A 102,500-nucleotide genomic window follows, 5' to 3' on the forward strand; every position below is an offset into this window, starting at 1 on the left:
AAATTGATTTTAAACAGCGGTTGACATGCTTCGAAGTACGGTAATGGAATATTTAGAATTTTTTTGTCACGAATTGCGCCATGCGCACGACCCTTCTTTACCATTTCGGATAGTGTCTGGAACGCACGAACAAAACGCCGCTATTCGGATATAACGATGGATTATTTTGGACCAAACCAACATTTGTTATTGAAGTAGCAGTCCTGGGAGTGCATTCTGACGAAGACAACAAAAGGTAATCAAACTTTTATAATAGTAAATATGATTATGGTGAGTGCTAAACTTGCCGGGTGTCTAAATAGCTAGCCCGTGATGCCTGGGCTATGTACTTAGAATATTGCAAAATAGTGCTTTCACCAAAAACCTATTTTAAAATCGGACATATCGAGTGCATAGAGGAGGTCTGTATCTATAATTCTTAAAATAATTGTTATGCTTTTTGTGAACGTTTATCGTGAGTAATTTAGTAAAATGTTAGCGAATTCCCCGGAAGTTTGCGGGGGGTATGCTAGTTCTGAACGTCACATGCTAATGTAAAAAGCTGTTTTTTGATATAAATATGAACTTGATTGAACAAAACATGCATGTATTGTATAACATAATGTCCTAGGGTTGTCATCTGATGAAGATAATCAAAGGTTAGTGCTGCATTTAGCTGTCTTCTGGGTTTTTGTGACATTATATGCTAGCTTGAAAAATGGGTGTCTGATTATTTCTGGCTTGGTACTCTGCTGACATAATCTAATGTTTTGCTTTCGTTGTAAAGCCTTTTTGAAATCGGACAGTGTGGTTAGATTAACGAGAGTCTTGTCTTTAAATAGCTGTAAAATAGTCATATGTTTGAGAAATTGAAGTAATAGGATTTTTAAGGTTTTGAAAATCGCGCCACAGGCTTCAAGTGGCTGTTACGTAGGTGGGACGAATTCGTCCCGCCTAGCCCATAGAGGTTAAATCGGGTACGTTTTTTATCCAGCCGTGAAAATACTGCCCCCTAGCCATAACAGGTTAACGGTGGCTCCTGTATCAAGATAGCTGGCACAGACACCGTTCCTTTCAATCGAACCCTATCTGTGTATGATGACGACAACAGGCAGGCTCTCATCAATGTCTTAGCCTTCATGATGTCAAACAGTCTCTGGGCATCGGACAGCGCAAAAGGAGCTTTAGACATTCTAGTTGCTTCTGCCCGAGGGGAGTTTCAATTCACATGCGGCCTGTGCTCAACAATAGGTCTTGCCAGGGTTATCATGGGACCCAGTGGAATATCATCCTTTTCTTTTCCCCAGTGTGCAGACAGTTACGTCTGCATACCTTCTCATCACCTCAGCACTGACAAGGACTATGATGCTCTCAGAAATGTCCTAGCTCTTTTGCGATCTGCCTGCCTTGACGACCTTGTGATTCTCCACAGAGTCACTCAGGAGATGGCAATGGCAAGCCCGCGAGCCTTCCAAGACCTCGACTGTACATCTTTCCCTCCTAGACACATGTATGGTGAGGGCATTGTCATCCCATATGCTGTGATGAAATACGTCACCGCACTGTACCAGACCATGAGTGAGTACGCGGACAACATTGCCATTGTAGACGGAAATAGGCCTCACGTCAAAGTCTTGATCCAGAGCCCCTCTGATAACATAGGTGAAATCACTGGACATCTCTCAATCACCATACTCTATGGAACAACACTCTGGGACATATACACAAAACTCATCCATGGGCTGAGGCTTGCGGAGGGGTGTGAGGAAGAAGACATTGACAGTATTGCTACTGTCACACAGTTAAGCACCGAGGTGTTGATCAGGAGAACCCAGTTGAAGTTTATGTTGAATAACCATATGTCTTTAAAGGATTGGTATAACTTTTACTATGGTTCGACATGTGTATAGGTTAACAGCAATTGTGTGATATGTACAGGTGGACTATGTTATACAGTAATGTTTCACAAATATATTGAATAAAGGCACAAGACACATCTCCCTGGTTGATCATTCATTTGGTTTATTCATGTGAAGACAAACTACATTCTAGCTGGAATGGCATTATACAATAATTATAGAATAGCTTACACAGAGTATGTTATGAAAAGAGTTCACTATGGGTAGACAGGCTTGCTTGGAAGAATACCCCAGAGCTGAGAGAGAGAGAGAGAGAGAGAGAGAGAGAGAGAGAGAGAGAGAGAGAGAGAGAGAGAGAGATCGGTCCAGAGAAAGAGAAGAGAGAGAGAGAGAGCTATGTAGAGAGAGAGAGAGAATGGGAGGGAAGATAGCTCAAATTTGAGAGAGAGAAGCAAGAGAGAGAGAGGGTGAAATTTGAGCCAGTCAATGTAGAAGAGTCATGATACATGAGGGTAGCCCCAGTGATGTTCGAATGAAATGCGCTCAGTTGTAGAGACTGGCAGTAGTGTGTGTGAGAGAGAAAGGAGAGAATAGCTCAAATTTGAGAGAGAGAAGCAACTGAGAGAGAGAGAGAGAAAGTGAGAGAGAGAGAGAGAGAGAGAGAGAGAGAGAGAGGGAACTCGGTCCACTGAGAATGTCAATGTTGTAGCTGCCTACTCTTCAGAATAGAGAGAGTGAGAGCAAGCTCATGTATGAGAGCGAGAGAGAAAGGGTGGGAGGGAAGAATAGCCCAAATTTGAGAGAGAGAAGCAACTGAGAGAGAGAGGGTGGGAGGGAGTAAATTTGAGCCAGTCAATGTTAGACAACAGAGCTCCCATTGGATACATGAGGGTAGCTCCGCCCAGTGCATAGTCTCCGAATCGAAATGCGCTCAGTCTGTCAGTGACTGGGCATGGGTCAACATCTCCCGTGTGTGTGAAAGAGAAAGGGTGGGAGGGAAGAATAGCCCAAATTTGAGAGAGAGAAGCAACTGAGAGAGAGAGAGGGTGGGAGGGAATAATAGCCCGCATTTGAGAGAGAGAGAGAGAGGGAACTGAGAGAGAAACATAAAGGGTGGGAGGGAAGTATAGGCCGCATTTGACACATGAGGTGTGGTTGGATAGATGTAATCTTTCTCAGATGGACATTTGAACCAGGTTTGGAAACATGAGCCATGCTTAGATAGCTCAGCTGTAGCAGGGGTAATACAGTCATGCTCATATAACAGAGTCTTTGTGTGTTTTATCAGTCATGGTCCAATAACCAACCAGTGTTGAGTTACTCTGATTGCAGTTGATGTCGCTACAGACTGTATGTAAACTCCCCTACATAAGGCATCTCCACTTTCTAGAGAGCTTGAGAGAGGTCTAACAGGCTCCCATTCTACCCAACAGACTACAGTGGGCCACCTGTTATTTAACGGCTGGTTCATATGAAGGAAACACAACAACCGTCTATAAGAGGTGATAGACATAGATAGATACTGAACATAGCGACCATGGCAGGTTTAACCACAAGATATATTGTGGCAGACCACCCTCCTTGGTATTACAAATCGGATTACAAAGATGTCTTCACTTGTAAAAGTACACAAGGACTGTTTGATAAAGTGGTCCACCTGATGATGTGTAAGCAACAGGCGCTTTCGGAGAGAGAGAAAAGGTACAAACCAAAAACAATCTACAAGATTATCAGGGATATGGTAATCAAGGACTCTAACACTATACAGGAACAACAACCATCGCGTTTGTTATTGCTTGCGCTGATGGACCTAGTGGACATTGAAAGTGGTACAGGCTTTGAGTCTATGTCAGCTGTAGACAAGGCTGGTGTCAAGCACGTGCTACTGGCACACGGTAACTACACAAACTTCTTTATACCGACTAAAGAACTGATAAGTCCCAAGGGTAAGAAGGTGATTCCAGTGGTCACACAGTACTCTGAAAAACACAACTTTGTCTACTGCGACAGCAACAGGTCCATGATTGGAACCTACACCGTTGGCATCCCCAAAAATGGGAAAGGCAATGGGAAGTCATACTTCGTCCAAGAGGTACTATTTGTCCCGGGACCCGAGAGTCTCGACTTGCTGAAAACTGTCACTGGTAGCATGTTCGAATTTTGGGACTTGACCCTGGAGGTGCCCACTCACTCTACAGCACTCACCCCTTCCTTTCAACAGATTCAGCCTGTCCAGTTGTTACGCACGGAGGACAAGACAATGTCCGCCCAGGTTCTAGTCTCTCACATGGAAGAGATAGCCCCCATGTGCTGCGTACTAGGCACTGCTTCGGCTGACATGTTGAAGAAAAAGAGAGAGACAAGAGTTGATTGTTTCATGGAAAGTGAAGTGATATGTGACCTAAAGCACTTCCATTATGAGAACCATGACCCTCGTACTGTCTACTTTAGAAGGAGCAGCAAGTTCCTGGATGGCAAGCGGGTGAACCTGGTACCTGTTGTCGTACTGAGAAAGAGCCAGGCTCTGGCTACTGAATTGTACGTGTCTACTACTGTGAGGTTTTGCAGGGCCGTGAAGCAATCATGCGTCAAGGGCAACGGTGAGCTGGTGAGCAATTGGAATGACACACTACAGGAGCTTGAGAGAGACACGTTTATCACTGGGGCCGAAATGTATCAGGAGATACACAATCCCGCATTGGCAGCGTTCATCAAGCGTGTGAATCCAACCAGCTGGTGCAATTACATACCAAAGCACGTGGAGAGTATGATTAGTGACCCTATCATGGTGGAAGTGGTAGAACTGGCCATTGTGTATATGGACTGTAAGATCCCCAATGCGTTTGCCGTGGCAGAGCTACTACACTGCCCACTTCAGAAGGTGAAAGACTACGTAATGTTCTGGAACATGTACTCCTCTGACAAGATCATTCACACAGCAGTAAAAAAGAAGCGTGCCAGTATGGTGGAGCAGCAGATGAGCAAGGACTGGTTAGAGTTGGCTCAAATTACGTGCAGATACATGCGACGGAAGTATGGTAGCGATGATGAAAATCATGAAATGGCTTCAGCGCGTGAAGAGCTGTTTAAACCCCACACACCTGACAACGTAGCCAAAGCCCAAAGGACCTGGCACTCTCTGATCAAACACGATACAAGCAAGGTGAAGGACAAGGATTTGGTAAAGATGTATACCACTGCCAAGGTGCTATTTTTAAAACTCCGCACCTATCACAACAAATTAAAGAAATACCTGAAGGTAGGAGAGGGAGAGAGAGAGAGGTGCGATCCAGATAGCGAATCATCCTCACCACACTCTACCCAAGTGCAAGACCCTGATATGTCCTCTAAGAATCTGGCTCATGTTGACAAGCACAGCAAAGAGGAAACTGGGACTGGTGACAGTGAGAAGTCTGACACTTGTTACTCTATAGTCACACCTGAAACAATTCCCATTTCGACGTGGATCAAGAACCTTCCCACTCTGCTGCTGAGTGAACCTTGGTTGAAAGATGAAAGTCTCAGGAGAGACGCTGTTTGTACTCTCCTCGGATTGGATAACACCCTTTTGGACAAAAGACACGGGGACATCCTCGCAGATTGGGTCAGCAAAAACGAAACCATTGTAAATACATTTCAGAGGCACGGCTTGCAGGACAGACTCAGCAAAGCCCTGATTGATAGCTTAGAGTGTATGTCCACTAACAATTGGAGACGCAAGATATCAGTATCCTTCCAGGGTACCCTGTATCAACCCAGGGGTGATTCGGCTCAACCTGGGGCAAACATGTCCAGAAGGGGTGATTCGGCTCAGCCTGTTGCAAACCTGTCCAGATCAATGAAGCATGGAGCCGAGAGAGCGAAACGAGATTCCTGTAGCACCCACATTGGCAAACGTGCTAAGAAGCAAAGACCTTTGCAGATGACCAAACCGGTAAATCGGGATCGATCGGCTTATAAGTCAAATGAGTCAGTGGGCAGAAAGATATCATGGGGTCAGGGTTTCAAAAAATACTACGACTCACAAGTTCACAACCTGTCCCCCAGGTGCAGTGGTGATGATGACCACCCTTGGCTGAGCCAAGCAGAGGAAGCCACCAGCGAAGAGGAAGATTGTAATGTAGATGAGAGTAACATCCCCGGTGACGACTTGGAGGCTACAATGGGCTATGACAACAGCGAGGCCTTTGACGAATATGATTACAGTGACTCATTCATAAATGACCGATCTACTGGCAACGAACATAGCAGTGAAGAGGAAGTGGAGGATGATGCATTCTGTGCTCAGGTGAAAAAGAGGGTAAAATTGGCTAAGTCTAAAACCAAGAATGCTAAGTGGGGACATTGGCATAACAGCTGGTCACAATCAGAGTCCGAACAGGATGCCCATACCTCTACGACTAGCTGTAGTGGGTTGAGAGAGGAAAGGAGCATATATAAACACACCCTGCTATCTGACTCGGAGGATTCTATAAGGCCAGATTGCAAGCGTGTCAAACTCACAAAACCCAAGTGCTTGCATCACAAGAGAGAATCTAAAAGGAGCAGGAGGGACAAGGGGTGTAAAGAGCCGGTTCTCAAGTTCGTAGGAAGGAAAGATAAAGTGTGTGCTAAAAAGAGACTGGTCTAACACAAGGTGTGAAATTGCAAAGACCAAGATACAAACCCACAATCGAGATTCACAACGATACAAAAACAATCTGTCCGATCCTGAAGAAGATGAGGACGACTACCAACGGGAGGGACCCGCTCAGCAAAGTATAAAAAGGGTACCTTGTTCCAAGTCAAAAAGCACTCGCTCTCCAGTTATCGATACAGACTCAGAGCAGGAGGACGTGCGCACACCTAAGAAGATACAAAAAAGCCCATTTGTCAATAGGCCCCGGGAGAACCTTGACAACCCAGGAGCCGAGAGGTCCCTAGTTCAGCAGGACGTTTCAAACCCCCAGCAACTTGTCAACCTCCCAGGTGTTACAGGTTCACATCGGAGGTCTGGTGTGTCACGAGACAAAGAACACAGATTACATGTAGATGCGGGGAAGGCATGTAGATGTGTAGATGCCAGTGTCACTGATCAAGCTGCCTGGCTAGCGGACACCACTCAACGCCAGTGTTCGGATCAGGAGGACCGCGGAGAGTATCACCATACCCATCCTTCTGAGCCTACATCCGCTGCCAAGTCAGAGTGCCAGTCAGAAGCGAACACGGGGTCTCAGTCCGAGAACGATTCCGAATTGGACTTTAATGCTCGACTGGACAAAAACCCTGCAAGGGCAAGGTGTAGCGCATCTGCAACGTACTCTGGTGAAACTGAATATTTTGTTTCTATGTGATAACAGTTATGTCTTCCCATCTAATAAAGAAGCAGCCTGTACGTGGGCCGAAAAATGCTTACGTTATACGATATTTAGAGGGGCTGGGTAACAGTGTCTCTGTCTCACAGTTAGACGAACCGTGTACATCTTCAGCAGTGCTGTCAGCTACGCATTCAACCTTGAGGTATAAAGTGGAGGAACCCAAGGTTGTTGTCAATACCCTAGATAGGTATCTTGTGATGAAATGATACCAATGTCTTTACTTTGATATGGAAATGTTTTAACCTGTGTGACTGCCCTATACCGAAATGTATACCCATCCTTGTACGAGATAATAAACTTGCGCTAAACGCTGTACATGCATCAGGATCTGTTTGTGTGTTGTCTTTGCATCTGTCTTCACCTGCATGCATGTAATTATAGCCCTTCTTTAAGTCGGCTCGATATCCTTTGGCTCGATAGCTGCAGTTTCCAGGGGTGGACCTGCTGGTATCTGGAGACTCTGCGTTCCCGTTACGGATCCTGTGCACCGGTCTAAACCGGACTCGTCCCTCTTGTCTCCCTTTCCTTGCTTTCATAGGGACACCCAGTCGATCCTTAACCGAGACACCCAGTCGATCCTTAACCGAGACACCCAGTCGATCCTTAACCGAGACACCCAGTCGATCCTTAACCGAGACACCCAGTCGATCCTTAACCGAGACACCCAGTCGATCCTTAACCGAGACACGTTCCTTGCAATTGGAGACACTTGGGGTTGTGCTTTGGGGAGAACAGTTGAAACTTAGGTTCTTGACTCCCACTCGATCCCTTATTGATAGGGTCTTTATCTTGCACGACAAGTTGTCGACTTCCAAGGGTCGTCTTTTCCTTGGGGCAGATGGAGTGCATTGCCTCCGATCTACAAATTGTTTCTTCGCCAACACCTTTCGTAGCGTATTGCACAGGTTCTGATGTTGTGTAGCAAAAGATGTTCTGTAGTCATCCCTCAGCTCTCTGTGTGGGATGGCTAGAAACCTATCCAAGGTGACATGCTTGAAGTTGTCACTGTGACAACATTGGTCCCATTCTGTCAGATAGGACTGTACAGCCATGTCTTGCAGATGTGGCTATTGTGTAGGAACCTATGTTGAGATGTGTACAATGTTAAATACAAACTATCTTTGGGGTAGGTAGCCTTTATACACTTTCACTACATTGTCCTGGTTGGAGACATCCGCCACGGTTGACCACAGTAGCCCCGGTCAGAGTGCTTAGACACTTAGGTGATTCGACCCAATCGGATGTCTTAGACCTGGCTGCTGAGTCAGCCCTGATCGGATATTACAGATCCCATAGACACATCATGGCTAGGACACTTCAGCCCTGGTTGGTGATATGAGCCGTGATCCTTGATGTATTCTCCATCTGATAGACCTTGGTGAAATAATATATATATACAGTCACATAGGGCAGATACACTTACACATCTCCACAGCTCAGAGAGACACCAGAGTAGATCAACAACATGGAGCTGACTAATAAATTAAAAATGGCCAACTACCTCATGAGAAACAAAGACATGTTCCAGAAGCTGGTTGCCACAATACAAGACCACAGAAACACCCCTCTAGAAGGTACACAAAGAGAATCACTACGCATTATGCTTAGGAGGAATAAGTCAGACACCTTTGTGAAATATCCCGAGACTCTGATGAATAAAATGTACTCCTACTTGGGCAGTGAGGTTGCCTGGACTCTTATCGTGGACACACTCCGAAAGCACCATGTTGAATTCAGAGTCACTGACATCGAAGCGCACGGCCTTGAAGGGCTGGCTAAGCATGATATGTATTGTGATTCGAACCTACGTTCAACATTGGAAACCACACTGGTCAACCTCAGCCACGCTGATGTGAACCGAGTGAAACTGTTGCTGTCATGGGAGATTGTCAAGGGGTACAATCATATTCCCTATGGTGTCATTGAGATGAAAGATATTTACGACCTAGCAGATAGTATTTACTCTATCCACTTTCAACACGCAGTCTATGTGATGACTCTGATCCTGACACATATAGAGCAAATGGACCTTGTCGTGGAACTAACCTCGGCGTCAACTGAAAAGAGGCAAAGAACCAGAGTGGCCCGAACCCAAAGTGATGCCCGGTGACAACAGATTGTACGGCTCTCCGCAGCACAGAAAGGTGTTATCTGTATCATGTCAATGTATATGTAACCCATCTTTTTGTATATGTGAAATAAACCCCATACCTGACATATGTACCAATAGTGATTGGTTATTGTGTCTTCATTGTGCTATACAAATATAACCACATTTCATGTTGATGATACGCAAGAAACAAGTGTTAAAGGAAAGACATCTGCCAACACTCACACTGTACCTCTAGGTAATGACCTGTGTATAGCCGTAGACAACACAGTAGAGTACATCCAGTGTTCGGACAATCTCACCTTCACAATGTTCAACCATGACGAGTACTACAGTAGTTACTGGTGGATTTACAACAAGGACGATTGGCTCAATATCTCCTTAATAGCGGCTCCGTTGATGATTGTTTTTGGGTTAGCACTGCTGATAACTCACGAGACCTGTAGCAAACGGGCATCGTCCCCTATTTACACACCATGTTCGCATGTACATTCGCTACAGTATGACGCCGTGTATGTCCCCACAACGTGCTACTGTGATGAGATTAGATGCGAGGGGACCTGCCGGTATGAAGGCAATGTCGTGGAAGCTACAGCCTCCTCTGTGATTCCAGTTGTGGACAACGGTAACTATATCTCCGGCCCATATAGCCTCTTACCTTGCTACACCTGACACATACAACTGTGGTTTACTGTCTGTTTCTTACTCCTTCCTACCTGTACATCTGAATAGAACCAGAACAGATCGAGATGGTCGTGTGACACCGGGACCCAGCTAGAGTGAAAGAGGATGTGTAGCCCTTCTGAAATGTGACATTAGGCTATGTCCATGAACACACTTCAGCTGTGTAACCAATATAATACACTATTTCAAAACATGTCCTATTCATTGTATACTTGATGTATTGTTTGTTCGGACCACAAATAAAGAACACTACCACAACAACCACATTTGTGTCTGTTTATTAGCAGGTCAACTGAGTAACATCACATGCACATAATAGAATCACACCGAAATCAAAGGCAGTATGGTGTATCTTGTCTTCCTTGCACATAGTACATATATGTAACACAAGCAGCAGACAAGTGACAGCACAACCATTATTAGGACCATAGCCACGCTCCATATGCACAGGTCTGTGTCAGTGAGGCTCTTGTCTGAGTGGTACAAAGTACTGTTATTAGGAACATTGCTTATAGTACCAGACATGGCTGGTCCTCCTTACTGGTGAGACTGTCCTCCTGCCTCTATATGGGATAGAGGCCTGGTTATGTGTACAAGGGTTCACCAGCACCACTTTTCCGTCTTCAAATGATGAGCCTCCGAACCTGAAGTGTTAGAGGCACAGGCCGCACATAGTGTTAGGTCAGAATACCTTTGTACTGTAGGATCTAAAACATTTCCAGGTTTTCACATGTAACGTTACACTAGTACCTATACCTAGATATTGGACTAAACAATTATAAGGTAAAGGCATACTTTATTTTGTATTCGAATCACTCATTCAAGGACACATAACGTAACCTTCCCCTTTGTGTGTATGTATTATAAAGTAAAGTAACATAGGAAGCTGTGTGGTCACCTACTTGCAATTGTACCAATTGAGTCTAGGTTGACATTTTAATCTCAGTTCTAGGTCTGGCAATAGCTTCAGGTGGTGACACTTCTGTCCTTTCCAATTGATATATTATCGCCATTAATATCAACAGTCTGACCATATGCCTGTGTACTACTACTACTACTACTACTACTACTACTACTACTACTACTACTACATAAATATAGTAGTTTATTGAATGGATAGGGTAGATTCGTTTGGATGGCTGTGCTCTCATATGCAGTATATAATAAGTATATGCATATTGTAGTTACTGGGTAGGATTAGTAACCAGATTAAATCGGGTACGTTTTTTATCCAGCCGTGAAAATACTGCCCCCTAGCCATAAGAGGTTAACAAAAAGCATAGATACCTAACATGGACTGGATTGGGTAGATTCGTTTGGATGGCTGTGCTCTCATATGCAGGTGCATTTGGTCAGAGGAGTCAGCAGTATTAGGGTAGGCTGTGTGTCTGTACCAGGACACTCAGACTCCCCGTTTCACATCTCTGTGCACAGCTCTCAACGGGAATCGCACCCCTTGTCTCCTTTTCTTTGCTCTCACAGGGACGCCCAGGTGATCCTTCACGGAGACACGTTCCTTGCACTTGGAGACACTTAGGGCTGTGGTACAGGAAGAACAGTTCAAAGCTTTGCTCTTGACTCCCACTCAATCTCTTAATGATAGGCTCTTTATCTTGCAGGATAGGCTATCGACTTCCAAGGGTCGTGCTGTCCTTGGGGCAGGTGGAGTACGTTGCATCCGATCTACCAGTAGTTTCTTCGCCAACACCTTTCGTAGCGTATTGCACAGGTTCTGATGTTGTGTAGCAAAAGATGTTCTGTAGTCATCCCTCAGCTCTCTGTGTGGGATGGCTAGAAACCTATCCAAGGTGACATGCTTGAAGTTGTCACAGTGACAACATTGGTCCCATTCCGTCAGATAGGACTGTACAGCCATGACTTGCAGATGAGGCTAATGTATAGGAACCTACGTTGAGATGTATACAATGTTAAATAGAAACTATCTCTGGGATATGTAGACTTTATCCACTTTGACTACAATGTCCTGGTTGGAGACATCAGCCAAGGTTGAACAAGGTAGACCCGGTCAGATTGTTTAGACGAGTCGGTGAGTCGGCTCCGGTCGGATGTCATAGACCTGGTTGATGATTCATGCCGGACTGAATATTACAGCTCCCATAGACACATCGTGGGTTGGCTGATTCAGCCCTATTTGGAGACATGAGCCGTGATCCGAGATACATTGTCCATCTGATAGACCTTGGAGAAAGCATATATATACACACAGTCACAAAGGGCATATACACTTACACATCGCCACAGATCAGAGAGAGACCAGAGTAGAGCCACAAAATGGAGCTGACTAATAAATTCAAGATGGCCAACTACCTCATGAGAAACAAAGACATCTTCCAGAAGCTCATGGCAGCAATACAAGACCACAAAAACCTGCCACTAGATAGCGGACTAAGAAAAACACTACGCCTTATGCTTAAGAGGCAGAGATCAGACACCTATGTGAAATACCCCGAGACTCTGATTAATATAACGCACTCCTACTTTGGCAGCGAGGTTGCCTGGACTCTTCTCGTCGGCATACTCCAAAAGCACCATTGTGAGTTTAAAATCACTGACATTGAAGCGCACGGCCTTGAAGGGCTGGCGAAGCATGATATCTATCGTGCTTCGAACCTACGTTCAATATTGGAAAACGCACTGTCCAACCTCAGCCACGCTGATGTGAAGCGAGTGAAACTGTTGCTGTCATGGGAGATTGTCAAGGGGTACAATCATATTCCCTATTGTGTCATTGAGATGAAAGATATTTACGACCTAGCAGATGAGATTGTCTCTAGGCACTTTACCCACGCAGTCTATGTGATGACTCTGATCCTGACACACATAGAGCAAATGGACCTGGTGTTGGAACTAAACCTCAGCATCAACCGGAAGGAGGCAAGAACCAGCCTATCAGAACCCCAGAGTGATTATCACCAGTGACAACCCATTGGACTGCTCTCCACATCACTGAGACATGTTTAATTCTCTGTCATGTAACTATTATATGTAACCCATGGTTTGTGTATGTGAAATAAACACAATACCAGTGTTATGTAGTGATACTTGTTGTTTATTGAGTCTGTGCATTGTGTCTGTTCATTGTGCTATACAAATGTAACCACGTTCCCTCTTGATGATACCCAAGAAAGAAGTGTTAAAGGAAAGTCATATGCTAAGACACATTTACCTCTAGCTAGTGACCTGTGGATAACCGTACACTACACAGTAGAGTACATCAACGGATCGGTTACCCACCTCTCCGTCACAATGGTCGACTATGAGGAGTACTACAGTAGTAGTTACTGGTGGATTAGCAACAAGGACGATTGGCTGAACATGTCCTTGATAGGGGCTCCGTTGATGATTGTTTTTGGGTTGGCGATTCTGATAACTCACAGGACCTGTAGCAGAAGGCCATCCATCGTCCTTTATTTACACACCATGTTCGCGTGTTCATTCGCTACAGTATGACACCGTGTATGTGCCCACAACGTGCTCCTGTGACGGGATGAGCTACAATGGGAACTGTTGGTGTGACGGTAATGTCGTGGAGGCCTCAGAGGCTTCTGTGATTAGCGTTGTGGAACAAGGTAACTACCTCTCCAGTCCGTATATATATATAAACCATAGCCTTGCTACATCTACAACTACATCAGAAACATAAAACTGGGTTCTACTGTTTGTTTCTTACTCATCCTCTACATCTGAATAGAACCAGAACAGATCCGCAACGGGCCTGTGACACCGGGACCCAGCTAGAATGACAGAGGAGCCCTTCTGCAACATGTGACATTAGGTCATCTCCAGGCAACACACTTCATCACTTCAGCTGTGTAACTAATATAATATAATATACTATCTAGACACATGTCCTATTTCATTGTATAGTTCATGTGTTGTTTGTTTGGCTGACCAATAAAGATCACTACCACAAAACCACATGTCACTGTTTATTAGCAGGTAAACTGAGTAACATGACATGATGCACATAATAGAATCACACCGAAATCAAAGGCAGGCTGCTGTATCTTATCTTCCTTGCACATAGCCCATAGAAGTAACACAAGCCATAGATAAGTGACAGCAAAACCACTATTAGGACCATGGCCATGCTCCATATGCACAGATCTTTGTTATTGAGACCCATGTCTGAGTGTTAGAAAGTACTGTTATTAGGAAAGCTGCTTATAGTGGCAGACATGGCTTGTCCTCCTTACTCGACAGACTGCCTCTGTATAGGATGAGTGTTTTCTTAGGGCCACCGCGGTTCCACAGCACCACTTTCCTTCATTCGAATGAGCCTCAGAACCTGCTGTATCAGAGGCACAGGCAACACCTAGTTTTAGGTCCCAATAGCTTGGTACCTTCACACTAGTACCTAGGCCTTGATATTGGACATCAACAATGATAAGGTAAAGGCCTGCTGTAATTGTAGTCTGATCACTCTAACACAGTATATGTCATTTGATGTTGTGGTATAGTGTCAAGGACACATAGCGTGAGTTCCCCTTTGTGTCTATGTGTTATAGATAATATAGGAAGGTAAATGCTCACCTACTTATCTCAATTCAATCCACACTGACATTTAAATCTCAGTTCTAGAGCTGACAATAGCTTCAGGCTATGGCACTTCGACCCTTTTCAAACTGGCGAACGCTCACCATCAATATGAGCTGTCTGACCATAGCCCTGTTTGTTACTACCACATACATATAGTAGTTCATTGTCTGTGGATGGTTAGACAAGGTTGGACTCCTGCACTGTCATACTGGAGTTTTGGTTGGAGGAGTCAGCTGTTTTCGGGTGGCGTAGGCATAAATGGACACTACAAATCATAGATGCCTAACAGGGCCTGGATGGTTAGACAAGGTTGGAGTCCTGCACTGTCGTATACTGGTGTTGTGTTCGGAGGGGTCAGCTGTGCTGTGATGACTGAGCATTGGTGGATACTACAACCACGGAGCATCACCATTGGGTGAAATAATGATCCATGTTAGACAAGTGGTGCTCGTCTGTGTATAAGAAGTGTAGCTCAGCTACACTGTCCGTCCATTACATTCAGCACTATTACCATGTTGTACCTTACCATAGTCATTCGATGGTGTTGTACCCCACTGGACCATATCAACCTCATCACGGATAACATCACAAAGTGGTATATGAACAGGTACTAGACATTTGACAGTTATCTGCATTGAGGTTGAACCTAAAAGGGCTACCAGCTACATAACCAAGTTAGTATGTTTGATGCAAAATCTCTGGGTTGAACCGAATGTCAATATGATGGAGTGTGGAGATGTGGATACATTGTTGGGAAACAAAAATGCTTTGGGTCTTGTTAGCAACACCTACAGTGTCACCTACACTGACAGTAGACCAGGACTCAGTTTCTATAAACATTTGAGTAACACAGTGGCATTAGTGAAAGGGTACGACTGGACAATACGGAAGGGTTCAACTGTTGCAGACAATGGGACAAATATAAAGCTGTACTGTCAACACGTAAGTTCTTAAAGAACGTAAGTTCTTAAACACTGTAATCACAGTAAACATGAAATGTGTTATGTTGTCCTTTGTTAAGAATTGTTTGTATGTGTCACCCCTAGGAAAGGCACGTTGTCACTGCTGTACTGACTGGGTCATTGACCAAGATGATAACAGTTCAATGTCAAGAACCCCAGAGGATATACGACTTGATGAAGACACATGGGATCATATGCTCCAACGTCTGGGATTCCAACATAGCACTGTCAGCAATGGTTACTGTTGTGTTTTATATTGTTATACTCTGCCTTACTGAATCTCTGTGCTATCCATGCCAGAGGTAATAGTCTGTTGTGATATACAGTGATGATATTGAAATGGGAAATAAAAGACATAACGATATTCTGGTTGGTATGTTTGTGTGTTATTCAACAAAGCACATTGTATACATACACATACATAGATACATGTCAGGGTACAAAACATTTCGGTTTAGTTTGCGTAGCAAACACCAGAGCGCCCAGCTTTCACTTGGAGTGCACTCGTTTGGGTATAGGCGACGTGTAGGGGAGGCTCAGGGTGGCCCGGGTTCTGTAGGGGAAGCCCCTGTAGGGGAAGCCCCTAATTTTCACATTTCAATATCATCACTGTATTTCACAACAGACTATATTACCTCTGGCATGGATAGCACAGACATTCAGGAAGGCAGAGTATAACAACATAAAACAGAACCGTCATCATCAAGTCCTAAGTGGAGACAATTTCCAGGGGCTTCCCCTACGCGAACCCGGGCCACCCTGAGCCTCCCTTACGCGATCTCTGTGCTCATTCTGCCCTTTGGCCCCGTGTGAGTTTAAGTATCGATTTTAAAACGGCTCCCCTCCTACACTACCTTCCCTGGGTTGTGGATATTGTGCCTTTGGGTATGGTTGTTATTACATTTATTAGTTATACTACACTACCCCCGGGTGGACACTAGTGGAAGGTCCTGACTCAGAACCCACAGCCTCTACATTCCAGGGCAGGGCACTGTGTGTGAAGGGGCAGTCTGCCCCGGTACTGCCCTTGGGCCCCGTGTGAGTTTGAGTATCGATTTTAAAACGGCTCCCTTCCTACACTACCTTCCCTGGGTTGTGGATATTGTGCCTTTGGGTATGGTTGCTATTATTTAAATCAAATTTTATCAGTCACATACACATATTTAGCAGATGTTATTGTGGGTGTAGTGAAATGCTTGTGTTCCTAGCTTCAACAGTGCAGCTGTATCTAACAATACACAACAATACACACAAATCTAAAAGTAAAAGATTGGAATTAAGAAATATAGAAATATGTGAAGACAGACAGACACACGCATACAAGCGCAGACACAGACAGACACATTGACGTACACACACTCTCCTTCCCGCTAACTTTATAACATGCATATGTAACAGTACTCTTCTGACGTTGTGTACAATCAATCATCGACACGAACTCCAACTTGTAGCACCAGTCATGGAGCTTTATTCTGATAAGAACACGGCTCACCATCCAACTCTGCACTCAGGCACTGTACAAAATATACAACCCCCCCACCAGACACCCCCCCCACCAGACACAGTAAGTTGCTAGCTAGCATTAGCTGGAATTCTCTACAACAAAATGCACAACAAATATTCACCAAAAAAACACTGCATCTTATGTGTGATGTTCGAATAACATTTACAAACAAATTGATATAAATTGTACATTTAAATCATCACTTGGGAGTATAAAAATCACTTTTGACGTACAGTGCTTTGCAACCAACAACTTACCGCTGGTTTGGTGCTTGTTCACTGGGACGATTCTAACTGAAACATCCTCCCTCGTAAGCAAGCTACGCAAACCAGCCAATAAGATGCCATGTTGAGTAGGTGAAGGCAAGACAAAAATAAAACCAAAAACCCATTGGCTTAACAATAAAGTGGCAAGGGGAATCACCAATATAACCCTGTTAGACATATGCACCGTTTCTAGTGGTTGAAGAATTGCATTTCAAGAAAAAAATAATACAAATACAAAAACCACACTGTGCAAACACACCAGGTACAGATACACTCAACATATGTACAGAATAATCCACAGAGAAGAAAAAAAAAAGATATATTTTTATACTACCCAATAGAGAAAACTAAAAGGTAAAGCTGTGTATATCGAGGATGCAGACCCGGCTTTAAAACAGTCACTAAATACTCTTGTCATTACACTATTCTCCTTGAGAATTAGAGTGAAAAGTGGTTGATCAATCCCCTTAGCTCTCATAGGTAAAGATGACTGTTACATGTTAAGTACACTCAGCGACTTTAAAACATCCAAGTAATAAAATAAACTACCATGTGAGGCTTTATCATATCCGTCACATTACCATCCTGCCATCTCTAATCATGGTCACGATGATGTAAAAACAAAACAAATAAAAGATGTCAATACCATTGACCCTCTCTATTCAAATATTAACCTTCAAGAGCTAACTTTCTGCTGATTCATAATCTCAATCAGTCTAGACACTGGTCTAAATAGTCTTCCTGCCCTTGACCTAATACAACCCCGAGTACCTTCAACTGCATAAGGGGTAACAGTGTTGTGTACTGTTGCGATAGTGGAGTCTGTCAACACAGGCAGTGCGTAACTGATCAGGTAAGGGAATGGTCCGAGTTTGGTAGGTCAGTACGGATATCGTAAGCAGACTGGTCAATTAGCTCACTCACTACACTGTTACGGTCTCGGTCAGATTCTTGAAGACTCTCTGATCGAGGCAGACCTTCCAGCTGCAGTGTGTCTTCCACAGAATCCAAAGGTGGAATATCCTGAGCATCCAAGGATCGCACATCACCCTCCAGGCTTGTGTCACCTGTTCCTTCAGAAGGCAACTCTGACACCCACACTCTTGTTCTCTACTCAGCATCATCATCCACTGCAGTGTCCATGGCAGCTGAATCCACAAGGCTGTCATTCATGTCCTCAGACTCTGTTAACCTCTATGGGCTAGGTGGGACGCCATAGCTGTTTTTTGATATAAATATGAACTTGATTGAACAAAACATGCATGTATTGTATAAACATAATGTCCTAGGAGTGTCATCTGATGAAGATCATCAAAGGTTAGTGCTGTATTTAACTGTGTTTTTGGATTTAGGATAGTGTCTGGAGCATACAGAACAACAACGCTATTCGGATATAACTTGATGGATTATTTTGGACCAAACCAACATTTGTTATTGAAGTAGGCATCCTGGGTGTGCATTCTGGCAGAAGACAACAAAAGGTAATAACAATTTTATAATAGTAAATATGATTTATGGTGAGTGCTAAACTTGCCGAGATTGTCTAAATAGCGAACCCGTGATGCTGGGCTATATGCTTAGAATATTGCAAGTGTGCTTTCACCAAAAGCTATTTTAAAATCGGACATATCGGAGTGCATAGAGGAGGTCTGTATCTATAATTCTTAAAATAATTGTTATACTTTTGTGAAACGTTTATCGTGAGTAATTTAAGTAAAATGTTAAGCGAATTCCCCGTGGGTTTGCGGGGGTATGCTAGTTCCTGAGCGTCACATGCTAATGTGAAGCTGGTTTTGATACTAAATATGAACTTGATTGAACAAAACATGCATGTATTGTATAACATAATGTCCTAGGGTTGTCATCTGATGAAGATCATCAAAGGTGAGTGCTGCATTTAGCTGTCTTCTGGGTTTTGGTGACATTATATGCTGGCTTGAAAAATGGGTGTCTGATTATTTCTGGCCCGGTACTCTGTTGACATAATCCTAATGTGTTTTGCTTTCGTTGTAAAGCCTTTTTGAAATCGGGACAGTGTGGTTAGATTAACGAGAGTCTTATCTTTAAATGGCTGGCAAAATAGTCATATGTTTGAGAAATTGAAGTAATAGGATTTTGAAGATTTTGAAAATCGCATACAGGCTGGCACGGTGGATATTACGTAGGTGAGACGAATTAGTCCCTTGGATCCATAGAGGTTAACTGTGTTTTTGGTTTTGTGACATATGCTTGGCAGAAAATGGGTGTGTGGTTATTTGTCTATATGCTCTTCTTTATATATCTAATGTTTTGCTTTCCTTAACAAAGCCTTTTGGAGAAATCAGACAATGTGGTTAGATTAGCGAAAGTCTTATCTTTCAAATGGTGTAAAATAGTCGTATGTTTGAAATATTGAAATTATTGCATTTTTGAGGTATTTGGTTTCGCCACGATTCCACTGGCTGTTGAATGAGGTGGGACGCTATACGTCCTGGCCATAGAAGTTAATCCAGACATGTCTGTTCTCATCAACGGCAGCCTAGTTTGGAAGAGGAAGAAAGTTATTTGGCATTATCGGGATGCGATGCCGTCTTCTCCCTGTCCAGTGGGCTGTTCTGAATCTTAAAAGTGTGACTGTCAGCATTCAATCCAGTGACAAGGTGAACAGTATCCTCCCAAAGGTCTGGCGAGATTCCGCTTTCGCTCCTTGTTAGCCAGCAACTTTTCGATCCCCAATCTCCACTGGTGCTCTCTGACTCTTCTGTCATAAAAGGTCAGCATGCCTCTTCCAACTGCTTCGCTGCAGATGCCTGTGCTGTATTCATGGCTTCTTTCAGATCTCTCCTCAAGAACTGAACAAACTGGTCATAGTCGACAACTTCTGGGTTCTCTGCATGAGCCAAGGGCTATGTCAACAGGCAGTCTTGGCGTCCTCCCAAACATTAGCAGGAAAGGGGCAGAAGCCTGTGGTCTCGTGGATTATGCAATTGTCGCCCGAACTGTTGAGTGTTGCAGGTGTTCAAGTCTCACACCACGCCCGTGCACCATCCGATGGGGAAGGCGGGTCCTGTGAAAGGATGAATAGGACGTTGGGAAACATGATCCGGGCCCTGCCGACAAAGGCAAAGCACAGATGGCCTCAGGCGCTAAGTCCCTCACGTTTCGTACAGTTATGCAATCCACGAGATTGTTCGATAGAAATGCCACAGAGAAGGAGAACAAATTGTCAGACAGGGCACTTCCTGTATGGAATCTTCTCCAGGTTTTTGGCCTGCCATATGAGTTCTATTGTACTCACGAACACCATCCGACAATTTTAGAAAATTTAGTGTTTTCTATCCAAATCCTACTAATTATATGCATATTCTCGTTTCTGAGCAGAAGTAGTAACCAGTTTAATCGTGTATGATTTTTATCCGACGTGCAAATACTGCCCTAGCCCCAACAGGTTAAAGCAACAGACAGCAAGACCATGTTGAACCATCCTGCCTGTCTATTTTACCTGGTCTACCCTCAGGGGTTAAAACAACAGACAGTAAGAACATGTTGAAACATCCTGCTATATTCTGCCTGGTCTCCCCCACACCCAGGGGTTGACTACAACCTGTTGATCTGAAGCTATGTGAACAAAGACAGGGTCAACTCCCCAAGAAGGTTGATCATCCTGGGTGTAACTCATTTCCTTTTCTCAACACCATGTCGGTGGGGTCACGTGCCTTCTCTGCCTCAGCGATCCTCTTTGGTAGGTCATTTTCCTCCACTTCCTTTAGACAGAGTGAGTTGTAATCCATAAGGAATCTAAGGAAGGTCTTTGGTCAAGATGTCAACGTGGTGGTGTGTGTATCTTTGATTAGCCTGACTATCAGCCTCTCCCATCAACGCATAGGACAAGAGATTATTCCCAGTTCATTCCCTTAATTGTGTTTTCAAAAATCTGTTGTGGGAAATTCTTTTCACACAGAGACATTCAAGTCAATCTGAAATGAATCATTGTTTATTGTCAGCGAGCTGGAGAGGGGTTCCAACCAAATTCCGGATCTCTCCCTGGGAGACTCAACTCAATGTACCATAGAACTTACATGTCAATCAGGATCTCTCCTGGTCAGACCCAACTCAAAGCCAGAACACATAATAATTTGGATCTCTCCCTGGTCAGACCCAACTCAATGTACCATAGAACACACATGTCCAATCAGGATCTGTCCCTGGTCAGACCCAACTCAATGTACCATAGAACCACATGCTTCCAACCAGGATCTCTCCCTGGTCAGACCCAATCAATGCAATACCATAGAACACGTCAATCCAGGAGCTCTCCCTGGTCAGACCCAACTCAGTACCATAACATATGTCCAATCAAGAGCTCTCCCTGGTCAGACCCAACTCAATGTAATAGAACACATGTCATACATCAAAGAGCTCTCCCTGGTCAGACCCAGCAGTTGTCTTTATATACGCTATACACAGACAAGTTATATTTGCATAGTTTAAAGCAATTCAGAAAGCAAAATCTCATTTACCATTTTGTTTCATTCATGTGGACCGACCAATACTGGTTCATAACATTTTAACAGACCAATACTGGTTCACCAGCACATTTAACTTAGGACCAATACTGGTTCATAACATTTTACAACAGACCAATACTGGTTCGCAACATTTAACAGACCAATACTGGTTCATAACATTTAACCTCTATGGGACCTGGCGGGACGAATTCGTTCCCACCTACATTAACATCCACTGCCAGCCTGTGACGATTTTCAAAATCTTCAAAATCCATATTTCTTCATTTCTCAAACATATGACTATTTTACAAGTTCCATTTAAAAGATAAGACCTCGTTAATCTTAACCACACTGTCCGATTTCAAAAGGCTTATAAAGAAAAAAACATTAGATTATGTCAGCAGAGTACCAAGCCAGAAATAATCAGACACCCATTTTTCAAGCCAGCATACCAATGTCACCAAAACCCAGAAGACAGCTAAATGCAGCACTCACCTTTGATGATCTTTCATCAGATGACAACCCTAGGAGATTATAGTTATACAATACATGCATGTTTTGTTCAATCAAGTTCATATTTATATCAAAACCAGCTTTTTACATTAGCATGACGTTCCAGAATTAGTACATACCCCCGCAAACTTACGGGAATTCCGCTAACATTTACTAAATTACTCACGATAAACGTTCACAAAAGCATAAACAATTATTTTAAGAATTATAGATACAGACACTCCTCTATGCACTCGATATGTCCGATTTTAAAATAGCTTTTGGTGAAAAAGCACATTTTGCAATATTCCTGAAAGTACATAGCCCAGGCATGTCACGGGCTCGCTATTTAGACACCCGGCAACTGTTTAGCACTCACCATAATTATATTTACTATTATAAAAATGTCATTACCTGTTGTCTTCGACAGAAGATACCCAGGACAAGTCTACTTCAAAACAAATGTTGGTTTGGTCCAAAATAAAATCCATCGTTATATCCGAATAGTGGCAGTTTGATGCGTTCTTACCATCCGAAATAGAGTAAGTGTCGTAACGGCCATGCTAATTCCTGACAATAAAATTCCAAAGTATTCCAGTGCCGTTACGTCGAAGCATGTCAACTGTTTAAAATCAATTTTTCACGTCATTTCGAGGAAGCGTATATGATCCGGCAGGGAATCTCCTTTTCGGCAAACAGAGGAAAAAAATCCAAAGCGAAGCGGTCGGGGTCACCAGCATAAGCTAGCTGATGGGCCCACTTTGAGAAAAGATAATGTGTGTTTCCAGCCTGGGGCTGGAATGACGACATTCTCTTTCCGGGCTATGAGAGCCAGGAAGACGTGGTGTCACGTTAGAGGATCCTTAGTAAATGATAGAGATGGCAAAGAAGTTCCAGAAATGGTCAGACAGGCCACTTCAAAGGAATCTCTCAGGTTTGACCTCCAAGCATTTGAGTTCTGTTAGTTACTCACAGACACCATTCAAACAGTTTTAGAAAATTTAGGGTGTTTTCTATCCATATGTAATAAGTATATGCATATTCTAGTTACTGAGTAGGAGTGGTAAACCAGATTAAATCGGGTATGTTTTTTATCCACGTGTCAATGCTGCCCCCTAGCCCTAACAGGTTAACAGACCAATACTGGTTCATAACATTTAACAGACCAATACTGGTTCATAACATTTTAACAGACCAACACCTCACCAGTCTTCTTCTCTCTAAGATGAGACCTTGAAACTGAGATATCTCCTTCTCAAAACAACATCTGGGCTTAATGCCAAATTACAGCTACTGATAGTGAGGATTGTACAGTCAGACACTTAGATGAACACACACATTGGTTTATAGAACAGCAAATTAATAAAACACAGAAATGTGTTAAAAAAGAATAGCAAACATTAACATTTCCCCTTTACAATCATTTAAGTGTCTTTGTCCACAGACTAGGAGACAGGCCTCAGCATCTTCAGATTAGTTGAAGAAGTGTCTTTGTCCACAGACTAGGAGACAGGCCTCAGCATCTTCAGATTAGGGTGCTACAAGACAGAGGATGGAGGAGAAGGGAAGAGAGAGATCAGAAAGTATGGAGAAGAATGAGTAGTGAGATACGCCTGAGATAATGATGTGATGATGGTCCTATGATAACCTGAGATAATGATGTGATGATGGTCCTATGATACAAATATAATAAGACGTCATTTATTACAGGCAGCAACACAAAAACATGCTTCCATTCTGAAAAATACTTTCTCTTTGATCTGGGTAGCTATGTTTTTTATTTGACCCTATATTTAATCATTCCACATATTCAAGGAAGGGATCAAATTAAACTGTCTTACCTAGATTCACTCAAGTGCTTAACAAGATGGCGTTCATGTTCAATGAGAGCTTTGAGACAAGCTCCCGTCACTTCTGGTCTTTAGGGAGGACTGCATTCAGTAGTTCTCTCATTCCGGTCCTGTTCAGTTGTTTCAGCTTTTATTCTGGAGTACTCTTCATCACCAATCATGCTCTTTGACGACAGATCATCTGCTATTGGCATTGGGTTTTTTGACTCCTGAATGAGTTCAAAGCCCTGTGTTTCTTCAGAAACTCCTCAGCAGGAATCCCAGGGAGTGTTAATGCTGAAAGGGGGTGAATTAAATTAATATGTCTTTAGGGTGAACAGCAGCTGTTTCTACATCTAACAGTCTCTCCCAGTTATCATTCCCCTGATAGTCATTTCTTGTATAGAGCTGACTCCAGGGTTGTAGTCATTCAGATTCAAGTCAGTCAGTTTAAAACAACATTTTTTTTAAATTTACTGATTTATTTGGAGATTGACACCTACCCTGACTGACACGATTGTCTATTCTACATAACATACAGAGCCTTGCAAAAGTATTCATACCCCTTGGATTTCTCTATTGTGTTATGTAGTGGGATTAAATTGGATTTAATTGTAATGTTTTGTCAACAATCTACTGAAAATACTCTGTAATGTCAAAGTGGACCACTTTAAACTCAGTTTTCACAATTCCTGAGATTTAATCCTAGTAGAAATTCTATCTTAGGTCAGTTAGGATCACCATTTCATTTTAAGAATGTGAAATGTCAGAATAATCGTAGAGGGAATTATTTACTTCAGCTTTTATTTCTTTCATCACATTCCCAGTGGGTCAGACGTTTACATACACTCAATTAGTATTTGGTAGCATTGCCTTTAAATAGTTTAACTTGGGTCAAACGTTTCGGTATCCTTCCCAAGCTTCCCACAATAAGTTGGGTGAATTTTGGCCCATTCCTCCTGACAGAGCTGGTGTAAGTGAGTCAGGTTTGTAGGCCTCCTTGCTCGCACACGCTTTTTCAGTTCTGCACACTAATTTTTCTATAGGATTGAGGTCAGGGCTTTGTGATGGCCACTCCAATACCTTGACTTTGTTGTCCTTAAGCCATTTTGCCACAACCACAACCTAAGTGTTTTGTAAACCTCCGACTTCAACTGTATGTTCTTTGACATTACACAGTATTTTGTGGAGATTGTCTACAAAAATTACAATTAAATCTCCTTTTAATCCCACTTTGTAACACAATAAAATGTGATGCAGATAGAAATACAGAGCCCTGCAAAACTGTCAATGTTCTATATCATTACGCCCCACTGAACACGACTCATGAAGACCTTCATCACCCCACTGAACATGACTCATGAAGACATTCATCACCCCACTGAACATGACTCATGAAGACCTTCATCACCCCACTGAACATGACTCACGAAGACCTTCATCACCCCACTGAACATGACTCGTGAAGACCTTCATCACCCCACTGAACATGACTCACGAAGACCTTCATCACCCCACTGAACACGACTCATGAAGACCTTCATCACCCACTGAACATGACTCATGAAGACCTTCATCACCCCACTGAACATGACTCATGAAGACCTTCATCACCCCACTGAACATGACTCATGAAGACCTTCATCACCCCACTGAACATGACTCATGAAGACCTTCATCAGTGTCCTTCATCACAACTTGAAGAGACGTTAGCTCTGTAACCTCGTCCACAAAAACAAACTTACATATTGGATGAGAGTCTTTGCTGTATTCATCTGAAAAACAAACAACAGAAAATATCATAAAAACATTTTAATAGCATCTGTTAGAAAAGGACGTTGTGATTGACATACTGTTTATGTCTAGTATTTCTTACCTTTTGATACCACTGATTTCCATACTGTCCTCTCATCTTCCCCCGATTAACTCCATCTCAATGTCAACCCCTGTGTTTCCATTATCATCTTACAACAGCTTGGTGTGGTGTCTGCAGGTAACAGCTGAATCTTCTGTAGAAGGCCATATGGTGCAAACGATTGAGACAACAGACAGACAGAGAGAGAGAGAGAGAGAGTGAAATAGAATGATATTCCAGTTATTCATATACAATATGACAGATTCATGTCCTCAGCCTGCTAAAACTGCACCTCTGGATAGATGGAAGTGGAGTGGGGATTCTTGAGCACAAACCAACTGTTCAGCTTTAAGGGCCTGTTTGGACTTGACAGGAGAAATTCTGAATATCCTTGGGACACCTGATCTTTCTCCCGTTCCTGAACAGCCTACAAAATGAGCAATGTAGTAGTCAGAACAATGTAGTCTCATAATTCACACAACATGCAGCTCACTGAGCAATCCATTTTGTCAACACCATTGTTATTGATTTAACCTTTATTTTATCAGGAAAGTTGACAGAGAAGAGATTATTTTGTACAGCAAACGACCTGGGGAAGAGTTGCAGGGGGAGAGAGGAGAGGGGATAAATGAGCCAATTGGAAGCTGGGGATGATTAGGTAGCTATGATGGTTTGAAGGCCAGATTGGGAATTTAGCCAGGACTTCAGAATGACATCTCTCTCACACAGCCAGCGGAGCCCAGACACTGTGCACTCATAACTCTCCCTTTGGGTGTCCTGTGTCTGAGGGCAACAATAAGATATGGTAGAGAGGGTCAATGGTCAAATGGAGAGGTTGGAATCGAAGACTATTCCCAAAGGTAATGGGGAAATACACTAGCAGGTGGAATGAAATGTTAAAAGTAGTTATTTTACCTGAACATTGTCACTCCCTGGACAGTGGAAGTCAAGGGCTCAATCTGAAGCCAGTGTGTGGAGTCCTGAACAAGGACAAGCGTGTCAGTAATATATATGGGGCCAGTTTCCTGGACACCGTTTGAGTCTAGTGCTGGACTTAAAGCATGCTCAATGGAAGTTTCAATAGAAAGTTCTTTAAGGTCCAGGACTAGACTTAATCTGTGTCTGGGAAACTGGCCCATTAACCAAAGTAACTAATCTAATGTATGTATTCAATGTTACATGGAATGCTGGTGATTTATCAATTAAACTGTCTAATGACAAAATATAACACCAGCTAAAATCCTGCATGACTACAAACAGAACACAGGACTGTCTATATCCCAGTATGAATGGTTGGTCAGTACACACCTGGCTTTGAGACTGTACCTGACTCCTGCAGGTATGTAAAAGTAAAAATTGACATTATGACTTACCTCAACATGGTCACAAGTCTTACAGCTCTGAGGAATCCCTGAAGTCAAAAGTAGTTGTTATTTAAAATGAGACAATCTCATGTGATAATGAATTAATAATTATTAAATAGACTTGTAATAAAAATAAATATAAGTGATCAACAGTCTCAGAATGTACACTCATTAGCATACCATAATCTGACATTAGTGTTATATTAATTCATGTTTGTGGAAGCAGGAAACAACATCGTTCTGGTCCATGTTTTGTAGATGTTGGGGTCTGATTTCTGGTAGATCCTAGGATGAGAGCTTAAAGGTAGAGTCAGATAAATTATGATGTACGAAGCAGCACCACAGATATTGTGATGAGCAAGATGCCTGACTTCTCTCTCACACAGTCACACACAGTATCTGCCTATGTGGAAGGGTTCTCTTCACTCTCTTACAGAGTGGTAGTCACGGGACCAAAACAGTCGGAGAAGTTTAGCCTTGCGGTACAATGCTCTTAGTTGTTGTAGAAATTGACCCACTATGCTGTTTAGTTTGAGCATCTACGTCATATCGCTGACTCTACCTTTAAGTTTGTTTTGACCAAATAGATCATGATTGTGTTCCTTGCCTGGGACTTAACTATAATGAACGCTTTAAAAATATTTTGATTTAAAAACAATTATCAGTTAACACTCACGTTTCTCAGGTCCAGGCTTGATCCAACACTCTCCACCATGGTCTGTAGGTCCATTTCTGTAGGTCCAACAGAACACATTAAAACACACCACTATTACTAATCTAACTGTCTGTAGGTCCAACAGAACACATTAAAACACACCACTACTACTAATCTAACTGTCTGTAGGTCCAACAGAACACATTAAAACACACCACTACTACTAATCTAACTGTCTGTAGGTCCAACAGAACACATTAAAACACACCACTACTACTAATCTAACTGTCTGTAGGTCCATCAGAACACATTAAAACACACCACTACTACTAATCTAACTGTCTGTAGGTCCAACAGAACACATTAAAACACACCACTACTAATGTAATTATAGAAATGATTCCAGAGGAAAACAAATGATAAACATTGCTATATGACTCACCTCTGAATGTGTTGGTCATCTATCTGACACAGGGTCACTGAGGAAGAGGAGGAGGAAACCCCAAACCCAGGATGAGGGGTTCAGTGAATGTGGTGTGTTCTTGTAAAGGTGTGTCAGTGTACCAGAGGAGGACACACTATAGAAGGACAATGTACCAGCTGGCCAGTCCAGATACACTCCAACTCTGTTAGAAACAGGACCAGGGACGACTCTGCTACAGACTCCAGGATGGTAAAAGCAATAACCACTATGAGAGCAGAGTAAACACCAGGACTCCCTATTGGCTCCAATGTCACTGTCAACCCCCCTTCCCTTCCTCTTCATTCCTTTGTACACCACACCAACGACAGCCATGCTACCATCCCTCTCCACCTCCCAGTAATAACGAGATCCAGATAAGCCTTCTCTGCAGAGAACTTGGGGAAGACAATCAAATTTGTCTGGATGGTCTTCATAATGCTGCCTCTCTTCCACCCGTGTCACCTTCCTGTTCCCCTCAGACAGTACCACGTGTGGGTTTGCTGTATTTGGGTCGAGGGTGAGATGACATGCATCTATAGACAACAGGAGAGTTTAATCGAACCACATGTGAATGTAAAATGTTGTTTTGTAGGTACAGAACAAGTATTGATTAGTTACTATGCTTCTGATTATGCAGTTAATTAGGATTGAAGAGACTTACATTTCCTCAGCCCTGATTTCAGCCTGCACTCTCCACCATGATTCACACTGTAGGAGAAACAGGTTATTGACTGAAAAAGACCTAATAAAGCAGTCAACATTTAAACCACATTGTTGTGTTCTGGTGCACTATCCAAGTTCATTACTAGAGACATACAGGTATTCTATCCCACCCACTGCATACAGAACGGAGTACAATTCATTACTAGAGACATACAGGTATTCTATCCCACCTATTGCATACAGAACGGAGTACAATTCATTACTAGAGACATACAATTATTATATCCTATCTACTGCATACAGAACGGATTACAATTCCAACAGGATATCAGAGATGCAAAACAATAGTATTCATGTGGTGATGATGTATGCTGTGTTGGAGTGCTAAGCCTGCTGAGTAAACTTCCTCTTAATACTACCATCATGTCCTCATGTTACTGAACCTACTACACTACAGTCGTGGCCAAAAGTTTTTGAGATTGACACTAATTTTAATTTTCACAAAGTCTGCTGCCTCAGTTTGTATGATGACAATTTGCATATACTCCAGAATATTATGAAGAGTGATCAGATGAATTGCAATTAATTGCAAAGTCCCTCTTTGCCATGCAAATGAACTGCATCCCCAAAAAACATTTCCACTGCATTTCAGCCCTGCCAAAAAAGGACCAGCAGACATCATGTCAGTGATTCTCTCGTTAACACAGGTGTGAGTGTTGACAAGGACAAGGCTGGAGATCACTCTGTCATGCTGATTGAGTTCGAATAACAGACTGGAAGCTTAGGAGGGTGGTGCTTGGAGTCATTGTTCTTCCTCTGTCAACCATGGTTACCTGCAAGGAAACACGTGCCGTCATCATTGCTTTGCACAAAAAGGGCTTCACAGGCAAGGATATTGCTGCCAGGAAGATTGCACCTAAATCAACCACTTATCGGATCATCAAGAACTTCAAGGAGAGCAGTTCAATTGTTGTGAAGAAGGCTTCAGGGTGCCCAAGAAAGTCCAGCAAGCACCATGACCGTCTCCTAAAGTTGATTCAGCTGCGGGATCAGGGCACCACTAGTACAGAGCTTGCTCAGGAATGGCAGCAGGCAGGTGTGAGTGCATCTGCACGCACAGTGAGGAGAAGACTTTTGGAGGATGGCTTGTGTCAAGAAGGGCGGCAAAGAAGCCACTTCTCTCAAGGAAAAACATCAGGGACAGAATGATATTCTGCAAAACGTACAGAGATTGGACTGCTGAGGACTGGGGTAAAGTCATTTTCTCTGATGAATCCCCTTTCCGATTGTTTGGGGCATCCGGAAAAAAGCTTGTCCGGAGAAGACAAGGTGAGCGCTACCATCAGTCCTGTGTCATGCCAACAGTAAAACATCCTGAGACCATTCATGTGTGGGGTTGCTTCTCAGCCAAGGGAGTGGGCTCACTCACAATTTTGCCTAAGAACACAGACATGAATCAAGAATGGTAGCAACACATCCTCAGAGAGCAACTTCTCCCAACCATCCAGGAACAGTTTGGTGACGAGCAATGCCATTTTCCAGCATGATGGAGCACCTTGCCATAAGGCAAAAGTCATAACTAAGTGGCTCGGGGAACAAAACATCGATATTTTGGGTCCATGGCCAGGAAACTCCCCCAGACCTGAATCACATTGAGAACGTGTGGTCAATCCTCAAGAGGCCGGTGGACAAACAAAACCCCACAAATTCTGACAAACTCCAAGCATTGATTATGCAAGAATGGGCTGCCATCAGTCAGGATGTGGCCCAGAAGTTAATTGACAGGATGCCAGGGCGGATTGCAGAGGTCTTGAAAAGAAGGGTCAATACCGCAAATATTGACTCTTTGCATCAACTTCATGTAATTGTCAATAAAAGCCTTTGACACTTATGATATGCTTGTAATTATACTTCAGTATTCCATAGTAACATCTGACAAAAATATCTGAAGACACTGAAGCAGCAAACTTTGTGGAAATTAATATTTGTGTCATTCTCAAAACCTTTGGCCACGACTGTACATATGACACAAACGCAGCTCACACTATTAGGACATCTATTGTGACTTACTTCAGCTTCATCAGTTTATATGTGCGATCCACCAGAGCAGCTGAAAGCAGTCCCCCTGCAGAGTCTCCTGGGTGATTGTAGATCAGGTCCAGCTCTTTCAAGTGGGAGGGGTTTGACCTCAGAGCTGAAGACAGAGCAGCACAGCCCTCCTCTGTGACCAGACAGCCAGACAGCCTACAGAGAGACACACAACAGCTGTCTAGGTTGGTGTACTGGTGTCAATCATCTTGTAGGTCACCCATCCAATTGTCCATGAAACAAACATTGTGATGAAATATTAGATTTTCAGAGTATTTGTTTTACTAAGCTCAGTACAGACCTGACTGAAACAGCTGTACTTACCCCCAGTGTGTGTAGTTTACAGTCTGGATCCTCCAGTCCAGCAGACAGCAGTGTAACTCAGCTCAGTACAGACCTGACTGAAACAGCTGTACTTACCCCAGTGTGTGTAATTTACAGTCTGGATCCTCCAGTCCAGCAGACAGCAGTGTAACTCAGCTCAGTACAGACCTGACTGAAACAGCTGTACTTACCCCAGTGTGTGTAGTTTACAGTCTGGATCCTCCAGTCCAGCAGACAGCAGTGTAACTCCTGGGTCCTGCAGGTCATTGTCTCTCAGCTCCAGTTGTTTCAGTTGTGAGTTGGGTGAACTCAGGACTGAGGCCAGATGTGAACAGCAACCCTCTGTCAGACCACACTGACCTAGACTAGAGGGGAGTAGAGGACAAATTTGAACGCTTGCAACACACACACACACACACACACACACACACACACACACACACACACACACACACACACACACACACACACACACACACACACACACACACACACACACACACACCTCAGTGTGTGTAGTTTACAGTCTGGATCCTCCAGTCCAGCAGACAGCAGTGTAACTCCTGAGTCCTGCAGGTCATTGTCTCTCAGCTCCAGTTGTTTCAGTTGTGAGTTGGGTGAACTCAGGACTGAGGCCAGATCTGAACAGCAACCCTCTGTCAGACCACACTGACCTAGACTAGAGGGCAGAAGAGCACATGATTAACACATGTTTAAAACATCCACATAATAACTAATACTGAAGATAGTAAGCTCACACTAGTGTCTGTATGTTGTAGAGTGGACTGGTTAGTCCAACACAGAGCAGCTCCACTCCTCTGTCTCCCAGGTCATTGTAGCTGAGGTCCAGTTCTCTCAGGGGGGAGTTTGGTGTCTGCAGAGCTGAAGACAGAGTCTCACAGGATACATATGTGAGTTCACAGCCATTCAGTCTGCAGAAAGGAGATAATCTGTTAGATATACAAATCCTTCATTATAATGATACTGTACAGTCGTGGACAAAAGTTTTGAGAACGACACAAATATTAATTTCAAATATTAAATTAAAACTTGCAACTTTTCAGTTAGTAGTCCTACACTCCAACCACTAGGCTACCCTGCCGCCCCATTTGACAGTGGAAAACAATGATTCTAAGCACCACACTCCTTTTGAAGATTCCAGTCTGTTATTTGAACTCAATCAGCATGACAGAGTGATCTCCAGCCTTGTCCTCGTCAACTCTCACACCTGTGTTAACGAGAGAATCATTGACATGATGTCAGCTGGTCCTTTTGTGGCAGGGGCTGAAATGCAGTGGAAATGTTTTTTTGGGGGATTGAGTTAATTTGCATGGCAATGAGGGACTTTGCAATTAATTGCAATTCATCTGATCACTCTTCATAACATTCTGGAGTATATGCAAATTGCCATCATTCAAACTGAGGCAGCAGACTTTGTGAAAATTACTATTTGTGTCATTCTCAAAACTTTTGGCCACGACTGTATACATCAATTCAATAACAGAACTTACAGTGCTCTCTTGCAGGTTTTCACTACTGGCAGCAACCTCTGATAACCTTCCTCTGATGTGTTGTATGTCTTCAGGTCAAACTCCTCCAGCACCTCCTCTGACATCAGTAACAGGTAGGCCAGGGCTGAACATTGGTCAGGTTTTAGTCTTGTTTCTGAAAGAGTTCCTGATCGCAGGGAGGTCTGCATGTCTTCAACTAGAGAGTTGGCACCAAGTTCATTCAGACAGTGGAACAAGTTGATGATCCTTTCTGGTGAGGATTCCTCCTCGATCTTGTCTGAAAGGTACCTGACTGTTCTCTCAACTGTTTTCTTATTGCTCTGTGTTGTACTTCCTGTCTGTGTCAGAAGGCCTCGTAACAGATTCTGATTGGACTCCAGTGATAGACCCAGAAGGAAGCGGAGGAACAGGTCCAGGTGTTCATTCTCACTCTTCAAGGCCTGGTCCACTGCTCTCCTGTGTAAGTCAGACAACTGGATTGACTCCTTCTCCTCACCACCACTAGCGGAGGAGAAAACATTTTCCTTCTTGTCCAGACATGATTCTAAAGCATGCACTACTGCTAGAAACTCCTGAATGCTCAGATGCACAAAGCTGTAGACCTTCTCTTGGTACAGCCCAGATTTTTCTTTAAAGATCTCTGTACACAATGCTGAGTACTCTGATGCCTCTGTGACATCAAGGCCACACTCTCTCAGGTCCTCCTCATAGAAGATCAGGTTGCCCTTCTGCAGCTGTTGGAAAGCCAGCTTGGCCAGTTTCAGGATCATCTCTTTGTCTGACTGAGACAGTTCCTTTGGGTTTGTTTCTGTGGATTTGTTGTACTTCCTGTTCTTCAAAGTGATTTGGATGAGAATGAAGTGTGAGTACATCTGGGTCAGAGTTTTGGGGACTTCATCCTTCTCTGCCTCTTTCAGTATCATCTCAAGGACAGTGGCTGATATCCAACAGAAGACTGGCATGTGGCACATGATGTGGAGGCTCCTTGATGTCTTCATGTGTTTGATGATATCATTGGCCAGATTCTGATCTGTGATTTTCTTCCTGAAGTACTCCTCCTTCTGTCGCTCATTGAACCCTCGTACCTCTGTCACCTGGTCAACACACTCAGGAGGGATCTGATTGGCTGCTGCAGGTCGTGTGGTTATCCAGAGGAGAGCAGATGGAAGCAGATTCCCCTCGATGAGGTTTGTCAGCAGCACGTCCACTGAGGTTGGCTTCGTGACATCACAGCACTTCTCATTGTTTTTGAAGTCTAGAGGAAGTCGACACTCATCCAGACCATCAAAAATGAAAACAGTTTTGGTTTCACCATCTTCAATGCTGTCAATCTCTTTCAGCTCTGAGAAGTAGTGGGAAAGAAGTTGCATCAGACTGTATTGGTCCTTTTTCAGGTTCAGATCACGGAAAGGAAGAGGAAACATGAAATGAACGTCCTGATTTGCTTTTCCCTCTGCCCAGTCAAGGAGGAACTTCTGCACAGAGACTGTTTTTCCAATGCCAGCGATTCCTTTTGTCAGCACAGTTCTGATAGGTTTGTCTTGTCCAGGTAAAGGCTTGAAGATGTAGCATTTGATTGGTGTCTCTTGTGTGGTTTGCTTCTTGGATGCCATCTCTATCTGTCTAACCTCATGTTCATTATTGAGCCCTCCACTTCCACCCTCTGTGATGTAGAGCTCTGTGTAGATGTCCTTGAACAGACTTTGGTTTCCATGGTGTCCAATTCCTTCAGATATGTGTTGATACTTGTGTTTCAGTTTAGCCTTGATGTCTTGTTGGACTGTCAGCAGAGTTTGACCTGTAGGGAAAACAATGAGAGTTGGGACTAATCAGTTAAGTGTGTGTGTTACGTTCTTATTTTTCAGAGTAAATAACCCACGCACACTAGAGAACCTGTAACCAAGTTTAATTCTTCCCAAAGGTTCTGTACAGCTGTAATTCAGACAACCCAACATTTGTCCCATCCAGATATTTATATCCCTCTTAAAACGGCAGGGTAGCCTAGTGGTTAGAGCATTGGACTAGTAACCGAAAGGTTGCAAGATTGAATCCCTGAGCTGACAAGGTAAAAATCTGTCGTTCCCGCCCCTGAACAAGGCAGTTAACCCACTGTTCCTAGGCCGTCATTGAAAATAAGAATTTGTTCTTAACTGACTTGCCTAGTTAAATAAAGGTAAAATAAAAACACTCTTCTTCAATCCTTTCATCTTATGGTTCTACAGGAAGAGAAACAGGAAACCAAACCCTTATTACTCTCTTAAGAGAATCTGTCCTCACCTCCTGACCTCAACACCTCCTTCATCTTATCCACAGATGTCCATCTGTCTCCCCTGTATCAACACGGTGCTCTGCTCCCGTCCCCCAACACATTCCACAGCTATCTGTCTTTCTACAGATATTCTATGCTTCTTCTCTATCATTTATTTAATATCTCAATGTTCAAAATGTCGAATCCAACAGTGTGAACCATACTTTGTAATATTGTATGAAACACAGTCTTACTTCTTCTGTCCAGAAGGTTGTGTGTGATCTTTAATACATCCTCACTGTCCAAACTCTCCACTTCCTTATTGTCATCTGGTAATGGTTCCTGGCTGAAAGCAGGTGGCTGATCACTCTTCATTGATAACAGGCTGGTTGTAGGTGACTCTGAACTGGGCTTCTGGACACTGAACAAAACAGGGGAGACAGATCACCTCATCAATATCACATCAATACCTCATCTACTTCATTTTAACAACTGTATAATGGACCTTCTACTGTATAATTCCTGATGTTTAATTTTTAAGTGAATCCGCATTTTGGGAAAACAGCAGCACTGAGTGGTTTCTACTGTGTCTTTTATAAAGCTAGCCATCTTCAGTTAGCAGCTAGCCATCTTCAGTTAGCAGCTAGCCATCTTCAGTTAGCAGCTAGCCATCTTCAGTTAGCAGCTAGCCATCTTCAGTTAGCAGCTAGCCATCTTCAGTTAGCAGCTAGCCATCTTCAGTTAGCAGCTAGCCATCTTCAGTTAGCAGCTAGCCATCTTCAGTTAGCAGCTAGCCATCTTCAGTTAGCAGCTAGCCATCTTCAGTTAGCAGCTAGCCAGCTTCAGTTAGCAGCTAGCCAGCTTCAGTTAGCTAGCCAGCTTCAGTTAGCTAGCCAGCTTCAGTTAGCTAGCCAGCTTCAGTTAGCTAGCCAGCTTCAGTTAGCTAGCCAGCTTCAGTTAGGTTCACATTCCAGGTCCGGCTTCGTCCATACAGTGATGGTGTATACGCCCGCTGCTAAGTCTAGTAGGCTTATAACTGTGTGTCGCACATGGCTAGTCGAACCCCGAACTCTTCATTTAGGCAGGTTAACTCAGGGCTAACTCCACTTATCCTGAATGAAGTGTCTGAGCCACTAGTTGAGGACCAATGAAATCAGATACCCTTCCTCTCACACAGATTGGGTCATCCTCCCCTTCATTTGAGGAAGATGACTGATTTAAAGATTATATTAATCATATAGCTCTGCATTGACATGATTGCTTGACGGTAGGTGGGGCGGGAGGTCCTGTATAAACACAAACTCACTTCCTTGACAACAGCTCTGCACTGCTCCTCGAAGAACAGGAAGTATGAACGCCCTGACTTCTGCATAGGCCGTATCACCGTAAAATGCTGCACGGCCAATGCAGACGTCAGATTGACCATGCTGAGCCTTTATTTTTGTATTTAATCTTTATTTAACTAGGCAAGTCAGTTAAGAACAAATTCTTATTTACAATGACGGCCTACCAGAACCTTCTATGGATGATATGTCTACAGCCGCAACGCAACAAGCTGTTAAACAGATAGGATGCTTTACATTCATAAGCACACCAAAGTCAGCATTAACGGTAAGTAATAAAAAAGGCGGAACTGCTAAAAAACCTATTTCACAACATAGCCTGCTGAATTTGCTAGATAACTTTTCTTTGATTTTGATTTCGGCACAAATGAAAATGTGTTACTGCCTCATGGATTTGATATTTCAGCATTATCTCAACGAAGTGTTCGGTGTTCGACTAGCAATGTGCCTCATTCACGAGCAGTCAAAAGCCTGCTCATGAGTAGAGCAGAGGTGTTGAGCAGGAAGAAATCTCCCACCCCCACCTACCATCAACCAATCATGTCAATGCGGAGCTATACGGAGCTATGGGAGGCGCATGGCATCGCCGTACAAAGTTCAATTTGGCCTCCAAGCCTATGGAGGCTCCACAGTTGCTAAACTGAGCAAATCAAATCAAATGTATTTATAAAGCCCTTCATACATCAGCTGATATCTCAAAGTGCTGTACAGAAACCCAGCTTAAAACCCCAAACAGCAAGCAATGCAGGTGTAGAAGCACGGTGGCTAGGAAAACTCCCTAGAAAGGCCAGAACCTAGGAAGACACCTAGAGAGGAACCAGGCTATGAGGGGTGGCCAGTCCTCTTCTGGCTGATCCTCCGAACCGTACACCACATTGCCAGATCAAGCAGAAATTGGCTTTAATAGCAGCAGGCGGGTGAGCAATTTCCACCGTCCTAGTATGGATGAAGCCTGATCTGGAATGTGACGCTAACGGAAGCTGGCTAACGGAAGCTGGCTAACGGAAGCTGGCTAACGGAAGCTGGCTAACGGAAGCTGGCTAACGGAACGGAAGCTGGCTAGCTTTATAAATGCCTGAGTAGATGTAGCTTGCTTCGTAGTATAACACTTAGGTTAGTTCTGAAGGATTCATTGCCATAGAAATGTACCTGGCTAAAAGATTACACTTTTCTGGCATTTTAACTTTGTTTAACTAGGCAAGTCAGTTAAGAACAAATTCTTATTTTCAATGACGGCCTAGGAACAGTGGGTTAAGTGCCTTGTTCAGGGGCAGAACAACAGATTTGTACCTTGTCAGCTCAGGGATTCAATCTTGCAACCTTTCGGTTATTAGTCCAACACTCTAACCACTAGACTACGCTGCCGCCTAGTGGTACTGGGTATCCCGAGTTGAACTCGGGGCAGTGGCGTGTATGCATGGATGCCAAGGGAAGCCAGGCTTCCCCCAAAAAATAGACCAATAGAAAAAAAATACAAAAAATAAAACCATTCATCTTTCGTCTCTCTGCGTTTCATAATGTTCCTTCAATTCACAAGAGGCTGAATGTATCTCAGAGGAGAAAGCATCTGAGTGAGCAAAACAGCGCCCCCTCTGTCTCTATACATGTAGGACATCTATTCAATTCAAGGGGCTTTATTGGCATGGGAAACATATGTTTACATTGCCAAAGCAAGTGAAATAAATAATAAACAAAAGTGAAATAATCAATAAAAATTGACAGTAAACATTACACTCACACGTTTCAAAGGAATATACATGTTAAATGTTATATTATGGCAATGTACAGTGTTATAACGATGTACAAATGGTTAAAGTACAAAAGGGAAAATAAATAAACATAAATATGGGTTGTATTTACAATGGTGTTTGTTCTTCACTGGTTGCCCTTTTCTTGTAGCAACAGGTCACAAATCGTGCTGCTGTGATGGCACACTGTGGTATTTCACCCAGTAGATATGGAAGTTCATCAAAATTTGATTTGTTTTTTAATTCTTTGTGGGTCTTTGTAATCTGAGGGAAATATGTGTCTCTAATATGGTCATACATTTGGCAGGAGGTTAGGAAGTGCAGCGAAGTTTCCACCTCATTTATTGGGCAGTGTGCACATAGTCTGTCTTCTGTTAAGAGCCAGGTCTGCCTATGGTGGCCTCTCAATAGCAAGGCTATGCTCACTGAGTCTGTACATAGTCAAAGCTTTCCTTAATTTTGGGTCAGTCACGCTGGTCAGGTATTCTGCCACTGTGTACTCTGTAGCATTGAAGACAAGGGAAGCCAGAGAGCATCTGGCATTCCTTGACACAAAAAGTATACAAAAATTTGCCAATCAGCGTTGAGCTAAACTGAGTGAGCTTAACTGTGAATGGTCCTGGCACACAAAAAACAGTGTCAAGGGGAAGCCAGTTTGGATTTGCCGTCACTCCTATCAAATCCCATTGAGAGCATATTTCATTGACAGAAGAACTTGAATTGTTGCACCTCGTTGTGGCTTGCTTGCCAGCTAGGTAAATCTTGCCCTTTCCTAAATTAGCCATGGATGGAGATAGGGATTTGGACTTGTGGTTTTACTTAATTCTCTGTAATGGCTAATGATTATAACGGCCATTCTGATCCAACCATTCATTCATAAAAGTGGGTACTGTGTGTCAGAGTGATAGACTGTTTTGTCAACATGAAAGACAGGAGGATGGCATTTGTGTTTCTTTACAAGTAGGGTGAGTCAACATTATCTTTCTACTTAAATACAATATGCTTTGTGGACTTCACTGGACAGAGGTTTCTATCCGGTTTTGTGATAAAACAAAGGTGTGGTTGAATTTATTCCACTGTGTCTTCTTATTGTCTCAGCCTTTAGTCCTATATATCACAGTGTCTTATTGTCTCAGCCTTTAGTCCTATATATCACGGTGTCTTATTGTCTAGGCCTTTAGTCCTATATATCACAGTGTCTTATTGTCTCAGCCTTTAGTCCTATATATCACTGTGTCTTATTGTCTAGGCCTTTAGTCCTATATATCACGGTGTCTTATTGTCTAGGCCTTTAGTCCTATATATCACGGTGTCTTATTGTCTAGGCCTTTAGTCCTATATATCACGGTGTCTTATTGTCTAGGCCTTTAGTCCTATATATCACGGTGTCTTATTGTCTCAGCCTTTAGTCCTATATATCACTGTGTCTTATTGTCTCAGCCTTTAGTCCTATATATCACGGTGTCAAGGCATATGAACTAACAGGTTATAGAGCAAACAACAAAATGATCACAACACATGGGTTTTAATATGGCTTTTTGGGGGAGGCTTGGCTTCCCCAGTGATTTTACCCACGCACCACTACTGATTCAGAGTTTACCAAATTTAACTCTCTAACTCCTCATATCTGATTAACAGTGATTTGTTGACACCGGAGGGAGAAGAGCGTCTGGCAGCGTGTGCAACGATGTCCGAGGGGAAAAAACTGTGTTTGTTGTTTGTAGTAACATCTTTGTTGTTGTAACATCCCAAACAGATGGTTTCACCGTTAAGGAATCTAGCTTTAAGAGAACTGTATATATTTACAATTAATCGCTTACCTCTTAGAACTGGTGTCTTGAGTCATTTTAGAGGCAGTGGTTCCCTCCTCGCTCTCCCCAGAGAGACTCGATTTAGAGGCAGTGGTCCCCTCCTCTCTCTCCCCAGAGAGACTCATTTTAGAGGCAGTGGTCTCCTCCTCTCTCTCCCCAGAGAGACTCATTTTAGAGGCAGTGGTCTCCTCCTCTCTCTCCCCAGAGAGACTCATTTTAGAGGCAGTGGTCCCTCCTCTCTCTCCCCAGAGAGACTCATTTTAGATGTAAGTCACAGCTCACTCAGCTACAATAAGAAATAACAGAATGGTCAATATTTCTGAACATTGTTGAAGAACAATTAACAATGACAACACTTTTACTGTCTGAGGTCAGAGTTCAAACAGAGACTTCATGTTGCATTTAAACAGTCCAATCTGTTATTACTTTGACCTGGATCACCATTGGCTGTCTCCATAACAACAGCTAGTCTACCTGGTTGGATCCCCTGACTCCATAACAACAGCTAGTCTACCTGGTTGGATCCCCTGACTCCATAACAACAGCTAGTCTACCTGATTGGATCCCCTGACTCCATAACAACAGCTAGTCTACCTGATTGGATCCCCTGACTCCATAACAACAGCTAGTCTACCTGGTTGGATCCCCATTAGCTGACTCCATAACAACAGCTAGTCTACCTGGTTGGATCCCCTGACTCCATAACAACAGCTATTCTACCTGATTGGATCCCCTGACTCCATAACAACAGCTAGTCTACCTGGTTGGATCCCCTGACTCCATAACAACAGCTAGTCTACCTGGTTGGATCCCCTGACTCCATAACAACAGCTAGTCTACCTGGTTGGATCCCCTGTCTCCATAACAACAGCTAGTCTACCTGGTTGGATCCCCTGACTCCATAACAACAGCTAGTCTACCTGGTTGGATCCCCTGACTCCATAACAACAGCTAGTCTACCTGGTTGGATCCTCTGACTCCATAACAACAGCTAGTCTACCTGGTTGGATCCCCTGACTCCATAACAACAGCTAGTCTACCTGGTTGGCTCCCCTGACTCCATAACAACAGCTAGTCTACCTGGTTGGATCCCCTGACTCCATAACAACAGCTAGTCTACCTGGTTGGATCCCCATTAGCTGACTCCATAACAACAGCTAGTCTACCTGGTTGGATCCCCATTAGCTGACTCCATAACAACAGCTAGTCTACCTGGTTGGATCCTCTGACTCCATAACAACAGCTAGTCTACCTGGTTGGATCCCCTGTCTCCATAACAACAGCTAGTCTACCTGGTTGGATCCCCTGTCTCCATAACAACAGCTAGTCTACCTGGTTGGATCCCCTGACTCCATAACAACAGCTAGTCTACCTGGTTGGATCCCCTGACTCCATAACAACAGCTAGTCTACCTGGTTGGATCCCCTGACTCCATAACAACAGCTAGTCTACCTGGTTGGATCCCCTGACTCCATAACAACAGCTAGTCTACCTGGTTGGATCCCCTGACTCCATAACAACAGCTAGTCTACCTGGTTGGATCCTCTGACTCCATAACAACAGCTAGTCTACCTGGTTGGATCCTCTGACTCCATAACAACAGCTAGTCTACCTGGTTGGATCCTTTGACTACATAACAACAGCTAGTCTACCTGGTTGGATCAACTGACTCCATAACAACAGCTAGTCTACCTGGTTGATCCCCCTGACTCCATAACAACAGCTAGTCTACCTGGTTGAATCCCCTGACTCCATAACAACAGCTAGTCTACCTGGTTGGATCCCCTGACTCCATAACAACAGCTAGTCTACCTGGTTGGATCCTCTGACTCCATAACAACAGCTAGTCTACCTGGGGTACACACAACTAAAAAGACGTTACAGTTTAGATTGACAGACGGTAGTAGACATTATAACATTCACCAAGTAGACTTTACAGACCGTTAACATAGCTGAGAGATATTTATTCTATACCAACCGAAGCCAGGCTTCCCCCCCAAAAAATTGACCAACAATTTTTTTTTTTATACATAAAAGAATGTATCTTTCGTCTCTCTGTGCTTCATAATTGTCCTTCAATTCACAAGAGGCGGAATGTATCTCACAGGAGAAAGCATGACATGCTATTCTATAAAATCCTTTCTCTGTAATTAATATTACCTGATTGAGCTAATCATGTAAATGTAATTAACTAGAAAGTCGGGGCACCACGAAAGAGTGTTTATAGAGCTGTTATCTTCCGCATAATCTCTGAAAGACCTAGTAATATTTTACATCAATAGCAGTCAATATTAATCGTCACCTTATTTCAGTCTCATCTGAAATGTGTAAATTCTTGGTTATCTTCACGAACCCTGGCTAACAAGTTGAATCAGCGATACAAAATTGGGTTTAATTATTTATTTACTAAATACCTAACTAATCACACAGAATTATATATACATAAAATGCTAATTATGTCATACAGAGAACATCCCTGGTGGACGGAACCTGTATGATGGCTTGTTACACAAAGAGAGGGGGTTGGGCTTGAATGAAAGAGCGGGAAGACTGAGGAACAAAGGGAGAAGCTGTGCTATCGTAAATACAGTATCTTATGCATTCTAAATTACCGCCCATTTGGAAAAGGAAAATGCAATAAACATTTACTCTGAGCTGCGCTTCCGTAGGTTGGTCGTAGATGCTGGCCGTGTTGGCCAACAGAGATCTTCCTGTCCTCGGAAGAATGTCCCTGGTGGTAAATTGGATACGTTGTAGTATCTTCGTTGTGTGTTAGACTGGATATGTCATCTGTTCTTTCCTAGCCCACGTTTACAGCGGCCGCTGCTAACTCAACGGCTAGGAGGTCTCACTTCTTTAGTGAATAAGAGTTCAAAGTTCATACCATTCATAACCAAAGCTCACGCTGAGGTTGGCTTAGTTCTGTAGTTGACATGTTAGTCCCTTTTAACGTATGGACCGTCGTCCTATCGTCCTCAAAACAGGAGGTTACATTTTCGTCAAGGGCTTATATAGTGGAGGGGGAGAAGGGTGTGTTTCATAGTTTATAACCCATGTCTCTTCACAGGGGCGGGCCACTGATTGAGCAGGGCTCTAACCTTATGAAAACCCAATTCTCTCATTTGGAAGCTAAAATTACATTTAATCTCATCACCAATAGTTTCATATTCAAACATTTAATTTGCACAACAATTCCATGTGAATCTGATAACTACAATGTGTTGACTTTCCCAGATACAGTTTATGTCGTCCTGTCATCAGTCATAATGTCTTAGATGACAACCCGAACAGATATCATATACATTAAGTACCAACGCATATTTTCAACTGATTCTATTACCGAAATATGGTTCCTTTCCCCCCACTTGTTTGATGTTCCCAGACTCTCTATGTTTAACAAAGGCTATTCAAGAGTCCTTCAGTAGAGTCAGAGAGAGAGGGAAGGGAGAAAGGTATTTATGGGGGGGTCATAAACCTTACCCACAGGCCAACTTCATGACAACTGTATAACAGAGTGATAGACCGTGTACTGTATAACAGAGTGATAGACAGTGTACTGTATAACAGAGTGATAGACCGTGTACTGTATAACAGAGTGATAGACCGTGTACTGTATAACAGAGTGATAGACTGTGTACTGTATAACAGAGTGGTAGACCGTTTTGTCAACATGACAGAGAGGAGGATGTCATTGGTGTTTCTCTACAAGTAGGGTGAGTCAACATGTTTTTTCTACATGTATGAACACGCACAGACATCAGTACCATGAACCATTCTTTACAACGTGCAGTAACTCTCTGTGGTTCTAAATCAATAGTTGTTTAGTAGTCAGAAAATGTCAGACACACGACCTTGCTTGACCATGCTGTAGGTCATGTCTGTAGGTCTGTAGGTCATGTCTGTTACATGTAATATGCTGTGTGGATTTAACCGGAAAGATGTTGCTTTCCGGTTTTGTGGTGGTTGAATTTATTCTGCCACTGTGTCTTCTTCTTGTCTCGGCCTTTAGGCCCATAGTCTATCTCACGGTTGAAAGACGTGAATTAACAGCGATTTTACCCCCGCACCGCTACTGGTGTGCCCTCATAATTGGTGTGGATGCAATTTTAAACACCCGCGCTTTAACCTGCCAAGTTGATGTATGCTTCAGAATGTTTTAATTATAGGCTATGTCCGGGCTTTTCTCCGTTTTATTTTACAATTTGTATCATGTTATTAAATATCATCCACTATCGAGAACCACGGTCAGGAATACCCACATACATTTATAACTGTCACTTGAGTGTTCGTTTTCTTCAAATTGTATCTTACATTTTGCATCATTCCATTCTGTTCACCTTTCTTTCCTCTGTCAAGTCAGTGTAAGTTGTTCCTGAGTGTCGTTAGCATTAGAATGTGGGCCTGTTTGAATCGTTATGGATCTCAGACCCCACGGAGCAGGTTAAACCTGTAGCCCGGTGCTCGGTTCACGACGACTGGACCGTTGTTATACAGTTCCATGATTAGTGAGAATTAGGGTAGATGTATAGGACCCCTCCCTATTCAACCCCGATTGTATACTTTTTTACACCTTCCAATGTTTCATGGATTCAACTTGAATATGACAACTTTCAGGATGAATCAAACTGCTGTATTTATTATTTATCAATATATTTTGTGTAAAAACGCTGTTGAATGAAAACTCCACCAGAAAACCTCTTGGCCGGTAAGTGGGTGTTTTCAGCGGTTAAATTACATTTATTCAGCGCACGCGAGGGAGCCAGGCCTGCAAAGCCCGTTATTAATAAGGTAAGTCTGAATATAAACTAATGAGAAGTGCGTAGGAAAGGCGTGTATAAAAAAGGCGTTGGAATAATGCCCTTAGTGAATACACCCATGCACTGCTTGAGTTAACATGAGGTGCGATCAGTTTCTCTCGCCCGTTGTACCGGGGCTTGTATTCAGAAGAAAGGTGTTCTGACAACGATTAAACCAGTGGGTAACATTACGCAATGGTGCGCCGGCCAACTTATATCGAGCGCACAGCAGTGAGCAAGACGGACCACCACCTTCCTGATCCGTGTCGCAGGAAAGCATTTTCACCTTTGATTTAGCCCTACATTTAAATAGTTTCTATGACCATTGTTGCTCGTAACATTTACCTGACTGACTTGACGACACAGAGTGTTTCTATAGTGACAGCTTTACATAATTCCAATGCACGTCTTCTAACGCAGTTTCGTCATGCGGATAATAATCACGATAATGTGCTGTCAGTCGCCTTTACCAATAATACTCTACCTCATATCTCTGTAGCCTATAACATCACATTGGATCATATTGATTAGGCTAATCAATATCAATCAACACCAATGTAAATAAGACTAAACTTATAATTTTGTAAAGTTGAAATCAGTATTGTATTAACTTTACAATTCTTCAGGTGTGTTTCCCATAAATCATGTGTCTCTATGAAAGCCTAACTTCTCCACAACACTTTTCTACATTAAATTATAAAGAACGTTACAAACCTCTGATGTTTTTGTCTTCTACCTGTAAAGTCCATTTCTTCCTCTTGTTCCTTAAACACGGACTTTCTGTGTTGGGACATGAAGTGGAGAGGGGAGGAGGGAGAGGTAGAGGGGAGGAGGTAGAGGTAGAGGGGAGGAGGGAGAGAGGGATAGGTGGAGAGAGGGGAGGAGAGAAAGGGGGGGTGGAGGGAGGAGAGAGGTGGAGGGAGGAGAGAGGGTGTGGAGAGAGGGGAGGAGGCAGAGGTGGAGAGAGGGTGGGAGAGAGGGATAGAGGTGGAGGGAGAGAGGGGAGGAGGGAGAGAGGAGAGAGGGCGGAGAAAGGGGGGGTGGAGAGAGGGGAGGAGGGAGAGGTGGAGAGAGGGGAGGGAGAGAGGGATAGGTGGAGTGAGGGAGGGAAGGAGGGAGAGGTGGAGGGAGAGAGGGAGAGGTGGAGAGAGGGAAGAGAGGGAGAGGTAGAAGGAAGAGAGGGAGAGGTGGAAGGAAGAGAGAGGGAGAGGTGGAAGGAGGATAGAGGGAGAGAGGTGGAGGGGTGGAAGGAGGAGAGAGGGAGGGAGGAGAGAGGAAGGTAGAGAGGTATCAGGGATATACTGTAAAAGTAGTGCACTATATAGGGAAAAGGGTACCATAGGGCTCTGGACTAAAGTAGTGCACTATATAGGGAAAAGGGTGTCATTTGAGAGTACGTACTCAATACACTGTGTAGCAACATAGGACCTTATAGATTATTGACATAGGATCTGTCTCTCTCACTAACACACACACACACACACACACACACACACACACACACACACACACTCACACACACACACACACACACACACACACACACACACACACACCTCATCTTAACAGACTGACTACACTACATTTACAACACCTCACCTTAACAGACTGACTACACTACATTTACAGCACCTCACCTTAACAGACTGACTACACTATATTTACAACACCTCATCATAACAGACTGACTACACTACATTTACAACACCTCACCTTAACACTGACTACACTACATTTACAGCACCTCACCTTAACAGACTGACTACACTACATTTACAACACCTTAACAGACTGACTACACTACATTTACAGCACCTCACCTTAACAGACTGACTACATTACATTTACAGCACCTCACCTTAACAGACTGACTACACTACATTTACAGCAACTCACCTTAACAGACTGACTACACTACATTTACAACACCTCACCTTAACAGACTGACTACACTACATTTACAGCACCACACCTCAACAGACTGACTACACTACATTTACAACACCTCACCTTAACAGACTGACTACACTACATTTACAGCACCTCACCTTAACAGACTGACTACATTACATTTACAGCACCTCACCTTAACAGACTGACTACATTACATTTACAGCACCTCACCTTAACAGACTGACTACACTACATTTACAACACCTCACCATAACAGACTGACTACACTACATTTACAACACCTTAACAGACTGACTACACTACATTTACAGCAACTCACCTTAACAGACTGACTACAATACATTTACAACACCTCACCTTAACAGACTGACTACACTACATTTACAGCACCTCACCTTAACAGACTGACTACACTACATTTACAACACCTCACCTTAACAGACTGACTACACTACATTTACAGCACCGCACCTCAACAGACTGACTACATATACAACACCTTAACAGACTGACTACACTACATTTACAACACCTCACCTTAACAGACTGACTACACTACATTTACAACACCTCACCTTAACAGACTGACTACACTACATTTACAACACCTCACCTTAACAGACTGACTACACTACATTTACAGCACCTCACCTTAACAGACTGACTACACTATATTTACAACACCTCATCATAACAGACTGACTACACTACATTTACAACACCTCACCTTAACAGACTGACTACACTACATTTACAGCACCTCACCTTAACAGACTGACTACACTACATTTACAACACCTTAACAGACTGACTACACTACATTTACAGCACCTCACCTTAACAGACTGACTACATTACATTTACAGCACCTCACCTTAACAGACTGACTACACTACATTTACAACACCTCACCTTAACAGACTGACTACACTACATTTACAACACCTTAACAGACTGACTACACTACATTTACAGCAACTCACCTTAACAGACTGACTACACTACATTTACAACACCTCACCTTAACAGACTGACTACACTACATTTACAGCACCACACCTCAACAGACTGACTACACTACATTTACAACACCTCACCTTAACAGACTGACTACACTACATTTACAACACCTTAACAGACTGACTACACTACATTTACAGCACCTCACCTTAACAGACTGACTACATTACATTTACAGCACCTCACCTTAACAGACTGACTACACTACATTTACAACACCTCACCTTAACAGACTGACTACACTACATTTACAACACCTTAACAGACTGACTACACTACATTTACAGCACCTCACCTTAACAGACTGACTACATTACATTTACAGCACCTCACCTTAACAGACTGACTACACTACATTTACAACACCTCACCTTAACAGACTGACTACACTACATTTACAGCACCTCACCTTAACAGACTGAGTACACTACATTTACAACACCTCACCTTAACAGACTGACTACACTACATTTACAGCACCTCACCTTAACAGACTGACTACACTACATTTACAGCAACTCACCTTAAAAGAGTTACTACACTACATTTACAGCACCTCACCTTAACAGACTGACTACACTACATTTTACAACACCTCACCTTAACAGACTGACTACACTCCATGTACAACACCTTAACAGACTGACTACACTACATTTACAACACCTTAACAGACTGACTACACTACATTTACAGCACCTCACCTTAACAGACTGACTACATTACATTTACAGCACCTCACCTTAACAGACTGACTACACTACATTTACAACACCTCACCTTAACAGACTGACTACACTCCATGTACAACACCTTAACAGACTGACTACACTACATTTACAACACCTTAACAGACTGACTACACTACATTTACAGCACCTCACCTTAACAGACTGACTACATTACATTTACAGCACCTCACCTTAACAGACTGACTACACTACATTTACAACACCTTAACAGACTGACTACACTATATTTACAACACCTCATCATAACAGACTGACTACACTACATTTACAACACCTCACCTGAACAGACTGACTACACTACATTTACAGCACCTCACCTTAACAGACTGACTACACTACATTTACAACACCTTAACAGACTGACTACACTACATTTACAGCACCTCACCTTAACAGACTGACTACATTACATTTACAGCACCTCACCTTAACAGACTGACTACACTACATTTACAACACCTCACCTTAACAGACTGACTACACTACATTTACAGCACCTCACCTTAACAGACTGACTACACTACATTTACAGCAACTCACCTTAAAAGACTGACTACACTACATTTACAACACCTCACCTTAACAGACTGACTACACTCCATGTACAACACCTTAACAGACTGACTACACTACATTTACAACACCTCACCTTAACAGACTGACTACACTACATTTACAACACCTCACCTTAACAGACTGACTACACTAGATATATTACAGTAAATATATGCTGTGGAATATGTAGAATATATTAAAGTAAAGATATGCTGTGGTATATATATGTAGAATATATTACAGTAAAGATATACTGTGGTATATATGTAGAATATATTACAGTAAAGATATGCTGTGGTATATATGTAGAATATATTACAGTAAAGATATGCTGTGGTATATATGTAGAATATATTACAGTAAAGATATGCTGTGGTAGATATGTAGAATATATTACAGTAAAGATATGCTGTGGTAGATATGTAGAATATATTACAGTAAAGATATGCTGTGGTAGATATGTAGAATATATTACAGTAAAGATATGCTGTGGTAGGTATGTAGAATATATTACAGTAAAGATATGCTGTGGTAGATATGTAGAATATATTACAGTAAAGATATGCTGTGGTAGATATGTAGAATATATTACAGTAAAGATATGCTGTGGTAGATATGTAGAATATATTACAGTAAAGTTATGCTGTGGTATATATGTAGAATATATTACAGTAAAGATATGCTGTGGTATATATGTAGAATATATTACAGTAAAGATATGCTGTGGTATATATGTAGAATATATTACAGTAAAGATATGCTGTGGTATATATGTAGAATATATTACAGTAAAGATATGCTGTGGTAGATATGTAGAATATATTACAGTAAAGATATGCCGTGGTATATATGTAGAATATATTACAGTAAAGATATGCTGTGGTATATATGTAGAATATATTACAGTAAAGATATGCTGTGGTATATATGTAGAATATATTACAGTAAAGATATGCTGTGGTAGATATGTAGAATATATTACAGTAAAGATATGCTGTGGTAGATATGTAGAATATTTTTCAGTAAAGATATGCTGTGTTATATATGTAGAATATATTTCAGTAAAGATATGCTGTGGTATATATGTAGAATATATTACAGTAAAGATATGCTGTGGTATATATACAGTGCATTCGGAAAGTATTCAGACACCTTGACTTTTTTCACATTTTGTTACGTTACAGTCTGTACAGAAGTCACTGTACAGCGTTGGCCTGTTAGAGGTTCATGAGAGGGGCTGAATATCAACACAACCATTCTCAGAGCCAGTTTCCCAGACACATTCGCAGTACCCGACTAGTCTGGACTTGAACTCAATCAAACTTCTCTGGAGAGATCTGAAAATAGCTGTGCAGCAACTCTCCCCGTCCAACCTGTCAGAACTTGAGAGGATCTGCAGAGAAGAATGAGAGAAACTTCCCAAATACAGGTGTGCCAAGCTTGTAGCGTCATACCCAAGCAGACTTGAGGCTCTAATCACTGCCAAAGGTGCTTCAACAAAGTACTGAGTAAAGGGTCTGAAAACTTATGCAAATGTGATATTTCTGGGTAGTTATTTTTAAATAAATTTGCTAAAATTTCTAAAAACCCATTTTTGCTTTGTCATTATGGGGTATTGTGATGTCATTATGGGGTATTGTGATGTCATTATGGGGGTATTGTGATGTCATTATGGGGTATTGTAGATTGATGAGGAAAAAAACAGTTTAAGATTAAGCTCTATGGGCTCAACAGCCAGTTGAATCCTGTGGCGCGTTATTCAAATTCTTAGATATGCTATTACTTCAATTTTTCAAAAATATGACTATTTTACACCATTTTAAAGATAAGCCTCTCGTTAATCTAACCACACTGTCCGATTTCAAAAAGGCTTTACAACGAAAGCAAAACATTAGATTATGTCAGCAGAGTACCGAGCCAGAAATAATCAGACACCCATTTTTCAAGCTAGCATATAATGTCACATAAACCCAAACCACAGCTAAATGTAGCACTAACCTTTGATGATCTTCATCAGATGACAACCCTAGGACATTATGTTATACAATACATGCATGTTTTGTTCAATCAAGTTCATATTTATATCAAAAACCAGCTTTTTACATTAGCATGTGACTAGCATGTGACTAGCATTCCCACCGAACACTGCCGGTGAATTTACTAAATTACTCACGATAAACGTTCACAAAAAGCAGAACAATTATTTTAAGAATTATAGATACAGAACTCCTCTATGCACTCGATATGTCCGATTTTAAAATAGCTTTTCGGTGACAGCACATTTTGCAATATTCTCAGTAGATAGCCCGGCATCACAGGGCTAGCTATTTAGACACCCAGCAGGTTTAGCACTCATCAAAGTCAGATTTACTATAAGAAAAATGTTCTTACCTTTGTTGTCTTCGTCAGAATGCACTCCCGGGACTTCTACTTCAATAACAAATGTTGGTTTGGTCCAAAATAATCCATCGTTATATCCAAACAGCGGCGTTTTGTTCGTGCGTTCTAGACACTATCCTAAAGGCTAAATAAGGGTGACGAGCATGGCGCAATTCGTGACAAAAGAATTCTAAATATTCCATTACCGTACTTCGAAGCATGTCAACCGCTGTTTAAAATCCATTTTTATGCAATTTTTCTCATAAAAAAGCGATAATATTCCGACCGGGAATCTGCGTTTAGATAAACAGACAAAGGAAAACAAAGCATTCGGTCGAAGCGGGCACGCGCCTAAGCCCATAGTACTCTGAGTGGCCACTTGCCAAAAGCGATAAAGTGTTTCAGCCAGAGCCTGCCTCGATATCGTTCAACGTTTTCCCGGGCTCTGAGACCCTATGGAAGACGTAGGAAGTGTCACGTTATTGCACAGATCCTGAGTCTTCAATAAAAAGAGCCAAGATGAAACACTACTTCTCAGACAGGCCACTCCCTGCTTGAAATCTTCTCAGGTTTTGGCCTGCCATAGGAGTTCTGTTATACTCACAGACACCATTCAAGCAGTTTTAGAAACTTTAGGGTGTTTTCTATCCAAAGCCAATAATTATATGCATATTCTAGTTACTGGGCAGGAGTAGTAACCAGATTAAATCGGGTACGTTTTTTATCCAGCCGTGTCAATACTGCCCCCTAACCCTAATTAAGGCTGTAACGTTACAAATTCCGGAAAAGTCAAAGGGTCTGAATACTTTCCGAAGGTGCTGTATCTCCATGAAGACCAATAATAATTAATAAGGCTGTAACATATCAAAATGTGTTAAAAGTCAAAGTGCTGTTTCTACAGGTCCCTGTAGAATTATTCCTGGCTTGGCAGTGGTCTAGTGGTGTCTGGACAGAGTTCCACACACACACACACACACACACACACACACACACACACACACACAATCACGTGGACAGAATCACGTGGACAGAAACACACGAGAGAGAGAGAGAGAGACACACACAGACACTCATAGATTAAAACTCAATAGATAATAAACACAATATTTCACTTTTACTAAAAATATACTAAAAATATCATTAAGGTCTATATTTTCATAGTGACTATGTAGATGGTGGGGGTCACTTCCATTTCAATTCCAGTCAAGTCAGAAAGTAAACCAAATTCAAAATTGTCTTAATTGAAAAGCATTGAGGAGAATTGGAATTAGAGTTTCAGTCTACTTCCTGAATTGACTGGAATTTAAATGAAATTGATCCCAACCATGACTATGTATTGGTTTACCAACCTTTCTCAATGTATTTTTCAATAATGAATTCTCACACCCAGGCGCCATTTAAATCAAATCACATTTTATTGGTCGCATTCACATTTTTAGCAGATGTTATTGTGGGTGTAGTGTAATGCTTGTGTTCCTAGGTTTTAGTCATTAAAACTCGTTTTTCAACCACTCCACAAATGTCTTAACTATAGTTTTGCCAAGTCAGTTAGGACATCTACTTTGTGCCATGACACAAGTAATTTTTCCAACAATTGTTTACAAACAGATTATTCCACTTATAATTCACTGTATCACAATTCCAGTGGGTCAGAAGTTTACATACACTAAGTTGAATGTGCCTTTAAACAGCTTGGAAAATTATTATGCCATGGCTTTAGAAGCTTCTAATAGGCTAATTGACATCATTTTAGTCAATTGGAGGTGTACCTGTGGATGTATTTCAAGGCCTACCTTCAAACCCAGTGCCTCTTTGCTTGACATCATGGGAAAATCAAAAGAAATCAGCCAAAATTGTAAACCTCCACAAGTGTGGTTCATCCTTGGGAGCAATTTCCAAACGCCTGAAGGTACCACGTTCATCTGTACAAACAATAGTACGCAGGTATAAACACCATGGGACCACACAGCCATCATACCGCTCAGGAAGGAGATGCGTTCTGTCTCCTAGAGATGAACGTACTTTGGTGCGAAAAGTGCAAATCAATCCCAGAACAATAGCACAGTACCTTGTGAAGATGCTGGAGGAAACAGGTACAAAGTATCTATATCCACAGTAAAACGAGTCCTATATTGACATAACCTGAAAGGCCGCTCAGCAAGAAAGAAGCCACTGCTCCAAAACCGCCATAAAAAAAAAGCCAGACTACGGTTTGCAACTGCACATGGGGACAAAGATCGTACTTTTTGGAGAAATGTCAGGAAGTTAAACCTTGGTCGCAAATGGGTCTTCCAAATGGACAATGACCCCAAGCATACTTCCAAAGTTGTGGCAAAACGGCTTAGGGACAACAAAGTCAAGGTATTGGAATGGCAATCACAAAGCCCTGACCTCAATCTTATAGAAAATGTGTGGGCAGAACTGAAAAAGCGTGTGCGCGCAAGGAGGCCTACAAACCTGACTCGGTTACACCAGCTCTATTAGGAGGAATTGGCCAAAATTCACCCAACTTATTGTGGGAAGCTTGTGGAAGGCTACCCGCAACGTTTGACCCAAGTTAAACAATTTAAAGGCAATGCTACCAAATACTAATTGAGTGTATGTAAACGTCTGACCCACTGGGAATGTGATGAAAGAAAGAAAAGCCGAAATAAACTATTATTCTGACTTTTCACATTCTTAAAATAAAGTGGTGATCCTAACTGACCTAAGACAGGGAATTTTTACTTGGATTAAATATCAGGAATTGTGAAAAACTGAGTTTAAATGTATTTGGCTAAGGTTTATGTAAACTTCCGACTTCAACTGTAGTAACTAAAGAGCACACACAGACAACATGCACACGACGGGGATGCGTTCGCTCATCAGCGCTAGTTTCCTTACGATGAGCAGAAATTATACTTGATAACTGAAGATTAAAACTATCCTTAAAATATGTTTTGTATTTTGTAGATTTGCAAAAATATATTTTTTAGCTGTTTATCTCTGGGTTGACACTGAGTTGGCTTTGAATTCTGCAGATTTATTCCAGGGCTTCTACTTGCCAGTCCCAACGGAGCCAAGAGCATGGCAGCTCTCACCCTCCCATTCCCTCCGCTAGACCAGAGCTGTTTCCCATGAATATTGACAGTAAGATGATTGTTCCACGAAATGTGTGTCTTTTGGTTCTCTGATATTTAATGTATAAATGATGCACTAATTAAAAAGCCAACTATTTTTGTGGAAACGACTCAAAATTGACTACAAACTTGAAACTTGTGTTAAAGTTAAACACTGAATCCATTAGAATATAGAATATTATTGAAACGTTGAACTATATGTATTATTGCAAGTAAAATGTCAAAACATTTTTGCAATCACAATCTTGTCTGTCAGGATCGTCTTGCGTGTGACAACCCCATATTTCCACAGTGTCAACAAAATGTTCTCCTTTCAGAATTTCAGAAGTGTGTCTTAACTAAATTGGTGGAGATATTGGAGGAGGTGAAACGTGTTGGGAAAGCAGAGCCCTGTGACTCTGAGTTCCATGTGAAGAGGATGGAGACGGAGGAAGACTTTGAGCAACTAGACAAGCAGCTCCAAAGTGTAGATGCACAGAATCTGATGGGGAAATTGAAATTTATTTTGACATTTCATTTACACTGTAGATTTAGTCAGCATTTTTCACACTACCGACCGAAAGCTATACAATTAGTTAATTTCAGTCTTATAAGCAATGCCTGTAGATATCTTTTTTTAAGTAGTCATACTGAGACAGTGATGATTACTGCATAACTTCCGGTGTTTCAAACAAAGTCTCTTGATACAGATTGCAAGGTTAAGCAAAATTGGTGGTAAGGACACAAAGGACTGTGCCAACAAGGTCATGTTGGTATGTCATATCTCTAGAATGGATCCAATAAGTAAGTCATTTTAAAGGTATCGTTAGTGATACAAACTGTCTGCAACAAAGACAGTAAATCCAAGAGCCTTTTCTCCTCAGCAGTTTGAAAGTGTTCATTTCATAAAGTACTTCCTATGTGTGCTTGACTTTCAGGCTCTTTACCAACGGCCTGATGTCCTTGTTCAACTTCAACGGCCATCACGCGAAGCGGGGATTAGGAAACACAACTGTGTACTCTGTTGTCAACGGTCCCTACAAACATGTCATTATTCTGTAGTATATTTTGTATTAATAACTTGGTGGTTTGAGCCCTGAAAGTTGATTGGCTAACAGCCATGGTATATTTGAGCAATAATACATGAGAGCCAATGTGTTATGATGACATTTTATCATGGCTGTGAGTGTCATAGCCATAAAAACAAAGTCCTCCGGGTGTTGTGGTACCGTAACCACACAATACATGGTTACAGTCTGTATCCAGGCAACGCTGAGTTGCGTTGTGCATAAGAACAGCCTTTACTACACCCTCCCATTGCTGAAAGGGTCACTAAGGTCACAGAATCAAAATGACCTGCTCTGTCTGTTTTAATAGGCTAGATTCTTATTTTGTCTTCTAAACCAATTATTAATTTGCATGGTGGTAATTTGTGTAGTCCCTTTTTGAGAAGAATGGTTTTAGGAGCTTGGCAATTTAGATTTATTAACGACAGTCGTCGTTTATTAAGGACAGATTTTTACCTTGTCAGCTCGGGGATCGATCCAACAACTCAAACCACTAGGCTACCTGCCGCCCCCACCTTGAATGAGGTGATCATGTGACCTTAATGACCTTTTAACCTATTGACACGCAAGTTCTAAAAATGTTTAACGGTCCGCACAACATGACAGGTTCTCAAATTCTTGTTTTATTTTTATTTTGCTATGCTGTAGCCCTAATAAAAGCTTTACCATTTGTTGTTCTTCATTAGAGCAGACTCTAGTATGTCATTATGCTGGTGTTGTTCAGATTTCTGTCCTGTCATCAATTAGTCCTTACTATTACTTCATTTCATCACACAGCCTACTAGTCCTGCATTTAAATACATTCAAGCATTCTCTTGAATAATTATCCTACAGTATACAATGGCCTAAATAATAATTTCATTAGTACAGATCAACTCTCTGGTACACCTATCATTTATTTTGTGTTGTTTACACGGCACCATCTTTCACTTTCAACCAAAACGGGCAGTAGACGGACGTCTTTTCAACTTTCAACCAAAACTGAATGTATATTAGCCGTCGGGCATAGTCGTCTTTTTAAGGAAAGTTTGCTGTGTGGGACTTTTCTACTGTATCTTAGTCCGTTCAGTTCTGACATCGCTCATCCATATTTATATAGTCTAAATTCATTCCTACTGAGATTTGTGTGTATTGAGTAAATGTTGTGTAATTTGTTAGATATTACTGCACTGTCAGAGCTAGAAGCACTTCGCTATACTCGCAATAACGTCTGATAATCACGTGAAAGTGACCAATAAGATTTGATTTGCAGTAGTCGGCGACTGTTTCTCCTTTATATCTGGGGTCGTATGCCACCCTGTGGTCGATGGTGGAATCATATTTTACTGAGAGCAGAAAACAAGCGTGATGAAACTATTCCTACAATGTCTGGAACGCTACAAAACACCAGAAATAGTTGGTGTCTTTCGGTTGGCTGTGTGAGCGCGAATGTGATTTCAGCATTTCTACCGTGTTGCATGATGGGAAAAATAGTCAGACAGCGATATAATATAATAAAACAAAGTGCATCGCTTTTCCACCGCTTTGTCCGCAACTGTATTAGTAAACGTTATTAGACCCTGGTCGATATGATGTGGTATTGTCAGTAGTACAAGTGGTAACCGTTAGACAAACACCTTTGTCCTGGAATGAGTGCCCCTCTACCAACGTGTACCACTCATACTTACCTGGCAAGAGAGACAACGTGATCAAGGAGGCGGTTCACCCTGGACAAGGCTCAGCCATTGCACTCCGGCTGTGCTGACCCCTGCGAATTTCTCAAATGTGGAAATCTAGATTGCATAATTTCTGGTAGTGGGGGACTGCGTTCGCGCTCTCCCCTGATCTTGATGTTAAAAATAATGTATAAGCTGGTATTCTGAGCTTTAACTCTTTGAGTTCTGTTGACAAAGAGATTTATCATCATTTACATTTTCTTCCTTATCAGATGAATGGTTATAGAATGTAGGATATATTTAAAAGCCAACTAAGGCCTCAGAGATACATTTTGTCTTCTGATAACCACAATGTGTGTGATCTGTTATTGTAGCACTGGTGATTATTTATGCCTGTCATGTCCTGATTATGTCAAGGTAAAGGCCTACTTGTGAATGGATCATTTTGCGCCCTCAGATCTAATCTGGATTGAGGTGTTTTATTTGCTAGATAATTACGTCATTTATAGGACCGTTTGTAATTTAAGACCACAATAAACAGGCTGCCTCACATACGGTCGTGATTGGGAGTCCCATATCATCTGAAATGGAATCGGTCTATATCACCAAGGCTCATCAACTTTGTATATTGTATCCATTACCATTCCACAGATATTTCCCTGGTCAGCTATTACCATGACAACAGACATTTCCCTGGTCAACCGTTACCACGACAACAGCCATTTCCCTGGTCAACCATTACCATGACAACAGACATTTCCCTGGTCAACCATTACCATGACAACAGACATTTCCCTGGTCAACCATTACCATTCCACAGACATTTCCCTGGTCAACCATTACAATGCCACAGACATTTCCCTGGTCAACCATTACCATGACAACAGACATTTCCCCTGGTCAACCATTACCATTCCACAGACATTTCCCTGGTCAACCATTACAATGCCACAGACATTTCCCTGGTCAACTATTCCACAGACATTTTCCTGGTCCACTTATTTCCTGATGAAGTCAGTCAAAACAGAGAAATTATTGCCAGTATATTCCTCTATCTGTTCATAAATTACTTTTTCCAGCATCTTAGACCGCTCACTCAAAATTGATACAGGTCTGTTTTGCTGCCCTTCTTGTGGATAGGGGTCACTCTAGCATTGGCCATATACCACAAACCCCCAGAAGGGCATTATTGATATTAGAAACTGGTTACCAACTAAATTAGAACAGTAAAAATATTTGTTTTTGTCAATCTGCATTCAGGGCTCAAACCACCCAGTTTATAATTTATAATAGATCACCTGTCTGAAAAGTACTACATACTATGAGTTGCAGTAGCCTATTCAATTGGCCCAGCGTTGTCCAGGTTTGGCCGGTGTAGGCCTTCATTGTAAATAAGAATTTGTTTCTTTGGGATAGGTGGGACAGTAGCGTCCCACCTGGCTAACATCCGGTGAAATTGCAGAGCGCGAAATTCAAATTAAATTACTATAAATATTAAACTTTCATGAAATCACAAGTGCAACACATCAAAATAAAGCTTAACTTGTTGTTAATCCAGCCGCCGTGTCAGATTTCAAAAAAGGCTTTACGGTGAAAGCAAACCATGCGATTATCTGAGGACAGCGCCCAGCACACAAATGCATAACAAATCATTTTCAACCAGGGAGTTGCGACACGAAAGTCAGAAATAGCGATATAATATATGCCTTACCTTTGAAGATCTTCTGTTGGCACTCCAAAAGGTCACAGTTACATTACAAATGGTCCTTTTGTTCGATAAAGTCCTTCTTTATATCCATAAAAACTCAGTTTAGCTGGCGCGCTTCATCAATAATCCACTCGGTTTCCTTCCTTCAAAATGCATACAAAATGAATCCCAAACGTTACCAATAAACTTATCCAAACAAGTCAATCAACGTTTATAATCAATCCTTAGGTATCCCTTACGCAAATAAACAATACAATTTAACACTGAGAATCATTATTGTCTTTACCGGTGAAAAATACCAAAGAACACTCTCAGTCACGCACTTGGAAACACTACAGCCAAAATGGGAGCCACCTAGTAAAACTGCAATTTCTGGCTCATTTTTAAAAAAAAACAGCCTGCAACTCTTTCTAACGACTGTTGATATCTAGTGGAAGCCCTAGGAACTGCAATCGGGCACGATTTCGCCCTTTTATAAAAGTGCCAGCCATTGAAATCAGTGGTAGCAGGATTTCTTTTGGGGGGGGAGGGGGATGGTTTGTCCTCGGGGTTTCGCCTGCCATTTCAGTTCTGTTTTACTCACAGACGTTATTTTAACAGTTTTAGAAACTTTTAGAGTGTTTTCTATCCATATCTACCAATGCATATCCTAGCTTCTGGGCCTGAGTAGCAGGCAGTTTACTTTGCGCATGCTTTTCATCCGGAAGTCAAAATATCGCCCCCTATCCCTAGTAGCTACTACTGTGTCTTGTTGTTGTTGATGAAGTAGTAGGCGACTGTTTCTCCTTTATATCTGGGGTCGTATGTGATGAAACTATTCCTACAATGTCTGGAACGCTACAAAACACCAGAAATAGTTGGTGTCTTTCGGTTGGCTGTGTGAGCACGAATGTGATTTCAGCATTTCTACCGTGTTGCATGATGGGAAAAATAGTCAGACAGCGATATAATATAATAAAACAAAGTGCATCGCTTTTCCACCGCTTTGTCCGCAACTGTATTAGTAAACGTTATTAGACCCCGGTCGATATGATGTGGTATTGTCAGTAGTACATGTGGTAACCGTTAGATAAACACCTTTGTCCTGGAATGAGTGCCCCTCTACCAACGTGTACAACTCATACTTACCTGGCAAGGGAGACACCGTGATCAAGAAGGCGGTTCACCCAGGGCGAGGCTCAGCCATTGCACTCCGGCTGTGCTGACCCCTGCGAATTTCCCAAATGTGGAAATCTCGATTGCATAATTTCTGGTAGTGGGGGACTGCGTTCGCGCTCTCCCCTGATCTTGATGTTAAAAATAATGTATAAGCTGGTATTCCGAGTTATAACTCTATCAGTTCTGTTGACAAAGAGATTTATCATCATTTACATTTTCTTCCTTATCAGATGAATGGTTATAGAATGTAGGATATATTTAAAAGCCAACTAAGGCCTCAGAGATACATTTTGTCTTCTGATAACCACAATGTGTGTGATCTGTTATTGTAGCACTGGTGATTATTTATGCCTGTCATGTCCTGATTATGTCAAGGAAAAGGCCTACTTGTGAATGGATCATTTTGCGCCCTCAGATCTAATCTGGATTGAGGTGTTTTATTCGCTAGATAATTAAGTCATTTATAGGACCGTTTGTAATTTAAGACCACAATAAACAGGCTGCCTCACATACGGTCGTGATTGGGAGTCCCATATCATCTGAAATGGAATCGGTCTATATCACCAAGGCTCATCAACTTTGTATATTGTATCCATTACCATTCCACAGATATTTCCCTGGTCAGCTATTACCATGACAACAGACATTTCCCTGGTCAACCGTTACCACGACAACAGCCATTTCCATGGTCAACCATTACCATGACAACAGACATTTCCCTGGTCAACCATTACCATTCCACAGACATTTCCCTGGTCAACCATTACCATGCCACAGACATTTCCCTGGTCAACTATTACCATGACAACAGACATTTCCCTGGTTAACTGTTACCATGACAACAGACATTTCCCTGCTCAATCATTCCCATTCCACAGACATTTCCCTGGTCATCCATTACCATGACAACAGACATTTCCCTGGTCAACCATTACAATGCCACAGACATTTCCCTGGTCAACCATTACCATGACAACAGACATTTCCCTGGTCAACCATTACCATTCCACAGACATTTCCCTGGTCAACCATTACAATGCCACAGACATTTCCCTGGTCAACTATGCCACAGACATTATCCTGGTCCACTTATTTCCTGATGAAGTCAGTCAAAACAGAGAAATTCTTGCCAGTATATTCCTCTATCTGTTCATAAATTACTTTTTCCAGCATCTTAGACCACTCACTCAAAATTGATACAGGTCTGTTTTGCTGCCCTTCTTGTGGATAGGGGTCACTCTAGCATTGGCCATATACCACAAACCCCCAGAAGGGCATTATTGATATTAGAAACTGGTTACCAACTAAATTAGAACAGTAAAAATATTCGTTTTTGTCAATCTGCATTCAGGGCTCAAACCACCCAGTTTATAATTTATAATAGATCACCTGTCTGAAAAGTATGAGTTGCAGTAGCCTATTCAATTGGCCCAGCGTTGTCCAGGTTTGGCCGGTGTAGGCCTTCATTGTAAATAAGAATTTGTTTCTTTGGGATAGGTGGGACAGTAGCGTCCCACCTGGCCAACATCCGGTGAAATTGCAGAGCGCGAAAATCAAATTAAATTACTATAAATATTAAACTTTCATGAAATCACAAGTGCAACACATCAAAATAAAGCTTAACTTGTTGTTAATCCAGCCGCCGTGTCAGATTTCAAAAGGCTTTACGGTGAAAGCAAACCATGCGATTATCTGAGGACAGCGCCCAGCACACAAATGCATAACAAATCATTTTCAACCAGGGGAGTTGCGACACGAAAGTCAGAAATAGCGATATAATATATGCCTTACCTTTGAAGATCTTCTGTTGGCACTCCAAAAGGTCCCAGTTACATTACAAATGGTCCTTTTGTTCGATAAAGTCCTTCTTTATATCCATAAAAACTCAGTTTAGCTGGCGCGCTTCATCAATAATCCACTCGGTTTCCTTCCTTCAAAATGCATACAAAATGAATCCCAAACGTTACCAATAAACTTATCCAAACAAGTCAATCAACGTTTATAATCAATCCTTAGGTATCCTAATACGCAAATAAACAATACAATTTAAGACTGAGAATCATTATTGTCTTTACCGGTGAAAAATACCAAAGAACACTCTCAGTCACGCACTTTGAAACACTACAGCCAAAATGGGAGCCACCTAGTAAAACTGCAATTTCTGGCTCATTTAAAAAAAAAAACAGCCTGCAACTCTTTCTAACGACTGTTGACATCTAGTGGAAGCCCTAGGAACTGCAATCGGGCACGATTTCGCCCTTTTATAAAAGTGCCAGCCATTGAAATCAGTGGTAGGAGGATTTCTTTTGGGGGGGAGGGGGATGGTTTGTCCTCGGGGTTTCGCCTGCCATTTCAGTTCTGTTTTACTCACAGACGTTATTTTAACAGTTTTAGAAACTTTAGAGTGTTTTCTATCCATATCTACCAATGCATATCCTAGCTTCTGGGCCTGAGTAGCAGGCAGTTTACTTTGCGCATGCTTTTCATCCGGAAGTCAAAATATCGCCCCCTATCCCTAGTAGCTACTACTGTGTCTTGTTGTTGTTGATGAAGTAGTAGGCGACTGTTTCTCCTTTATATCTGGGGTCGTATGTGATGAAACTATTCCTACAATGTCTGGCGCAAACGCTACAAAACACCAGAAATAGTTGGTGTCTTTCGGTTGGCTGTGTGAGCACGAATGTGATTTCAGCATTTCTACCGTGTTGCATGATGGGAAAAATAGTCAGACAGCGATATAATATAATAAAACAAAGTGCATCGCTTTTCCACCGCTTTGTCCGCAACTGTATTAGTAAACGTTATTAGACCCTGGTCGATATGATGTGGTATTGTCAGTAGTACAAGTGGTAACCGTTAGACAAACACCTTTGTCCTGGAATGAGTGCCCCTCTACCAACGTGTACAACTCATACTTACCTGGCAAGGGAGACACTGTGATCAAGAAGGCGGTTCACCCAGGGCGAGGCTCAGCCATTGCACTCCGGCTGTGCTGACCCCTGCGAATTTCCCAAATGTGGAAATCTCGATTGCATAATTTCTGGTAGTGGGGGACTGCGTTCGCGCTCTCCCCTGATCTTGATGTTAAAAATAATGTATAAGCTGGTATTCCGAGTTATAACTCTTTCAGTTCTGTTGACAAAGAGATTTATCATCATTTACATTTTCTTCCTTATCAGATGAATGGTTATAGAATGTAGGATATATTTAAAAGCCAACTAAGGCCTCAGAGATACATTTTGTCTTCTGATAACCACAATGTGTGTGATCTGTTATTGTAGCACTGGTGATTATTTATGCCTGTCATGTCCTGATTATGTCAAGGAAAAGGCCTACTTGTGAATGGATCATTTTGCGCCCTCAGATCTAATCTGGATTGAGGTGTTTTATTCGCTAGATAATTAAGTCATTTATAGGACCGTTTGTAATTTAAGACCACAATAAACAGGCTGCCTCACATACGGTCGTGATTGGGAGTCCCATATCATCTGAAATGGAATCGGTCTATATCACCAAGGCTCATCAACTTTGTATATTGTATCCATTACCATTCCACAGATATTTCCCTGGTCAGCTATTACCATGACAACAGACATTTCCCTGGTCAACCGTTACCACGACAACAGCCATTTCCCTGGTCAACCATTACCATGACAACAGACATTTCCCTGGTCAACCATTACCATTCCACAGACATTTCCCTGGTCAACCATTACAATGCCACAGACATTTCCCTGGTCAACTATTCCACAGACATTTTCCTGGTCCACTTATTTCCTGATGAAGTCAGTCAAAACAGAGAAATTCTTGCCAGTATATTCCTCTATCTGTTCATAAATTACTTTTTCCAGCATCTTAGACCGCTCACTCAAAATTGATACAGGTCTGTTTTGCTGCCCTTCTTGTGGATAGGGGTCACTCTAGCATTGGCCATATACCACAAACCCCCAGAAGGGCATTATTGATATTAGAAACTGGTTACCAACTAAATTAGAACAGTAAAAATATTTGTTTTTGTCAATCTGCATTCAGGGCTCAAACCACCCAGTTTATAATTTATAATAGATCACCTGTCTGAAAAGTACTACATACTATGAGTTGCAGTAGCCTATTCAATTGGCCCAGCGTTGTCCAGGTTTGGCCGGTGTAGGCCTTCATTGTAAATAAGAATTTGTTTCTTTGGGATAGGTGGGACAGTAGCGTCCCACCTGGCCAACATCCGGTGAAATTGCAGAGCGCGAAATTCAAATTAAATTACTATAAATATTAAACTTTCATGAAATCACAAGTGCAACACATCAAAATAAAGCTTAACTTGTTGTTAATCCAGCCGCCGTGTCAGATTTCAAAAAGGCTTTACGGTGAAAGCAAACCATGCGATTATCTGAGGACAGCGCCCAGCACACAAATGCATAACAAATCATTTTCAACCAGGGAGTTGCGACACGAAAGTCAGAAATAGCGATATAATATATGCCTTACCTTTGAAGATCTTCTGTTGGCACTCCAAAAGGTCCCAGTTACATTACAAATGGTCCTTTTGTTCGATAAAGTCCTTCTTTATATCCATAAAAACTCAGTTTAGCTGGCGCGCTTCATCAATAATCCACTCGGTTTCCTTCCTTCAAAATGCATACAAAATTAATCCCAAACGTTACCAATAAACTTATCCAAACAAGTCAATCAACGTTTATAATCAATCCTTAGGTATCCTAATACGCAAATAAACAATACAATTTAAGACTGAGAATCATTATTGTCTTTACCGGTGAAAAATACCAAAGAACACTCTCAGTCACGCACTTGGAAACACTACAGCCAAAATGGGAGCCACCTAGTAAAACTGCAATTTCTGGCTCATTTAAAAAAAAAAACAGCCTGCAACTCTTTCTAACGAGTGTTGACATCTAGTGGAGGCCCTAGGAACTGCAATCGGGCACGATTTCGCCCTTTTATAAAAGTGCCAGCCATTGAAATCAGTGGTAGGAGGATTTCTTTTGGGGGAGGGGGATGGTTTGTCCTCGGGGTTTCGCCTGCCATTTCAGTTCTGTTTTACTCACAGACGTTATTTTAACAGTTTTAGAAACTTTAGAGTGTTTTCTATCCATATCTACCAATGCATATCCTAGCTTCTGGGCCTGAGTAGCAGGCAGTTTACTTTGCGCATGCTTTTCATCCGGAAGTCAAAATATCACCCCCTATCCCTAGTAGCTACTACTGTGTCTTGTTGTTGTTGATGAAGTAGTAGGCGACTGTTTCTCCTTTATATCTGGGGTCGTATGTGATGAAACTATTCCTACAATGTCTGGAACGCTACAAAACGCTACAAAACACCAGAAATAGTTGGTGTCTTTCGGTTGGCTGTGTGAGCACGAATGTGATTTCAGCATTTCTACCGTGTTGCATGATGGGAAAAATAGTCAGACAGCGATATAATATAATAAAACAAAGTGCATCGCTTTTCCACCGCTTTGTCCGCAACTGTATTAGTAAACGTTATTAGACCCTGGTCGATATGATGTGGTATTGTCAGTAGTACAAGTGGTAACCGTTAGACAAACACCTTTGTCCTGGAATGAGTGCCCCTCTACCAACGTGTACAACTCATACTTACCTGGCAAGGGAGACACCGTGATCAAGAAGGCGGTTCACCCAGGGCGAGGCTCAGCCATTGCACTCCGGCTGTGCTGACCCCTGCGAATTTCCCAAATGTGGAAATCTCGATTGCATAATTTCTGGTAGTGGGGACTGCGTTCGCGCTCTCCCCTGATCTTGATGTTAAAAATAATGTATAAGCTGGTATTCTGAGTTATAACTCTTTGAGTTCTGTTGACAAAGAGATTTATCATCATTTACATTTTCTTCCTTATCAGATGAATGGTTATAGAATGTAGGATATATTTAAAAGCCAACTAAGGCCTCAGAGATACATTTTGTCTTCTGATAACCACAATGTGTGTGATCTGTTATTGTAGCACTGGTGATTATTTATGCCTGTCATGTCCTGATTATGTCAAGGAAAAGGCCGACTTGTGAATGGATCATTTTGCGCCCTCAGATCTAATCTGGATTGAGGTGTTTTATTCGCTAGATAATTAAGTCATTTATAGGACCGTTTGTAATTTAAGACCACAATAAACAGGCTGCCTCACATACGGTCGTGATTGGGAGTCCCATATCATCTGAAATGGAATCGGTCTATATCACCAAGGCTCATCAACTTTGTATATTGTATCCATTACCATTCCACAGATATTTCCCTGGTCAGCTATTACCATGACAACAGACATTTCCCTGGTCAACCGTTACCACGACAACAGCCATTTCCCTGGTCAACCATTACCATGACAACAGACATTTCCCTGGTCAACCATTACCATGACAACAGACATTTCCCTGGTCAACCATTACCATTCCACAGACATTTCCCTGGTCAACCATTACAATGCCACAGACATTTCCCTGGTCAACTATTCCACAGACATTTTCCTGGTCCACTTATTTCCTGATGAAGTCAGTCAAAACAGAGAAATTCTTGCCAGTATATTCCTCTATCTGTTCATAAATTACTTTTTCCAGCATCTTAGACCGCTCACTCAAAATTGATACAGGTCTGTTTTGCTGCCCTTCTTGTGGATAGGGGTCACTCTAGCACTGGCCATATACCACAAACCCCCAGAAGGGCATTATTGATATTAGAAACTGGTTACCAACTAAATTAGAACAGTAAAAATATTTGTTTTTGTCAATCTGCATTCAGGGCTCAAACCACCCAGTTTATAATTTATAATAGATCACCTGTCTGAAAAGTACTACATACTATGAGTTGCAGTAGCCTATTCAATTGGCCCAGCGTTGTCCAGGTTTGGCCGGTGTAGGCCTTCATTGTAAATAAGAATTTGTTTCTTTGGGATAGGTGGGACAGTAGCGTCCCACCTGGCCAACATCCGGTGAAATTGCAGAGCGCGAAATTCAAATTAAATTACTATAAATATTAAACTTTCATGAAATCACAAGTGCAACACATCAAAATAAAGCTTAACTTGTTGTTAATCCAGCCGCCGTGTCAGATTTCAAAAAGGCTTTACGGTGAAAGCAAACCATGCGATTATCTGAGGACAGCGCCCAGCACACAAATGCATAACAAATCATTTTCAACCAGGGAGTTGCGACACGAAAGTCAGAAATAGCGATATAATATATGCCTTACCTTTGAAGATCTTCTGTTGGCACTCCAAAAGGTCCCAGTTACATTACAAATGGTCCTTTTGTTCGATAAAGTCCTTCTTTATATCCATAAAAACTCAGTTTAGCTGGCGCGCTTCATCAATAATCCACTCGGTTTCCTTCCTTCAAAATGCATACAAAATTAATCCCAAACGTTACCAATAAACTTATCCAAACAAGTCAATCAACGTTTATAATCAATCCTTAGGTATCCTAATACGCAAATAAACAATACAATTTAAGACTGAGAATCATTATTGTCTTTACCGGTGAAAAATACCAAAGAACACTCTCAGTCACGCACTTGGAAACACTACAGCCAAAATGGGAGCCACCTAGTAAAAGTGCAATTTCTGGCTCATTTTTAAAAAAAACAGCCTGCAACTCTTTCTAACGAGTGTTGACATCTAGTGGAGGCCCTAGGAACTGCAATCGGGCACGATTTCGCCCTTTTATAAAAGTGCCAGCCATTGAAATCAGTGGTAGGAGGATTTCTTTTGGGGGGGAGGGGGATGGTTTGTCCTCGGGGTTTCGCCTGCCATTTCAGTTCTGTTTTACTCACAGACGTTATTTTAACAGTTTTAGAAACTTTAGAGTGTTTTCTATCCATATCTACCAATGCATATCCTAGCTTCTGGGCCTGAGTAGCAGGCAGTTTACTTTGCGCATGCTTTTCATCCGGAAGTCAAAATATCGCCCCCTATCCCTAGTAGCTACTACTGTGTCTTGTTGTTGTTGATGAAGTAGTAGGCGACTGTTTCTCCTTTATATCTGGGGTCGTATGTGATGAAACTATTCCTACAATGTCTGGAACGCTACAAAACGCTACAAAACACCAGAAATAGTTGGTGTCTTTCGGTTGGCTGTGTGAGCACGAATGTGATTTCAGCATTTCTACCGTGTTGCATGATGGGAAAAATAGTCAGACAGCGATATAATATAATAAAACAAAGTGCATCGCTTTTCCACCGCTTTGTCCGCAACTGTATTAGTAAACGTTATTAGACCCTGGTCGATATGATGTGGTATTGTCAGTAGTACAAGTGGTAACCGTTAGACAAACACCTTTGTCCTGGAATGAGTGCCCCTCTACCAACATGTACAACTCATACTTACCTGGCAAGGGAGACACCGTGATCAAGAAGGCGGTTCACCCAGGGCGAGGCTCAGCCATTACACTCCGGCTGTGCTGACCCCTGCAAATTTCCCAAATGTGGATATCTCGATTGCATAATTTCTGGTAGTGGGGGACTGCGTTCGCGCTCTCCCCTGATCTTGATGTTCAAAATAATGTATAAGCTGGTATTCTGAGTTATAACTCTTTGAGTTCTGTTGACAAAGAGATTTATCATCATTTACATTTTCTTCCTTATCAGATGAATGGTTATAGAATGTAGGATATATTTAAAAGCCAACTAAGGCCTCAGAGATACATTTTGTCTTCTGATAACCACAATGTGTGTGATCTGTTATTGTAGCACTGGTGATTATTTATGCCTGTCATGTCCTGATTATGTCAAGGAAAAGGCCTACTTGTGAATGGATCATTTTGCGCCCTCAGATCTAATCTGGATTGAGGTGTTTTATTCGCTAGATAATTAAGTCATTTATAGGACCGTTTGTAATTTAAGACCACAATAAACAGGCTGCCTCACATACGGTCGTGATTGGGAGTCCCATATCATCTGAAATGGAATCGGGTCTATATCACCAAGGCTCATCAACTTTGTATATTGTATCCATTACCATTCCACAGATATTTCCCTGGTCAGCTATTACCATGACAACAGACATTTCCCTGGTCAACCGTTACCACGACAACAGCCATTTCCCTGGTCAACCATTACCATGACAACAGACATTTCCCTGGTCAACCATTACCATGACAACAGACATTTCCCTGGTCAACCATTACCATTCCACAGACATTTCCCTGGTCAACCATTACAATGCCACAGACATTTCCCTGGTCAACTATTCCACAGACATTTTCCTGGTCCACTTATTTCCTGATGAAGTCAGTCAAAACAGAGAAATTCTTGCCAGTATATTCCTCTATCTGTTCATAAATTACTTTTTCCAGCATCTTAGACCGCTCACTCAAAATTGATACAGGTCTGTTTTGCTGCCCTTCTTGTGGATAGGGGTCACTCTAGCATTGGCCATATACCACAAACCCCCAGAAGGGCATTATTGATATTAGAAACTGGTTACCAACTAAATTAGAACAGTAAAAATATTTGTTTTTGTCAATCTGCATTCAGGGCTCAAACCACCCAGTTTATAATTTATAATAGATCACCTGTCTGAAAAGTACTACATACTATGAGTTGCAGTAGCCTATTCAATTGGCCCAGCGTTGTCCAGGTTTGGCCGGTGTAGGCCTTCATTGTAAATAAGAATTTGTTTCTTTGGGATAGGTGGGACAGTAGCGTCCCACCTGGCCAACATCCGGTGAAATTGCAGAGCGCGAAATTCAAATTAAATTACTATAAATATTAAACTTTCATGAAATCACAAGTGCAACACATCAAAATAAAGCTTAACTTGTTGTTAATCCAGCCGCCGTGTCAGATTTCAAAAAGGCTTTACGGTGAAAGCAAACCATGCGATTATCTGAGGACAGCGCCCAGCACACAAATGCATAACAAATCATTTTCAACCAGGGAGTTGCGACACGAAAGTCAGAAATAGCGATATAATATATGCCTTACCTTTGAAGATCTTCTGTTGGCACTCCAAAAGGTCCCAGTTACATTACAAATGGTCCTTTTGTTCGATAAAGTCCTTCTTTATATCCATAAAAACTCAGTTTAGCTGGCGCGCTTCATCAATAATCCACTCGGTTTCCTTCCTTCAAAATGCATACAAAATTAATCCCAAACGTTACCAATAAACTTATCCAAACAAGTCAATCAACGTTTATAATCAATCCTTAGGTATCCTAATACGCAAATAAACAATACAATTTAAGACTGAGAATCATTATTGTCTTTACCGGTGAAAAATACCAAAGAACACTCTCAGTCACGCACTTGGAAACACTACAGCCAAAATGGGAGCCACCTAGTAAAAGTGCAATTTCTGGCTCATATAAAAAAAAAAATACAGCCTGCAACTCTTTCTAACGAGTGTTGACATCTAGTGGAAGCCCTAGGAACTGCAATCGGGCACGATTTCGCCCTTTTATAAAAGTGCCAGCCATTGAAATCAGTGGTAGGAGGATTTCTTTTGGGGGGGAGGGGGATGGTTTGTCCTCGGGGTTTCGCCTGCCATTTCAGTTCTGTTTTACTCACAGACGTTATTTTAACAGTTTTAGAAACTTTAGAGTGTTTTCTATCCATATCTACCAATGCATATCCTAGCTTCTGGGCCTGAGTAGCAGGCAGTTTACTTTGCGCATGCTTTTCATCCGGAAGTCAAAATATCGCCCCCTATCCCTAGTAGCTACTACTGTGTCTTGTTGTTGTTGATGAAGTAGTAGGCGACTGTTTCTCCTTTATATCTGGGGTCGTATGTGATGAAACTATTCCTACAATGTCTGGAACGCTACAAAACGCTACAAAACACCAGAAATAGTTGGTGTCTTTCGGTTGGCTGTGTGAGCACGAATGTGATTTCAGCATTTCTACCGTGTTGCATGATGGGAAAAATAGTCAGACAGCGATATAATATAATAAAACAAAGTGCATCGCTTTTCCACCGCTTTGTCCGCAACTGTATTAGTAAACGTTATTAGACCCTGGTCGATATGATGTGGTATTGTCAGTAGTACAAGTGGTAACCGTTAGACAAACACCTTTGTCCTGGAATGAGTGCCCCTCTACCAACGTGTACAACTCATACTTACCTGGCAAGGGAGACACCGTGATCAAGAAGGCGGTTCACCCAGGGCGAGGCTCAGCCATTGCACTCCGGCTGTGCTGACCCCTGCGAATTTCCCAAATGTGGAAATCTCGATTGCATAATTTCTGGTAGTGGGGGACTGCGTTCGCGCTCTCCCCTGATCTTGATGTTAAAAATAATGTATAAGCTGGTATTCTGAGTTATAACTCTTTGAGTTCTGTTGACAAAGAGATTTATCATCATTTACATTTTCTTCCTTATCAGATGAATGGTTATAGAATGTAGGATATATTTAAAAGCCAACTAAGGCCTCAGAGATACATTTTGTCTTCTGATAACCACAATGTGTGTGATCTGTTATTGTAGCACTGGTGATTATTTATGCCTGTCATGTCCTGATTATGTCAAGGAAAAGGCCTACTTGTGAATGGATCATTTTGCGCCCTCAGATCTAATCTGGATTGAGGTGTTTTATTCGCTAGATAATTAAGTCATTTATAGGACCGTTTGTAATTTAAGACCACAATAAACAGGCTGCCTCACATACGGTCGTGATTGGGAGTCCCATATCATCTGAAATGGAATCGGTCTATATCACCAAGGCTCATCAACTTTGTATATTGTATCCATTACCATTCCACAGATATTTCCCTGGTCAGCTATTACCATGACAACAGACATTTCCCTGGTCAACCGTTACCACGACAACAGCCATTTCCCTGGTCAACCATTACCATGACAACAGACATTTCCCTGGTCAACCATTACCATGACAACAGACATTTCCCTGGTCAACCATTACCATTCCACAGACATTTCCCTGGTCAACCATTACAATGCCACAGACATTTCCCTGGTCAACTATTCCACAGACATTTTCCTGGTCCACTTATTTCCTGATGAAGTCAGTCAAAACAGAGAAATTCTTGCCAGTATATTCCTCTATCTGTTCATAAATTACTTTTTCCAGCATCTTAGACCGCTCACTCAAAATTGATACAGGTCTGTTTTGCTGCCCTTCTTGTGGATAGGGGTCACTCTAGCATTGGCCATATACCACAAACCCCCAGAAGGGCATTATTGATATTAGAAACTGGTTACCAACTAAATTAGAACAGTAAAAATATTTGTTTTTGTCAATCTGCATTCAGGGCTCAAACCACCCAGTTTATAATTTATAATAGATCACCTGTCTGAAAAGTACTACATACTATGAGTTGCAGTAGCCTATTCAATTGGCCCAGCGTTGTCCAGGTTTGGCCGGTGTAGGCCTTCATTGTAAATAAGAATTTGTTTCTTTGGGATAGGTGGGACAGTAGCGTCCCACCTGGCCAACATCCGGTGAAATTGCAGAGCGCGAAATTCAAATTAAATTACTATAAATATTAAACTTTCATGAAATCACAAGTGCAACACATCAAAATAAAGCTTAACTTGTTGTTAATCCAGCCGCCGTGTCAGATTTCAAAAAGGCTTTACGGTGAAAGCAAACCATGCGATTATCTGAGGACAGCGCCCAGCACACAAATGCATAACAAATCGTTTTCAACCAGGGAGTTGCGACACGAAAGTCAGAAATAGCGATATAATATATGCCTTACCTTTGAAGATCTTCTGTTGGCACTCCAAAAGGTCCCAGTTACATTACAAATGGTCCTTTTGTTCGATAAAGTCCTTCTTTATATCCATAAAAACTCAGTTTAGCTGGCGCGCTTCATCAATAATCCACTCGGTTTCCTTCCTTCAAAATGCATACAAAATGAATCCCAAACGTTACCAATAAACTTATCCAAACAAGTCAATCAACGTTTATAATCAATCCTTAGGTATCCTAATACGCAAATAAACAATACAATTTAAGACTGAGAATCATTATTGTCTTTACCGGTGAAAAATACCAAAGAACACTCTCAGTCACGCACTTGGAAACACTACAGCCAAAATGGGAGCCACCTAGTAAAACTGCAATTTCTGGCTCATTTAAAAAAAAAAACAGCCTGCAACTCTTTCTAACGAGTGTTGACATCTAGTGGAGGCCCTAGGAACTGCAATCGGGCATGATTTCGCCCTTTTATAAAAGTGCCAGCCATTGAAATCAGTGGTAGGAGGATTTCTTTTGGGGGGGAGGGGGATGGTTTGTCCTCGGGGTTTCGCCTGCCATTTCAGTTCTGTTTTACTCACAGACGTTATTTTAACAGTTTTAGAAACTTTAGAGTGTTTTCTATCCATATCTACCAATGCATATCCTAGCTTCTGGGCCTGAGTAGCAGGCAGTTTACTTTGCGCATGCTTTTCATCCGGAAGTCAAAATATCGCCCCCCTATCCCTAGTAGCTACTACTGTGTCTTGTTGTTGTTGATGAAGTAGTAGGCGACTGTTTCTCCTTTATATCTGGGGTCGTATGTGATGAAACTATTCCTACAATGTCTGGAACGCTACAAAACGCTACAAAACACCAGAAATAGTTGGTGTCTTTCGGTTGGCTGTGTGAGCACGAATGTGATTTCAGCATTTCTACCGTGTTGCATGATGGGAAAAATAGTCAGACAGCGATATAATATAATAAAACAAAGTGCATCGCTTTTCCACCGCTTTGTCCGCAACTGTATTAGTAAACGTTATTAGACCCTGGTCGATATGATGTGGTATTGTCAGTAGTACAAGTGGTAACCGTTAGACAAACACCTTTGTCCTGGAATGAGTGCCCCTCTACCAACGTGTACAACTCATACTTACCTGGCAAGGGAGACACCGTGATCAAGAAGGCGGTTCACCCAGGGCGAGGCTCAGCCATTGCACTCCGGCTGTGCTGACCCCTGCGAATTTCCCAAATGTGGAAATCTCGATTGCATAATTTCTGGTAGTGGGGGACTGTGTTCGCGCTCTCCCCTGATCTTGATGTTAAAAATAATGTATAAGCTGTTATTCTGAGTTATAACTCTTTGAGTTCTGTTGACAAAGAGATTTATCATCATTTACATTTTCTTCCTTATCAGATGAATGGTTATAGAATGTAGGATATATTTAAAAGCCAACTAAGGCCTCAGAGATACATTTTGTCTTCTGATAACCACAATGTGTGTGATCTGTTATTGTAGCACTGGTGATTATTTATGCCTGTCATGTCCTGATTATGTCAAGGAAAAGGCCTACTTGTGAATGGATCATTTTGCGCCCTCAGATCTAATCTGGATTGAGGTGTTTTATTCGCTAGATAATTAAGTCATTTATAGGACCGTTTGTAATTTAAGACCACAATAAACAGGCTGCCTCACATACGGTCGTGATTGGGAGTCCCATATCATCTGAAATGGAATCGGTCTATATCACCAAGGCTCATCAACTTTGTATATTGTATCCATTACCATTCCACAGATATTTCCCTGGTCAGCTATTACCATGACAACAGACATTTCCCTGGTCAACCGTTACCACGACAACAGCCATTTCCCTGGTCAACCATTACCATGACAACAGACATTTCCCTGGTCAACCATTACCATGACAACAGACATTTCCCTGGTCAACCATTACCATGACAACAGACAATTTCCCTGGTCAACCATTACCATGACAACAGACATTTCCCTGGTCAACCATTACCATGACAACAGACATTTCCCTGGTCAACTATTACCATGACAATAGACATTTCCCTGGTTAACTGTTACCATGACAACAGACATTTCCCTGGTCAACCATTACAATGCCACAGACATTTCCCTGGTCAGCCATTACCATGACAACAGACATTTCCCTGGTCAACCATTACAATGCCACAGACATTTCCCTGGTCAGCCATTACCACTACAACAGACATTTCCCTGGTCAACCATTACCATGACAACAGACATTTCCCTGGTCAACCATTACCATTCCACAGACATTTCCCTGGTCAACCATTACAATGCCACAGACATTTCCCTGGTCAACTATTCCACAGACATTTTCCTGGTCCACTTATTTCCTGATGAAGTCAGTCAAAACAGAGAAATTCTTGCCAGTATATTCCTCTATCTGTTCATAAATTACTTTTTCCAGCATCTTAGACCGCTCACTCAAAATTGATACAGGTCTGTTTTGCTGCCCTTCTTGTGGATAGGGGTCACGCTAGCATTGGCCATATACCACAAACCCCCAGAAGGGCATTATTGATATTAGAAACTGGTTACCAACTAAATTAGAACAGTAAAAATATTTGTTTTTGTCAATCTGCATTCAGGGCTCAAACCACCCAGTTTATAATTTATAATAGATCACCTGTCTGAAAAGACTACATACTATGAGTTGCAGTAGCCTATTCAATTGGCCCAGCGTTGTCCAGGTTTGGCCGGTGTAGGCCTTCATTGTAAATAAGAATTTGTTTCTTTGGGATAGGTGGGACAGTAGCGTCCCACCTGGCCAACATCCGGTGAAATTGCAGAGCGCGAAATTCAAATTAAATTACTATAAATATTAAACTTTCATGAAATCACAAGTGCAACACATCAAAATAAAGCTTAACTTGTTGTTAATCCAGCCGCCGTGTCAGATTTCAAAAAGGCTTTACGGTGAAAGCAAACCATGCGATTATCTGAGGACAGCGCCCAGCACACAAATGCATAACAAATCATTTTCAACCAGGGAGTTGCGACACGAAAGTCAGAAATAGCGATATAATATATGCCTTACCTTTGAAGATCTTCTGTTGGCACTCCAAAAGGTCCCAGTTACATTACAAATGGTCCTTTTGTTCGATAAAGTCCTTCTTTATATCCATAAAAACTCAGTTTAGCTGGCGCGCTTCATCAATAATCCACTCGGTTTCCTTCCTTCAAAATGCATACAAAATGAATCCCAAACGTTACCAATAAACTTATCCAAACAAGTCAATCAACGTTTATAATCAATCCTTAGGTATCCTAATACGCAAATAAACAATACAATTTAAGACTGAGAATCATTATTGTCTTTACCGGTGAAAAATACCAAAGAACACTCTCAGTCACGCACTTGGAAACACTACAGCCAAAATGGGAGCCACCTAGTAAAACTGCAATTTCTGGCTCATTTAAAAAAAAAACAGCCTGCAACTCTTTCTAACGAGTGTTGACATCTAGTGGAGGCCCTAGGAACTGCAATCGGGCACGATTTCGCCCTTTTATAAAAGTGCCAGCCATTGAAATCAGTGGTAGGAGGATTTCTTTTTGGGGGAGGGGGATGGTTTGTCCTCGGGGTTTCGCCTGCCATTTCAGTTCTGTTTTACTCACAGACGTTATTTTAACAGTTTTAGAAACTTTAGAGTGTTTTCTATCCATATCTACCAATGCATATCCTAGCTTCTGGGCCTGAGTAGCAGGCAGTTTACTTTGCGCATGCTTTTCATCCGGAAGTCAAAATATCGCCCCCTATCCCTAGTAGCTACTACTGTGTCTTGTTGTTGTTGATGAAGTAGTAGGCGACTGTTTCTCCTTTATATCTGGGGTCGTATGTGATGAAACTATTCCTACAATGTCTGGAACGCTACAAAACGCTACAAAACACCAGAAATAGTTGGTGTCTTTCGGTTGGCTGTGTGAGCACGAATGTGATTTCAGCATTTCTACCGTGTTGCATGATGGGAAAAATAGTCAGACAGCGATATAATATAATAAAACAAAGTGCATCGCTTTTCCACCGCTTTGTCCGCAACTGTATTAGTAAACGTTATTAGACCCTGGTCGATATGATGTGGTATTGTCAGTAGTACAAGTGGTAACCGTTAGACAAACACCTTTGTCCTGGAATGAGTGCCCCTCTACCAACGTGTACAACTCATACTTACCTGGCAAGGGAGACACCGTGATCAAGAAGGCGGTTCACCCAGGGCGAGGCTCAGCCATTGCACTCCGGCTGTGCTGACCCCTGCGAATTTCCCAAATGTGGAAATCTCGATTGCATAATTTCTGGTAGTGGGGGACTGCGTTCGCTCTCCCCTGATCTTGATGTTAAAAATAATGTATAAGCTGTTATTCCGAGTTATAACTCTTTGAGTTCTGTTGACAAAGAGATTTATCATCATTTACATTTTCTTCCTTATCAGATGAATGGTTATAGAATGTAGGATATATTTAAAAGCCAACTAAGGCCTCAGAGATACATTTTGTCTTCTGATAACCACAATGTGTGTGATCTGTTATTGTAGCACTGGTGATTATTTATGCCTGTCATGTCCTGATTATGTCAAGGAAAAGGCCTACTTGTGAATGGATCATTTTGCGCCCTCAGATCTAATCTGGATTGAGGTGTTTTATTCGCTAGATAATTAAGTCATTTATAGGACCGTTTGTAATTTAAGACCACAATAAACAGGCTGCCTCACATACGGTCGTGATTGGGAGTCCCATATCATCTGAAATGGAATCGGTCTATATCACCAAGGCTCATCAACTTTGTATATTGTATCCATTACCATTCCACAGATATTTCCCTGGTCAGCTATTACCATGACAACAGACATTTCCCTGGTCAACCGTTACCACGACAACAGCCATTTCCCTGGTCAACCATTACCATGACAACAGACATTTCCCTGGTCAACCATTACCATGACAACAGACATTTCCCTGGTCAACCATTACCATGACAACAGACAATTTCCCTGGTCAACCATTACCATGACAACAGACATTTCCCTGGTCAACCATTACCATGCCACAGACATTTCCCTGGTCAACTATTACCATGACAACAGACATTTCCCTGGTTAACTGTTACCATGACAACAGACATTTCCCTGCTCAACCATTACAATGCCACAGACATTTCCCTGGTCAGCCATTACCATGACAACAGACATTTCCCTGGTCAACCATTACAATGCCACAGACATTTCCCTGGTCAGCCGTTACCATCAACAGACATTTCCCTGGTCAACCATTACATGACAACAGACATTTCCCTGGTCAACCATTACCATTCCACAGACATTTCCCTGGTCAACCATTACAATGCCACAGACATTTCCCTGGTCAACTATTCCACAGACATTTTCCTGGTCCACTTATTTCCTGATGAAGTCAGTCAAAACAGAGAAATTCTTGCCAGTATATTCCTCTATCTGTTCATAAATTACTTTTTCCAGCATCTTAGACCGCTCACTCAAAATTGATACAGGTCTGTTTTGCTGCCCTTCTTGTGGATAGGGGTCACGCTAGCATTGGCCATATACCACAAACCCCCAGAAGGGCATTATTGATATTAGAAACTGGTTACCAACTAAATTAGAACAGTAAAAATATTTGTTTTTGTCAATCTGCATTCAGGGCTCAAACCACCCAGTTTATAATTTATAATAGATCACCTGTCTGAAAAGTAACATACTATGAGTTGCAGTAGCCTATTCAATTGGCCCAGCGTTGTCCAGGTTTGGCCGGTGTAGGCCTTCATTGTAAATAAGAATTTGTTTCTTTGGGATAGGTGGGACAGTAGCGTCCCACCTGGCCAACATCCGGTGAAATTGCAGAGCGCGAAATTCAAATTAAATTACTATAAATATTAAACATTCATGAAATCACAAGTGCAACACATCAAAATAAAGCTTAACTTGTTGTTAATCCAGCCGCCGTGTCAGATTTCAAAAAGGCTTTACGGTGAAAGCAAACCATGCGATTATCTGAGGACAGCGCCCAGCACACAAATGCATAACAAATCATTTTCAACCAGGGAGTTGCGACACGAAAGTCAGAAATAGCGATATAATATATGCCTTACCTTTGAAGATCTTCTGTTGGCACTCCAAAAGGTCCCAGTTACATTACAAATGGTCCTTTTGTTCGATAAAGTCCTTCTTTATATCCATAAAAACTCAGTTTAGCTGGCGCGCTTCATCAATAATCCACTCGGTTTCCTTCCTTCAAAATGCATACAAAATGAATCCCAAACGTTACCAATAAACTTATCCAAACAAGTCAATCAACGTTTATAATCAATCCTTAGGTATCCTAATACGCAAATAAACAATACAATTTAAGACTGAGAATCATTATTGTCTTTACCGGTGAAAAATACCAAAGAACACTCTCAGTCACGCACTTGGAAACACTACAGCCAAAATGGGAGCCACCTAGTAAAACTGCAATTTCTGGCTCATTTTAAAAAAAAAACAGCCTGCAACTCTTTCTAACGAGTGTTGACATCTAGTGGAAGCCCTAGGAACTGCAATCGGGCACGATTTCGCCCTTTTATAAAAGTGCCAGCCATTGAAATCAGTGGTAGGAGGATTTCTTTTGGGGGGGGAGGGGGATGGTTTGTCCTCGGGGTTTCGCCTGCCATTTCAGTTCTGTTTTACTCACAGACGTTATTTTAACAGTTTTAGAAACTTTAGAGTGTTTTCTATCCATATCTACCAATGCATATCCTAGCTTCTGGGCCTGAGTAGCAGGCAGTTTACTTTGCGCATGCTTTTCATCCGGAAGTCAAAATATCGCCCCCTATCCCTAGTAGCTACTACTGTGTCTTGTTGTTGTTGATGAAGTAGTAGGCGACTGTTTCTCCTTTATATCTGGGGTCGTATGTGATGAAACTATTCCTACAATGTCTGGAGCCAACGCTACAAAACACCAGAAATAGTTGGTGTCTTTCGGTTGGCTGTGTGAGCACGAATGTGATTTCAGCATTTCTACCGTGTTGCATGATGGGAAAAATAGTCAGACAGCGATATAATATAATAAAACAAAGTGCATCGCTTTTCCACCGCTTTGTCCGCAACTGTATTAGTAAACGTTATTAGACCCTGGTCGATATGATGTGGTATTGTCAGTAGTACAAGTGGTAACCGTTAGACAAACACCTTTGTCCTGGAATGAGTGCCCCTCTACCAACGTGTACAACTCATACTTACCTGGCAAGGGAGACACCGTGATCAAGAAGGCGGTTCACCCAGGGCGAGGCTCAGCCATTGCACTCCGGCTGTGCTGACCCCTGCGAATTTCCCAAATGTGGAAATCTCGATTGCATAATTTCTGGTAGTGGGGGACTGCGTTCGCGCTCTCCCCTGATCTTGATGTTAAAAATAATGTATAAGCTGGTATTCTGAGTTATAACTCTTTGAGTTCTGTTGACAAAGAGATTTATCATCATTTACATTTTCTTCCTTATCAGATGAATGGTTATAGAATGTAGGATATATTTAAAAGCCAACTAAGGCCTCAGAGATACATTTTGTCTTCTGATAACCACAATGTGTGTGATCTGTTATTGTAGCACTGGTGATTATTTATGCCTGTCATGTCCTGATTATGTCAAGGAAAAGGCCTACTTGTGAATGGATCATTTTGCGCCCTCAGATCTAATCTGGATTGAGGTGTTTTATTCGCTAGATAATTAAGTCATTTATAGGACCGTTTGTAATTTAAGACCACAATAAACAGGCTGCCTCACATACGGTCGTGATTGGGAGTCCCATATCATCTGAAATGGAATCGGTCTATATCACCAAGGCTCATCAACTTTGTATATTGTATCCATTACCATTCCACAGATATTTCCCTGGTCAGCTATTACCATGACAACAGACATTTCCCTGGTATCACGACAACAGCCATTTCCCTGGTCAACCATTACCATGACAACAGACATTTCCCTGGTCAACCATTACCATGACAACAGACATTTCCCTGGTCAACCATTACCATTCCACAGACATTTCCCTGGTCAACCATTACAATGCCACAGACATTTCCCTGGTCAACTATTCCACAGACATTTTCCTGGTCCACTTATTTCCTGATGAAGTCAGTCAAAACAGAGAAATTCTTGCCAGTATATTCCTCTATCTGTTCATAAATTACTTTTTCCAGCATCTTAGACCGCTCACTCAAAATTGATACAGGTCTGTTTTGCTGCCCTTCTTGTGGATAGGGGTCACTCTAGCATTGGCCATATACCACAAACCCCCAGAAGGGCATTATTGATATTAGAAACTGGTTACCAACTAAATTAGAACAGTAAAAATATTTGTTTTTGTCAATCTGCATTCAGGGCTCAAACCACCCAGTTTATAATTTATAATAGATCACCTGTCTGAAAAGTACTACATACTATGAGTTGCAGTAGCCTATTCAATTGGCCCAGCGTTGTCCAGGTTTGGCCGGTGTAGGCCTTCATTGTAAATAAGAATTTGTTTCTTTGGGATAGGTGGGACAGTAGCGTCCCACCTGGCCAACATCCGGTGAAATTGCAGAGCGCGAAATTCAAATTAAATTACTATAAATATTAAACTTTCATGAAATCACAAGTGCAACACATCAAAATAAAGCTTAACTTGTTGTTAATCCAGCCGCCGTGTCAGATTTCAAAAAGGCTTTACGGTGAAAGCAAACCATGCGATTATCTGAGGACAGCGCCCAGCACACAAATGCATAACAAATCATTTTCAACCAGGGAGTTGCGACACGAAAGTCAGAAATAGCGATATAATATATGCCTTACCTTTGAAGATCTTCTGTTGGCACTCCAAAAGGTCCCAGTTACATTACAAATGGTCCTTTTGTTCGATAAAGTCCTTCTTTATATCCATAAAAACTCAGTTTAGCTGGCGCGCTTCATCAATAATCCACTCGGTTTCCTTCCTTCAAAATGCATACAAAATTAATCCCAAACGTTACCAATAAACTTATCCAAACAAGTCAATCAACGTTTATAATCAATCCTTAGGTATCCTAATACGCAAATAAACAATACAATTTAAGACTGAGAATCATTATTGTCTTTACCGGTGAAAAATACCAAAGAACACTCTCAGTCACGCACTTGGAAACACTACAGCCAAAATGGGAGCCACCTAGTAAAACTGCAATTTCTGGCTCATTTAAAAAAAAAACAGCCTGCAACTCTTTCTAACGAGTGTTGACATCTAGTGGAAGCCCTAGGAACTGCAATCGGGCACGATTTCGCCCTTTTATAAAAGTGCCAGCCATTGAAATCAGTGGTAGGAGGATTTCTTTTGGGGGGGAGGGGGATGGTTTGTCCTCGGGGTTTCGCCTGCCATTTCAGTTCTGTTTTACTCACAGACGTTATTTTAACAGTTTTAGAAACTTTAGAGTGTTTTCTATCCATATCTACCAATGCATATCCTAGCTTCTGGGCCTGAGTAGCAGGCAGTTTACTTTGCGCATGCTTTTCATCCGGAAGTCAAAATATCGCCCCCCTATCCCTAGTAGCTACTACTGTGTCTTGTTGTTGTTGATGAAGTAGTAGGCGACTGTTTCTCCTTTATATCTGGGGTCGTATGTGATGAAACTATTCCTACAATGTCTGGAACGCTACAAAACGCTACAAAACACCAGAAATAGTTGGTGTCTTTCGGTTGGCTGTGTGAGCACGAATGTGATTTCAGCATTTCTACCGTGTTGCATGATGGGAAAAATAGTCAGACAGCGATATAATATAATAAAACAAAGTGCATCGCTTTTCCACCGCTTTGTCCGCAACTGTATTAGTAAACGTTATTAGACCCTGGTCGATATGATGTGGTATTGTCAGTAGTACAAGTGGTAACCGTTAGACAAACACCTTTGTCCTGGAATGAGTGCCCCTCTACCAACGTGTACAACTCATACTTACCTGGCAAGGGAGACACCGTGATCAAGAAGGCGGTTCACCCAGGGCGAGGCTCAGCCATTGCACTCCGGCTGTGCTGACCCCTGCGAATTTCCCAAATGTGGAAATCTCGATTGCATAATTTCTGGTAGTGGGGGACTGCGTTCGCGCTCTCCCCTGATCTTGATGTTAAAAATAATGTATAAGCTGGTATTCTGAGTTATAACTCTTTGAGTTCTGTTGACAAAGAGATTTATCATCATTTACATTTTCTTCCTTATCAGATGAATGGTTATAGAATGTAGGATATATTTAAAAGCCAACTAAGGCCTCAGAGATACATTTTGTCTTCTGATAACCACAATGTGTGTGATCTGTTATTGTAGCACTGGTGATTATTTATGCCTGTCATGTCCTGATTATGTCAAGGAAAAGGCCTACTTGTGAATGGATCATTTTGCGCCCTCAGATCTAATCTGGATTGAGGTGTTTTATTCGCTAGATAATTAAGTCATTTATAGGACCGTTTGTAATTTAAGACCACAATAAACAGGCTGCCTCACATACGGTCGTGATTGGGAGTCCCATATCATCTGAAATGGAATCGGTCTATATCACCAAGGCTCATCAACTTTGTATATTGTATCCATTACCATTCCACAGATATTTCCCTGGTCAGCTATTACCATGACAACAGACATTTCCCTGGTCAACCGTTACCACGACAACAGCCATTTCCCTGGTCAACCATTACCATGACAACAGACATTTCCCTGGTCAACCATTACCATGACAACAGACATTTCCCTGGTCAACCATTACCATTCCACAGACATTTCCCTGGTCAACCATTACAATGCCACAGACATTTCCCTGGTCAACTATTCCACAGACATTTTCCTGGTCCACTTATTTCCTGATGAAGTCAGTCAAAACAGAGAAATTCTTGCCAGTATATTCCTCTATCTGTTCATAAATTACTTTTTCCAGCATCTTAGACCGCTCACTCAAAATTGATACAGGTCTGTTTTGCTGCCCTTCTTGTGGATAGGGGTCACTCTAGCACTGGCCATATACCACAAACCCCCAGAAGGGCATTATTGATATTAGAAACTGGTTACCAACTAAATTAGAACAGTAAAAATATTTGTTTTTGTCAATCTGCATTCAGGGCTCAAACCACCCAGTTTATAATTTATAATAGATCACCTGTCTGAAAAGTACTACATACTATGAGTTGCAGTAGCCTATTCAATTGGCCCAGCGTTGTCCAGGTTTGGCCGGTGTAGGCCTTCATTGTAAATAAGAATTTGTTTCTTTGGGATAGGTGGGACAGTAGCGTCCCACCTGGCCAACATCCGGTGAAATTGCAGAGCGCGAAATTCAAATTAAATTACTATAAATATTAAACTTTCATGAAATCACAAGTGCAACACATCAAAATAAAGCTTAACTTGTTGTTAATCCAGCCGCCGTGTCAGATTTCAAAAAGGCTTTACGGTGAAAGCAAACCATGCGATTATCTGAGGACAGCGCCCAGCACACAAATGCATAACAAATCATTTTCAACCAGGGAGTTGCGACACGAAAGTCAGAAATAGCGATATAATATATGCCTTACCTTTGAAGATCTTCTGTTGGCACTCCAAAAGGTCCCAGTTACATTACAAATGGTCCTTTTGTTCGATAAAGTCCTTCTTTATATCCATAAAAACTCAGTTTAGCTGGCGCGCTTCATCAATAATCCACTCGGTTTCCTTCCTTCAAAATGCATACAAAATTAATCCCAAACGTTACCAATAAACTTATCCAAACAAGTCAATCAACGTTTATAATCAATCCTTAGGTATCCTAATACGCAAATAAACAATACAATTTAAGACTGAGAATCATTATTGTCTTTACCGGTGAAAAATACCAAAGAACACTCTCAGTCACGCACTTGGAAACACTACAGCCAAAATGGGAGCCACCTAGTAAAAGTGCAATTTCTGGCTCATTTAAAAAAAAAACAGCCTGCAACTCTTTCTAACGAGTGTTGACATCTAGTGGAGGCCCTAGGAACTGCCATCGGGCATGATTTCGCCCTTTTATAAAAGTGCCAGCCATTGAAATCAGTGTTAGGAGGATTTCTTTTGGGGGAGGGGGATGGTTTGTCCTCGGGGTTTCGCCTGCCATTTCAGTTCTGTTTTACTCACAGACGTTATTTTAACAGTTTTAGAAACTTTAGAGTGTTTTCTATCCATATCTACCAATGCATATCCTAGCTTCTGGGCCTGAGTAGCAGGCAGTTTACTTTGCGCATGCTTTTCATCCGGAAGTCAAAATATCGCCCCCTATCCCTAGTAGCTACTACTGTGTCTTGTTGTTGTTGATGAAGTAGTAGGCGACTGTTTCTCCTTTATATCTGGGGTCGTATGTGATGAAACTATTCCTACAATGTCTGGAACGCTACAAAACGCTACAAAACACCAGAAATAGTTGGTGTCTTTCGGTTGGCTGTGTGAGCACGAATGTGATTTCAGCATTTCTACCGTGTTGCATGATGGGAAAAATAGTCAGACAGCGATATAATATAATAAAACAAAGTGCATCGCTTTTCCACCGCTTTGTCCGCAACTGTATTAGTAAACGTTATTAGACCCTGGTCGATATGATGTGGTATTGTCAGTAGTACAAGTGGTAACCGTTAGACAAACACCTTTGTCCTGGAATGAGTGCCCCTCTACCAACGTGTACAACTCATACTTACCTGGCAAGGGAGACACCGTGATCAAGAAGGCGGTTCACCCAGGGCGAGGCTCAGCCATTGCACTCCGGCTGTGCTGACCCCTGCGAATTTCCCAAATGTGGAAATCTCGATTGCATAATTTCTGGTAGTGGGGGACTGCGTTCGCGCTCTCCCCTGATCTTGATGTTAAAAATAATGTATAAGCTGGTGTTCTGAGTTATAACTCTTTGAGTTCTGTTGACAAAGAGATTTATCATCATTTACATTTTCTTCCTTATCAGATGAATGGTTATAGAATGTAGGATATATTTAAAAGCCAACTAAGGCCTCAGAGATACATTTTGTCTTCTGATAACCACAATGTGTGTGATCTGTTATTGTAGCACTGGTGATTATTTATGCCTGTCATGTCCTGATTATGTCAAGGAAAAGGCCGACTTGTGAATGGATCATTTTGCGCCCTCAGATCTAATCTGGATTGAGGTGTTTTATTCGCTAGATAATTAAGTCATTTATAGGACCGTTTGTAATTTAAGACCACAATAAACAGGCTGCCTCACATACGGTCGTGATTGGGAGTCCCATATCATCTGAAATGGAATCGGTCTATATCACCAAGGCTCATCAACTTTGTATATTGTATCCATTACCATTCCACAGATATTTCCCTGGTCAGCTATTACCATGACAACAGACATTTCCCTGGTCAACCGTTACCACGACAACAGCCATTTCCCTGGTCAACCATTACCATGACAACAGACATTTCCCTGGTCAACCATTACCATGACAACAGACATTTCCCTGGTCAACCATTACCATTCCACAGACATTTCCCTGGTCAACCATTACAATGCCACAGACATTTCCCTGGTCAACTATTCCTAACAGACATTTTCCTGGTCCACTTATTTCCTGATGAAGTCAGTCAAAACAGAGAAATTCTTGCCAGTATATTCCTCTATCTGTTCATAAATTACTTTTTCCAGCATCTTAGACCGCTCACTCAAAATTGATACAGGTCTGTTTTGCTGCCCTTCTTGTGGATAGGGGTCACTCTAGCACTGGCCATATACCACAAACCCCCAGAAGGGCATTATTGATATTAGAAACTGGTTACCAACTAAATTAGAACAGTAAAAATATTTGTTTTTGTCAATCTGCATTCAGGGCTCAAACCACCCAGTTTATAATTTATAATAGATCACCTGTCTGAAAAGTACTACATACTATGAGTTGCAGTAGCCTATTCAATTGGCCCAGCGTTGTCCAGGTTTGGCCGGTGTAGGCCTTCATTGTAAATAAGAATTTGTTTCTTTGGGATAGGTGGGACAGTAGCGTCCCACCTGGCCAACATCCGGTGAAATTGCAGAGCGCGAAATTCAAATTAAATTACTATAAATATTAAACTTTCATGAAATCACAAGTGCAACACATCAAAATAAAGCTTAACTTGTTGTTAATCCAGCCGCCGTGTCAGATTTCAAAAAGGCTTTACGGTGAAAGCAAACCATGCGATTATCTGAGGACAGCGCCCAGCACACAAATGCATAACAAATCATTTTCAACCAGGGAGTTGCGACACGAAAGTCAGAAATAGCGATATAATATATGCCTTACCTTTGAAGATCTTCTGTTGGCACTCCAAAAGGTCCCAGTTACATTACAAATGGTCCTTTTGTTCGATAAAGTCCTTCTTTATATCCATAAAAACTCAGTTTAGCTGGCGCGCTTCATCAATAATCCACTCGGTTTCCTTCCTTCAAAATGCATACAAAATTAATCCCAAACGTTACCAATAAACTTATCCAAACAAGTCAATCAACGTTTATAATCAATCCTTAGGTATCCTAATACGCAAATAAACAATACAATTTAAGACTGAGAATCATTATTGTCTTTACCGGTGAAAAATACCAAAGAACACTCTCAGTCACGCACTTGGAAACACTACAGCCAAAATGGGAGCCACCTAGTAAAACTGCAATTTCTGGCTCATTTTAAAAAAAAACAGCCTGCAACTCTTTCTAACGAGTGTTGACATCTAGTGGAGGCCCTAGGAACTGCAATCGGGCATGATTTCGCCCTTTTATAAAAGTGCCAGCCATTGAAATCAGTGTTAGGAGGATTTCTTTTGGGGGGAGGGGGATGGTTTGTCCTCGGGGTTTCGCCTGCCATTTCAGTTCTGTTTTACTCACAGACGTTATTTTAACAGTTTTAGAAACTTTAGAGTGTTTTCTATCCATATCTACCAATGCATATCCTAGCTTCTGGGCCTGAGTAGCAGGCAGTTTACTTTGCGCATGCTTTTCATCCGGAAGTCAAAATATCGCCCCCCTATCCCTAGTAGCTACTACTGTGTCTTGTTGTTGTTGATGAAGTAGTAGGCGACTGTTTCTCCTTTATATCTGGGGTCGTATGTGATGAAACTATTCCTACAATGTCTGGAACGCTACAAAACGCTACAAAACACCAGAAATAGTTGGTGTCTTTCGGTTGGCTGTGTGAGCACGAATGTGATTTCAGCATTTCTACCGTGTTGCATGATGGGAAAAATAGTCAGACAGCGATATAATATAATAAAACAAAGTGCATCGCTTTTCCACCGCTTTGTCCGCAACTGTATTAGTAAACGTTATTAGACCCTGGTCGATATGATGTGGTATTGTCAGTAGTACAAGTGGTAACCGTTAGACAAACACCTTTGTCCTGGAATGAGTGCCCCTCTACCAACATGTACAACTCATACTTACCTGGCAAGGGAGACACCGTGATCAAGAAGGCGGTTCACCCAGGGCGAGGCTCAGCCATTGCACTCCGGCTGTGCTGACCCCTGCGAATTTCCCAAATGTGGAAATCTCGATTGCATAATTTCTGGTAGTGGGGGACTGCGTTCGCGCTCTCCCCTGATCTTGATGTTAAAAATAATGTATAAGCTGGTGTTCTGAGTTATAACTCTTTGAGTTCTGTTGACAAAGAGATTTATCATCATTTACATTTTCTTCCTTATCAGATGAATGGTTATAGAATGTAGGATATATTTAAAAGCCAACTAAGGCCTCAGAGATACATTTTGTCTTCTGATAACCACAATGTGTGTGATCTGTTATTGTAGCACTGGTGATTATTTATGCCTGTCATGTCCTGATTATGTCAAGGAAAAGGCCGACTTGTGAATGGATCATTTTGCGCCCTCAGATCTAATCTGGATTGAGGTGTTTTATTCGCTAGATAATTAAGTCATTTATAGGACCGTTTGTAATTTACGACCACAATAAACAGGCTGCCTCACATACGGTCGTGATTGGGAGTCCCATATCATCTGAAATGGAATCGGTCTATATCACCAAGGCTCATCAACTTTGTATATTGTATCCATTACCATTCCACAGATATTTCCCTGGTCAGCTATTACCATGACAACAGACATTTCCCTGGTCAACCGTTACCACGACAACAGCCATTTCCCTGGTCAACCATTACCATGACAACAGACATTTCCCTGGTCAACCATTACCATGACAACAGACATTTCCCTGGTCAACCATTACCATTCCACAGACATTTCCCTGGTCAACCATTACAATGCCACAGACATTTCCCTGGTCAAATATTCCACAGACATTTTCCTGGTCCACTTATTTCCTGATGAAGTCAGTCAAAACAGAGAAATTCTTGCCAGTATATTCCTCTATCTGTTCATAAATTACTTTTTCCAGCATCTTAGACCGCTCTCTCAAAATTGATACAGGTCTGTTTTGCTGCCCTTCTTGTGGATAGGGGTCACTCTAGCATTGGCCATATACCACAAACCCCCAGAAGGGCATTATTGATATTAGAAACTGGTTACCAACTAAATTAGAACAGTAAAAATATTTGTTTTTGTCAATCTGCATTCAGGGCTCAAACCACCCAGTTTATAATTTATAATAGATCACCTGTCTGAAAAGTACTACATACTATGAGTTGCAGTAGCCTATTCAATTGGCCCAGCGTTGTCCAGGTTTGGCCGGTGTAGGCCTTCATTGTAAATAAGAATTTGTTTCTTTGGGATAGGTGGGACAGTAGCGTCCCACCTGGCCAACATCCGGTGAAATTGCAGAGCGCGAAATTCAAATTAAATTACTATAAATATTAAACATTCATGAAATCACAAGTGCAACACATCAAAATAAAGCTTAAATTGTTGTTAATCCAGCCGCCGTGTCAGATTTCAAAAAGGCTTTACGGTGAAAGCAAACCATGCGATTATCTGAGGACAGCGCCCAGCACACAAATGCATAACAAATCGTTTTCAACCAGGGAGTTGCGACACGAAAGTCAGAAATAGCGATATAATATATGCCTTACCTTTGAAGATCTTCTGTTGGCACTCCAAAAGGTCCCAGTTACATTACAAATGGTCCTTTTGTTCGATAAAGTCCTTCTTTATATCCATAAAAACTCAGTTTAGCTGGCGCGCTTCATCAATAATCCACTCGGTTTCCTTCCTTCAAAATGCATACAAAATGAATCCCAAACGTTACCAATAAACTTATCCAAACAAGTCAATCAACGTTTATAATCAATCCTTAGGTATCCTAATACGCAAATAAACAATACAATTTAAGACTGAGAATCATTATTGTCTTTACCGCTGAAAAATACCAAAGAACACTCTCAGTCACGCACTTGGAAACACTACAGCCAAAATGGGAGCCACCTAGTAAAACTGCAATTTCTGGCTCATTAAAAAAAAAAACAGCCTGCAACTCTTTCTAACGAGTGTTGACATCTAGTGGAGGCCCTAGGAACTGCAATCGGGCATGATTTCGCCCTTTTATAAAAGTGCCAGCCATTGAAATCAGTGGTAGGAGGATTTCTTTTTGGGGGAGGGGGGATGGTTTGTCCTCGGGGTTTCGCCTGCCATTTCAGTTCTGTTTTACTCACAGACGTTATTTTAACAGTTTTAGAAACTTTAGAGTGTTTTCTATCCATATCTACCAATGCATATCCTAGCTTCTGGGCCTGAGTAGCAGGCAGTTTACTTTGCGCATGCTTTTCATCCGGAAGTCAAAATATCGCCCCCTATCCCTAGTAGCTACTACTGTGTCTTGTTGTTGTTGATGAAGTAGTAGGCGACTGTTTCTCCTTTATATCTGGGGTCGTATGTGATGAAACTATTCCTACAATGTCTGGAACGCTACAATACGCTACAAAACACCAGAAATAGTTGGTGTCTTTCGGTGGGCTGTGTGAGCACGAATGTGATTTCAGCATTTCTACCGTGTTGCATGATGGGAAAAATAGTCAGACAGCGATATAATATAATAAAACAAAGTGCATCGCTTTTCCACCGCTTTGTCCGCAACTGTATTAGTAAACGTTATTAGACCCTGGTCGATATGATGTGGTATTGTCAGTAGTACAAGTGGTAACCGTTAGACAAACACCTTTGTCCTGGAATGAGTGCCCCTCTACCAACGTGTACAACTCATACTTACCTGGCAAGGGAGACACCGTGATCAAGAAGGCGGTTCACCCAGGGCGAGGCTCAGCCATTGCACTCCGGCTGTGCTGACCCCTGCGAATTTCCCAAATGTGGAAATCTCGATTGCATAATTTCTGGTAGTGGGGGACTGTGTTCGCGCTCTCCCCTGATCTTGATGTTAAAAATAATGTATAAGCTGTTATTCTGAGTTATAACTCTTTGAGTTCTGTTGACAAAGAGATTTATCATCATTTACATTTTCTTCCTTATCAGATGAATGGTTATAGAATGTAGGATATATTTAAAAGCCAACTAAGGCCTCAGAGATACATTTTGTCTTCTGATAACCACAATGTGTGTGATCTGTTATTGTAGCACTGGTGATTATTTATGCCTGTCATGTCCTGATTATGTCAAGGAAAAGGCCTACTTGTGAATGGATCATTTTGCGCCCTCAGATCTAATCTGGATTGAGGTGTTTTATTTGCTAGATAATTAAGTCATTTATAGGACCGTTTGTAATTTAAGACCACAATAAACAGGCTGCCTCACATACGGTCGTGATTGGGAGTCCCATATCATCTGAAATGGAATCGGTCTATATCACCAAGGCTCATCAACTTTGTATATTGTATCCATTACCATTCCACAGATATTTCCCTGGTCAGCTATTACCATGACAACAGACATTTCCCTGGTCAACCATTACCATGACAACAGACAATTTCCCTGGTCAACCATTACCATGACAACAGACATTTCCCTGGTCAACCATTACCATGCCACAGACATTTCCCTGGTCAACTATTACCATGACAACAGACATTTCCCTGGTTAACTGTTACCATGACAACAGACATTTCCCTGCTCAATCATTCCCATTCCACAGACATTTCCCTGGTCATCCATTACCATGACAACAGACATTTCCCTGGTCAACCATTACAATGCCACAGACATTTCCCTGGTCAGCCGTTACCACTGACAACAGACATTTCCCTGGTCAACCATTACCATGACAACAGACATTTCCCTGGTCAACCATTACCATTCCACAGACATTTCCCTGGTCAACCATTACAATGCCACAGACATTTCCCTGGTCAACTATTCCACAGACATTTTCCTGGTCCACTTATTTCCTGATGAAGTCAGTCAAAACAGAGAAATTCTTGCCAGTATATTCCTCTATCTGTTCATAAATTACTTTTTCCAGCATCTTAGACCGCTCACTCAAAATTGATACAGGTCTGTTTTGCTGCCCTTCTTGTGGATAGGGGTCACGCTAGCATTGGCCATATACCACAAACCCCCAGAAGGGCATTATTGATATTAGAAACTGGTTACCAACTAAATTAGAACAGTAAAAATATTTGTTTTTGTCAATCTGCATTCAGGGCTCAAACCACCCAGTTTATAATTTATAATAGATCACCTGTCTGAAAAGTACTACATACTATGAGTTGCAGTAGCCTATTCAATTGGCCCAGCGTTGTCCAGGTTTGGCCGGTGTAGGCCTTCATTGTAAATAAGAATTTGTTTCTTTGGGATAGGTGGGACAGTAGCGTCCCACCTGGCCAACATCCGGTGAAATTGCAGAGCGCGAAATTCAAATTAAATTACTATAAATATTAAACTTTCATGAAATCACAAGTGCAACACATCAAAATAAAGCTTAAATTGTTGTTAATCCAGCCGCCGTGTCAGATTTCAAAAAGGCTTTACGGTGAAAGCAAACCATGCGATTATCTGAGGACAGCGCCCAGCACACAAATGCATAACAAATCGTTTTCAACCAGGGAGTTGCGACACGAAAGTCAGAAATAGCGATATAATATATGCCTTACCTTTGAAGATCTTCTGTTGGCACTCCAAAAGGTCCCAGTTACATTACAAATGGTCCTTTTGTTCGATAAAGTCCTTCTTTATATCCATAAAAACTCAGTTTAGCTGGCGCGCTTCATCAATAATCCACTCGGTTTCCTTCCTTCAAAATGCATACAAAATTAATCCCAAACGTTACCAATAAACTTATCCAAACAAGTCAATCAACGTTTATAATCAATCCTTAGGTATCCTAATACGCAAATAAACAATACAATTTAAGACTGAGAATCATTATTGTCTTTACCGGTGAAAAATACCAAAGAACACTCTCAGTCACGCACTTGGAAACACTAAAGCCAAAATGGGAGCCACCTAGTAAAACTGCAATTTCTGGCTCATTAAAAAAAAAAACAGCCTGCAACTCTTTCTAACGAGTGTTGACATCTAGTGGAAGCCCTAGGAACTGCAATCGGGCACGATTTCGCCCTTTTATAAAAGTGCCAGCCATTGAAATCAGTGGTAGGAGGATTCCTTTTTAAGGGGAGGGGGATGGTTTGTCCTCGGGGTTTCGCCTGCCATTTCAGTTCTGTTTTACTCACAGACGTTATTTTAACAGTTTTAGAAACTTTAGAGTGTTTTCTATCCATATCTACCAATGCATATCCTAGCTTCTGGGCCTGAGTAGCAGGCAGTTTACTTTGCGCATGCTTTTCATCCGGAAGTCAAAATATCGCCCCCTATCCCTAGTAGCTACTACTGTGTCTTGTTGTTGTTGATGAAGTAGTAGGCGACTGTTTCTCCTTTATATCTGGGGTCGTATGTGATGAAACTATTCCTACAATGTCTGGAACGCTACAAAACGCTACAAAACACCAGAAATAGTTGGTGTCTTTCGGTTGGCTGTGTGAGCACGAATGTGATTTCAGCATTTCTACCGTGTTGCATGATGGGAAAAATAGTCAGACAGCGATATAATATAATAAAACAAAGTGCATCGCTTTTCCACCGCTTTGTCCGCAACTGTATTAGTAAATGTTATTAGACCCTGGTCGATATGATGTGGTATTGTCAGTAGTACAAGTGGTAACCGTTAGACAAACACCTTTGTCCTGGAATGAGTGCCCCTCTACCAACGTGTACAACTCATACTTACCTGGCAAGAGAGACACCGTGATCAAGAAGGCGGTTCACCCAGGACGAGGCTCAGCCATTGCACTCCGGCTGTGCTGACCCCTGCGAATTTCCCAAATGTGGAAATCTTGATTGCATAATTTCTGGTAGTGGGGGACTGCGTTCGCGCTCTCCCCTGATCTTGATGTTAAAAATAATGTATAAGCTGGTATTCTGAGTTATAACTCTTTGAGTTCTGTTGACAAAGAGATTTATCATCATTTACATTTTCTTCCTTATCAGATGAATGGTTATAGAATGTAGGATATATTTAAAAGCCAACTAAGGCCTCAGAGATACATTTTGTCTTCTGATAACCACAATGTGTGTGATCTGTTATTGTAGCACTGGTGATTATTTATGCCTGTCATGTCCTGATTATGTCAAGGAAAAGGCCTACTTGTGAATGGATCATTTTGCGCCCTCAGATCTAATCTGGATTGAGGTGTTTTATTCGCTAGATAATTAAGTCATTTATAGGACCGTTTGTAATTTAAGACCACAATAAACAGGCTGCCTCACATACGGTCGTGATTGGGAGTCCCATATCATCTGAAATGGAATCGGTCTATATCACCAAGGCTCATCAACTTTGTATATTGTATCCATTACCATTCCACAGATATTTCCCTGGTCAGCTATTACCATGACAACAGACATTTCCCTGGTCAACCGTTACCACGACAACAGCCATTTCCCTGGTCAACCATTACCATGACAACAGACATTTCCCTGGTCAACCATTACCATGACAACAGACATTTCCCTGGTCAACCATTACCATGACAACAGACAATTTCCCTGGTCAACCATTACCATGATAACAGACATTTCCCTGGTCAACCATTACCATGCCACAGACATTTCCCTGGTCAACTATTACCATGACAACAGACATTTCCCTGGTTAACTGTTACCATGACAACAGACATTTCCCTGCTCAATCATTCCCATTCCACAGACATTTCCCTGGTCATCCATTACCATGACAACAGACATTTCCCTGGTCAACCATTACAATGCCACAGACATTTCCCTGGTCAGCCGTTACCACTCCACAGACATTTCCCTGGTCAACCATTACATGACAACAGACATTTCCCTGGTCAACCATTACCATTCCACAGACATTTCCCTGGTCAACCATTACAATGCCACAGACATTTCCCTGGTCAACTATTCCACAGACATTTTCCTGGTCCACTTATTTCCTGATGAAGTCAGTCAAAACAGAGAAATTCTTGCCAGTATATTCATCTATCTGTTCATAAATTACTTTTTCCAGCATCTTAGACCGCTCACTCAAAATTGATACTGGTCTGTTTTGCTGCCCTTCTTGTGGATAGGGGTCACTCTAGCATTGGCCATATACCACAAACCCCCAGAAGGGCATTATTGATATTAGAAACTGGTTACCAACTAAATTAGAACAGTAAAAATATTTGTTTTTGTCAATCTGCATTCAGGGCTCAAACCACCCAGTTTATAATTTATAATAGATCACCTGTCTGAAAAGTACTACATACTATGAGTTGCAGTAGCCTATTCAATTGGCCCAGCGTTGTCCAGGTTTGGCCGGTGTAGGCCTTCATTGTAAATAAGAATTTGTTTCTTTGGGATAGGTGGGACAGTAGCGTCCCACCTGGCCAACATCCGGTGAAATTGCAGAGCGCGAAATTCAAATTAAATTACTATAAATATTAAACTTTCATGAAATCACAAGTGCAACACATCAAAATAAAGCTTAACTTGTTGTTAATCCAGCCGCCGTGTCAGATTTCAAAAAGGCTTTACGGTGAAAGCAAACCATGCGATTATCTGAGGACAGCGCCCAGCACACAAATGCATAACAAATCATTTTCAACCAGGGAGTTGCGACACGAAAGTCAGAAATAGCGATATAATATATGCCTTACCTTTGAAGATCTTCTGTTGGCACTCCAAAAGGTCCCAGTTACATTACAAATGGTCCTTTTGTTCGATAAAGTCCTTCTTTATATCCATAAAAACTCAGTTTAGCTGGCGCGCTTCATCAATAATCCACTCGGTTTCCTTCCTTCAAAATGCATACAAAATGAATCCCAAACGTTACCAATAAACTTATCCAAACAAGTCAATCAACGTTTATAATCAATCCTTAGGTATCCTAATACGCAAATAAACAATAAAATTTAAGACTGAGAGTTGTTATTGTCTTTACCGGTGAAAAATACCAAAGAACACTCTCAGTCAGGCGCTTGGAAACACTTCAGCCAAAATGGGAGCCACCTAGTAAAACTACAATTTCTGGCTCATTAAAAAAAAAAACAGCCTGCAACTCTTTCTAAAGACTGTTGACATCTAGTGGAAGCCCTAGGAACTGCAATCGGGCACGATTTCGCCCTTTTATAAAAGTGCCAGCCATTGAAATCAGTGGTAGGATGATTTATTTTGGGAGGGGTGGTTTGTCCTCAGGGTTTCGCCTGCCATTTCAGTTCTGTTTTACTCACAGATGTTATTTTAACAGTTTTAGAAACTTTAGAGTGTTTTCTATCCATATCTACCACTGCATATCCTAGCTTCTGGGCCTGAGTAGCAGGCAGTTTACTTTGCGCATGCTTTTCATCCGGAAGTCAAAATATCGCCCCCTATCCCTAGTAGCTACTACTGTGTCTTGTTGTTGTTGATGAAGTAGTAGGCGACTGTTTCTCCTTTATATCTGGGGTCGTATGTGATGAAACTATTCCTACAATGTCTGGAACGCTACAAAACACCAGAAATAGTTGGTGTCTTTCGGTTGGCTGTGTGAGCACGAATGTGATTTCAGCATTTCTACCGTGTTGCATGATGGGAAAATAGTCAGACAGCGATATAATATAATAAAACAAAGTGCATCGCTTTTCCACCGCTTTGTCCACAACTGCATTAGTAAACGTTATTAGACCCTGGTCGATATGATGTGGTATTGTCAGTAGTAGAAGTGGTAACCGTTAGTCAAACACCTTTGTCCTGGAATGAGTCCCCCTCTACCAACGTGTACAACTCATACTTACCTGGCAAGGGAGACACCGTGATCAAGAAGGTGGTTCGTCCAGGGCGAGGCTTAGCTAGTGCACTCTGGCTGTGCTGACCCCTGCGAATTTCCCAAATGTGGAAATCTTGATTGCAGACTTTCAGGTAGTGGGGGACTGCTCTCTGCTGATCTTGATGTTAAATTCATTTGCGTCTTAAGTGACTGTCATTCTCAGAGTTCTATTGAGTTTCATCAGCATTTTACTGTTCTTCCTCTTCAAATGAATGGCTTCACAATTCAGGATCTATTTAAAAAAAACTCATTTTTATTTCGTCCTAGAGGTGTGTAGTCATAGACCTAGTGGTGTGTAGTCATAGACCTAGAGGTGTGTAGTCATATATTTAGTTGTGTGTAGTCCTAGTGGTGTGTAGTCCCAGTCCTAGAGGTGTGTAGTCATAGACCTAGTGGTGTGTAGTCCTAGTGGTGTGTAGTCCCAGTCCTAGAGGTGTGTAGTCCTAGTGGTGTGTAGTCCCAGTCCTAGTGGTGTGTAGTCCCAGTCCTAGTGGTGTTTAATCCCAGTCCTAGTGGTGTGTAATCCCAGTCCTAGTGGTGTTTAATCCCAGTCCTGGTGGTGTGCAGTCACAGTCCTAGTGGTATGTAATCCTAGTGGTGTGTAATCCCAGTCCTAGTGGTGTGTAGTCATAGTCCTAGTGGTGTGTAATCCCAGTCCTAGTGGTTTGTAGTCAAAGTCCTAGTGGTGTGAAATCCCAGTGCTAGTGGTGTGTAATCCCAGTCCTAGTTGTGTGTAATCTCAGTCCTAGTGGTGTGTAATTAGATACATCTCATACATTTGTAGCAGCAAGCATATTTAGATGTAAAAAGGGCATTCCTCTTTCCCCAAAGACACTCTCTGGTCCCTCTGTCCTCTTGTCTGTCTCGACTTGGCATCAAGTGTAGCAGTTCACCCCCTGTGTCCTCCTCTTCACCAATCAATAACTAATTAGTGACCTTAATTCGTCAATCAAGTGCAAGGAAGGAGCGAAAACCCGCAGACACTCTGCCCTCAGTGAAATTAGCTTGACGCTGTAGATGATCAACTTCTAAATCTGTGAGATTTTTAACCCAGGATTTTTATTTAGAATTTGGGGGAATTTAACCAGGAAGTCAGAGGTCTTTTCTCAATTTGATTTGCTCAACTCCTACATCCTCTCCTTCCTCTCTGGCATTCCTTTTGAAAAATCGAGAAGAGGCGGCGAGGAGAGGAAACAAAAAGGAGCTTCTATGAAATGAGACTCTCCTCAACTCGCGCGTCGTCAGGCAGATGACGTCTACGGGGTGGATCCCAAAATAAATGTATAAAGTGATAAAAAACAAACAATTAATTTACATATTCTAGATAAAACATTAAGTAGCCTACTGTTTTTAAATGTCTGTATGCTTTTCTCCTCAGACAGAACAACAGCTGATTAAAAGGGTGTGTGAGCAGATATCAAAACTCTTTCGTGAAGGACTCAGGTAGGATACACATGACTATCCTCGGGGGGAAAGGGGACTATCGAGGAGGGGAGGACAAGTCTTCCGTTCGACCTACTAATGAACTGACATCTCCTCCACCACTCAACCACTTATCAGTTTCCGGGTCACAGAGGAGAGAGGACAGAGGAGAGGGGTGGAGGACTGACTTTTTCTCAAATGAGAAAAAACCATAGAACTTAATTATCATAGAAGTGCTGCCAGTTTCACAACGATGGGTCATGGAGAGGATAGGTAGATCTGTGTCAAGTCAAAATGATTTTATCAAAAAACAAGTTTCCACAGTTTAATCAACATGATACAGAACATTACTGAAATATGAGAGAAGATTGAAGTTATAATTTAGCCTGAATATGACAGGGCTTATTATAGCAATGTAAGGATCTAGATGTGACACCATATATTTATATTGTGCAATGTTTGACTATAGGTCATATGAAATAAACCTGTATTGCTTCACAACGTGGCGCAGACCTATAGGCCAGGTATGCCTATGTAGCGGACATGCGCATTCTAGCCTTTCTAGGGAGTTTTTCCTAGCCACCGTGCTTCTACACCTGCATTGCTTGCTGTTTGGGGTTTTAGGCTGGGTTTCTGTACAGCACTTTGAGATATCAGCTGATGTAAGAAGGGCTATATAAATACATTTGATTTGATGAATCAATCTCATGGTCTGGTTATGAGGTAACCCTGCCCAAATAAGAACATTTCCTCTTGGTCTCATTGGTCAAGACGTTGGTTTTCTCCCGTGGGAGATCGGGGGTTCACGACTACGTCCGTTACATCTATAAAGGCCTATCTCACCCCAACCAATATGTACTAACGATCGTCAATCAGTTTTCAACATCTACTTTCATCTCATGCTATCTTATCTTATCACCAAGGAAGAAAATGCATTGATCACCATTCACTCCCAGGTACAAAAATAGTCTGTCACGCCTGCCTGCCGCTCCCCCGCTCTAGCGCTCGAAGGCGACAGGCTGCCCATCATTACTCACACCTGTCACCATCGTTACGCGCATCAGTGCTCATTGGACTCACCTGGACTCCTTCACTTTGTTGATTACCCCCTCTATATCTGTCTGTTCCTCAGTTTGTTCCCCGTGTCAGCGTTGTGGTCGTTTCGTTTTTCCCCTGGCCATGCGCTGTCCGTTGTTTATTAAATGTTCACTCCCTGTACTTGCGTCTCGTCTCCCAGCGTCTGTCCTCACAACAGATGGAGAGACGATATGAGCGTGTCCTAATAATCCCTCTTCGTCATGAAGTGTGCACTCGTTCACTACTCCCTATTGATTCATGGGCTAGACATAGTTCACATGTAGACCTACAGTACTAGTAATTTCCTTTGAAATCCAATAAGGGAAGTGCTCAAGTGCACACTTCGAAAGAGAAAGAGCTTATTGGGACACAGACCACGACTAGCTTGGAATGCAAATAATATTGTCAAGTGATACAGTGGTGAAACAGAGCACATCAGTGGGACTCCATATTGTCAACAACAACAGCAGAATAGCAGAAGAGGGTGACGTGAATGATATTGTCTGGAACAACAACAACAGCAGAATAGCAGAAGAAGGTGACGTGGATGATATTGTCTGGAACAACAACAGCAGAATAGCAGTGAAATGTGTGAGAAGATTTGATACTGTATCCAGGAAACAAGGTGTTGTAACATCAGAAGTCCAGCAGGTGGCGTGAGTGAGCCAGCAAACTATCCCATTCAGTCAGTCCCTCACAATACCTTCAAGTTAGTTCTGAATGACAAACACTCGTACCTGATCTATCTACACAACACATTTCTATACCTGAACACTTAACGTTTTTATTTTAACGTTGCACCCACCTGAACAGACCACATGCAGATGTATTTCACCCACTAGCTACAGACAGAGCATCAGCTTTCATTTCCAATCTCTAACCTTAACCATTAGATCAGGGGTGTCAAACTAATTTTGTCCCGAGAGGCGCCATCGGTCTTCAATGAGGTCTTCAATCAAAATTGGTTATATTTCCTTGCCGTCAAAATTTGCACTAAATAGTCCTCCATTCATAGTTTTTGGAATGTGCATTGCTCCCTGACTGTCTGTCTAGTGATTATTAGCAATCTGGAAAGGCATGAATATAGGTCCATTATCCTTTCTACACAGCACCACCAGGTAGTGACTGAGGAGACTAACACCATCAGGTAGTGACTGAGGAGACTAGCACCATCAGGTAGTGACTGAGGAGACTAGCACCATCAGGTAGTGACTGAGGAGACTAGCACCATCAGGTAGTGACTGAGGAGACTAGCACCATCAGGTAGTGACTGGGAGGAGTCTGTAATATAGAGACTAGCACCACCAGGTAGTGACTGGGAGGAGTCTGTAATATAGAGACTAGCACCACCAGGTAGTGACTGGGAGGAGTCTGTAATATAGAGACTAGCACCACCAGGTAGTGACTGGGAGGAGACTGTAATATAGAGACTAGCACCACCAGGTAATGACTGGGAGGAGTCTGTAATTTAGAGACTAGCACCACCAGGTAGTGACTGTGAGGAGTCTGTAATATAGAGACTAGCACCACCAGGTAATGACTGGGAGGAGTCTGTAATATAGAGACTAGCACCACCAGGTAGTGACGGTGAGGAGTCTGTAATATAGAGACTAGCACCACCAGGTAGTGACTGAGGAGTCTGTAATATAGAGACTAGCACCACCAGGTAGTGACTGTGAGGAGTCTATAATATAGAGACTAGCACCACCAGGTAGTGACTGGGAGGAGTCTGTAATATAGAGACTAACACCACCAGGTAGTGACGGTGAGGAGTCTGTAATATAGAGACTAGCACCACCAGGTAGTGACTGAGGAGTCTGTAATATAGAGACTAGCACCACCAGGTAGTGACTGTGAGGAGTCTATAATATAGAGACTAGCACCACCAGGTAGTGACGGTGAGGAGTCTGTAATATAGAGACTAACACCACCAGGTAGTGACGGTGAGGAGTCTGTAATATAGAGACTAGCACCACCAGGTAGTGACGGTGAGGCCTATCCATGTAATATCCTGTGATAAGACCTCTAATAACTGATGATTAATATTTATTGATTAGATTGTCTAATAACTTAATGGTGATACTTTGACTGTCCAGATAAAACTTTTTGCTGACTGTCATCACTATGTGTGACCAGGGACGCCACAAACTCTGTCTTAGGTCAAACTATGAAACTGTTCTGCAACAATTAGAATGGTGTGGAATATAGGAGAATGGATTGGAAGAGAACAGAAAGGAATAAAATCTGGTTAGATAAATGAATACTACTATATTGCAACTATCACGCCGAAAAATATTTACAAATAAATGATTTTGCATCGGTCACAAACTATGTAATCGTATTACACGTATAACAATGAGTTAAACACATAAACAAAACAGAAGCTTTATAACAGTCAAAATAATCTTTAGAACAGCCAAAATAAACTGTATAACAGGCAAAATAAGCTGTATAACAGGCAAAATAATCTTTAGAACAGCCCAAATAAGCTGTATAACAGGCAAAATAAGTTGTATAACAGGCAAAATAAGCTTTAGAACAGTCAAAATAAGCTTTAGAACAGTCAAAATAAGGTTTATAATGTTCAAAATAAGATTTATAACAGCTTTTGGATTGGTCAAATAATTATTCATATGATTGCCTAAGGAGTGCTGTAAAATAATCAAGTCAAGGACATGTTATTGGGGCTAGTGGCACTGTGTGTTATGCAATATAGTTTCCCCATTGTTTCCCATTATATTTCTTAGTTCCACCTGCAGGTCCCAGGTGATAGCAGGTGATCAACACACTTCAGGACCATGCTGTCTACATGAATTCGTCTGTCTGTCTGTCTGTCTGTCTGT

The 102,500-nt window shown here is 41.8% G+C and overlaps 1 protein-coding gene and 15 non-coding genes across 19 annotated transcripts; 15 read left to right on the forward strand and 1 right to left on the reverse strand.

Moving 5' to 3' along the window:
• Nucleotides 1-26,256: 26,256 nt before the first annotated feature.
• On the reverse strand, nucleotides 26,257-34,577 carry LOC123742379 (NACHT, LRR and PYD domains-containing protein 12-like). 4 transcript variants are annotated; one of them, XR_006769507.1, is made up of 11 exons: nucleotides 33,013-34,577; nucleotides 32,260-32,433; nucleotides 32,007-32,180; nucleotides 31,693-31,866; nucleotides 31,160-31,333; nucleotides 29,088-29,134; nucleotides 28,406-28,959; nucleotides 27,985-28,040; nucleotides 27,318-27,355; nucleotides 26,860-26,924; nucleotides 26,257-26,371 (listed from the first exon to the last, which is right to left on the reverse strand). XR_006769507.1 is itself a non-coding variant. In XM_045716297.1 (7 exons), the coding sequence occupies exons 1-7, from the start codon at nucleotides 34,434-34,436 to the stop codon at nucleotides 28,421-28,423; spliced, it is 2,706 nt and encodes a 901-aa protein (XP_045572253.1). In that variant the 5' UTR covers nucleotides 34,437-34,577; the 3' UTR covers nucleotides 28,249-28,420. The 4 variants fall into 4 exon arrangements, 1 of the variants encoding a protein (XP_045572253.1); XR_006769508.1 differs by lacking the exon at nucleotides 26,257-26,371 and adding an exon at nucleotides 26,705-26,727; XR_006769509.1 differs by lacking the exon at nucleotides 31,693-31,866.
• A 22,825-nt stretch (nucleotides 34,578-57,402) lies between these two features.
• Nucleotides 57,403-57,566, forward strand: LOC123742617 (U1 spliceosomal RNA). The gene has a single exon (XR_006769770.1). It is a non-coding gene; the product is annotated as a U1 spliceosomal RNA (small nuclear RNA).
• A 2,660-nt stretch (nucleotides 57,567-60,226) lies between these two features.
• On the forward strand, nucleotides 60,227-60,390 carry LOC123742595 (U1 spliceosomal RNA). The gene has a single exon (XR_006769749.1). It is a non-coding gene; the product is annotated as a U1 spliceosomal RNA (small nuclear RNA).
• A 2,785-nt stretch (nucleotides 60,391-63,175) lies between these two features.
• LOC123742612 (U1 spliceosomal RNA) lies at nucleotides 63,176-63,339 on the forward strand. Its single transcript, XR_006769765.1, has one exon. It is a non-coding gene; the product is annotated as a U1 spliceosomal RNA (small nuclear RNA).
• Nucleotides 63,340-65,870: 2,531 nt separating this feature from the next.
• LOC123742613 (U1 spliceosomal RNA) lies at nucleotides 65,871-66,032 on the forward strand. Its single transcript, XR_006769766.1, has one exon. It is a non-coding gene; the product is annotated as a U1 spliceosomal RNA (small nuclear RNA).
• Nucleotides 66,033-68,599: 2,567 nt separating this feature from the next.
• Nucleotides 68,600-68,763, forward strand: LOC123742615 (U1 spliceosomal RNA). The gene has a single exon (XR_006769768.1). It is a non-coding gene; the product is annotated as a U1 spliceosomal RNA (small nuclear RNA).
• A 2,570-nt stretch (nucleotides 68,764-71,333) lies between these two features.
• LOC123742605 (U1 spliceosomal RNA) lies at nucleotides 71,334-71,497 on the forward strand. Its single transcript, XR_006769758.1, has one exon. It is a non-coding gene; the product is annotated as a U1 spliceosomal RNA (small nuclear RNA).
• A 2,568-nt stretch (nucleotides 71,498-74,065) lies between these two features.
• Nucleotides 74,066-74,229, forward strand: LOC123742610 (U1 spliceosomal RNA). Its single transcript, XR_006769763.1, has one exon. It is a non-coding gene; the product is annotated as a U1 spliceosomal RNA (small nuclear RNA).
• A 2,903-nt stretch (nucleotides 74,230-77,132) lies between these two features.
• On the forward strand, nucleotides 77,133-77,294 carry LOC123742614 (U1 spliceosomal RNA). Its single transcript, XR_006769767.1, has one exon. It is a non-coding gene; the product is annotated as a U1 spliceosomal RNA (small nuclear RNA).
• A 2,895-nt stretch (nucleotides 77,295-80,189) lies between these two features.
• LOC123742606 (U1 spliceosomal RNA) lies at nucleotides 80,190-80,353 on the forward strand. The gene has a single exon (XR_006769759.1). It is a non-coding gene; the product is annotated as a U1 spliceosomal RNA (small nuclear RNA).
• Nucleotides 80,354-82,912: 2,559 nt separating this feature from the next.
• Nucleotides 82,913-83,076, forward strand: LOC123742607 (U1 spliceosomal RNA). Its single transcript, XR_006769760.1, has one exon. It is a non-coding gene; the product is annotated as a U1 spliceosomal RNA (small nuclear RNA).
• Nucleotides 83,077-85,640: 2,564 nt separating this feature from the next.
• On the forward strand, nucleotides 85,641-85,804 carry LOC123742608 (U1 spliceosomal RNA). Its single transcript, XR_006769761.1, has one exon. It is a non-coding gene; the product is annotated as a U1 spliceosomal RNA (small nuclear RNA).
• A 2,568-nt stretch (nucleotides 85,805-88,372) lies between these two features.
• LOC123742609 (U1 spliceosomal RNA) lies at nucleotides 88,373-88,536 on the forward strand. The gene has a single exon (XR_006769762.1). It is a non-coding gene; the product is annotated as a U1 spliceosomal RNA (small nuclear RNA).
• Nucleotides 88,537-91,102: 2,566 nt separating this feature from the next.
• Nucleotides 91,103-91,266, forward strand: LOC123742611 (U1 spliceosomal RNA). The gene has a single exon (XR_006769764.1). It is a non-coding gene; the product is annotated as a U1 spliceosomal RNA (small nuclear RNA).
• A 2,803-nt stretch (nucleotides 91,267-94,069) lies between these two features.
• LOC123742616 (U1 spliceosomal RNA) lies at nucleotides 94,070-94,233 on the forward strand. Its single transcript, XR_006769769.1, has one exon. It is a non-coding gene; the product is annotated as a U1 spliceosomal RNA (small nuclear RNA).
• A 2,885-nt stretch (nucleotides 94,234-97,118) lies between these two features.
• Nucleotides 97,119-97,281, forward strand: LOC123742618 (U1 spliceosomal RNA). The gene has a single exon (XR_006769771.1). It is a non-coding gene; the product is annotated as a U1 spliceosomal RNA (small nuclear RNA).
• Nucleotides 97,282-102,500: the final 5,219 nt, after the last annotated feature.

This window comes from Salmo salar, chromosome ssa04 (genome assembly GCF_905237065.1).
Source record: "Salmo salar chromosome ssa04, Ssal_v3.1, whole genome shotgun sequence".
Classification (NCBI taxonomy): Eukaryota; Metazoa; Chordata; class Actinopteri; order Salmoniformes; family Salmonidae; genus Salmo; species Salmo salar.

What these genes read in the sequence shown, in the direction of transcription:
- LOC123742379 (XM_045716297.1), bottom strand. Translation starts at nt 34,436, where the DNA reads ATGTTTCCTCTTCCTTTCCGTGATCTGAACCTGAAAAAGGACCAATAC. An exon ending in AAAACCTGCAAGAGAGCACT is followed by an intron (nt 32,434 to 33,012) that starts GTAAGTTCTGTT and finishes TCCTTTCTGCAG; the next exon opens with ACTGAATGGCTGTGAACTCA. An exon ending in TACAACATACAGACACTAGT is followed by an intron (nt 32,181 to 32,259) that starts GTGAGCTTACTA and finishes TCTGCCCTCTAG; the next exon opens with TCTAGGTCAGTGTGGTCTGA.